We start from the raw sequence: 142,744 nt of genomic DNA, 5'->3' as shown, positions 1-142,744 counted from the left end.
AGGAGCTGACTTATAAATGTCTTGCCGCATTTTCAGTGCATTTGGGAGTGTCTCGGCGTCAAAAAAAAAAAAAAAAAAAAGTCGGGTTTCGCATGGTCTCGCTGGCGGGTTGTGGGGAAGGGAAGGGGGGAGGAGGCGGAAGGATGGGGTTGGAATGGTTTTCCTCTCTTATGAAATTGCCACTGGGCGTGAGGCGTTTCCCTTCTTTCTGTCAGAGAACGGCATTGTCGTAATTTCTTGTATATTTTTTTAAGTAAGTAAAGCTGCTAAACAAACTCTGAATGACCTTTAAAAAAGAATAACTGCTTTACCCTGAATTTGGCGCATGATGGCTTTAGTTGCCTATGCGCCAGAAAACCCAACACACAATAAAAACAACAAGAAAGGTTACGATGGGACTTCACTCCTGTATGTGCCCTAACCCCAACTTCTGCATTCCTGTCTCTTGGCGAGCAGTAATGTAGTCCTGCACTGCCTATGGCCACAGATATCAGTGGCGCGCTAAATGAGGTGGTCAAATACACATTCTCTCCAACAGTGCTTGTGACCAAGGCTGCGGCGACACTCAATGCAAGCGAGCGCTTGCGCGCAAAGCCGCCGAAAATATGTCGGCGGCGTCATCTAGGCCCCCCCCCCCCTTGATGGGAACAGCCTCATCTCGGGCGTGCGCGTAACTGCGGCGGCTGCCGAGGTCTCCTCCCGACACTTGATTCGCGCCCGCATCGCGCTGCCTGGCACCCCAGTCTCTCGCCTTTCCGGTCCGTCTTTGCCTTGTCTTCACCGCGCTCTCTCTCTCTCTCTTCCGGGACCAGCGCGACGCTCCTGGATTTCTGTCGTCGTGTGACTCGGGGAGGATGGGAAGAGGAGCAAGGGTTGAGAGAAAGGAAAGGAGACCTCTGCTCGACGCTGGAAGTTGCATAACGCGTGCGCAACAGCGAATGCTTTTCTCTGCTGCAGTGCTTTGCAGCGGTGCTTGCGTACGGGCAGGCGAGCGTGAGAGAGCCATCCGTCGTTTCGAGAAGGCCGAATCGTCAGTGCATGCCGTCGCATGGGCCACGGTGAAGTCGGCCGCGCTTCCCCCCCGTTCCTTTCTACTCTTTGAAGAGGCACTGCGCTGCGCGCAAATCGTGATCGAGGGCGAGGCTGAGGGGCTCTCGTCGCGGTTTTCGGAAGCGCAACGAAATAGATTTCTTGCTCGTCTTATCTTTTTGTAAATGCCACCCTCTCTGCGAAGCGGTGGTTCTCAAACTCGGGTCTCCTGCGATTACCATTGAGAGTCGGGAGTGCTGTGTACTTCACCGGTCACGACAGCCGGAAATGGATGCTTTTCTTTCGAGAATGTTTCAATACGATCCAAGTGCAAGTGGACAGAACTTTCTTGCAGAAGAGAGAGAAAAATACTTTACTGAAGGTCAGCTAGTTAGTTGGATTATTTTGAGCAACGTTGAGACTGCGCAAACAGCACGAGGACAAGCGATGACGAAACGAATACAACATCGCGGAGTGCGCGCGAAAGGAAGGAGATTCGTCTGATGTTGTTTACTATCACTGTATTTAACACGGTGGCAGTAAATGCCCCGAAATCCGGCCGGCGTCGTTGTCGGCGCCTGCTTTGTGAGGCAAGATATACCCTGTCCCATCCAGGCAAGTTTGTACGGCTTGGTTAAAACGAGACTGGTCCAATAAATTAATGTACTTACAGAATCAGTTTCCTGTGACATTATCACCTTCAAAGTAATCGCCTTCAGCATTCACACACTTCTGCATTCGGTGCTGCCACTGCTGGTAACAGTTCTGGAACGAGGATTTTAAAAGGCCCTTCAAGACACTCTCCGTCTTTGCCTGAACCTCTTCAACTGAGGTAATGGGTTCCCTTTAAGCAAGATTTAACTTTAGGAAATAATAATAAAAAAAAAAAAGTCGCATGGAGCCAAATCAGGTGAATAAAGAGGATGCTCCATCGCAGTAATGTTTTTGCTGGTCAGAAACTGCTCGACAGATAGGGCCGTGTGAGCGGATGCATTGTCCTGGTGCAACAGCCATCCATCACTCCACAACTGTGACCTTTTCTCCGTAATTTTTTCACGAACTCTTTTTAGTACTTCAATGTAGTAGTAGTCTGACGACTGGGAATTCGCTCAATCATTACAATTCCACTCTTTTTTTCAAGCTACAAACTGTCTCGTTTCTTTTGTGTCACACTTCGTATATATATATATATATATATATATATATACATACATACGAAGTGTGACACAAAAGAAACATATATATATATATATATATATATATATATATATACGAAGTGTGACACAAAAGAAACGAGACAGTTTGTAGCTTGAAAAAAAGAGTGGAATTGTAATGATTGAGCGAATTCCCAGTGGTCAGACTACTACTACATTGAAGTACTAAAAAGAGTTCGTGAAAAAAAAAAAATATATATATATATATATATATATATATATATATATATATATATATATATATATATATATATATATATATATATATGGTGGTCTTTCACATAACGCGGTAGCCTCCGACTCTATTCTTATGCGTGTGCTCATGATCATGGCAGCGCAGATTAAGGGATTAATGATCAAGTTAACTGCAAAGTGCGTGTACGCGAACGAGCGTCCGCAAGGGGAGGGAGTCATCAACTCTGTACCGTCATACCGTCCGTCGGCCGTCCGTCAACGTCGGCCAGGTGCGCGAGAACGGTGGAGGTCGTGTCCCTTAATCCTTCTCTTTTTGCTTTCCTGTTTACAGTTTCCTGGGCTACTGTTTTCCATATAAACGGGTGGGCTGTCGCTCTTGTTTGCCTGTCCCAGCATTGTTACTAACAGCGTATACTCCGTTATTCGGGTGACGTCGTGAGAGTATTTGTGGCACACATTTTCGCCTTTCCGCGCTTTGCGCTCTGGGTTCTCGAATTCGTACGTCGCGCTCTTTTCACTCAATCAAGTCGAGTCATACCGATGCACCAATTGCCCTCTTTAAATGGAGTGCATACGGGGAGAGATGAGAGAACAGAAACGCCTCTTTCTGTTCCTAAGCCGTGTCTATATTTGTTCCTGTCGAAATTAAACACACTTCGCTCACAATTCCCTGGTGAGGTGTGAAACATTAGAGGCACCGCTTGATATATGCGTTTTGTTTAGTCTGAGTACTTGGGTTACTAGTCCCCCCCCCCCCCCCCCTTACTTTTTTTCTCTTTCCTTTGCTGCCAAGCTACGCTCAGGCCGCCTTTCTATTTAAGAATAAGAATAATGTTTATTTAACATCTTGAGGATGTTGGGTGCGCCGGCAAAAAGCCAGTGGAAAGGCTTGACGAGGCCGACGCACCCTACAGAGGCATTGCAATGGTAGATAGCATAATATCACTTTTACAAAAAAAAAAAAAAAAAAAAAAAAAAAAAACAAGCATAAACAACCGATTTTTCATTTTTATACATTAATTCAGACTATTTATTTAGTTGATGCGGGAGAGTATAGCTCAGCATTTGGTAACCATAATTTGTTCGATCTTAGGTATACTAGTCGTTTGGGTGTCATTCGTGTAGTGTATATTGACTCTTTGCATTGTAATCCTGACAGCTTTATCATCAGGCAGTTGTTATTTTGAACACCGGTTTCATACCGCCGCAAGAGTAAAGTTTCGTATTTGTGGCAAGCGGATAATTCGAAGTTCATTGAAAATTGGTTCATTGTGTCCAAGTCGGGGAGCATTCATAACATTTCGAACTGATTTCTTTTGAAGGAGGTATAATCGGTTAATATTAGTAAAACACGAACAACAGAAGAAAGCAATGAATTATACCATATTTCCTTAATACGCTTCGGTATGAAATAATTCAATCGACACAAGATACCGACAACCTGTTATCTGTTCCGTTTCATCTTGGAGGCTGGACAGCGCTGTTGGCAGCGCAGGCTAGTTCAGACCTGCACCTGCGAACAGTGCCGGGATGCAGTCTCGTGGGGTGCCGATTGAGACATTGCGCGTGTCCTGCACGTGCGCGCCTTGAAAAGGTCGACGTCGCAGACAACACCGGCGCCGGCCGTTGTCCATAGAGCACTGCTTCGGCGGCCGGACCCCGTGTGTACACACGGCGCAGGGGGAGGGGTGCGCCAGTGCTGGGCGTTGTCCCGCAGGTGCCGCCGCCCCGCACGTGCGCATTCCACTGGGAGCGGTTCACCGCCGCCGCCGCAGTGCTGCGCTGCGGCGGCGACAGGTGGCGAGGCGGCGCGACCCGGACGACCTTGCGGCGACCCTGACCCCTTCCGCCCCCTCGCCCCGGAGCTGTCGCTGGTGGGGCCGTTGACGAGAGGCCCTGCGCCGTGTTTATTCGCCGCCACAGAGAGAGTGTGTGCAGCGCCCTGGCTTCTCGGATCTCGCATCTTATGCCATTGCAGCCGGCAACAGAGAAAAAGGAAGGTTCCTCTTCTTTTTCTGCTCTCTTTCATCTCCCTCCGCACGTTCGTCATTTGCGTGCGTCGGCAGATTTTCGCTGTGCTTTTTGATGCGGTGGGAGGGGAAGCCTTCTCTCCTCCCCTTCGAAGGGAGGAGGAGGGCGAGGCATACTGCCATGTGAAAGGAGGAGACAACGTTGCCTGTGGGGGAAACAACGAGGGCGTGCGATTGCTATATGGCGCAGCCCGGGCGCCTGCCAGGTGCCTGTGACATGGACACGGCGCCTCATCGTTGACGACGAGCTCTGGAGCGACGCAACGTCCGAACAATCCGGGTTCCTGTCCGCGAAGTCTAGTCGTTCGCGTTTTCCCCCCTTGCTGTGACCAATGCGAGAATCAATGCGCCAGTAGGATGTGGCAGCATCTGTCTTTCAGTCGGATGTGGAGAAGGGTAGAGGAATGAGGGGGTGAGCAAGGACAAAGAATAGATTTGGAGTAGAATTGAATTTGGTGCATAATCGGGGTGGGAAATAGAATTAGTTTGAAGTAGGGTTTCCCGACAGTTCTAATGAAATATTCTCCTCCAAGGTAGCAGCTCCTCCATGCGAAATTGACCATGCCTTGCGGCCTCGTGACGTAACAACCTGCCAACCAATCAGTGCCAGGCCGTGTCACCTGCCAGAAGCATATGCTCGTGATTTTTCGCTGGCTACGCCGATAAAAGGCGCCCACGACCTGGCCCATTGCGTCGGTTTCTGGTCGGCGTTTGCGCGCCCCCCGAAGTGTCGCATACGGTCGAGACCGTTGCTTTCTAATCTGCCTGAGAACTCCCAGCTTGCATCAGCCAGCGCTCGGGATTCGAACCGTCGACCAAAATGTGCATGGTTGTCTATGGTAGCGGGTTAATCTCGTATCATAAACTCGACATGACAGCTTCAGTACGTTGTGTGGAATGTGGTGGCGCATAGGGGCGCGCAACAAAAGCCCGTGCTATCGCATTGCCAAGCGTAAAACAAATCAAACAATGTAAGCAGTTACGGCCACCTGTGCACTGGCAACGAGCCGTGATCACGTGTTGATCGGCCCATCGAACGCGTGTAGACGGATGGATGGGTTAATTTATAGGAAAGGCAGAGAGGTTTGCCGGAATTATTAAAATCTGGCTTTCTATTGTACACTGGACCACTGTCTTTTTACTCGTTACTTAATTCTCGTCTGTTATATACTCGATGCTTCCACTTTTTGACTGCGCTGTGTTGGCGAGGGCGTGGAAGAAGCTGGTTGAGTGCTTTCGGAAACGTTCCATTGAGTAAGTGCAAGCGTGTCTGTGATGGCCCCCATGCTGTTGTACATATTCAGCTTTCGCGGCACCGCTCAGTCTTTCGGTAAGCATGGTTGGCTTTCTGTCTTTGTTTTATGTTCGGAATGCATATACATATGCATATATAACGTCCTATTTCCGCGTATCTTTTGTCGTTGTTGATATTCCCTTGTCTTTCTTTTCACATCGAACCGTGAGGAGTGCCGCCGGAACGAGCGCTTGCTTTGTATCCACGCGCACTTCCGCGCCTCGTGGCGAAGCAGCCCGGCTGCAAAGCGCCGACGCCCGCACTTCACGAAGCGCCGCTCGCTTTTCCGGCGTCTCCGATGCCTCGGACGCGCCGGGACACGGGGGAGCCTGCAGTGCCGGAAGAGGGCGTCACGTTTTCTATACGGGCCAGTCCCGCCGCCGCAGGTCTTTGTGGCGTACGTCGACGTGCGCGGCGGCGACGTTGGCACGGGAGGAGTTGGCTTGCCATAAAAAACAGGACCACTGCCCGCTTTCCTACAGTGCGCGCGTTTACGACACCCGGGCGAGGAACCCGAGCGGGCTGCTTTCACCAGTGCTCCGCCGACACTGGCGCGGCGGGGACAGCGGCGTCGAGTCCCGAAACTGCGTGCGCTAAAGGCGGCGACTACGACATCCCCGCCGCACGGAGGAGTTGTTGCGCGCACCTTTTCACGAATTATACACGCCCGCGTGAAGGCTGACTTTATTATACGCGTGGCGTGCATTCCTTCTTTGGAAGCTTGTGCGGGCTGTATCGTGGCCTCTTCTTGGCTCCCCCGCGCGGTGCAAGCCCGACTCGTATACTTTACGACGAGGGAACGGTGGGCGCCCTGTGGCTCGCGAACTATGGGAATTGTGTCCCACGGATGCTTTATAGCGACAGATGCGGCCTCGCTGCCGCGATGACTTCGGCCGCATTGAGAGAGACCTATGCGCGTATAGCTCTAGCGCGAGGTGGCTTCAAATAAGAGCGGTTTGAGGACCTGGACGACCTGGTGGAGGCATTTGCGTGAGTTCCGCTTTCGCGGGGATACTGAGGCGCTTTTGATTGCCACGCGCGGCCGTTGCCTCAAACGAGTTCGCGTGGTTTCTCGTAATGGCGCCCTATGCCACTGAGGTTGAGGTGCTTGTAAAGCTCAGGCGGAAAGAAGCTTGCGTAATTCTGCCGGCAACTGGACCGCCGTAGGGATGCTTAGGTAATTCAGGTCAATCACTTGCTAACAACCCTCTGTCACAACTCACACAATATCTAGTGGCCTACAAAATACCACGTGTAGACCAGTTCAGATGCACCCCCCCCCCCCCCCCTTCTCCTCAGTTATGTCCTGAGTCGGAGCGCTGTGTGCACGTGTGGTCATTCCTTGAGGCACTAGCTTCCCCAGCAAGCAGAGGGCATAATATGATGAGGAGTCTTCAATAGCACGCACACACGCACACAGCAATTCTTTTCCGGGGACTACGATACGCATAATTTTTAGGAGTGATCGAGATATATAGGCGATCGAGGTACACGGACGCAGTCACGGACCGCGGAAACTGATCAAGGAACGTATACGCGTGATTACTGTTATTGCATGCGCCTATCCCCTTAGCTACATTCGCGCGGGCGTAGCTGGGCAACGAGATTCTTATGCCCCCCTCTCTTTCTCTCTCCGTGGCTTCTCACAGGAGTGGGCTCGTTCGCTTGCTTCGTGCGTGATGTGTCACCACCACAACAGACGTCGATCACGCGAGGCTCGCGTCAAGGGCCGCTTTTGAAACGCATCGTGCGGAGAGGGGCGCGGCCGCAACGCGCACGAACGGGTGCGCGACCTTTTTTCGCGTGCGCGCTGTCTGGCCGGTGCAGCAGCCACGACGACAGCGAGCGGAGCGTCATCAGCGCGATGCTGCCACCGTAGCAGCGGAGCTCCCGCTCGTCCGGTTCCATTAGGAGAGGGAAGGAGGCCGTGATGACCGGCGAGCAAGAATGGGCAGTGCTTTCACGCGGGCACATTCCACGCCGCTGACCCGTGCCACGAGAGGCTTGCCTCCGGCGTGAGCCTCGCTTTCGGGAAACTTCTGGAATACGCGCTGGGCGGCGACCGGCGAAGATGCCCTGGCCGGGCTGACTACTCGATCTGTGCGCGGATGACGGGACCGCTCGAGAGGGTGAAAAGGGGGAGAGAACAGAAACTCGCAGATGATGCTGTACAGGCGCCACACAGCGGCGGCATAGTAATTGCACGGCGACACTTTTCACTACCCGTCGCGGTACTTTCGCGCGCAGTTCACTCTCGCGTGCATCCTTTCGCTCCTTTGCTGTCTCCTTTTTTTTTTTTCCTTGTTTTTTTTTTTTCTTTTCTTTTTCGTCGTCCTTGAATTACCCTGTGGGCTTCGCCCAACGTCCACTGCCATTCTTTTCGGCAGAGTTGTCGGAAAAGAAACAAATAGGGAATGGAGAGGTACATTACGTACGTGCATGAGCGATGGCTATGTATTTACTCCGGGAGTTCGTAAGACAGCCACCGCCGATGTCAGTCGCGTCGTCACCCGCACCGTCATAAAGACCCGAAATTCCTTCTTCTGCCCCTGCCTCATCTCCCATCCAATCTTTCTCACTTTCCGCTTTTTTGCTGCCCCCCCCCCCCCCCCTCTCCCCGTTCTCTTTAGGCCCCAGATTTAAGGCCCTGTGTGACCGTGGTGTATATCGCCCGAGGAGGGAATCCACGCGCATAGGAGACAAACCACCGGTTTATGACTCTGGGAAAACAAAAGGCGGTCAAAGGGGCCACATAGTTATTGCAACCGAAGAACTAGCAAAATAAGGCACACAATTAATTGTTGGGTCCGGCAGGCTGGGGAACAGCCATGCGATGCCTCCTAACCTTCAGCCGACGGCGCAAGAATTCGCAGGGCGCCGAAGCTTCGGACCAGGATGAGAGGGTGATGATGAAGTACCCCGCACCTCCAACCAAATGTTACGATGCGGCAAGCCGATGAAAACAGGACAGAGAACAGGGAGATGATGTTGGTTACCGTGAGATGACGTTTTAATGAATTGTTGGCGGGCCTAGCGCGAGCGCTCCTCCCGCGCCACTGCCCTCTTCTTCCTCCTTCGTCCGCAACAATACTGGCCGTTGCCTTTACTAACACGAGACTATAGGCTACTGCAAAAATGCATTTCATGTTGTGAGATGCTGACTGCGCCGATACAATCACAGTGGCAGTACTACAGGGCCATGTATTTAATTTACAATGTTGTTGCCATGTTTATGCAACCTACGCCGGTAAAAAACACACTGCACATGTTTTTCACATAATTTTGTCTTGGTTCCTGTTATTCATATTCTGCTTGGTGCACAGGAAGAAAAAAAAAAGTGTGGGCTTATGAAGGAACAGCTGTTCTCTATTTCATCAAATTTGATGTGGGATTGTTTTGCTGGGACAGAAAACACTGCGAATACACACGTTAAATTAATTCCTGCCCGCTCACAACTCGTACGTGTTCGCACTTCGAACTGCGCGCCACGGATCCCAAACGCCGCATGTGAGCACGGGGCTCTCTGCCGGATCTGTGTTCACGCACCGGACTCGTATATAGTAGCCGAGGCTGTTCGCTGAAGATTCCCGATCTGTTTCCTCATTGGCCGAGTCCGAGTGCGGGCCACCGATGCCGACGGGTCACTGCCGACGACGGCATAGGAAACTTCCTCATTACTGCCATTGCTGCCTATTGACGCGGAGCGCACAAGTCGCTTCCTTTGGCTTGTAGATATGTTCGTTTGCCGCGATCAGGGCGAAGGCGACTTGCCCGTCCCCGCGTCCTCGTTCCGCGCTGCCCGGCGTTATACGTTGGGGTGAAAGAGCAACTGCCTCTGGTGGTGACCGAGGCCGAGTCATATACAGAACAGATCTGTCACTCCATGCAAGTCCGGTGTTTCGGTTTTCCGTTAGCATTCTGCTGATGCAAGCCGGCTGTCGCCCAATGATTCTCACAGAGGCTATACTAGAACTTCTCCGCAAGCGGGCTTTCCCGCGTATCACGCTTGCCGAGTCATAGAGGTGAAGCTACCGATACAGGAGGTGTCAAGGCTGCACGACGCACTTGGAGAATGTTGTCAGGAAATACGAAACACAAACTGATGCAAAAGTCAGTCAGGATACAAAGAGCTCCTGTTCTTTCTTCTTTTATTTATTATTATTATTATTATTATTATTATTATTATTATTATTATTATTATTATTATTATTATTATTATTATTATTATTATTATTATTATTATTATTATTATTATTATTATTATTATTTATCGCTTGAAGCGTACGTGTCTTCGCCCATCTAGTTTGGGTCAGCTGAGTTCTGCGGAAAAGCGCGCTTGCGGGAGTTCGTGTAAGGTCATCATTGGGCCGCGCATGCGTCGATGTGTCGTGAGGTCGCTTTTAGTCACTCGCCACTTGTCGTGGCTTGTCCGTGACCGACTGGTACGTCTTACTGGTTCCACTCCTCACCACCAGAGGCCCCAGAGACAGTGCGAGTCTCAGAGGCAGGAATTGTTTCGAATGTACGAGAGAATTGAAACCCCACATTTGCTTTAAAGGGCCCCGCGCGCTGAATGTCGGCTTGCTCACGATGGGTCAGAACACTCGGCTCACGATGGGTCAGTTGCCTTGTCGGATCGTGGAAGAAATAGTATTATTTCCGCCAAGCAGGTATCTAAAATATTCGATAATTTATTTTAAGGGGCCTTTCAGTAGGCTTAGTCCCGGTGCAAAAAGGAAAGCTTATTTCCGCTTTCGAATCGACCTTTCAGCTGAACACGAGGTTGACCCTTCCCGCCATTCTCTGGCGTCAAAATAGCGCGAAACTCCGCAGGGTTCACGTCTGCGTTTATAGAGCGCTCCGCCTGTAATTATAGGCCAGTTTATCGCGATCTTAACGTTTGATTTTATATACATGCAACAATACCAGGTATACCAGGCCAATCAGTTGGAGTTGTCATGTCGTCGTCATCATCATCATCATCATCAGTCGGGCTACGCCTACTGCACGATAAATGCCTTTCCCAGACTCCCATATCTCTCCATTTGACCGCCTGTGCCAACTACGGCCGTGCATATAATCCCCGTAAATTTTCCAGTCTCATAGCGGTTGCCTTCCCCTTCTAATCTATAGGTTGTTGCACGTGCATAATTATCATCGGTTATCTTGCCTGCACCTTACATGTCCTACCCATGCCCATTTCTTATCCGTCATTTCGACTAGAACGTAATTAACCTGCGGTCATCATTAACTCCTCGAGCCACTATGATTTGTCCTGTTTCTTAACACGCTACGTGTGTAGCATATTTTCCATTTCATAGCTTGCTCGTTGTCTTCTTTATATATACATAGGGACAGAACACTCAGATTTAAGCTTCGTTTTTTTTTTTTTTTTTTTTTTTTTTTTTTTTTTTGGCTCGGCTGAATGGAAAACTTTCTGACGCGACTCGCAAGTGGTCAGTTCCGTAGCGTTTTTGTTAGAAACGCTGTAGAAAAATTGTGCCGAGAATTTTTCGATCAGTGCATATATGCGCCCGTTGTTATGTAGTCCGCGATCGTGAGCAGCAGAAACCGCGATGGGCGCCGACAGAAGTGTTGTCACGAAAAGTAATATAGATCTCACCCAGTGATTAGACTCTTTTTGTTTTTATTATTGCAGTGTAGCGTCCATTTTAATTTCCAAGCTTAAGGCCGTTACGCCACGGTAGCGTATCACCTCATCGACGAGCCTCGAAAAGTTACAAGCGTGCCTCTCTCTGACAGGCGATAGTTGGCAGGAGGCATGACCGAGCACTAAGATGATATGGGAGATCCCTACTAAAAAAATTGTATGAGGCAATAATCTCACATTTTCTCACACGGTCTCACACAATTCACGTAAGAAATCGCATACAGGTCGCGTATAATTGCGTAAGATCTCATAGTTTCTTGTATATTAACATAAATTACGGAATATATTTTATGATAATGATGTGCACCTTATGAGAGTCTATGTGATTTGATGAGATTGTGTGACGTTATTGCCCAGTAGAACTTTTTGTTTTTCAGTAGGGATGCACTGGCGTGATAACATAGTCACATGCATCATGCTGCAGAAAAGTAACGCTCACGTGCATAAGCCTCGTGACTCGTTTTTCCTGATTTTCCTATACTCGCTACCGATTTTCGAAACACGGGCTGCGAGTCAACATTGCGTAAACCTACGGCTGCGGTCTCGGAAGTGTGCCGCGCCAAGCACAATAGGGAGAAGCATCAGTGGGATAAGCAAACACGCCTTGGAAGATTGCGCCGAGCGACTGCCGGATATTATCGGGACCGGTAGCGCACCGCCGCTGCTGCTGTCGTCGTCTTGGATACACCGTCCTCTCCGCATCTCCTCTTGAACGTCGTCGTGGCCGACAACAACCCATCGGGAGAAATAAAATATACGCACGGGCTCATTCTCTCTTGAGGGGCTTTTAGAGGTGCGCGAGGAAATCCTCGGCCGACCACTTCCGGTGACCGCTCAAGGTGGGTTGCATTTGCGAGGAATGAACGGAGACGCTTCTCGCAAATGCACGCTTGTCCACTCAGCACGTCCTGTCCCGGGCGGCGATAAACAGCGCGTGACAATTGGTGCGAGCAGTCGCGTCTGTGCCGTATGGCCCGTGGCGCTGAGTGGTGTGAGGTGGAATGAGGATCTTGTGTTGCGGGCATTCGAGGAGCACTTACAATGTCGCCACGACTAAATATAGCACACGTATAGTGTATATTGCCGCTAAAACGTCACTTCCTTGCTCCGTCGCCACTTTCAAGCTTTCTTTTGTAGCCACGTGCATGGGGTCACACTAAAACTCGCACTCCGATTTATCTGGCTGCTCTGTTTCCGGCCGTGCACAATGCTATATGCTAAGACGCAAGAGCGATATTGACTTCTTTTGCCGATATAACCCCTCACGGACGCAACGGAAAGAAAATGAAATCCTGCAATGAAATGTGCAGAAAAAAATGTGTAACCCGCCTCTTCCCTATCCGCCCGACCACGGTGTTCTGTGCGTTGAATCAGTCTGAGTTTGGAGAGTTCTTTTTCGTTTGCTATCACGAAAATATTTTTGTAGATACATGCGCCACGGAGTACATTTGAGGGAAAAAGAAGTCTGGTAGGTTAAGGCAGTGGTGCAAAATGCTGCGCAATTTGCGCCTATGTGCCAAATTGTCAAGTCTAAAATGGGCTGTGCGACAGATAGCAAGGGGAGGTTAAGCGGATAGTCGAAATAAACTTCGTTGTTAGTACTCTCGTATAAGGCCGGTTTACCGGCGTGCGGCAAAAGCCCACGCGCGTTTCATTATACTTGTGGCGCCCTATTATACTTGTGGCGCCCTTGTAACGAAGAAATATGTAACGGCCATAGATCGAGAGCCTCCCCGCTCCGTTCTCACGGATCGGAGTATATATGATGTGCAGCGCCTACTGTCTCTCGCGCCACGGCGCACTCGACCACTTGCCGTGTGTACGCGTCGGCGATGAAAGTGAACGGTGACTAGCGGTTCAGCGCACCAAATAGAGACTGCGTTCCGCCACTCGCTGCTGTGGTCTGCCCTTGTACATAAGGTAAGACGGAGTCCAAAGTCAGACTCCGCCCGCACCACTAATGTATCGCGGGGAGAGAAAGTTCCGCAATTCGAAAAATAAATGAATAGGTCAATGAGACAAGTTTTTGATTTGAAGTTATTAAATAAAAGGGGGATGTGCTACTAAAGCGACCCACAGCCGAGGTAGCGGGCCCGGGGAGACCCCACGTATCTCCCCTAGGAAGTAGCGGAAGGGATGGGTTGTAGGTAATGGGAAATAGGAATTAGGATAGGGTTATGGGAAGTTTGGAGGGGAATGTGGGCAGCGTAGGATTTGACTGTCAGCCAATTCGAGTCGAACTCCCATATGGGCCTCCGTAGAGGGCGAGAACTCGCTCTTAGCCGAATATGCGGCCCTCGGCCCTTGGATCATTCCACCACCGCAATGCGTTTGCCGGGTCTCCGGCTTCTGAGACAGGTTCCTACTTGAAGCCGCTTTTGAGGTTCCTCGTCCCCCCAGCTCAGTTCCCCCACCCCGACTCTATAGTTGAAGTACTGAGAGATAGATTTTGCAACGTTCATGCCTACTTCAAGGTACTCCGCAAGTGGTCAGACTTTAATCTGGCGCACACTGATGGATACTATTTCACGGTTTTCGCTCGGCAGGGCATGTTGGAAGGTACATTTCATCGGCGTCCTTGGACAGAGGAAACGCTTTAATCCCATCCAATGCTTATGTCCGCTCTAGTGCTGGAGGTCCTTGTATCCTACAGAGGATACTTCCCACGTGAGCACTTGGCGATTTGTTCACCGGCTACTAACCGTTTCCGAGGTCGGCTTTCACACCGTTCCTGCACCCTTCAGGGTGTGTACTCAGCCTTTAGGCCTTTCCGTACTAGGTGCTTCCACCTGTGTTCCACCAGTCTTTTCCCAAGTTTCAACATTACTAGCTTGTGGAGGATGTGGGATTCGGGCTTGCTGCGGCTGCCCTTTGCGCGGCCGCCGCCCGCTTCCCAGTTGTTCTCCCCGTTCCCTTTCTCCCGCCTGAGGCGGCGGAGAGGGGCTCGAACGACTTGTCACTGTCGTTCGGGCCATAGCTCCGCCCTGGCGTTCCAGTGGGGGTTCTCATTGGCGCCTTTTGGCGGGAACACGGCACCGCTTCGACAGCCGCGCTCGCGCTACTGTCCGAGCGGAGCTCAGAGAGAGACTCCTCCGAGACATCGCAAGGTGCGTACACAACTGTTCTTGTCTGCCGGCCTTTGTCCGCGCAGACCAGTGTGTACTCGAGTTCGTCTGCTCCGGGTCGTACCTGAGAGCGCAACTCGAGCCTGTCGATCGTGATCCAACGATCCGCGACAGGCGTACCTTGCGGTGGTTGCCCACACTCTCTCAAAGGAACCCTTTGGTCACTGCGAGAGAGATCACAGCACGCCCTTGCGTGCTTGCGGCGCGCACTCCGTGTCACTTGTGCGCGCAGGGGAGCCTTGCTCCTCGCGCGCTCCCTTGACACGGTGACTGCGTATGTGTGTGTATGTGTTGCGTACGCACCTTGCGATGTCTCGGAGGAGTCTCTCTCTGAGCTCCGCTCGGACAGTAGCGCGAGCGCGGCTGTCGAAGCGGTGCCGTGTTCCCGCCAAAAGGCGCCAATGAGAACCCCCACTGGAACGCCAGGGCGGAGCTATGACCCGAACGACAGTGACAAGTCGTTCGAGCCCCTCTCCGCCGCCTCAGGCGGGAGAAAGGGAACGGGGAGAACAACTGGGAAGCGGGCGGCGGCCGCGCAAAGGGCAGCCGCAGCAAGCCCGAATCCCACAAGGTGAGTTCCCCAGAACCCGAGCTAGGTTCGCCCCAGCCGCCAGGCTTCCGTCGAGGCCCCGTTCCCTTCGGCAACGGAAACCAACGCGTTTGCGGCTGGGAATACCTTTAGGCACGAGGGGAATTTTTTGGTCCAACATACAGAGTCAGCTAGCTGTGTTTCCTAACCGTACTCCACAGCTACGCCACCGTTCTCTAGGCAGCGGGCAGGGCTTTCCCTCGGCCTGCCGACCGCTCCGCATGTTGGTCTTTGTTCGGCATCCAAAGTTAGCTAACTGCGTTTCTTGACCGTACTCCGTAGCTACGCCGCCGTTCCCTTGGCAGCGGGCAGGGCTTTCCCTCGGCCTGCCGACCGCTCCGCATGTTGGTCTTTGTTCAGCATCCAAAGTTAGCTAACTGCGTTTCTTGACCGTACTCCGCAGCTACGCCGCCGTTTCCTTGGCAGCGGGCAGGGCTTTCCCTCGGCCTGCCGACCGCTCCGCATGTTGGTCTTTGTTCGGCATCCAAAGTTAGCTAACTGCGTTTCTTGACCGTACTCCGTAGCTACGCCGCCGTTCCCTTGGCAGCGGGCAGGGCTTTCCCTTCGCCTGCCGACCAACTTGGATGCTGAAAAAGAGCCCAGCATGAACTCAGCTAGCCGCGTTTCCGCAGCTACGCCGCCGTTCCTTGGTAGCGGGCAGGGCGTTCCCTTGGCCTGCCAACCGACTCCAAAATGGACTCTTTTCCGAATTACACGCGCCCCGCCCAGACCCACTCTGGACCTGCCGCCGCTCCGGCAACGGGCTAACGTGTGCATGGCACGCTTGCAATGTCAAGGGAGTACGCTGGAAACTCCCCGGGGATTTGCCACCCCTCAGTATGGGCCCCGGCTGAACCCATACCGACCGCTGGCTGTCAGTCATTGAGCAAAGCCAGGCAGCCGAAACCACCTTGGCCCACTCGTGGCAACCCTGCGTCCCTTGGCCTTGGGAGTCGGGACCATCTGCGCAGATGACGCTTAGCCGAACCGATTCGTAGAAACTCATCGCCCTGCGAAATCTCCCTTAATTTCCGGTTACAGCGATGAGGAACGCAGAATGGGCTGTCCTGCGGTGTCAGTGTGAAAGCTGACTATAGGAAAGTCTGAGTCGTAGGGGCAGCAAAACGCGGCTATGTTCGGTTTCCGATATCCTGCTCTGCCTCGCTTCGATTGCAATTAATAAAATTCTCGTCAATTGCCTTAGGCGCAGCTTTACGCTCATAGCGTGCGAGCTGATACTTTTTCCTTCCTTTGGTACTATATTCCGCCAGTGCCGAAGTTGAAATGTTCCTGGTGAGCCATATGCTCACCACGAAGGGCTGGAGCTCCTTCATCCGCTGGTGTAAAAAAGTTCTACTCTCTCTCTCTCTTTCTCTCGTGATGTCGAGCCAGTTAAGCACAGCGAGGAGAAAGGAGGACTGGGGCGACGCGCACCTTGTCGGCGTCGACGACAAGGTGTGCTGCTTTTATCGGAAGGGGAAGGGGGGGGGGGGATCTTTTAACGATCACCGTCAAGATTCCCGCTCTCACAGGCGTTTTACATTCCGCCGGGAGTCGGACCCTATCCTCTGCTATCAATAGTGGGGATGCCCTCCCACCGCGCGAGCCATCAGAGAGAGGTAGAGAAGTGGCCAAAACCGGTGGTGGTGGTGGCGCGCGCTGGGAACTCCGCAGAACGCTGGCACGCGCGAGAGCGCGTTCTTCTTTTTTTTTTTTTTTTTTTTTTTTTTTTCTCTTTCGGAAAGTTGCGCATTCTGGGGCCACGCGCGATCCGGCGTCGCTGCTGCTGGCACCTCGGGCCGAGTGGTTCACTCACCGTCGTCCACGGGATGTGTTTTCGTCGTCTTGTGCCCCGCACTGGGCGCGGGCCCCCCTTTGGAAATCGTTCCGCGAATCGGCGGACGCATCCGGCGAACGCGCGCGGCCTCCTCCTGCTTGGCCCGCGGCGGCGAAAGAAGTTTTGCGGCGCGATTAGTACTCGCCACACGCGCCTCTATCGGTTCTGCCTTCTTGTTTTGGTTTTGCTGCTTCTTTTCTTTTACTCTGCAACAGGCACGCGCACGCGTTCTCTCTCTCCTAGGCGCGTGCCCGAAGCGTGGCGTCGTGCTCCAACAGTGTGTGTGCACGGGGGCCCTCGGAGGAACTGGCTTAGAACTGGCCGGGCCACGCCCACGGGTGACTTGGAAGAAGGAGGGGGGGGGGGGGGGGGGGGGGGGGTGCTGGGCGGCGGTGCAGCAGATATGTGCGCTCATACCCTACCCAGCCCCCCTTTCCTCCTCGGAGTTCCCCCTGAAGAGGGGAGTGCTCAGCTGAACATGGCTGGACGAGTGGACGACGCGCGCTGTGGGTGCAGCTTGCTGCGAGGTCTTGTGTGTTCCTGTTTGGATGGGTAGAATGCATATTTTTTTTCAGCGCAAAATACACAGGGCTATCCGAGTCTTGGAGCGTCACCCCCCTCTACGACGCTTCATCTTCTCCCTTCGGCGCGTTTCCATACGCCACGGCTTGTTTATATATTTTCGAGCATGGCAAGACTTTTGACGCAGCGAAGCCTTTATATCTTTATTGCCTGTCCGAACCGACTTGGCGAAGCCGTCGAAGAAACTTGATGTGTTGGCTGGTGCGCAGCGACAAAGGTTCGCCAGATTAATTATCGTCCGCTTGCGTCAATTTCTATAGCGTTAGCTGTTATGTGGAATTTGTCCGCGGATAGACGAATCATTTCCAGCGGCAGATCGTGGAATGCTTTTCCGGGACTATTTAAATCGCACTTTACGCTGCGTTTTGTAAAGACCAGCAGCATCGGGCTAAACGTTTTTCTGCCTTCTAAATCGATCGTTTAAAAATTTCTTTTGAAATGCGTTGTGCACATCCGCTACACTCTCGTTAGACGGGCTCGTAACACGCCTTGCCACGTAAATTTGCCAGATGCGCTGCTTTTATAGGAGGTCTATATTCGCGAAAATTGTGGCAAAAACGGGGCTGAAAAGGCCGCTTCGTCCTCGTGAACCCGTCATGGGTCGCCTTTGAGTGACAATCATTTCCTCTGGTCTCGTTGTGCTGCTGTACGCCGTGAATTATTTCACATGTTACTGAGTTTGCATAAAACTTGCCGCCATGCTCACTGGAAGTTATTACACGAGTTTTTTCTTTATAACCATGCCGCACTGTCACATGTCGTGGTGTCAGTTGCGAGTTCATGTTAAAACAGATATTACATGGAGCGAACTTAAGTGTACGTGTCTTTCGCGTTCCCCTCTGACACATTAATGACGTTGTTTTCTTCCTTCCCGCTAAGTCCCGTGAACCGTGTCGGACATACAGCTCTCGTGGGAAGTGCTGGATGCAACCTGCCGACAAGAGCGATTCTTGGAAACGTGGGGATCATCTTTTAGCGTCTAGTGGTGTGAAATCGAGCGACTAGCAATTGATGTTCCTTTTAAGTGTGACGCAGGCTGTCGCGCGTCAGACACGTCCAGCATTCTCCCCCCCCCCCCCCTCCCCTCCCCATTCATTTCGGCCGCGTCGGCGCCTTTTATTCGCGCCTTCTTGCGCAGTTGCGAAAACCGACGCACCTCCCTCCGAACGCGCGCGCCACTTGGCTAAGCAGCGCGTCGCGCGCGGTGGCTTCGGCTTGTGCATTCGCATTAAGCAGTCGTGTCGCGTCGCGGCTTCCCAGAATTCGTGGCTCAAACAGCGAGAGCGCAGATTGCACGTTGTGGTGGTAACGATCCATTGTATTATGGCCTACTAAGAGGCACTCGCACACTCCGGTCTGATTCCACTTGATGCGAAAGAACAAACTTGGACGTTCACGACTTCACGCAGCAGACGAAAATCTTAATATGGCCGTGGCGCGCGTATATACAATGCCTTGCGAACGAAAAGCCAGCGTCCGTCTGTCGGTATGGTCTCGAGCGGGATTTGAACCCGCGGCGGCGCTAAGTAGATAAGCTTCGTTTGCCACTGTCAAACGGCCGTCGACCCAACTTTGATCATCGCGTTTTAAACTGGTGATGATGTCCTCATCGTAATGGCGCATACCCACGGCGCGGTATTGCCTAGGGTGCAACTGCCAGCTTCTTGCACTGCTCTGCATATATCGTCTTCGTCGTCTTCAGCTTTCATCCGCGTGCGACACACTCCAAACGCAAAAGCACGCGGCTACTTTAGTATGCGCTAAAGTTCCAACGCGTGGCCTGCTCGAAGCCGGCATGATCGATTGGTTACTCGTTCGAACATATTGGACAGTATTCGAAGTGTATAATTGAGCAATTCAATAATTAAATTTTATTTGACTACGAGGCCCGTCCACCTGCTTGCTACTTAGCGTAAAAAAATTGGAAAACGTTCAGAGTAATAACATGCCAAATCTAAACTTTAATTGACACTGCCGGGGATGGATTCAGTTCAACACATCTTTAGCTTTAGCGCAGTTGTAGTGGTAAGAACAGTAGTAGCTAGTATTGGTACCCGGGCTAAAAAGGAGGCCCTCGCCGGTCACCATACGATTTCATGTCTGGGGATTAATTCCTATTTTCCTGGTTAATAACACCGGTTAATCCCATTTCACGGTGACCCTCGACATGCCACGTGCGATTTCAATCTACACGATTAACCACGACGTCATGAGAATTGGTCGATGCCACTGGCTGGAGTGCCTCCTTTGAGGGACATCGCTCATATACCTACTTGCGTTGTATCCAACTGTATGCATACAGTATTGTGCATTTCTTCGCCCACCTCAACTCTGGCTTATTTACGGCGAAACAATGCATGGAGCTATAAGTATGGTGATGACTTCTGTGCTGTAAGTTTGACAGCGGTAGTTCCCATGGTTAGGCCGCGTGTCATGCAGACACGTAATCGTCTATGCCGAGATCAAAGAATCAGAAACTGCGAATGCCGGGTCACCGCCAAAGGACGATGGGTGCGCCGTCTGTCGTCCTCAGGGGACTCACAGGCCATGCAATGTTCGCCTCGAAGCTTTTTTTTTTTTTTTTTTTTCGTCCTGGTGCTCTTCTTTGCAAATAACAGATGGCCCCACCGCTGCTCTTTCGCAGCAGCCTGGCGATGGTGGCTTTTGCTTGTTCAATCTCGGTGCAGACGATAATGCGTTTGCTTCACGCGTGGCCAAAACAGGTAAGATCATAGTCAAACTTGCTATTAGACAAAAGTTTCCACGCTGTGAAAGCCCCTTGCGCAGTTTCACCGCTAACGAACCAGTGATTGAGGCGGGAAAGAAAAAAAATTATTCTTCACAGCACAGGCGCATACTACTGTATTCATGTTGATCTCAAAAGCTCATCACTAAATAAAAAATCTATTCAGCTATTGCTGAATTTCACGGTACTATATATCTGTGCATTCGTAACTGTCCTGCTGTTTTTTGTTTGTTTGTTGTTGTTTTTTCATTGTTATTTTCACGCGTCATAGCCGGGTCAGTACTGCCGATTCAAGTTTCCTTTAATATCGTCGCCCAGTGACAACCGATTCGTCGATGTTTGTTTTCCGCCTATACATGTCGATAGCTCTATACTGAGCACGCGCGGAGGGCAAGGAAGCGTTCCAGCAGTTCGAATTGTAGGATCACTTTGTCAGCGTTTGTGCATCCGAGCTTCAAATGAGACCTATGCTTGAAGACGCTACCGTTCCCTAACAGTGGAGTCTCAGCGTCTATACAGTGTTGTAGGGGCCCATCTGCGATTGAAGGCACGATGCATTCACGTCCAGCCCTTCGACCGCGCTTTGGACTGCCGGACTGCTTATAACACGCCCAGATGCCACCGTTGAAATCGGATCCTCAGGACCGATAAGAACAGCAGAACCAATGCCGCGAGCGCCGCAGTTCGGCAGTGTCGATCAGAAATTCGGGACGCGGTCGAAGCGGAACTGGAGTCTCCCGAGGAAGCTGCGTCATCAGGCCAAACTTGATCCCGAGCAGCGTGTGCACGACTGCGACACGTGCCAATTCACCGACGGTGGCAAGGCACTGACGACGACCGCCTGGCTACTTGCATGCAGCACGGAAGTTGGCATTGCGAAACTTTGGGAAGCAGGCTACTGTGCCTTTCATTCTTCTATACACGATTTGCGCAGTGCACCTCTTTTCCGGCAACGGAGGATTCGTTGTTGCACGTATATATGGCAATCTTCGCGACTTGTATCCCTGAAATTTTGTACCGGAATTAGGCCACTCATGGTTGCGCTTATCAATTAAGTTAACATGAAGCTCCATAGACGCGGTTCCTTTACGGGACGACTATGTACCTATCTCGATTGCGCACCCGGAAACAAAAATAACATTGCGTTTGGAAATCACCATTGTTGCTGTTTGTTTGCGATTCTTATTCTACAGACTGCTGCGTACTTTCAGAAAGAAATGTGTTTTTTCTTTTTCTTTTGTGTGTCGTAACTGCAAGTGTCCATATGGTGAGGGTATTATATTAGTGAGAGTCACTACATCACTGTCATTCGATACTGATGCGAGTTAAGCCTTTTGGGCTCACGCAAGCTCTTGACCGGTTGGGGGAGCGTGGTAGCACTTGTCACTCCTCCCCCACCGATCGTAAATTCCTTTTCTCGCGGCGTGGCCCATGTGTCCACTAAAATGTTACCTTCGTCACAAGAGCCTTTTGAGAATCGGTTCTTTTTGTTCAACGGCAGGCTGGCCTCAACTACACGGCATAAAGGCCGTTTTTTTTTTTTTTTCGCAAGGTGTATCGATGTAAATTAAAGCTGCCGTCGCAGACTTCTGAAGCCCTAACAGCCAGCCTTCAAAAGTATGTTATCGCACTATCGTCTACGAAACCAGAAGCAAAAGAGAGAAACTCTAGCGCCCATTGTCGCACCGTGCAGCCACGTATATATATATAGTAGCTGTTTTCACATGTCGCTTATTTTCTGAAAAAGGCCTAACCAGAGGCACTCTCCGTTCCATTGCAGGCAAGATGTACGCGGTGCTGGGCCGTCGCCACGGTCGGGTGCTGGGTGGCGACCTGCGCGAGGGCTCGCAGATGTTCCAGGTGACGGCCGTGCTGCCCGTTGTGGAGAGCATGCAGTTCGCCAACGAGATCCGCAAGCAGACCTCGGGACTGGCCAACCCGCAGCTCGTCTTCAGCCACTGGGAGGCAAGTAGGCTCATCACCTCTGGCTGCCTCGTATTATTGCCTGTGCTACTTGCTGCTTACCAATTCGCCGATTGCTCTACGAAACGTCAGAGATGGTGGAAATACGGACTTGTGTGTATACAGGACGAGACCATATGTCTTATTTGTTGTCTTGTCCAGGTGTGCTATATTTTTCGATATCGTAAACGTGGGGCCTATATATATACATGCAGTGCCGTACAATCTTAGTACCGATGACGCGTGTGAGCGCCTGCACGTCTGTCGAGCATATACGCATTCGCTCGATTCTTGGATTCAAGAATGACGACGTTAACGTAATCTCATAGATTCGCGCTGAAGGTGCTTCATCGTAAGCTTCCAATAAGTAATGGAGTCAAGACTGTACTTGGACCCCTCACATTATACTTCTTTCAGCAACTTGAAGATCCATATCGGATCGAGGTGCACGCACACAACACACGCATAGAAATGTTCTGTTGGTGGCAAAACGATTCGCAGTGACCATGGGTGGAGGTGCTTGCCGAGGCTGGAAAACGAAACAAAACCAAATATAAAGTCTGTCTGAGCAGTCTCGGCCGTGCGCAATGATGCGGCATGTCGTTCATAAACGGAGTGATCATTCGGCCGTTGTGATGCGGGCATCCGAATTTTGCGAGCTCTGCTCTGGATTGTGTGACGACTGGCGCCGGAAGCGATTATACCCCCCAGTTATGCCGGAATTCCCGACAGGAGCTCGAAAACGACCGGCCGTGCAGCGGCGCCCGGTGCGTGACGCGACGGGGGAGACGTCGCAGCGTGGCACGGAGAAGCCCCCAGTGTTCGGCGGCGAGTGTGTTTCGGCACGCCCACCTGATGACGTCTTCCTCCGGGCTACATCGAACGGGTGATTCGGCGGAGTTCATCTTTCTGGGCTGCGATTGCGGGCCCTGCGGCGGGCATCTGTCTGTCATTCCGAGAGCATTCGCGCCGATGCGGTCGTTGGCCATTCGGACAATGGGCAGTTGTGCGCAAGAATCCGGTTACCGAGCGAACCGGACTCCAGGAATGCCCTTGAGCGTACGCAGAAGGTAGTTGTGCAGAACAACGCTCAGTCGCACCAGTTGCGAGAAGACGCGCGGCCCTGCCCTCCTCTCAGTTTTAAAATGTGCCTTATTAGGGAGATTTAGAATATGGCGACCCCATCGGTAAGGGGTAGGGGAAGAGCGAACGTCAAGTGCGCATGCGCAGAACGATAGCTCCCCTTCGGACATTCAGTAAGCGGGCAACTCTCTACTAGCATGGCCCCCAAATGTCAGTTAGGGTCAAGCAAGATGGCGGCGTCCGACGAAGCGGGGGCCTCGACAATTGGCTGCAAACTATAGTGAACAAAGCTTTTTACTTAGCTCACATCGAACGGGGAACTTAATCGCTGAATTAAAGATGGTGCAGTTTTACGGTTTTTACGATTACGATAGTCTCCAACGAAGTAGCAGGGCTCAGATGATGTGTCGATGAGTAGTCCGGATCGGAGCATATATTATTGAAAATATCAACGTGGCACATCTTTTAAAAGAGGGGCTGGGTGATGCAAGTGGTTGAAAAGCGTGAAATGAAGTGGATGTTAGGTGTCGCGCTCTTTTGAAAAAAAAAAAAAAATGATCTCGGGATATACTGATGTGAGACACTCTGATGGGCTAGTTGGCTCATATTAAGTGAACGAGTAAAAGTGCGCGAAAAACGGGGCTGAAAGAACACACAAGCACAAACAAAACTAGAGATATATACAATTAGTTACCTGCACCCAAGCTTTACGAAAGTAAAGGCTCTAATCAAGGAAGGAGAGCACCGAAAGACTAGTTTGGATCACCCACCCGTCTTTATTCAGATATTTCTCTCCATGTGATCCCTCAGTTGCGAACCAAAGTTTCGCACTTTCGTAGCTATATAGTATTTGCAATCGGTGGTGCCATGGTTTTAATTTGTCGAAGAAGCTGGAACCCACTTTCGCGGCTGATAGGTTATGCGAATGAAACGTACGCGGCCTTGTGATGGCCAACCTGTATACCACATGGTGTGGGCAAGCCAATTCAGTCCCATAGCTGATCTTATTCTAAAACCCTGGGAAGAACAATGGGAGGCTACTGCGCTCAACTGTGATCCTGACCGTCAGCAATGGCCGGTGAGGATCGGGCAGTAGCTGATAGGCGGCCCACACACATTCTCGAAGAAGATTCTGTAAATAAAGGTGTTTTCTATAAATCTTACTTCGACGGTTGTGTGTGGAGCGCCATCGACTCATCGCGCAAGTGGCCTTCAGGCAAGTCGCTGCCGTATAGCTGCAATTTCTCAACCGTGCATATCTGAACGTTCGCCTCACGACTATGTGGTCATATTTGCATGTCACTATAGCGAAACATTCGCGTCACCGGCAATTACGCCACGGCTAAATTCATCGGGAACGTCAGCGAATTGAAGCACCTGCTTTTTAACTTTAAGCCCCATTGGTTGGGACCGGGCTACAGAAGCCCATTAGTAGCGTCCCTTGCGTTTATAGCATGGTTTCGCCCGCGGCGCTGTTATTGCCTTCGAAGCGCCGTGTGGTCTGCGCGGTCGTTTGCACAAGCCCTCGGAAAAAGAGGTCTTCGGCTCGCACGCAACACCAGCTGTCGCTTATTTACCAAGGAGAACGGGAGCACGTGGGCGACTCAGCGAACGCGGTTCGAGAACTTCTGCGGTTGCTGCAATTTCTGCGCGTGACTCGCGATATTACTCAAGGTGTCTCTGACTATGGCGGAGACGTGTCCGTTCTAATTGAAGGCAGAACGTCGGTGTGCCTTTCCGCAGCACACGCTCAGATCGCTTCACGTTGAACAGCAGCGCAGTTTAATGGCTTCTCTCTCTCTAGAAGCCTCCTCACACTTTCTTGTTTGACATTTTTCATCTTTTGTTTGACTTGGGGGTTTTGATAGTAAGCAGGGCAGTGTGGATAATCACCATTAGAAATTACCAGCGCAACGCTGCAAAAAAAAATTGAAGAGCACTGCAGAATCTGCATTGGAGTAATGCGAAAGCTCTGATGCTGCTGTTGGTTGTTTCTTGTCTTCTAGTTGCTTAATTCACTTCTTGTTTACCCATTTTAGTCCTTGGTACTTTCAAATTGCGCGCCAGTCCCTTCTTATGCCCTTTTTCGGCTCTACTTCCTGTTGCGTGACATCACATCCTTGACGTCGTCCTAATTGACTGCATTAACTACTTTAGTCTTTGGTACTTTCAGATTGCGTGCCAATTCATTCCTATGCCCTTTTTTGGCTCGACTTTATGTTGCGTGACGTCACATCTTTCACGTCACTCTAATTGACTGATTTAATTAACTATTTTAGTATTTGATACATTCAAATGTGGCACCAAGCCATTGGCTAATGATACCGTTTCCACCTTTACTTTTACATTTTTGCCTCTAATCGATTAACTAATTAACTTATTGGCCTAATTATTTTTTTCGGACACAACATTACGTCACCCTCTATCGATTGACACCACTCATTAACCTCTACCACTTCTCAATTACTCAACTGCTGTGAACACGAGTTTGCTGACGCGGTCTGCGGACAGAATTCTGTGTGAACATAGCGAAGTAGTGCTTTCGCATTAAAAAATTGGCCGATGATTACAGCACATGCTGACGCGAAATTTGAGCACAGCTCTCCAGGTATTTTAGTTCTGCAATATGCTGATGTAAATAATTTGATAAGCATATTTCTGTAAGCGCGCAATTCGAGCCTACTCAATATTGCCTCCCACAACCAACCTTAAAATGGCACTTATAATCCTCCCCCATTCTTGGTTGTTATAAACGAGGCGCTTTCATGGCACATACTGGCGTTGCCGCCGTGTTTCGATGACCTCGCCTCAAGCGCCGTGGGCGCGTTATATCTTCTGCGCAAGCATATTTCACTGCGGTTAATTTGCGCATTCATTAAGCTCCGCCTTCAAGGACATGATGTGCTCATGACCGCGTTAATGGCTCCCGTCTGCGGCCCCTCTCTTTCCTAGTTACGTTCCCGTTCATGAACTTTGCTACTCTTTGGATCAGTACTCTATTAATTTGTGGCCCTATCTCACGTTATTTCAAACTACGTACAGTACGGTACACTGTTAAAGGGAACATGTGGTCGCGTTGCTGCCGCGCTTTACGAAGCGCTCCCGAGAGAAGCCGCGACAAACGATCGTACAAGGTGCATGTGCACTAAGCAGTCCGTTAACAATGGACTGTTACAGCTGCCACATTATGGGAAGTACCACCTGACACGGATTATGAAGCCCCGCCTTAACCAAGCCGTACGAGCGTTCCTTATTGCATGTTTGAATCGTGATCCCAGGACCTCAGGCCCGACTCCCATGTCGCCTTCCCATCTGGTGCGGCCATGCCTCCAATACACGACCTGCCAACTGCACATGCCAGAGGCATATGGTCGTGATTTTTCAATCACAACGCCCACCGCCGGCCCTTTCCCTCCGATTTCCACCTTCCCCCTTCAGGGTCAACCATTCTCAATCATAGGCTTCATCACCTCTTTGTTGGCTGGTGAACTTGAAAGACTCGTCGGGAAGACTGGCGCGTTGGAGGTTGGAGCTGCTGTGTGTACCGGGCTTAGTTTGAATTACCCGGGATGGTGACATGACGAAACAACTTAGCCAATCAGAGCGATGACACAAACAAGATTGGATAAGATTCTTATTCGGTGGTGGTTGAATGCTTTCGCACTAAAACTGGGCTGCTTAAGCTCAAATCATCCTCCGAGTTTGCTGATATACATCATTTGATGTATCGTATGCAGTACTTTAAAGAGGTATTGACAACTGGAATGAAATTTTCAGCAAACAAGTCGAAGAGAGGCCGTAATAAACGCAAGGTTTCTCATCGGTCAACTGCAAAATATATTTCAGGTTGCAAGCGTGTTTATTTTGAAAACGCCCATTTATCTCCCATTTTATAGCGCGACTGTCATGCGTCTGTTCGACGCTTGAGCCGGGTCGCCGTTTGTGCCGTTGCCGGTGTAACCGATTAAGAGGCCAAGTCACGATAATCTCTCTAAGAAAAAAAGCTACGAGCAGCTCTGCGCCGTTCGCTCGTGGCGTTCTTTCTCTTCTTCTGGAAAATTATGTTTGGCTCGGTGAGAACTCTTTTGTAACTGCACATACATACATACATACATGCAAGCATATCTAAAATTCGCGCTCAAGTTTCGCATTGGGTAGTATCGTAATCATCCTTAGAATTTTTTTTTTGTTGCGAGGATATATGGCCCCATTTTTGCTCTGCCTAGAGCAGCTCCCGGTGGTAAAAACATGTGCGTTAAAACTTACTTTGTAACAAGAGAGAAAATTATGTCGCAGTGCACCAAAAGTGTGTTTAGGTTTGGTTCCATGAGGACGAGAAATATATGAGTTCGGTACGGTTAGAAAATCGGGGTTCAATTCCGCTTCTAAAGCCTAAGCCGGCACTATGGCTCCAATCCCGAAAGAAAAATTCTCTGAGCCTCCGAACTTGAAATTGTCGTTGTAACTGGACTTCGATCCCGTGACAGAGCAAACAGATCAACCTCACTGGCCAAAGCACGAGAGCGCAGTGCTATCGCCGCTTTTTCTTTTTTCTTAATTTCACTAATCAGCACAGACTGAATCGTAACAGTGAGCCGGTTTATTCTTCTCCGCCATGCTCTTCTAATTATATAAGGTTGAAGTTGGTCACTTTCTCCAATACAGTGTGGAACAACGCTGAAAATCGCATTGCATTCTTAAAATGAGTTAAGCGATCGCAAAATTTTATAGCGTGCCAGCTGTACACTGTTCCTAACAGTGGGTGCATATGTTTTTCGTGTTTTCAGAGAAACCACTTGTCAAGTATGTGTGGTGTGTAAGCTGCGTTTGTTATTACTTTGTTCGCAAATATCTCTTGTGGTCGAGTGAGCCCTTTCGTGTTGTCAAACACCGGCGTTGGTGTTGCTTCATATAACCTAAGCTTGCTGTCGTGTTCTATTTTGGTGCGTACATAATGCATCATCGATCTGCCAGGTGAACCTTTAGTGAGCATTGGTAAGGATTTAAATCTATCTGATTAGGCATGGAGTTGGAGTGTGGGGCATTGTATCTTTATTATATGGCAATGTCCATTATTTTCACGAGGAAGAAACAAAATTACGCAATTCCACACGACGACATGGCCACCCTAACAGATCAGATTATATCAAGCATCGCAATACAACATTTCATTGCTACATACGGCAGTGAGAACCGCCTGCTTCGAGTAGGGTGAGAGGTCGACTTACAGCGCAAAGATCGGCAGCATGGCGAGCAACAAGCAACAGCTTGAAGAACTGTGAAGACGAAGCTACACTCCCATCCCTCATAACTCCCTAATTACCCCAACAGCGGCCGAGAGCCATCCCTTCCTTCAAGCTTCATTCATTCATTCATAGCGAGCGTGCCACCACACCATTCACAGATCTCCCTTGCTACGAAACCCTAGCCTCGAACCGAAAGCGAAGTGAAACGCGCTCTCCTTCGAGCACTCGGGGACCGACTGTGGCCATACATGTTGCGCCACGGCACGTGTAGTGGCGCCCTCTGTGCAAAGCAGCTGGAACCAGTGCATGCGGCGTTTGTAGTAACCGACAGTGGCTTTGGTTGGTTGGTTTGTGGGGTTTAACGTCCCAAAGCAACTCAGGCTATGAGAGACGCCGTAGTGGAGGACTCCGGAAATTTCGACCACCTGGGGTTCTTTAACGTGCACTGACATCGCACAGCACACGGGCGCCTTGCTTTTCGCCTCCATCGAAAAGCTGCCGCCGAGGCCGGGATTCGATCCCGCGTCCTTGGGAACAGTAGTCGAGCGCCGTAACCACTGCGCCACCCCGGCGGGGTCCGACAGTGGCTTTCGTCATACATCAGCAGTAGTCGTGGCATCGACAAGACCGGCGTGACCGCGCGCACTTTGTTCGGCAGCTGCTACTGGCTTTTCAGCGGATGCCTTACCGACGCCACTGCTGAGGGGACAGTGTATTGCGGCACTGTTCATATTACGCATACCCCCCCCCCCCCCCCTTTTTTTTTTTTTTTAATCTTGACTGAGAGATTCCAGTCGCTTCTCGTATGTGGCCCTTTGTGCTAAGCAAGCCATGGACGGTACCTGTACATCGTCAGTAATCCACTTCTATGTGCATTGACAAGGATGGCATGCAATAATCCATAGTGTTAACCCGTACCTTACCGAGTGATTTGTCTGGGTAGGATAGATAGATGGTAGATTTATTGAAAGGAAAGGCAGATAGGTTGGCCCGAATTATTAAAATCTGGCCTGCTACTCTGCACTGGGGAAGGGGAAAAAAAGAGGATCATGGTGGGTGACGATGTGGGAGAAGGCATATATATATATATATATTACAAGCGCGAATCATGTCCAGTGGCGCACAAAAAACGGCAAAGAGCCCGCACTGCCTGGACAACTTTCCCCTTGTCCTGCCAAGCGCCCAGCAGCAGTTCCTCCGACCGAGGCCTCTTGTCCAAACACTTCAAGGAAATATATTAGAGCTCAATGCGTTCGGTGTGGTCTACTTTAATGTGGTCACGAACTCTCATCGCTTCATTTAACTACAAAAAAAAAAGTTCTTATATCATGTATTTTTTAATGCCAAATACTTGCCTCATATTAATATGCTTTTCTTCCACAATCTATGGGGGAAAAGAATACCATATCAGCATTTCTTGCAAATCGGCACAGGATTTTACCAAGACATGCCAATCCAGAGGCCAAAACAGCTTTGTTGTTAAAACTTCTAGACTGAATGAAGGGGCCTCTCCAGCCCCATCCTTTAAATTCAGGCCTGCATCTGGTGCAAGGTACTTAAATCTGATCTAGCTTGACGGTGTGGTCAATCTCTGTCATTGGATGGAACACAGAACAGATTGCTTTCACACAGTGGTAACACTTCTTCAACTGCAGGTGGTGGATGTGGATCCGTTCTGGGTGCCGTCTACCGAGGAAGAGTATATGCACTTTGGAGAGAAGGCGGACACGGAAAACAGGGCCCGCAAGTACATGAATGCTGTACGCCGCCGCAAAGGGCTGCCCGTCAGCGAAAAAGTGGTCGAACATGCTGAGAAGCAGCGCACGCTGTCCAAAAAGAAGTAACTGCTAACCACCACCGCTGCTGGCCCACTGTGGCAGCCAACTTCGCAGGCCCGCAGCTGTACTTCCATTCGTGCCAAGAGCTGCACAAGCACCAGCAATGTCTGCATGCGATCTTCTGAAGCATAAAATGGGATTGTTAATAACACTTTTGAACCGACTGGCAACTACTCATAGGTGTGGCCAAAAATTCATTTTTTTAGTGCTCCAAACCTCGTATTGTCTGGACATTTTTTCTACAGCATTGTCAATAGCATGTATGTCATGTCATAAATGACGCATAATCCAGGACATATGAGACTGACTTGCTAAATGAACACACCCACTATTTTGGCTATCAGAAAGTACCATTCTTTTGAATGTTCCTAGTGCTGCATAAAGAATGCACCCCTCCAACCTTTAGGATATGTACTGGGGAAAAAAAAAACTTGCTTATTATAAGAGTAAATACAGTATCTGGGCATGCAAATAAGGAGACTTGCATTGGAATACTAGGCAGTTAGTGGCACTTAAGGGTGCAAAATTCTTATGGGAAGTTTTTGAGAGCTATCTTGAATGTAGGGGTATAATCATGATCTATTCTGTACTTTTAAATCTGTCATAATTATTGGAAAACTTAAAATAAAGTCAGCCTCTTGAGTGTTGCAACTATTCCCTAGCATTCACAGTGAATCTTCAAACTACATCACTAAAGAAAAGCTAAGCAAATTCACATATCCTTGTCTTGTTTACTGCATACGAACTGAACACAGCATACAAAAGGCCAGGAAATGAACTTCTACCTGTCTGCCAAGGACGAGTTGTCTAACATACACCAAAATCTGTTTGCAAGCATTCTTGCGTCTTGCCTCTGCGATAATGAGGCCATGAATGCTAGCACTGTACCTACAATCTCATCTGCAGTTACCACCTATGCCATAGTTACACCAGCAGATAAGCTGCTTGTAAGCAGTGTTGTCAGTCTGCCTTTTGGAATATTCCCATGGCTAGATCTGCACATGCCTCTGTGTCCCTACGGAGTGAGTTCTTCTGCCAAAACCTTTTTCCTTTTGAAGCTACCTAAGCAATTAAGACAGTATGTGCTGCTGAAGCCATCTGTATAGAAATAGCTTGTAAACCTGAGGTTCCCAATGGCTTGGAATGCAGATGGTAGCGAACACCTGTTTTCAACTTGTGTAATCACGACAGGCTTCAGATGCTAAAATTTAACTTTTGCACCACGGCATTTTGCAATTTAAACGGTCACTGCAGACTAGTACCACCAAAAATAACTACATCTTTTGGTGCAAAAAGGTTATATCCCTATGTAAACTGAAGAAACCAGCTATGTGATGTCTCCATGTTTCAGTAAAATGATTCATGGCTGCAAGAACAGAAATAGGCTTTTTGGGGTTATAGCTCATGTAGAGCTACAGCGTATTCGCATTTAACAGCTCCTATATATAGCAGAACAGCAGTTAAGCATAGAGTACACAGTGGAGACAAGAGCTATAAAAAAATGTATGCATCCGGCAGAGCAAAGTGCCCTAAACCCAGTGGGTTCTCTTCGAGAGTCTTTTTTTCTCTTGCTGAAGAAACTAGAGATCTGTCGCTGAAGGGCAGGCGGTATTGAATACTGACCACAATGTGCACTTTGACATCAGAGCGGGATGCACACCAGAGCAGTCAGCATCAGTCAACCTTCAAATAAGTGTTGTCAAAGGCCTGCTGCAGCACTGCACAAACATAGACATGCGATGCTAGACTTCGTATTTAGAACGAGTACTTTGGTGCTACCTTCGCTCCCCCACTTTCTAAAAAGAAAACCGAAATTCGATTAGAATTTTGCTTTCATTTCCCTTGCACCCACAGCCCAACTATAGGTCCATTCAATCCAGCTGCACTCGCTGCACCAGTTCCGTAAAGTTCTGCGGCAGTGCTGCAAGTGAGCAGTGCCAGTTCTGCCAGTTCCGGCAGTTTAAGCTGCTTTCTTAGCGACTGGTAGAGTTCAGGCTTCACTGTCTGCTGTAGCTTTGGCATCGTCAACAAGCTGTGGTCGCCTGTGTGCTGCTCACATCAAGTGTCGTAGCCTAAGATACAAATTTATGTGCAATATTTAACTGCAACAGAGCAAAATCACTGTAGAAATATATTCTTGTTTTCTTTGAAATGTGCCATAATTAATCCAGTGTTGTAGCAAGTAAAAAAAAAAGCAATGTTAAGATTGTGTATGCACAGATTATAAGCATTATGAAGCAATCAGGCTGTATTCCAACCTGCACAAAAAGGTGGCAAATGTTCCCTTTATGTAGGGCGAATCAAAAGGAAAGAACATTGCTGAAGATATTCTAAGAACTCCAGTACTTCTGCATCCACTACAGAACACACTTGCATATGGTAAACAAGATGTTGCTTGTTCTTTTACAAGTAAAAGTTTATTAATATTTTCTCTCACTCTACCTAGCTTCAGAAGTGGCTTCTGGTCACCGCCATCTACAGACCTTTACAAGATCTCGAGGGTTGTAGCCACTAACAAATTTTAACTCTGCTTTGCCTTCTTCTGTCCAACCTGCATAAAAAAAAAGTAAAAACATGCAGAGGATGACACACCAGTACTGACAACACTTGGTCAACACCCCTAACTTTCTGTGATGGAAAATCTGAAATTCTGCAGATGGAGAACAAAGAATACTCTAAAATATGTGGGAGATGTCAAATTAGGATTCTTAATCCAGCTCACATTATACTGAGAACTATTAGGACAAATCCTTTTTCTTCCTCCCCAGATCTTCGGCATAGCTAAAGTGACCTTTGCTCAAAAGCTGCTAGAAGCCAACATTTCAATGAACTCGAGGCAAACAAAGTGCGTGGCATGTAACTGCATAGAAGGTGGCCATGAACATAGAAAAAAGGCAGCAGGGCTGTTGAGGCCTGTTGAGAAAGGGAAGGCAGTAAGAAACGGAAACACAGTAGTTACACAGCAGTCATGGTAGCTGCTGCTGCATGGCAGGTTGTTTGTATTTTAAAGTAGCAAAAGTTTGGCTTCACATGATAGTCGTGCATGCATGTGAACTGTTTGTTGCCTCTTAAATACCTTTGACCACTCTGTTTCTCCCATATTTTAGAGTGCCATTTGCATTTTCTTGGTAGACCCTCTGAACCAAGCTAGTATGTTTTCAAAAAGGTGCCATATTTATAAGTAGAGTCCAAGCTATAATAATACAGACCATGTCCAGGCGATACTATATACATTTGTCACGAGTTACCTAGTGAATATTAGGAAGTCATTTACACACACATTAGGCATATGCATGCTACTGGTGCACGCTCACATAGAGAGCCAGGTTACCATCATATCTTCTCTATGGGAAGCGCGAGAAAATCTCAAACACCACAAGCATGCTCCAACTATGAACATAACGCTTAAAGACCCCAAAATGTAAACATATATAATACACGCACACACACCATGATGGACACAACATGCCACAAAACTCCATTATCCAGGTACTAGGTAATTGACTAAATCGCAGTAATTAACTTTTTAATTATTGCACTTGGGTGGTTAGTCCCAATGGGGAGTTCAAAACCATGAAAATGATGCTTTCAGACACTGGTGTCCAAATTGTCCCTATCCAGACTGCATACGTATGCCCGTCATCACAGCTATCACTGATCACTGTCACGTGACTCTGCTTCTCTGTAATATTAACTGACTGGTTGCAACAAACCCAACTGGTTGTGTAGCAAACTTTCATTTTCCATCGCCTGCTGAAGCCTCCACAGCTGTGTTTTTGTCTGGCTGGTGTCACTGTGTGGCTTTGAGAAGGACCTGCCTCGTCACGAATTGCATGTTTCCTGTCGGGGCAAAGTTGACTTTTGGCTACCAACAAAGCGTGTAAGGGGCTCCTCACAGAATTCTTACGGCAGGAAGGTGCTGTGGAAACTGTCCGCTTTTGCCTATTTCAACGCATACACAGTGCAGTTTAGACTTCTCCAGCATGGTCTGGCGAAACATCATCTACTGCAAGCAATGCCAATGAGGAAGCTGCTGTGTGTGACCTGCTTTGCCTGTTCACCCAAAACTTGGGCCTAATGAAATTGGAACCCAGCTTGAGTGCTTTTGAAACTGCACTACAGCAGGATACAATGTAAGCTTGCTTGCAGTAGGGATACAATGTAAGCTTGCAGTATCCTTGTTTATATCCATGACTGCTGCACACAATTCCTCCGGAGCAAGCCTTACTAACATTTCACTGCAAAAATTGATAAAGAGAACTTGCCGAGGTAATACACACTACCTTTGGTGCAGTCAGATGGGTGAACATGTCCATGAAAAGATACTGACAGAAAACTGAGGTTGGACTGATCAGTGAATTACCACATCCTAATCGCAAAGCTAATTTCACTCAAAACAGCCCTCATAAGTATGGAAAAAGGGCAAAAAAATATTAAATACAGGCAATGCAGCCATAGGCCGCTGTTGCAAGCAAGCAAGCAAAGGTGACACAAATGCTTTCCTTCTAAAATGCCCATGAACCCCTGAACCTAGGGTACATCATCAGTCACTCCTGAGCCAGCACCATGGAGTAGGTTTAACCACTGGCATCGTAAGTGTAAACCGAGTAATAGATAAAGTATGTTCAATTTAAAAAAAAAAATTGTGCAGCAAAAGGTGCATCTTTTGTTTTGAACACACACCAACATGGCCACAAAGGCAACTTTTTACCAAAAAGAAAATAAATATGCAATTATTCCAAGTGTTCCTTTAAGGCAAGTTAGCTGCAGATGCAACAATTTCGCTATAATAGACAATTAACTTGAGAGAATGTCTCTCCGTAAAATAAAGTGACTTTGGGGCTACACATTCACATGTTCCCCTTTATGTGAGACTATCTCCAAATCAAATTTTCGCTTCAAACTGGCAGTCATATTACATCCTTCAATGCTGTTCCGTGTTTTAGACCTGCTTGATTTGCCACAGGCACGTACCAGTTATCCTGCCTTTTTTTTTTTCTTCATACAGACAACACAGGGAGACTAGCTCTTACACAAGCTGCATTAAACAGTGGTGCTGCATGTGCTTGAGCAAAAAGTAAAAGACAACCCCAAAAACGGGAAAAGAAAGCAAAAATATCCAAGTTGGAGGTTTATAGCTGGCTTACATTCCGCAGAGTCAATTACAGCCTCACCTTTAGGGTTCTGAATGAAGCCACGGTCAATGTAGTAGTCCAGAACGCTGTCTATTTCCTTCTCACTGTATTTTGAAACATGAACTGGCAGGAATGGCTCAAAAAACTCAAATCCCTGCAAGAGAGGTAAAAAAAAAAAAGGTCTATTACTGAGAAGCAGTCACACCTGCCGATTTACAAATGGAAGGCGGGCATCTGTACACAGGCAATCTTCACAGTCATCTTTTTCAGTCGGCTATGCAGTGAACAACTGTTCGGATTTACTCTTCTCAACAGTGGGTGGCAAAGTTTGGCGACAGAAAGTATGCTCGAATTTGGGAATTTTTTTCCCTTCAATCAAGTGCCTTCTTGGATGTAGCTGGAAAGTTACAAAACTGCTGCATTCTCGAGACAAGAAATACATTTTCAAGTAGCATATCTGCAGTGAAAAGCCAGCGAGGTGTTCTCTTGATTTTTGCATGAAACTAAGAAAAATGCCCTCCCAGTTGCATGCACCCATGGATAAAGTTATCCTAGTTATCAAAACAGAGGCACAAAGCCAAAAAAAAAAAAAAAAGAGGCCTTACAACATATGCGTTGGCCATTTGCACCTAATTTAAAACATTCTTTAAATGATAGGAAAGAGTTCTAATTATACTGAAGGATAGTAGATGCATTACTACAGCAATATCGCTTGATCTTTCCACTACAAGCAACGCATGCTCTATCTCAATAGCTCCTTGCAGTGCTACCAAAGCTACGATGAGTACAAAGCAGATGTTCTGATGCTGCAGATTGTAGTGCCAGTATAAAACTGGTATATGGGCATATGAGATAGCGTGCTTTTAAATTAAGCCGTAACATTCGCTCGCATTATGTACACTGTTTCCAGAGTTTAACATATGCAATTCTCGCTTGCGTTAAATGCTGTTGCAAAAATAGTGGCACTCTTCAAAGCAGAACATCTTGCTTCAGAGTGAACTTGTTGTTCCGAGATTATTCAGTATGCTCACTGGTATCTTACCTCGATCAATACCCATGAGTGATTAATTTCCTTTGTTTGACAAAAATGGTTTCACTGCTAAAAATTAGATGGCGCCATTAGGCTGCAGCTTCCACCAGTTCGTTTATGTACGCTGCTAAACATGCAGTTGTGACAAACGATGGAACGTCAAGCAAACTTCCTAATGTCCTTTCACTGTTCAGTACACACTCTTATTCCAACCATATCTACATAAGCCACAAGCAGATGATGTACAGACAACGGGGCGAGGAAGGACATGCTTAATGCACTCACGTGATTGGCTAAGGCATCTAGCTTCTATAGCACTGCAATCTAGTTAAAGGATGAAGTATAGTTCTACCGCCGCACACAAAAGGTGCACTGCTCGGGGCAACTCGTCTCGTCTCTTCTTCACACATGCCAGCTGCACAAGGAAGAAAAGGCCTGCCAGCAGCAAGTGTGATGAGACAACTTTAAGGCCATCATGGGTGAATTCCCATAATAGCTTTGGATTGCAAAACTACACCTGCACATATAGCCACTACTAGGTAAGTGCCTGTCCACATATTAAATTTCTGCCTGTTCACAAGGAACAACCATGCAACTATGAGGTAACTTGCCAAATTCCTGGTGACCTTTAGTTGCCATAACATCAAACGACCGGCCGAAGATAAGAACTACTGGCCCGCAACTAAGGTGACTGTCCAACCTTGCGGGTCTAACCCCCAAAGAGCGGGATAGTCACTGTGTTGGACAAATAAAAGTTCTCTTTCTCTCTCTCTAAAAAGCGATAACTATATTTTTTAAGCATATTAGCAAGTCTTTAAAAGGAAAAAGCTGAAGGCTACTTGCTTTAATAAGGCTATGTTTGCAATGGCTTAATTTCAATCCCCGCTTAAAACTAACAAATTAGAAATAAAACTAGCTTAGAGCACACTGCTGAAAAGCTACATTCAGAGAATGCCACATACAATCCTTAGGATGGGATGAAGGTGGCATACGGTGCAGAGTGCCGACCGAGCAAGATACTACTACATAAAAATGACCGCACATAAATATGGAATGAGTTCAACAAGAAGAAAAACCTGAGTCTTCCTCAATTAGACAAGCAACAATGCCCACGGGCCAAGAGGCAATAAGAAAAATTGGAGGGCAAGAAGCTTTCATCTGCTCAGCAATGCTGGTCACAAGAGAAGAACTTGACATAATGTACACAAAATGCCTTAAGGGGAGACACTGGTCTTAAAATGAAAATTTTTATTTTTAGAGATATAATAACGAAATTGGGTGTGTATATGTATTTCTTCCTCCTGTTTTCAAAAATGTAATTAGTTTTACTCTATCTCAATTAGTTCTAATGTTATTGGGAAATAACCAAAGCCTAATTTGGTAATTTCTTACGGGTCGTTAGGACAGTTTCCCTCAATATTTTTTCGTTCCGATTAAAATGTAGTTGTAGCCAAAGACCTGCCATGTGGAGCTATGCTATTTATATTATCATTGATGTACATCACAGTATAAAAATATTCAATTATGTAGATGCCCCACAATTCGAAAATATAATTAGCTGACATTATTGTTCAATAAATTTGATATGTTCAACTTAGCAATATAAAAATAGCATAGCTCCACAGTTCGAACCTTTCTGAATTCAACGGTATAAGATTTATCAAAATTGCACCACAAAAACCCAATGAAAAGTTCCGTAAGGCTAGTCATGTCACCAAAAAACATGAAGCTGAGAAAAACTCATTTGAAGTTTTGACACTGAGTGCAGAAAATATTGGGAAGAATCTTCGACAACGGATGTTACTCAGATGTTCCCTATCAGTTTCCCTACAAAACAAAACAAAAAGTGTCTTATTCCATCCAAGGAAACATTTAAAAAAAAATGTCGAATGTGTAAGTGTAATGAAATTATAGAGGTTACTTTCGAGAAATTAGGGGTTGACTTTTTTTTTTTTTTTTTTTTTTTTTTTTTTTTTTTTTTTGAGGTGAAAGTGAGGACCGGAGCCGAGACGAGAGCTCCACCAGGCAAACAGTTGGGGAAGAGAACTGCTTCTGTTCGAAATCGCAGTTTTCGCAGACAAGCAGAAGCTTTACAGCAAGGCCGTACTCCTTATCTGTTGCCTTGCTCAAACGCAGACTTCCTGCGCCGCAGGTTCCGCACTTCGCTTGCGCGAAAAAATTGTTCAAAACCTTCAAGTCCACAATCACGAACTGGGTACCGGCATCAGCTGTCTGGTAATCCGCACTGACGCCAAGAAGGTCAAACTTGCGCTGGGTTGCCGACTTTTCCGACAGAACGGACTTTGCTTGCGCCGATCGCTCAACACGCTGCGCCTGCTCGGTCGACGAATAGTACACAGCATCAACACGAAGTGTACCACGATCCGAGATACGATTCGTGCTGCAACTTGGTCCCGCGGTGTCGTCATCGGGCAGCGTGCTTGATGTACCCGGCGGATCCAACGAGTCCGGCACTGCAGGCCCCGGCGACGCACTGGTGGCCGCTGCCTGCCGTTTTTTGTTCCACGGACGTTTCTTCCGGCTTCCAAAAGCTCATTGCGTGCTCGGTTTCAATCGACTGTCTCCCGGCATCTCGATCGCAAAGAGAAACTCCCGGCACAAGGCGGAAACACGGCGTGTAGAGAAACACGAGCGCAAAAACAGACGCGCACGAAGCGACAGCCACAGCCAGGGTTGCCAGGTCCAAAAAATGAAAAGTCGCCACAAAAATGGGAAAAGTAGCCAGAAAGTAGCCAACCAGAGGAAGAGCAATAAAAAGTAGCCAAAAAGGAGCCATGGGGTATACATGGGGCCATGCATGGGGCAGTAAATAGAGCGCTCACTGCAAATAGACAACCAAAGACATTCGTTTAATAGTCGTTTTATTCTAACGCTCGTGAAGAAACAAATGCCAGTTGCGTCTTATAACAACTAAATCACATATAAAAGTTTTCCGAAAAAAAAAAAAAAAACTGGCTGCGTAACACTGCGATATTATATAAACAGACATAAAACTAAACTGACCAGATAAACACACATGTTATCAGAAACTTCTCTGTGATGATTAGAAACAGTATAAAATGCATAAAATTATGTCCACGAAAATGTAAGTATAAAATGTTAGTGGAGTTGGACGTCTCAAACAATGGCTACGAAAGGAGTACACGACGAAACTGCAACCACTCAGGTGCGATTTTCAGGCCTGCTGTAAATGGTTGAGTTGACCTTCTCAATCATGGTTTGGGTTTATCAAGGATACGACCAATGTGCAGGGGGTGTTCACATGATCACACACACTTCTTTTTGATCATGACTACTGGGCGTTGGACGGGAACCTTCGGTTTCTCAAGTATAATATTACATTATCGAGAGGCGTTTACCTTGCCTAGAGATATAGAAATCATTCTTTCATAGGTATATCAAGTATATTCGTAAGCTTTCTTGACACCAGTGCCTAATAATGTTCGGCGAATTGCGGTCAATGAATGGTTGTCCGCGCTCCTTGATCACATTGAAAGTGCGCAACTGTTTTATTCAGTGAACAAACTAGAGTGCAAAAGCCACTTTCACACTGATGAGACAAACCTATGGACGGAAGATGCACTCATGACTAATTTATTGTCAGCGGGTGCACGCTAAATAAGACCTACTGCACGCAAACATGCATGGGCAAAGAAAAACATTTCGAAGCAGTTCGTGGTAAGCCTAGTTAGTGTGTTAGCTCTGTTGTGATGGTTATCTAAGTTTGGCTAGCTAGCATAATGCGTTTATACTTGTTCTTTGTTGGCCATCTATAATGCAAAATTTGGCTTCAAGTGCAGTTAAATAATTAGCCCTAATTAATTCGGTTCGATAACTAGCACAACTCATTTGCATTCAACCTAAGCTTTCGAAAGGTATATGACTCGATATATGAAAGGTATATGATTTTGATTGCATATAGCTCACTAACGCTAATATATGGATCGCTAATTCAGAGCGTTTGGATTTATCCTAAGCTTTTCAACGGTATGACGATCGCCTAGCTCAAAGTTAGGTATTATACAAAATAAATATTTAACGCAGATTAATGAGGATCGCTAACTACCACAGTGCCATTACACTTGGCCTAAGCTTAACGGTATATGACTCGATGCTGCAGTGCAAATTTGGGTTTCAAGTGCGGTTTACTAAATATCATTTAATTTGGCCCGTAGTTGGTCAAAATAAGTGTATAATTAACCAATGATCCAAACTGAAGGTTTATCACGTGACATATACTATGCTTAGCCAAGATAGCTTGAAAGTAGCGAAATAGACTAAGCGGCCGCTTTGACTTTTTCTGATCTTAAAGTTCAAAGCACCAGCCTGGGCCGTTTTCTCGTTTTGTGAAGTTTTACCGCGGTGACACAGTTCACGCTAAAAAAAAAAGAAAAACAAACGCAGACAAAGTCAGAGGCAGTGCTAGATCCTGGAGCGCAGACCTGGACCAAAAACGCGCGCTTCACTGACTGCTGCGGCCGGCCGGCGGGCGCCAGGGAGAAAAAGCGTGTTGTGCGCAGAGCTCGCAGCCGCCCCGCGCGAGGAGAATTGAGGAGGAACGCGCGGCGCGGAGGAGAGTGTCGCTACTTTCAAATTATCAAGGGGTTTTAGTGAATAGATGTTAAGAGCGTCCCCTTTGAAACAGGGTGGGAACAGTCGTCACCATGCACAGTTGGTTCTATTGCAGCGCTACCGTTGATAGATTTGCTATCTGTCTATCTATAAAAATGAGCATCCTGAACAGCGCGCAAACGGGCTCGTTGGAATAGGCTAAAATTTTTCAAAGTAGCCAGAAAGTAGCCAAGTAGCCAACCTAAAATTTTTGTCGCCAGGCGGCTCAGAAAGTAGCCAATTTGGCGTAAAGTAGCCAAATCTGGCAACCCTGGCCACAGCGGCGAACGCAAGAGAAAGAAAAAAAAAATGACGTAGACGGTCACACCAGCCAATGGGAGGCGCAGAACGGCGCGCGCGCGAAGCGCGCCGCGTGCAAGCCAATCAGCGACCCGAAAACGGCCTTCGGGAAACCGGCCCGAACCGCCGCTCGGCTTGAGCGACGCCATTTTGAGATAGCTCAAATTGCGCACAAAGAAACCAGCTTCAAAACAAGCCCAAGATGGCGGCGATCGGCCGGCTGCAACGCCGGCGGCGCGCGCGGGAAGTTCGAACAAAGTCTCTCTTTTCGGGGCCATTTCGTCGCTGCCGTGGTGTTTTGAAAGCCGATTTTATCGCATTTCCCGACCGAATTCAGCGTTAATAATTTTACTGTAGATGCTCGAAAGGATAAACCTTCCGAAAATGAGTTTTTCCCAAAATCGACTTTTTGACCATTTTCGACCGTTTTAAGACCCGCGTCTCCCCTTAAGCTAACTGGTATACTGGAACTATTTCACCGTAGTACATTTTTCAAAAGTATATTTCTACTCCGCATACAACCAGAAAAAGATACATTCAACTTGCACATGCACAGCCACAAGCAATATCTGGCCACTTTCTGCGGACAAACTACCCTTGTGTCTATTTATGACACTGCACAATAGCAAAGATGCAGAGGTCATGCCTCTATGTGAAATTTGCACGCAAAAAGGCACCAAGGTTGGAGCAAAATATAAGTGTATGACACGCAATGTGCTCAATACTAGCTGGAAATCTCCGTTAGCAATTGTGCTTAAACACCGTGAGCCGGTGAAGTACGGTCAGCTTAGTATTCCCACCAGCAATAAGATAAGGAAAATAAAAGGTGTTCATTACCTCGAGGCCCAGTAGGTATTTTGGGTAATAGCAGGGCACATTCTCATTAGTGAAGCCAAGGTGCTTCAGAGACAGGGCAGCTTCATCAACGCTCACAACTATTGCTGCGTTCCTCTGAAATGGACATGGTGGTAAACAATGTGCAAAGCTGTTCTTTTCATCGCTTTCAGAATTAATGATGGCCTCGACGAGTAACATGTGGGCGCAGCTTGCCACTGCACTTACCCAGTCACCTTTGAGAATCTCCTTGAAGTGCCTTACTATTGTCAAGTCTTTTGCTGGAATCTGGAAAACAATATTTAGGAATAAGAACATTCACCTTAGTAGCAGATTCGTCCCTCTGCTTTACTAGAAAATTTCAATGCAGCTTTCAGTGAGACATTGTGCACACCCAAGCATTATTGCTGTTCCAGCATATAATATTATACACAGAAAAAACAATAAGCACTGCATGCAACCAAACAAAATACTTATGAAAAACAACATCGGTGAACAAGCAGGATTTTTTAGCCACCTTCAAGCAAATCCAAGAATCGACCTGTGCTTGATCCAAGCTTGAGTGTGCAAATTGCACTATGCATTCACAAATTTATGTAACCTACAAAGAGTTTTTTTCCGTTGCTGCCCTCCATATGCATCTGACCACATATTTACCTCATAATATATAGTAGGCTCAGTTTTCAGGCCACACTGCACAGCCTGCTCAAAGATAACGGCGGTAAAGAAGACATGGGGAAGACATGCAGCACTCACATAGGACCTATCGAGGCGACGAAGGTAGGTGTTTTGCCAGAATGTGTTCACGCCTTTGACAATGACCATGGTTTTCATCCTAAGGTAAAGTGCACATGTATCAGAAAATAAACAAAACTGCAAATATCTGCAAACAAATCATCAATTTGCAAACACGATGAGGCATTCCAGCCACATGTTGGTAGCAACATAGGACAAGTTGTAAAAGGGCATTTTCCCACAAGTCCTTTCCTTTACAGTGATGTGGCATGACATCAGCATCAAGAATGTCATAAATAGCGCATTTTCCCAACAGTGTTTTTATTGCCTGACAGTTCTCGGTTGAGTTCTGCATAATCCTGCAGCAGCACAAAAATTCTATTTAACACTCACAATAACATTACATGTTAGAGTACGATGACATCAAATAATGTAGTTGACCTTCAGTGCCTCATAGCTCTGAAATGTACTTGTTTAACAACATTAACTCTGCAATTTCGTCATGACTGCAATAAAAGCAAAGTGGTGTTAACAAAGCTTTAGGAATACTGAAAATATGTTTGACTGGCTCCCAAGAACTCAAAACAGGTAATGGATGGGACTGATCCGCTGTAACAGAAAATGAGGGGTGTAAAAGAAAAGCATCTGGGTAAGCACAGTCTTACAAGCATTCCAGCCATTGGTAGCAACATAGGACAAGTTGTAAAAAGTATTTTCCCACAAGTCCTATCCTTTGCAGTGATGTGGCATAACATCAGCATTACTGCTTTCTTTAACTCTGAAGGAAATAGCACAGTGACGTAGCATGACATTTTGTGATCTGAATCCAACCACGTAAATTTGTGCTTGGCAGCACGTCTGTAAAGCCAGCGTTATGCCGACACTGCCTGCAGTGATATACAGTACTTTTTTTCAGTCAAGCGGGCATAACAGGATCCATGCAAAAGTATGTGATCAACAGGACATTGAGCACTCAGACCATTTGTAGACGATGCCAATATAGCCTTAAATCTGCAGCCTATGCTATCTAGACAAATATGTGATGCCAGACACTAACACCACCACCATGAGGGGCATACAGCACACTCACCTCCCAGCATCTGTCTGCATTTTGATCTCTTGTAGGAGGGCTGCCATGCAGTCACATGCGTGCTTCATACGTTCAACTCCCTGCGCACAATGCCACACAGTATGCAATGACCACTTTGCAGCAATGAGTCCTGAAATCGCCCTCAAAAGCCAAACTCACATGATCAGCTATGTTTGTCAACGGTTCCCCTTTCTCTGTAACTTCCCGTTCAGACCACTTGTAGGTTTGAGTCGTCGTCAACTGCAGAAAAAAAAACGAACGATCAAGTACACTGGGGACATTAGCCCTGCTCAAATCCCCTACAGTAGTTCTGCCTCACCTGCAGCAAAAGAGAACTACTAAACTGCTAACAATTCAAAACTAGACACGAGCTAGCCTCTGTGGCCGTGGGTGGACTAACAGTTCTGAAGACATTTAGTGTGACATTTCAGAGTGGCAGAGGAAGTCGGCACGCAAGAGTTTAACTGTAACTCTGCATGTGATCATTATAAGCAATGCTGTTTCACATGATTGTATCATTTGTGAACTTGTGAAACAAACCTAAAAACCAAGAAAGGCGACATTAATGGAAGATTTGTTGGCACACATTTGCATCTTAAATGACTTGGAAACGAAGATTCCCAGCATATTCACCCTGCTGAGCAAACCAAAAATTTGATGTTCATTCAGTATGTACCACCCAGACAGCCGATAACTGGAATTTCCTTCCTGACAACGCAGTTCAACACTAGTCCAGCACACTTCAAGACAATTACTAAAAAAATTGTCAACATACCACAACAACGCACCACACAATACTTCTCAACAGCGAGTGCTTAAGGTGTATATAAATAATAATAATAATAATAATAACAGTGTTTGATAAAGTACTAAAGGTCACTGCTGCATCATGCAGAATTAGGAAACACTTATGTCCAAACAAAGTGCACACAGTGTAAATGTACTGTATGAAATGACATTTCTTTCGAAAGCTCAATTGTGTTATTTCGTTTCATAATTCGTGCACGACAAAATTTCACGATATGGTCACAGCTTCCACATAAGCCAACAAAACAGACATGTTTGTCCCAGCCAGCTACAGCCTAAAAAGCTTCATGTTAAATGAACACAGGGGTCAATTTTGTCAAACTTTTGCTGTCAGTAATTCGACTGTTTGGGAATTTACAGCTCTGTGGACATTTGTTTGACAGCCAAATACATACTTATTGATCAGAGAAGCAATGGTTAAATATTGTTAGTCACAACATTCAAACATTTAACTACTACAATGACAAGATAATTCATCATCATCATCATCAGCCTGATTATACCCACTGCAGGGCGAAGGCCTCTCCCATATCTCTCCACTTAACCCTGTTCTGTGCTAGCTGCATCCACTTGACCCCTGCGAACTTCTTAATCTCATCCGCCCACCTAACTTTCTGCCGCCCCCTGCTACGCTTTCCTTCCCTTGGAATCCAGTTTGTTACCCTCAGCGACCATCGGTTATCTTCTCTTCGCACTACATGTCCTGCCCATGTCCATTTCTTCTTCTTAATTTCCACTAGAATGTCGTTAACTTGAGTTATTTCTCTGACCCACTCTGCACGCTTTCTATCTCTTAATGTTACCCCTACCATTTTTCGTTCCATAGCCCTCTGGGTTGTCCTCAACTTAAGTAGAACTCTCTTGGTTAGCCTCCACGTTTCAGCCCCATAGGTGAGTACAGGCAAGATGCAACTGTTGTATACTTTCCTCTTGAGCGATACCGGTAAGCTGCTAGTCATAATCTGCGAGTGCTTGCCAAATGCGCTCCATCCCAATCTTATTCTTCTTGTTATTTCCTTTTCATGATCCGGATCTGCGGTTACTACCTGTCCTAAGTAGATATATTCGCCTACTACTTCCAGTATTTCGCTACCTAATGTAAACTCCTGTTCCTTCCCGAGGCTGTTGAACATTACCTTAGTCTTCTGCATATTGATTTTCAAGCCTACCTTTCTACTTTTCCTGTCTAGGTCATCAATCATTATTTGCAGTTCATCTCCCGAGTTGCTTAGCAAGGCAATGTCATCAGCAAATCGCAGATTACTGAGGTATTCTCCATCTACCCTTATCCCTAACTGCTCCCATTCCAAGTCTCTGAATACTTCCTCTAAACAAGCTGTGAATAGTACTGGGGAGATTGTGTCTCCTTGCCTAACACCTTTCTTTATGGGAATTTTGTTGCTTTCTTTATGTAGAACTATGGTTGCTGTGCAGCCACTATATATATCTTCCAGCACTTTCACGTACGGCTCGTCTACCCCCTGATTTCGCAATGCCTGCATCACCGCCGAGGTTTCAACTGAGTCAAATGCTTTTTCGTAATCAATGAATGCTATGTATAAGGGCTGGTTATATTCCGAGCATTTTTCTATCACCTGATTGATGGTATGGATATGATCGATAGTAGAGTACCGTTTCCGAAACCCTGCTTGATCCTTTGCTTGATTGCAGTCTAAGGTTGTCCTGATTCTATTAGCGATTACCTTAGTAAATACCTTATACGTAACAGACAGTAAGCTGATTGGTCTGTAATTTTTAAGGTCCTTAGAGTCCCCTTTCTTGTGAATGAGGATAATGTTTGCATTCTTCCATGCTTCCGGTACCGTCGATGACACCAGGCACTGCGTATACAGGGTGGCCAGTTTTTCTAGCACAATATCCCCCCCGTCCTTCAGCAAATCTGTAGTTATCTGATCCTCTCCAGCTGATTTCCCCCTTTTCATAGTTTCTAGTGCTTTCTTGACCTCGTCCTTCGTCACTGGTGGAACGTCTGACTGTTTTTCCCTACCGCCCATCTCATTACGGTCCTGACTACTTTGGCTACTGTAGAGATCTGTATAGAACTCCTCGGCTACTTTGACTATCTTGTCCATATTAGTGATGACGTTGCCCGCCTTGTCCCTTATCGCATACATCTGGTTTTTGCCTATGCCCAATTTCTTCTTTACCGCTTTAAGGCTTCCCCCGTTCTTTACAGCATGCTCAATTTTCTCCATGTTATACTTCCTTATATCGGTCACCTTGCGCTTATTGATTAGCTTTGATATCTCGGCCAATTCGATCTGGTCTGTTGGATTGGAAGCTTTCATACTCTGCCGTTTCTTAATCAAATCTTTCGTCTCCTTAGACAGCTTACCGGTATCCTCTCTAACTATCCTACCGCCTACTTCTACCGCGCACTCAGTAATGATATCTCTGAAATTATTGTTCCTTGCCTCTAGGGTAATGTCGCCATCCTCAGTTAGAGCTGAATACCTATTCTGTAGCGAGATCCTGAACTCTTCTGCCCTCCCCCTCACCGCTAATTCGTTGATGGGTTTCTTTCTTACTAATCTATTGCGTTCCTTCTTCAGATTTAGGTTAATTCGGGACCTCACCATCTTGTGGTCACTACATCGAACTTTCCCGATTACCTCTACATCCTGCACAATGGCGGGGGTTGAACACATTATGAAGTCGATTCCATTTTTAGTCTCTCCGTTAGGACTTTTCCATGTCCATTTTCGGTTCTTCCGTTTGCTGAAGAAGGTATTCATGATTCGTAAGTTATTGCGCTCTGCAAACTCAACTAGTAACTCCCCTCTGCTATTCCTAGAACTAATGCCATAGTCACCTACTGCCTTGTCTCCTGCCTGTTTTTTCCCTACCTTGGCATTGAAGTCGCCCATTAGTACAGTATACTGCGTCTTTACTTTTCGCATTGCCGATTCTACATCTTCATAGAAGCTTTCAACTGCCTGGTCATCATAACTACATGTAGGTGCATAGGCCTGTACAACCTTCAGTTTATACCGCTTATTAAGCCTAATTACGATGCCTGCAACCCTCTCATTAATACTATAGAATTCATCTATATTACCCGCTATATACTTATTGACAAGGAAACCTACTCCTAGTTGTCGCCTTTCTGGTAAACCTCGATAACACAGTACATGCCCATCCTTCAGTACAGTATATGCCTCATTCGGCCTCCTAACCTCACTAAGCCCTATGACATCCCATTTCATGCCCTCTAGTTCCTCTAACAGCACTGCTAAACTAGCTTCACTAGCTAGAGTTCTAGCATTAAACGTTGCCAGGGTCAGTTTCCAATGGCGGCCTGTCCAGCGGAGCCAGGCTTTCTTAGCACCCCCTGCTGCGTCACAGGTCTGACCGCCGCCGTGGTCAGTTGTTCCGCAGCCGCTGGTGACTGAGGGCCGGGGTTTTATGGAGCTTATCATAGGAGGTTGTGGCCAATTACTGCACCAGGGTGGCCAACTCCTGTTCTGGTGAGGGAGTGCGTTGCCGGAGGTGTTCACCGGCATTAGGTCGCACCCCAAACCTGTATATGTATACAAATTCTAATTTTTGGTTTGTGGTCTAGTCTCACAGATCTGCTACAAAAAAAGTAAATCAATGCCATATTTCATTTATTGACCATTGGTGGCTAACTTCAAGTGTGTGTGTGTGTGTGTGTGTGTGTGTGTGTGTGTGTGTGTGTGTGTGTGTGTGTGTGTGTGTGTGTGTGTGTGTGTGTGTGTGTGTGTGTGTGTGTGTGTGTGTGTGTGTGTGTGTGTGTGTGTGTGTGTGTGTGTGTGTGTGTGTGTGTGTGTGTGTGTGTGTGTGTGTGTGTGTGTGTGTGTGTGTGTGTGTGTGTGTGTGTGTGTGTGTGTGTGTGTGTGTGTGTGTGTGTGTGTGTGTGTGTGTGTGTGTGTGTGTGTGTGTGTGTGTGTGTGTGTGTGTGTGTGTGTGTGTGTGTGTGTGTGTGTGTGTGTGTGTGTGTGTGTGTGTGTGTGTGTGTGTGTGTGTGTGTGTGTGTGTGTGTGTGTGTGTGTGTGTGTGTGTGTGTGTGTGTGTGTGTGTGTGTGTGTGTGTGTGTGTGTGTGTGTGTGTGTGTGTGTGTGTGTGTGTGTGTGTGTGTGTGTGTGTGTGTGTGTGTGTGTGTGTGTGTGTGTGTGTGTGTGTGTGTGTGTGTGTGTGTGTGTGTGTGTGTGTGTGTGTGTGTGTGTGTGTGTGTGCGCGCGCGCGCGCGTGTGTGTGAGAGAGAGAGAGAGAGAATCAGTCTCCTTGTCATCAGAATGCAGTAATCAACCTACATAGGTAAACTTCAATTTGTCGTCTGTGTCCCTGACTCAATGGCGTGCAGTGTGATGAATCTGCGAGCACAGCAATCAACAAGCTACGTACAGGTGTGCATGGCTCTTAAAAAGGTGACTAAAGCAGGCCATATTTTGTTATGTGCTCAGTGCATGCATTGCTGCAGCCCACAAAATCACACACCAATTCTTGTTACCCCACAGTTTGGGCATAACGATTACTGACAGACTACAAGGTAAGAAGATTAAAGTACATTTTATAATAAAGCTAGACCCATTCAGACCTAGTCTGATATCTAAATTCATTTGTATGACATATACTATGGTGAGGCTGCCAAAAAATAATAGAAAATAATATGGCGCTGCCCATCATTTGTATGACAGTGAAAACTGATAGCGGAACCAATCTTTTGCAAACCGTCGGCCATTCTAAAAAGTCGCAAAGATTTGGTCGCTCACAGTACACTGCAGGGCAGCCGCTGGCTCGCATTTATTTCAGCAGCGAATACACAATGACAGGTAATGCCCACAAAATAATTGCTGTAGCATCCTTCTATAATGAAGTAAAAACATCTATACATATAAAAACACTTACGTTTAGCTCCTTCAGTAGTGCTGCGTTAAGGACACGAAAGTGCTGCAGCCAGACTGCTGCATCAATGGGACTGTCTATCAGTGTTTCATCATTTGCATTCTGTGTGTGATCCTTCGGCCGCTTCACCCAGTGAGGAGCTGGAGAAAAAGGCAACACAGAGGTCACGCAGCAGCCAAATCAAGAATAAATAAAAACCGTTCAGTTACAGGGCCTAGCAGACTGAGTACAGTTTGAGATGATTGACTGTGGCAAGCTGAGATCAAGCACAAACACTCTTTCCACACAACTCAAAATCAGGGAGAGCAATCTGCTAACTCACCGTACTCTTTGGACACAATAACCCAGTCATTCACAGCTGCATAATGCAGTAGGTGAGCCTGCGTAACTGCTTTCCCGCAGCCCATTTTACCATCTTGGCAACGCTGTTAAGGATAAGCAAGTGATGGCACATGACATAACACTTGACTGACACACCTGAATAATTCAGCTGTAGGAAGGGAATGTGAATGCAAAGTGTAAGCCGCACCTGTTATTTTACCAAGAACTCGGGAATCAAAAATGCACTTTTCTTTCTATCTTGCATGCACTGTTGAGCACAGCATTCACACTGTTCCCTTATAAGCACTTGTGATACCACATTTTTTTAACCTCATGATAAAGCTTTTTCACACAGTTATTCCTACAGGTGGCTACCAAGCATGCTTACCATGCCTCTGCAATTCACTTCCAGCTGCTTGATCTTTTCATGTCTGCAACTCATCAGCAACATTACCCCATCTTCATTACCTTTGTAATTAATCAAGGCAAGTTTCATCTACACACACAATAGTCATGCAACACATATGCCATTATGAGAGAGGTGACCATTGCTAGTACACTGCATGTAATAACTGTGTGATTGTCTTTGACCAACGTGCGCCTCCTGGCTGTGTGAAATCAATTGTGTGAAAACAGCATTATCTGCAGTAGCAGCGCATCAGAAAACAATATTTGGCTTACAGTGCTTTTTAAAAAACGTCCTTGATTTCTCTGGAATTTCCAAACCCAGATGGCTCTTCAAGCAGCTGCTAACAAAGTGCATGGAGTATTTATTTACATTATTAGTAGAGGTATCTGATTTAAAATGTCCTTTTTTTATAAATGCTGCTCAGCTTCTAAACTCCATGTTTCAGAAGAATATCGGCATAGTCGATCTGTTTAAGGTTGAAAGATAAGATGCAACAGATTTTGTCGCACTCTTCTCACCTCTCAGTTGAGAATCGCACCACACCAACACCTACAGACATGTTGAGCCCTAAAGGAACACTGAATAACTATTTAAATTTTGTTCTTTGTTCTTAGTAAAGTATCTGACAGTAAAAGGTGTGTTTCCTGCTAAAACAATACTGAATTACCCGCAGCCGAAAGCAGTTTTTCATTGACACCAAAAAATGCAGGCAAACAGCAATGTCAAATTGCTTCTCAAAGAATGCAGTCTACAATGCACTACTACTTTATGAGCAATGTTTGTGCTTGAAGGGGCCAATGGTTTGCACAGAGTCAGGTTTTGAAGTTTGGGAGCTAAATGATGGAATCTTTGTTCTGAGCATATATATTCGAAGTACATAATTCAATGCTATATGTAGCACTCTTCCTCTTAAAAAAAAAAGCAATTTCAACATATGTGGATACAAAGCATAATCCTGAGGGCTGGAAGGGAATAGTCGTAAGACTCGATGTATGACTTCACTTCTAAAAATGGCTGCCGCACCATGATGCTCATCTCTGCAAACGCATCGATCTGCAAAAAAAAAAAAAAAAAAAGCACACAATTAGATTAAATGAAGCTTGTTTATTATCCTTACATGCTTAAAATCAAGTGGACAGGGTGTCCACAAAACCATGACCCACACTTAAAATTTTGACGGCATAGAAGTACTAACCTTCATACAATTTAAGCCGTATGCATGTTTCACATGTATACAAATGGTAAAATTGTTGTAATATGAGGCAGATGACTGATAAAAAATGCTTTTTTTTATAAACGTAGACAACTTTTCAACATCATTTTTCCCCAACAAAAAGGTCCTCGTCAAACTGCAAACCCACACAAGTTTGACTTCTGGCTTGTTTTTACGGAGTTTAAGTCCCAAAGAACTTAGACTAAGAGGGATGCCATAGTGGAGTGCTGTGGATAATTTCAATCATGTGGTGTTTTTCAATGTGCGCTGACATTGCACAATGCATGGGCGCATTGTGGATAGCGTTTGTAGAAACACACAGGACACCAAGCAGGCCCATTAGTGAAAGGTAAAAATATGCTGAATAGTTTGTTTGAATAGTATTCAGCATGTAAAAATATGGCACAGTCTTTGACAGAAATATACAGCCTAGCTTCTAAGACTCATAATAGGGCTTCTGGAAACAATCCTGAAATGCCTATGCTTGAGAGGAGTGAGAGCAGGATTTTTTCTTGTCGCCTCCAAGACTGCAAATGCTGAAGATGCACAACGAAGTCCATTACAGGGGTTGGAACAAACCCCTTGGACTGGACATGGGTGCGCCATTGTTTGTTTGCCAGCACCTGAAGCAAATGGGACAAATATGTCTCGCTGCCATGTAAATAGTTAGACTCGATGATTCCTGCAGGTTTTATTCCATATATCTCGTGTGCACAACTCTTAGCTGAGTAGAAACATTTTAGCAGTGTTCATGTTCGGATTACTACAGCAAATCTTGTATCTCATTTTTTTTTTTCTTTTTTAGGTGGGTACCAGACAGAATTAGTTCATGCCAATTTCATGTACCTACAGTCGATATTGTCGACCATAAACCCTGACTGCTCATTGGAGGGTCAAATTCTAAAGTTAAAGCTCAGCTACTTTGGTCATCTGATGAGAAGAGAGGAGTCGCTAGAGAAAGATTTGATGTTGGGAAAGGTTGAGGGTCGCCGGAGAAGGGGTAGGCAGCGAACGCGATGGTTAGATGGCATCCTCGAGGCACTGCAGATGAAGTTATGTGATGTTAGGAACATAGTGAGAGACCGGAAAGCGTGGCGTGACATGGTCCATAGGGTCACGAAGAGTCGGACATGACTGAACGACTGAACTGACAGCCAGCAGTGCTGATTCGCAAATCACACCCGACGTGTATTTCTACCATCTCAAAAGTTAACGTCAATCGTTTTTCTGACAGTAAGCGCCCAGCCATACTTGTAGCATTCATTTTGAATAGCCTTTCCTAAAAGCCAACCAATGCACTAAAGCACGCCATCTCTGCTTAATCATTACTGCACTTGCACCATGAACAACCACACTTTGGTGCTCACACACAATCTACAATTATGACAACATTAGTAGTCATTCGATTAAAATTTAACTGTTTCGCGAAAACGAAAACCATATTTGTAACAATGCCCCACATCTACTGGACAAGCATGTAAATTTGGTAAGGAGCCTGAAATGCAACTCTGTGCAGCAGAAGGGACCATGAAGACTGTAAAATAGGTGCAATAATGTTGCGCGCACATCACACGCATTCGGGACGAATAAAATTTTCTTGCGCTTGTTAGCAAGCACATTGACATGTGCACGTCCCTACTCGCCACCGCATTGTGTCCATAACATTCCTCTCAGACAAATTTATCTGCTGTCCTTCCACTAACGGCGAAGTTTACTTTTTAGCTTTACCTGCACGTCTCCCAATACATTCTTTTCAAGTACTCGTGCAACAGCAAAGTTGCCTGAAGAACTTACCAGAACCTCCAGTTTTTTTGGTACCTTATAAACTCCAAAAATTGATTTTTGCACATCTTGAGGCACAGTGTAGAACCGAGCTTCATGCTCCTTGGTGTGGTTTGTCTAGAAGGATGAGCAGCAATGTCAATGCAAGACATAGCAGAGCTGGCACCAAAAAAGAATACAGTGAGAAGTATGGCGTAGAAGATGAGCTTACAGGATTAGACTCCGTGGTTCTGAAATGACAAAATGTCTTTTCGGGAGCGACAGCAACTTGGGTCGCGAAGCATTTTGCGCACATGTGCGGATGTCTCACGTCTTTCGACCGAAGCAGCAGCCCTTAAAAAAAAGAAGATAACACATGTTCACTTTGTACTAGCGTCCCCGAGATATACTAGTTTTCAGCCAGTGCGTGAAATTAATGAAAATGCAACTTCACATGCACTTACGGCTAATTTTCAGAGCCATGCCGCTCCTGCAACGCGCTGCCAGCGCCGCCTCCACACAGTACACAACTAACGATTCTCGCGTCCTCTGTCCTCTGTGGCTGACTGTAAAAATGAATCGTATTGTCTTGTACAGAATATATTATTCTGATTTTTTTCACAGCTTGCACAGCTTGCAAATGATTTTTGTGCAACGTTAAAATTTCCTGTTCTTTACTGTTTCCGGTTCCGGTCTTTGCACGCATGGTTAGCATGTGGTAGCAGAGCGTAAGTAACGCTAAAAGCTTATTTGTGCGCTGCATTTGGACAAAAGATGTTTGCTAAAGCTATTTGTCGATTACCCTTGAATTCTTTTAGAATTGCTGAGTCGCCGGCTGTTCAGTTCATAGTGTTAAACACTTTCAGGACTACGCATTTTAATGCCCTTGTGGGTGCATATGTGCCGGCGCTCTCTCGACGGCTGCAGGATCCGCGGGACGTCACCGGTCATGTCCGCGAAAGCCGACGTTATGCAGGGCACAGTCACTGGCAGAACATCCGTCACATCAAGGCGGCCAAGGATGCGCACAAGATGTCCGAAACAAACAAGCATGTCCGTCTCATCGAAGTGGCAGTGAAAGTCGGCGGCGGAAGTACAGACCCGAAGTTAAACCGTGCTCTAGCGAATGCTATCGAGAGCGCAAAGAGGACGCAAGTCGTAACCAACGCGAACATCGAACAGGCAATTAGACGGGGTGCGGGGCTTGATAAGCCAAAAAATTTGAAGAAACTCACTTACGAAATTGTAATGGAGCACGGTGTGCTGTTGGTGTTGGACGTTGAGACTGCGCACGTAAGCAAGTTCGGTGCCGACCTGAAGGCGATCTGTAAGAAGCACACATGCAGGATAGCGCGAGGCGGTGTGAAGGAGCAGTTCCAGCAGAAAGGGTTTGTCCGGGTCTCCAGTCGGGAAGACGGCGGCACTTTGGACCCCGACGCAGCTCTCGAAGTGGGAATTGAGCATGGTGCCGAGGATGTGATTGAGATCGATGGCGAGACGAAGATGTGCGAGTTTCTGTGCGATCCGAATAACTACTACTCCCTGTCGAAGGCGCTGTCTGCAAGCGGCTACGTGGTCGTCGAGTGCGGCGTGAAGTTCATACCTTTTGTGACCGTAACAGTTCCCGAGGAACACTTCGACGTGGTTGGCAGGCTTTGCGACGAACTCGAGGAGCATTCGGACATCGTCGCGGTGCACACAAATTTAGCTTAAATTTTTAGAGATGGATAGTTACGAAGCTGCCCTTGAATACTTTACATAGGCTGAATTGTGAAGACACCCTTGGCGAATGACATGTTGTTCAAATGGAAGTCATTGTGCAGTGACTCACTCCACATAGAGCTGCGTGCATATGGCTCAGTGTATAACAACAGTAATTCTTTGCAATCAGTGTTATCTGGTGTGCATTGACTTGAGTATTTCATGTAGTGGCTGCAAAGCCAGTGCAAAACGTCACGTAAACTTGCTGCGTCTGCAATAAATAGTTGAAGTCAGAATTGTCAACAAATACATCTCGCTTATTTTTCAGTAAATACTGCTGCGCCTGAAGGTTCGGGCACTGTTGGCTCATAACGTCTTATACCCCCGTCACATGGACAGTTTCGATCCTCATTGAACTCGATCTGTATTCAACTCAATGCAGATTGAGGTTGTCATACGGCAACTTTCAAATGCAATCGAGCTCGATCCTGCTTGACTTCAAGCTGCTTCCTCAAGCGCTCTTGAGATTTCAAACACGCTCGAAAGCGGTCGTCGACACCCTCGTCATCAGTGAGCTCTAAAGGGCACACGAGAAAAATTTCTCAATGCTCATTGAAAATGCCCGCCTAGCACGAGACGCTTCAATTCTTCTTGAAAACCTCAATGCAGATCGAATTCAATGAGGATCGAAAGTGACCGTATGACAGAGGTACTATACGCACCCGTAGTACCCTGCTGAAGCGAATTTTCTGCTTTTCAAGACGTTGAAAATTGCAGTCTTGCATGAAAATTTGTGTTATGTGTTATATAGGCAGCTATTTGTGCCCTAACACAATGGCTCAGTGATTAGGGCACTCATGAGTACTCTTGAGACAGGCTAGTCCGAACCCAGTAGTGATGGCTCCATTTCCATAGATATGAAATGCAAGGCACCCAAGTACTGTGCGATGTCAGTGCACTTTAAAGAGCACAGGTGGCCGAATTTACCCGGAGCCCTTATCTGCAGTATCTCTCAAAGCCTGAATCTCATTGAGACGTTAAACCCTACAAACCATGGGGGTGAGCCACCATAATGGGGGATTGCCAACTCCATGGTTTGTAACCGCATTCAGGATTAAATAAAAGAAAATATAAGTTAAACACATGGTGCTGTATTATAAATGCAAACATTTTTAAATGGCCCAAATTAAATGGCGATCGACACGCAACTGCCACACCAAAATATTTTTTGCTTAGGAAAGGGAAACAAATACTAGTAACAAGAAGACGGCTGTTAGCACAAAGGCGGCTTAACTCGGGCTGGCACAAATGCTGCAGCAGCTTGAGAGACCTTGTGGCAGAATAGAATAGCCTCATCTTGAGCTAATGCTCACTTTCTGCATACAGACCTCGAAACAAAGTTATAGGACCGACATAAAGCAGGCAAGTACATAAACAATCGAAATTACGATATCACACCTAAAGTGCTGCTGGAATACTCAACTTATGCGACAAGAAAGTAATATGGACAGTACATTGTATGGGAAGTCATCTGTTCCTGTTCTATTTTTTTAAAGGGACACTGAAGAGAAAAATGAAGTGGGCTTGTATCGATAGAATGCCAGTTCCTGGTTACAAAAAAGCCGCTCTCACTGAAAACAGATGTTATAAGGTAGTAAAGAGGAAGAACAGGAATACAGGTATCGTCGCCACAGCCGAAACGGCCGAGGCTCGCAACTACAAATCACGTGACACGCAAGGGATCCTGGAGGCTGACAAATGCGAAATACTCGGATCGTTTGAATGCAGTAGTCGCTATTGTCTCGAATATGATAACATACTTTTATCACACATAATCACGGAGTCTCCTTTTGCGTCATAGTGTGCGTCATCCTGCCCTACATAGTAGGAGAAAACAGTTTGAATTCGACCTGCGGGAACAAAAAAAACTTCAACTTCTTATCGCAATATCTCAGCAATAATTCGATTTTTTGCTACCGGATATGCCATTTATTAGATTTTGATAGCATATTTGGGTGTCTTTAGTGTCCCTTTAACCTAATAGCGCAACTGCACAGCTCTGAGATCAATTAAAACCACATTACTACCGTCACATTTTGCTGCTGTAGAACATAACGACCTCAAGTACCAGCTAGCTCAAAAATAAGAGGTGCCAGCTGTGCAAGAAAGACACTGTTAACTGTTCGCCAGTCAATGCATATTTATATCTGGCTTTTGTTCTTGACCAACATGCGAAGTACAGGTGAGCCAGTCACACAATATGAACGAGAGTTAAGCTAGTATGAAAATATGTTTATGGCACTGCGTCTCGGATAAAATGAGCAACCGTAGTCACACTACTTGGTTATTACAAATGAGGAGACCAAAGAGCATTTCTTAGCAACCGTGATTCCCTCGAAGGAAATGACTCCTTAAGAAGCAATAAAAAAGGAGGTATCGCAAGTGAAGGCACCACCGGCCAAGCGCACCGCAACAGGCTGCAAGGACAATGGTGTGCGCAGTTGTGCTGGCCAGGCAAAGCGTATAAAGTGGAAGCAGAATTCTGGTATGCGCATGGCAGGGGTAGATTTTCAGGCGAACCTACTTCACATGGCCAGTGATCAATCAGATAATAGCAGTTTGAGAAGTTTGAATACTAGTCATGATGTGTGCCTTGCTGGTCCAACAAATTGCATGGTGTGCACTGCATACTCGCTCGGATCTCCATCTTTCGCGCTGCTGCAATGGGAAGGCAGCGCATAAGTAGCAGCCAGTCTGCATCACCCCTGCATACAGCGGACAAGTGGTGCAGAAAAGTCAATGAAAACTGAAATCAGACAATTGCCAAAATCTTTGCGTAAAGGGCCAGTTTTTACTCGGTTTGTAAAGTCCATGCGGTTCGGTACTTCCAGACAAGGGTTCGCTTAAGGAGCCTAGCAACCGAGATGTGTCGATTTTGAGCACAAGTTCTGCTACTCCAGGGGTAGAAACTCGAAAATCGACTTTGACTGGCTTTGACCTTCAAGCCTGGTAGAGGTCAAATTGGACTTGGTCTCTGTAGCAGTCACCTAAGCGAAATGTGTTATATGTATATATCAATGTACAGTTAGTGCCGAGTGCAAGTATATATATAAGATAGCTACTAGTTAGCGATAAGATAGGCAATTAAGTTAAATATAATTAAATGTGTAAAATAGTGAACTACATATTGTTGGATAGCTACTGATGAGCAAGTATAATTTGAGTCATTATAATTAACTTATGTAATTAATATTACGATCTAAAATATATAGTGCAGTATATCATTGGATAGCTACTGCAAGAGTAAATAATACTATCTGAGAGTTTGGTTAATTACTGTTATTAATGTTTGCAACTAATTCACTTTCAATTGTGGTACATAGTGCCGTATACCGCTGGATAGCTACTAACAAAAACATTATTATTTCTACCATTGCTTACGCTCGATAAACCAAGCTTAACCATGTTGAACAACACCAATTTTTATTTCAAGCCTGATGCATTACTGCAGCACTATGCATATAGTTCATGGAAACTGTATTTTCTGCTTCGTCACTGCATCCTTTTTGAGGATTTAAGACGAGGATGGTGCCATGAAAGCTTCAATCGGCATTGGTATTATCAAGCATGCCTAAAGCGGCTCATCAGCAATGAGCTGCTGGGTCAGGAGCATACGAGCGCTCTGGAAAGCTTAGAAAGAGGCTTGATACGCTCTGGTTTGAAGAAACAGAAGTCCACAACAAAGCTTCTAAAAAAGTTAATGCCATATTTGTCTCGCTGTATATTTCTTGCCTTTATAATAAATTTAATCTACTTACTACTACAACGAAATTAAATACAGAAATTGCAGTCCTCCTTGACCATCAGGTTCGTTATATGTGGGTTCTACTGTATACAGTCGAACCTGGATATATTATATTTCAAAGGGGATCATGAAATAGTCTGATATGTCTTTAATATGTTAAAATAAATGTCGATAAGCTTCTCTGTAGACTACAAATACATTGCACACATGCTATTCACAAGCGCTGTACAGATAAGTACCACACACTGCTCACATCGCTGTGTCTAACCTGTTTCGTATCGAGCCGTTGCTGAAGGCGCTCTGGAACTGCCCACTACCACCACATAAGTACTGCCTTCGAATAAGGTTGGCTGCGCCGCATCGCAGAGATATGGCGTGTAAGATGTGCACAAGGGGCCGAAGGCAACATTCAATATACCTCGCGATCATCTCATGAGAAGATTTAGCAGTGCTAGCGCTATTGGCAGGCACTCAAGGCCACGCAGCCGACCCATCTGCACATGCAGAAAGGGATTAAAGGGTGCCGTTGGGGGAAACGTCATTTCCAGAAACATGGCATGCAGCTCAGTACATCAAACAGCTTGCAATGTTATAGTTCGATATACAGGGCGACACAGGATTTTAAGACCATCTGCATGTTCAATACTGCCAATAATTTTAAATGTCCACAACCAATTTATCTGAGCTCCACTGCACTCCCATAACACACAAATGGGTCTTGATTGTAGTGAATTTCTCCAAATGAGACACATTGAAATTAATGTGCTTTTTTTCCACTCAGCCAGCAACTAGGAGGATAATAACCCCAGTGTTGTGCCAAGATAACTTTGAACCAAAACACTGCCAAACAAGCATACTCTGCAGCAAAATACAAAGAGCAACAGCAAACTGTATAGCTCCAACAAAAGTTTACTAACAGGATGCTCACATCAGCTATATAGCTACTCTTCCCACTGCCTATCAACATTTATGTGCGACAACAAATCTGCAGCAAAGAGGCTCTTCAAGGGCCGCCTTGGTTTTTTTGGAGCCTCTGCGTACTTGAGAAGTCTCCGTCTGACAAATTCTTTAGGCATGTGCTTTTCTTCCTCCTGCACAAAAAAATAAATAGAAAAGTTGTTAGTACACGCATATGTATACCACTTTAATTGTCACGAAACAGAACGAGAATTTTCGCACCTTGCCTACGTCAATAAGCAGCTGCTACAGCTGGAATTAAACCTTGCAACTTTGGCCTCATTGGCTGAATGTTAAAAGCCAATGAGCTAGTACAGAATGTGATCAACCTCCATTTGTCATACACTGCTGTAGTTATAGATTTAAAAACCCTGCAAACCCTGTCACTCCACTCCAAAGAATTCCTGCACGATGTTTTTCCTATGCTAGCACAGGTAGTTTCAGGGGCAGATTTATGGATCACTACTTCTGCCAATGTATTTACCAAAAGAATGGCATTCAGGATTGTTTTTCATGTCATATTTCTTGCTTTGCAGGGTGGCATCCACATAAATGTGTACATGATAGTACAGTAGACAGACTTGCTGTGTAACACAGACATGATGCAACCACATCCAGATATTATTTCATAAGAGGACGCTGTAGCTCAAGCTCTTCTAAAATTGGCAGTGTAAAAATGTAACTGCTCAGCAACTACTGCAACAACCAGTAGAAGCCGTGGTGCATTTAATGAAGGAAAAGAATTCTAGAGGGCACTTTGGGTCACTAAATTGCGATGAAGCGAAAGCCATTCTAGCGCGGTGGACCATAGCCCTCCACTATGGCACCTCTATCTTCCTTTCTTCTTTCACTCCCACCTTCCTCCCTTCCTTTATGGTGTGGTGCATGTGTCCGTGGAGAATTGTGACAGATACTGCTCCTTTTCTATCCTGTAAATCAATTTTAAATGCCGCTGATGTCTGCTGTACTAACACCTCCTAGACACCTGGGTCTGTTTCTGTTTGCTGTGTGCTGCGGCGTTCGAGGAAGCGCCAAATGAAAGGCACCGCACGAAAGCCTGGATCGGACGCCCGTGCGGGGTCAGCTGCGTATATGCACGAATCGCCTAGTGACATCATGACCTGTCTTGACGGTACATCGCGCACGCCTTGTTGAACATAACCAGCATTTTACAGTTTACAGGAAAGAAAAGGCGCAGTATCTGTCACTAGCGGAATCCCGCTATCATCCTCATGGTAGACAAAGGGAATTATGAAGAGCGTTTCACGATCCAGGGCGTAATTTATTTTTAACTCTCGCTCTCGAAAGTGTGACACCTCTGCTGACAACATTCTGTTGACAACCATGAGGCATTAAAGGCTTTCGCCTTAATAACAGTCATGGAAATAAGGTAACAACGCCACTCATAAAGTAAATTAGGAGGAAATAAGCATAAACTGCAATATAGCACAGCATTTTTCCATCTCCATAACAAACCCAGATACAACACAGTTTCCACAAACATCTGTTAGTGTGTACAAATGTCACGTAAAATCAGCACTTACACTAAACCTCTATGTGAACCTTCTATTTATTTGTGCTATATACACAGGTTGCAAAAAAACCTAGTAGAAAGATTATGCCTGCAGCAGGGATAAGTTGCGAGGTGATTACAGCTGCTTTCGAGTCACTCTTCCCAACTTTTGATGCCTTGCAGACCACCTAATATAAAACAATGAGGAAGCTCTTTAAAAAAATGAACTTTTTAAGCTATGTGAAGCTTTTCTTGCATCACTGTATAAAAAATACAAGGCATCTATTTTGCCAGTGTTTGTTTGGCCTTGCTGAAACCAAGGAAAACTAATTTAAACAGAAGTCCGAAATTGCTAAGGACTTCTATTTGTTGCAAACACTTGTCAAGGACACCAAAATATTGAAAGCAGTGAACCACTTGAAGGCATATGACCCTGATGACATTCCTGCCACAATTATAAGAAATTACACAGATATGTTAGGCTCCTACTTGATCCAGTTTTTCCAGGAGCTTTAGCTTGAACAATATAAGCAGCAAAATTATGAAGCATGTGATATATAGCTACATTATGACTCATTTAATCAAACATAATCTTATAAGCCCCTGCCGATACGGTTTAAGGCATAGTTATCTTTCAATACACAATTAGTAGAGTTAACTCACAGTTCAGCCTTAGCAATAAATAAGCAATAGCTCACTGATCGTTACTTTAATATTTTTGCAAAGCATTTGATGTAGTCACGCATAGTCTCCACTTGGTCAAATTAAGAGCCCATATCTTGAATTACAAAATAATTTATTTCGCTTCATAAAGAGTTTAGCGCATCAAAAACAGAATGTGCAACCAATTAGATCCAGTCCTTGCGATCAAATACTGCTGTCTACACAAGCACTTCACTCGTGAAATCTGCAGGCAATGACAACATCTGAATTTTGTCTTTACTTTTTTAGCTCGTAGATTTGTTTTGTGGGGACCTGGTCTTTTTGCAATTGTAACACGATGCTCTATTGATATAGGCTAACCTCAATTTCTCCTCAGGGTCTCTTTAGTGACAGTGTCACAAATGATAAATGCAGGGAAGTAAAAAACTTAGATTCAGATGGCACTCACAGCAGTTAGGTAAGGCTGGCTCAAGTACATCATTGTCTTCTCTTCAATGGCAAGCTTCTTCCAGAGGTCCATCTTGAATTTTGGTGTGACTGGAGGAACAATTCTGTGCTTTCTGAAAAAGAAAACCAAAACAATAATGCAAGAAGGACCATTCCATGTTATGTAGGCACTGCTCCAGAATGTCACACAAATGATTAAGAAAAAGTTCTAAAAACATTTTTTTTTGTTTCTTTTTCAATTCACATAAGGCACAGAATGAACTGTCCAGGGTAAGTTTTAAATAGCAATAACCCTAGTTAAGGGTGTGAGCCAATGGGTATTTGTCCTTTCTAGGTGCCAAACATCTAAAACCGAGAACAAATATAATTGCACACTCAACATACACCCAAAAAGAAGCAGACAGAGTGACAGTTGTGAACACAGGCCTGTGTCAAGCATATGAATTGGCCCCTCCCTCATCAATCTTAATTGCCTAATTAAAATTTGTATTTCTTACCGATTTGTTTCAACAATTCAATTACAACTGCAAAATTCATTTATACATATTAAAAAATTAAAAAATTTCTTTTTTCTCATGCCCTAAGCAGATGACATTAACTTTAGCCAAGTAAACAGTTATGTAACAATTGCAGTAGCAATATATATATTATGGGTTCCAGTAAAAAGGCCACCAGTAACAATGGCCCTGGAAGAAACGTTCCCTGAAAAAAATGTCCCTATTTGCGAAGTATGAAAAATGTCCCCACTCAAGGACCACATTTCCCGTGGCAAGCTGAAAGGACGTGTATTACTGCGCTTCCACCAATCGGCTTAGAAGTGACCGAACATCGAACTGATGCGGGGCGTTCATAACACCAAAAAAAAAAAAAAATTGATGGCAGTGGTAACACAGTGACAGCACCTCATCTTCGCCTTATTTGTGGAGCAAATGCGAGCTGACCAGCGGCTTTATTTGACCGAAAGCTTGCGGCAATGTGTTAGGGTGACAGTGGTCAACAACCGGTTAAGCCTCGACTGGTCTTCCCCAATACAGCATCTCCACCACCATCAGAAGTGCAGCAAGGCATTTATACCATCATCAAAGGAAGCAAAGCAGCGATGGGAGCTAGATGAACCTCGTACCGGAAGGTCTTCGAGGTAAGCTCTAGAGAAGCCTCCTGTTTTGGGCGGTTCCAACCAAGACTACCACGCTCCGAGCCGCTTGTAACTTCTTCAGCAAGTAATAAAAACAAGCTGATTAGACATGTCTTAATGACTGCTGACTGAACCATGCAACGTACAAAAAGTCAGGTGGCTCTTCACCATGCTTTTTGGCAGTGCATGTAAACACATCAGGCGCCCAGAGGACCCAGATCCCAAATGATTATATTTATCTCAAACGCAAGAAAGAATGGAACAAAATCTGCATTTGTTGTGATGGGAATTCCGGAAGAATTCATTCTAGGTCGCATTTTTGCCTTTGGGACGCATTTTCCCAGTGGCCGCTTTTTTGGGGGCCTTTTCATCCGGGGAACTTTTTTCCGGAGAGGTTTTTACCCCCCCCCCCCCCCCCACACACACACACACACATATATATTGGTTTGGTTTGTGGGGTTTAACGTCCAAAAGCGACTCAGGCTATGAGAGGTGCCGTAGTGGAGGACTCCGGCAATTTCGACCACCTGGGGTTATTTAACGTACACTGACATCGCACAGCACACGGGCGCCTTGCTTTTCGCCGCCATCGAAAAGCGGCCGCCAAGGTGTGTACACACACACACACACACACACACACACACACACATATATATATACATATATATATATATATATATTGACCCAATGTGACTTCTCTATAAATGTAACAAACACAAATCACCGTTAGACAACACTCAGCGCCCTTGAACGCGAGATAACAGCCCAATGCACCAGCTACTAGCAGTATGACTGGCTGAAGAGGCCGCCGAGATCCAGGGGAATTTGGCCAGCATCTGAAGCGGATTCTCACCTGCCCCAAGGCACCTCTCCTCTAGAGAGGAGGACCTGGGGTAGAAAAGAGCCTTTTCTGTCGGACAATAAAGTTGATTCACTCACTGACTCACTCACTCACTCACTCAACAGCTCAATGAATCATTATGATCCACGTTACAATAAAAAAGTCTACCCTATGGCAATTAAGGTATTTGCAGATGAATACCGACCTGCAGAATAGACGCAATAGTCGAGTTTCTACCTACTTTCTTTTTTTCTCGCTCTTTTTTATATTGTCACTAACCGTGCGAGAAAAAAAAAAAGAGAGAGAGAGAGAGAGAGAGCTTCGCGGCATGGCGTAGCACATGTGTAGGTCTCAAGAATGTCCAGCGAATGTCCCCCTTCCCCGGTGTGTAGTAGCAGGCCAGGGTCTCTTTACCGCCGGCCTACCTCTCCACCTTTCTTCTCATTAAAATACTCTCTCTCTCAATAATGTCCAACGCAATCATGGACTGCACTGACTGCAAACATTCGAATACTGTGTGCGAAGCTGCTTTAACCCCAATGTTATGCGACCGACGAAGTGCTCACAAGCGTCATCTTAGCGAACCAGTCTGCTGTCTTATTCGCTCTTTTCGTGAAGTTCATGGCCCTTCCTTTGTGACGAGGTTAACAGCCAGGGTTCGGCGTCCTTTGAATGCCCAGGAGCAAGTTCTCCGACGATTCCAGATAGTGATCGCCGTCAGTAGTACACTACCGAAACAAAAAGCACAAAAGTCGGCGTCTCGCAGCTTTAATAATACTCAGTGAGCCAACTGACTAACCTCAAGCTAGTATTATTTTCCTTTTCGGCATGTCTTACAGCTCATTCAAAGAAAAAGAAGAAATGCAGCGCCCATCAACACGCTCCACTTACCCAATCGTAATCTTCCCTGGAATATGTTTCACGAAATGAAATCGTGGCCCGCCGAAGCCTCGCCTTTTAAACACTCCTAATAAAACGTCTGTCAGCCTCATGTTTACACTTTGGGTAATAAGAAAATGAAAGGCTTTCTACGTTTGCTAGAAGTAAAAGCACGACAATGCTAAAGTTCTGAGAGGCTCACATGGCCACCGCCATTTTGGAAACTTTCAGTGATGCGATCGCGATTGCGTTGCTACCAGCAGGCACGTTCGGCCGCAGGCGAAACGCCAGTCGCAGCTATCTCAGCTTGCAATTTTTGTTTTCACTCTTTACTTTAAAAGGTAACATGCCTTCTGGATATTAAAATGTTAAAAATAAAATGTCTTCGCAGCGTTGCTTTCTTTATTTTCTTCAGCAGTCGCTGTATCTGTATAGTCGCTCGTTCACTGTGTCACGAGGAGGCCTCAAGTGCCTCAAGTCCCATCTAGGATGCCGCGACGAAACAAAAAGCATCCCCACGCAGAGCACGTTCTTTTTCAAAGCCTCCCGACAGCAGCGCTTATCGTCTCGATCATACTAAACAAAAGGGGCGAGAGGCAAAAAAGGCCGAGACCAGCTTTGGGCCCGGACGGATGTCGTCTTTCAGCTGCACACGTTCTTCACCGAATCTTGCACAGTTCGATAAGCGCTAATGGGCATCGGCTGCCAGCCACGTTCATTTTCCGCTGTCTAAGTAGGCCCAAAAGGATGACCCCTCACTAACGAGAAGGAAATGCGTGCGTTCTTTTGCATTCGGATAAGATTAGAAGCGAACAACGATTGGTTGTCACACCAACACGTGGCTGTCTACGCAGCCGTAAGAGTGTGCAAAGTCATCCTAGACACGGGGCGTCGCAAAGCAGTTGGCAGAGGAGCAAACGGCGCTATGGTCGCGGAATCGTTTTTTGCAGGAGCGCTCGTCGTGCTTGCGGCTGCACTAGTATTCCTGCAGCAATTTCACCGCAGCCGCAGATTTAAAAAGCTGCCCCCTGGACCCTTCAGCTTGCCTGTTATCGGTTCCTCTTATATCGTTGGAAGGTAAGCTGCAAATGGGTGGTCCTTCAAACGGTTTTGTTGCTGTGCATTCGATGGAACCATCTCCATTTTCACTCAACTCCGCAGGTACTCAAACGCATGGGATGCATTCAGCGACCTGCGGCGTTGGTACGGGGACATTTACACCATCAACCTTGGTTCCAGGCGCTGCCTGGTAGTCAGCTCTGTCGAAGCTCTCCGTGAAGTACTCGTAGCGAAAGCTGCGGAATTCGCCGACAGGCCGGATTCTTTGCGTTACCACGCCATATTCAAGGACAACCGCAATCTTTGTAAGGCGACTTGCTGTTGGTCTTGTGCGTTCGGTGTCTAACGTGCATGCTTCACATGTTTTGTTTCTCGTGCTTCTTCCCAGCAATAGCACTATGCGACTGGTCTTCGAAACAACGTACCAGACGGGAGCTTTGCTACCCAGCTATGCATCCAAAACAAGGGTCCGCCGAGCAGTCACGACTGAGTGCTTCCATTGAGACTGAGCTGCTTCATCTGACTGGAGAGTTCTCTCGCTACAGTGGCATGGCGGTCAAGCCGCGACAAGCCCTCCTTGTCGCCACTGCGAACATCTTCTATACGTTCTTCTGCTCCGAGCGTTTCAGTCCTGGCGACGCGAAATTCATGCGCATTGTGGACCTCTACAATGAAGTGTTTCATCAACTTTTCCAAGGATTCGCCATCGATTTCATGCCTTGGTTGAAGGTGAGGGTGCTAATCTAAATTTCAGAATATCGCGAGAACACCTAACGGATCTCTCGAAACTTGTAATTTGTCCGCATTCAGAATGTGCGGTTGCCATTTTGCACGCTCCTGAATACTGAACAAAATCGAACTGCTCAAGCATTCGAATTCCTGTCCAATAATACCCGTTTTGCTTTCTGTTTTTGCCCTTCATTTTGGATTGACTCATAGCGTAACCACTACGCGCTTCTGAAGCCAGCTAAGGAGCTGAAGCATCTTTAAGTGGTCACGGAGATCTCTGAAAGCGGTAGCAAGCCTTCATGCAGTTTGTTTAAACTTGAGTGTGTTATTCTTATTCAAATATCTGAGAAATGCTTCGTGTAAGTTACAGCATTTTACGGCACGCAGGCACCAATCTTCATTGCAAGCGCGGCTGTTGAGTACAATTACACTTGTCTTGCAGCTGGTATAAAGCAAAGACAGCTAATCAAACATTGATTTTAGGTCTTTTCATTAGCATTTATAGATCTGCGTTCGCAACTTGTGGACATATTTTTGTATGATGTATAGCGCTGAAACTTGTACGCGGAACCCGCAGTTTTTCTTGACACCAGTTGCTTCTGAACATCTCATTTCGGCTCTTACTATGTTCCCATGTAGTACATGGCGACAACGTTTATAATGCCAGTTATTGAAAGTATTGCCGTTGGTATAATTATTAAACTGTAAAATGACTTTCCGCCTGTCCCGTTTTAGGTGAACAGCAGTCATTTTTAAACGAATGACGCGAACGCGACCGAAAGTCGGAAGGCGCAGCACAGGTGCCTCACTCGTGCATGCTGGAGACCTAAACCGCGCCATGAGCAAGGGGATGGGGTAGAAATAAGCGAGGGGATTGCCGTACAGCGGGAGTTCGGATTAATACTAACCATTGGAGCTATTCATCATGCGTGCATTATTTTGCCCGCGGGCGTGTTATGTCATTGTGGACTCTAAAGGAGCGCACCATTTGGTGTTTATACCCCTATACCAATTTGGTATCCATTTTCCAAATAGAATTGTTTTTCTACGCGTCCTAATACACGGGACTTAAGGATCGACGGAACTGGATAAGCTCAGACGCGCTCTAAATTATCACAGTGCTGGTAGGACTGGCTTAATTACGTGGTATTTAACGTAGAAGCTGAAGTAGCAGAAACATTAGTTGTGTGGGCGCAGAAGTCTCTTAACGGGTCGTTTGCCCTACTGAGCTGAAATCGAAACTATAGAAAAACCGCTGTAATGAAAAGCACATGTGAATGCATTCCATTCTGTCATGTCCCATGGTTTCTCGCACCATTATTAGCAGGGATATCTTGGTGTCTGTTGTAGAACTGCAGGTATTCGAAGTACACTAAGCCCTCCCTTTCGGCAGTCCTACCAGTCTCCTGCTTTTAGACCCTCTTCTCCTCTTGCACCACACGCTCTGCTGGCTCGAAGCGCTTTAATTTTAAGATCGGTGTCTTATTTTTCGAGCTTAATTGAGCATATTTGCTGATGGGAACCCATCCATTTTTTAACAAGTGGCTCCTCCTATCAGGTAGTGCAGGGCAGACAGCTTCGCCTGCTGAGGGAAAAGTCTATGGAGATCTACCACTTCACCACGGCCATAATGGACAGAAGAGAGAAGGCCATGAGCAGCAGTCTAGGACAGGAACAGCCGCGCGACATCATGGATGTTCTGCTGCTCTCGCTGAAAGATCCGGCCACTGAGGGCCAGCTGGACAGGGTCGACGTTGCCGTCATAATCGAGGACCTCATCGGTGGCCACTCCGTCATCGCCAACCTCTGGGTCTGGTGTCTCTACATACTGAGCAGTCACCCGTAAGCAGAAACTGAAGCAGACCTCCCATTTAGTAAGCCGCCATGATAGTCTCGGGCAGTCTTTGCTTTCGCGTAATGTAAGCAGTGAGCACATACTATGGACGTGGTCCTTGGCATGGCAAGCTACTATGTGGTCCCGCAGGAGCGCATAATAGCTTTCCTTGCAGGGCTTAGTCAGGGGAATCTGAAACCCCCTATACCCCCCCCCCCCCCCTCTCCCCCGCGATGCATTAATACGATGTAGGCTGAAATGTATTTACGTACCAAAGCTAACAAGGCGCACGCAAGTCACTGACTTGCTAAAAAAAAATGGAACAGCTGAGAAACAACACAAAGCGAGGAACGCACAACACATCTAGGCGCTGTGTTTTTGCAATGTTCCTTTTTGTTTAGCAATGCTCAACGGCCGGTTTCCGATGGAGGCGAAAAGCTAGGCGCCCGTGTGCTGTGCGATGTCAGTGCACGTTAAAGATCCCTAGGTGGTCTAAATTTCCGGAGTCTTCCACTATGGCGTCTCTCATATAGCCTGAGTCGCTTTGGGACGTTAAACTCCACAAATCAAACCTTTTTAGCAATGTTAAACCAATTAGCTAGCAACAACACCCTCGTGAACTTCAGTGACCTAACCTCCTGGCGATAATGCCCACCACCATGGGCACTCACCGCCATGCCCGTTTTTCTCCTCAATTCTCATCGCCCGCTCCCGCCCCAGTGGAGTACGGTTGCCGATTCTCAGGTCTTTAGTTCTAACTATACTTCGTTAGAGGCGAAATACAAAAACGCCCGTGTGATGCCAGCGCTCGTTGAAGCAGAGGTGGCATAAAATTTCGGAGCTCACCGCCACCAACGACCATAACATCCTCCGTAGCCCATGCATAACCGGTTGCATCGGCTTCTGCCCGATTTTTTTTTTTTTTTTTTTTTGGTCCGCAGTGCTAGAGCTGCGGGTGCGGCGCCCGCTTTGAAGGCCGATCGAGGAACTCTAATCTGCATACAGAAAACGGACGCTCCTACGTTCACGCCAATTTATCGATACTGTGCGACGCTCTCGCCTACATCATGAATCACTTGTATAGCGTTTCATTCGGGCAGTGAAGGTACTAAAAGCTCTGACGACATGAACAAGCACTGCCATTTCGCGGACGCACCTCGGCACCAGACGTCAGCCGTATAGTTATTATTTACCCATCTCGAAATTTTGGCTTTGCTTTTCAGGAACGTTGGTAAAAAATGCAATATTTTCTGCGGTATGCTCCTCGGTCATGAGACCCCGCATAATACAGTAAGGATTAGTATTTCGGCCACCTGATGTTCTTTAGCGTGAGTCGACACTGCATAGTATGCGGCGTTGCATTTCTCCTTCGTCCCGCGCCCCCGCAACCTTATAATTGACCTCGACCGACTATAATGATCATATCCATCACGGCGGGTGCCTGCAATAGTGGGGCCAGATCTACGAATTAGGGAACATGAGAAACCTGCAGGCTACTAACCCCCATTCCCCCCCCCCCCCAAAAAAAAAAAAAGAAAAAATTGTTTACCGCGAAGCGAAAGAAAGGAGCAGCCTGAAGCCGTGCTGCTCCTTCGCGGTGAAACCTGCGCCCCCTATTCAGAGTTGACGTCGTTTGCTCCGATATCTTATTGGTGCAAACGCCGGAACCGGAAGTGGTGGCAACCACATCCAGTATCTTCACTAGTCGGATGGCTCGAGGTGAGGGCGAAAATACACAATCCACTCTACTACGCCGCAGCACAGGAACGTTTCCGCAGGAACACCCAATCTCGGCACTGGCCGAGTAAAATGGCTGCAGTCGCGCTGTCAGTGAACCTCGAAACAGAACTCACGACGAGAACGCTGTTGGGTTCACAACACGTATAAGTATATTCACAAGAGCTCTGACTTTTCGATGGAGGCGAAAAGCAAGGCGCCCGTGTGCTGTGCGATGTCAGTGCACGTTAAAGAACCCCAGGTGGTCGAAATTTCCGGAGTCCTCCACTACGGCGTCTCTCATAGCCTGAGTTGCTTTGGGACGTTAAACCCCACAAACCAACCAACCATCACAAGTGCTCTGCGATTTTTTTTTTTGCATATATTTTTCTTGATTTTCTAAGACTAAAAAGATGGGCGTGCAGGCTAATGGAAAAGGCGAGAAACTGATAAGCGCACGCAAAAGCGAAACTGATAAAGGCAGACTGGAGCAAGTGCCCCGCCGCGGTGGCGCAGTGGTTAAGATGCCAGACTACTGTGCCGGAGTACTCTGGTTCAATCCCGACCGCCGGTTGGTTGGTTGGTTCATAGGAAGGGAAAGGCGCAGTATCTGTCACACTTGCTCTGTGGACACCTGAACCGCGCCGTAGGGGAAGGGATGAAGGTGGGAGTAAAAGTGGATAGAGAGAAAGGGGGGCCGTAGTAGAGGGCTACGGAGTAATTTCGACCACCTGGGGATCTTTAACGTGCGCTGACATCGCACAGCACACGGACGCCACTTCGTTTCGCCTCCATCGAAACGCAGCCGCCGAGGCCGGGATTCGATCCCGGGAACTCCGGCACAGTAGTCAGGCGTCTTACCACTGCACCACCCCGGCGGGGCCCCAACCGCCGGCGAGTGCGTTTCGGTGGAGGCGAGACGAAGAGGCGTCCGTGTGCTGTGCGATGTCGGCGCACGAGATACCCAGGTGGTCAAAATTACTACGTAGCCGTCCACTACGGCACCTCCTTTCTCTTTCCACTTTCACTCCCACCTTCCTCTCCATCCTTACGGCACGGTTAATGTGCCCACAGAAACAAGTGGCAGGTATACTGCGCCTTTCCCTTCCCTTGAACCATTATTATTATTATTATTATTATTATTATTATTATTATTATTATTATTGTTATTGTTATTATTATTATTGTTATTGTTATTATTATTGTTATTGTTATTGTTATTATTATTATTATTATTATTAATATTATTATTATTATTATTATTATTGGCGCAATGTGCATTTCCCAGTATGGATTTCCTATATGCTAGTTGCAAGGATTATGCGCAGTGGTATGGGAGGGGAGGGAGAGCAGTCATCTGTAGTGAATGAAGAAAATCGTTACGAATTAAGTGCTTATACGTTACGAGTCTTAATGGAAGTGTGTAGGGAAATCACCGCTTGTACCAGTGTTTTCATTGCCGGAAGTAACGTATACCGACGCCGTCATATCGATCTATCGAGTTTTCTGCGTGCAGGGAGGTGCAGGAGAAGATCAGGGAGGAAACGAAGTCGGTGCTCTGCTCCAATGAGCGAAGGCCCTCTCTTTCGGATCGAAGTCACCTGTGCTACACGGAAGCCACGCTGTACGAGGTGATCAGAGTAGTGAACTCGCCAATCATCCCGCACGTCTGCACCAACGACACCACGGTCCAAGGTAAGCAACGAGGCATCGCTGAGCGAGCCGCACTGTTAGACGACTTACAAAGGCTTCCACAGCCTGATTTGTGATAGCATCAGGATGATGCCACGTGATGTGCATCACAAGACGCACCAACCTAACACGCATCGAAGATCAGCCCACTTATTTCAGTCAATACAAACTGTCTTGTCATACGAACATGCGCCCACTACACATGTATATGCACACTCTCGCCCATATATTGTAGGCAATTTTTTTGCTCGCGAGAGACGCCAAGCCGAGGCAGGACGTAACGTAAATTCATTAGTCACGCCATGTCATCTCCATGGAATGCCACATATCGCGTATCGTTATCATGCACTATCACAAACCATAAGTTATAATTTCAACCATATACACACGCCCAGGGGCGTAGCCAGGGGGTGTTTCAGTGTCAGGACACCCACGAAATTTTGAGCACTGCATCCTCCTTCCCCCGCCTCCTTCCGGCCTTCCTTCCCCACTCTTCTTTTCTCTTCGACAGATGGCGTTTAACACCGCCAAAAAATAGTCACTAGTGACTCTACCCAAAACTTTCTGGCTATGCCACCGCACACGCCAGTAGATATTGCTTCTATGCTCCGATGTAACGCCGGACGACAATGCCGAAAAATTAAGGGAGGGGACGCTTAAACTCCGCCCTAAGGGCATTACGCAAGAGCTGCCTGTGGTCTTGCCAATTACTATCACGCTCATTGGCATGCGTATCTGGAGCAGGGAGGGTGACCTAGAATTCCGGATATCTTTTTTTTTTTCTGTATGCACCAGTCAAAAGCTTCATAGCTTTTCTTTCGTGAACCATGGTCCCGCACATCCGCACAAAACGCCCTTCAGGATTGCGGGCCGGCATATACACACCATATACAGTTATACTAAGGTTTTGCCGACCAGCCACGGCAATCAACGGCTACGTCGCGCTATGTGCAGAGCTCTTTGCTTGGAGGCGTGGGGGAGAGTTTGACCTTCAACAAGCCCGAGGTCAACCGCGGGACAGCACCTTTACGTAAAAAAAAAAAAAAGACAAATATCAATCCATTTGTTCCCAAGCCCTACAAGCGTAGATGCTTTGCGTGACTTAGTGGCTGGTTGTAATTCTTAAAAATGTCCTTTCTTCTAAATAAATTTCTTTGTATACAGTGCAATGTGTAGCACTTGAGTCATGAGACCACCTTTATTTTGCATTACATGTCATGTTTTAATCTCTTTCAGTTCACGCATGGCGTCACATTTGACATGAGCGTTGTCGGTGTTTGAAATTCCCGCGCTAGGTATGTGGCAAAAGTCGTGACCCTGTCGACCGGTCAAGATTTTTGCTCGTCGACGACAACGCCGGATTTTTAGTCCGGCGAGCTCGTGTTGCTTTAGCATAAGATCGGCATGCTGCATTGTCTCTTCATGCCCTCTTTCCATATTCCCTGCCCGCATGCTATACCGCTAACCCGTGCTGCAACATATGCGCAATCCGTCATGCGGTGGTAACGCCGCAGTGTTAAAGCAAAGCGAAATGCGTGAGAAGCGTGACTGTTCCTTTTATTTTGGCATATATGGTCCGTGCATACCACTCCTGTCATGTTCGCCATTTTTCGACGCGCAGGCTTCCACGTGTCTCGGGGAACCGTGGTGATGTTCAACACGAACGATATCAACTATTCTTCAGACCTATGGCGGAATCCTTGGGACTTCCAACCTGAAAGGTGATGAACCTATCAAACTCTGAATGGAAAAAGGCTCTTGAAGGACCCCGTTACCTTGGAAATATACTCCTTATGTAGGAGCCAACAAAACTGCATACTGGGGTCATTGGCCTGCATATCTTGGGGTGGGTCGTGCAGCGCTCTTATCGGCTTCGTCTCCCATTGTGCAGGTTCCTCAGTGAAGACAGGTCAGTGTTAAAGCCCGGCCACTTCTTCCCTTTCGGCACCGGCAAGCGCTCCTGCATGGGCGACGGTCTCGTGCGCGCCACGCTGGTACTTGGCATGGCGACGCTGCTCGCACGCTTCAAGCTCTCCCTGGCGCCCAACCAGGAACCGGCAGACTTCGCCCAGTTCCGAAGCAAGGTCATCTTCGACCGCGATCCCGAGATCATCTTCACGGAGGTCTCTACAGAGCGGCGCCCTTAGCTCGGCGCTTGTACGCCCGGCTGTGCAGCCCTCGCATATCGCCATACGCGCGTCGTCACATAACTCGTTCGCTAAACCTACACGCGCGTCAAGGGACTCATCCCCGTACCTGTGTCATGGGAAAACTTGTCGGACTTTCACGCGCTTTACGCAAGTCTGAGGATGTTTTCCGTTTGATACAGTCAATGGCCGTTCTCTCGGCTTGCTTGAGGGAGCTACATAGTTTCGCTTACACTGCCATGGTCGTCCGTTTTACGTGGCCGATTCCCTACGGGGTAGGCAGTCCGAGCGCAATATGCAAACATCGGCACGTCACGCCCTCTGCGCACAACACTGGAATGGCTGGACTCGGCGCGAACCTAACCCTCGCGCAGCATCACAGACTAGCGGAACTAATACGGTTCCGTGTTTTATCGTGGCTAAACTGCTTCGCCGGGGCAGCGGCTCGGGCAAGAGGGGAGCCCAGGGCTTCGGCCCAGCGCAAAAGCACGTCGTCGTCTCGATGCAGCCGCGATCGGCGTGAGCAGTCCGCGCGTCCGAAACCCGGCCTCGGCTCAGCTTCGTGCTCCCGTGCCACTCGTGGGCGTCGCTGCCTCGGCGCGGTCTCGTGCCAACAACCTCACGTTCATTCTGCTAACATTCGAAGCTGGCGGATTGACGCCTCTTCGTACGTAAAAGGCGGCACAGTCGGTGCAAGACTAAGAAACAAAGCTTGCAATCCGGACAGTTTTTTGGTATACATGGTCAATCGCCAAAGACCTGCTCCTGACGGGTTGGACCATTACGGATTCAAGCGAGAGACGTACCCACACCACAACGCCTGTCAGCACTAACTAGTTTGCTCTGTAACGGCCGCTGGAGCATCATCAATGGGCATCTTGAAGGTCAGACATGCCACAACGAGTCTGGACTTCGATATAGGCGTCAGTTCGAAACGGCTTAGCCATGCGAACAGTGCGATCCTTGGCCGGCTTAGTCTTGGTACGGTTCGTAGTTGCGGTGAAGCTGGCGGGCCGTCGGGCGTGTACCGTTGCCCACGACAAGCAGTGTTTGGCCTGGCCCGTTCAGTATCGGCGATCACCCAGCTCACGCCCATGAGTCACACGCGCCCCATATGCTCAACCCGACGACTGGAGCGGGCGTTCCGCCGCCGCAGCCAGAGGTGCCCACGTGTGATGCGGCGAGCGCGTTGCTGCTGCTGGGGTCGGGAACGTGCGCGCGTCAAGCGCTGGCGCGCCGAAAGCGCGGCTGAAATCTTCGAGCGAGCGTGTGCTTTTTGCGACTCGACGGTCCCTAGCTCTGGGCATTCCTCTTGTCCCGAACCTTTGGATGCGCGTGGACGGACGCCGCAGCAGGGCCCCTTCACCCTCGTCCTCCAGGAGCTGTAGCCACTCTTCTGCGACTGCTTTTAAACTAATTTTAGTTTGTATACCTGTAGTTGTGTTTCTTTAAAAGTTGCACAGACATCTTGCTGTATTGTATTTGAATACACAGCTTTGCATGGCTAATAAATTCACTCTCGAACACATTACAATTCTGCACGCCGTGATGAAGCGATCGCAGAATATGTAGTATATGCCGAAATTGCATTAGTTTGTGTAATTTTGCTCGGGACTGAAGGCTTCCAGATGTTTGGCAATAAACACTTTCGCTTTCACAAGACAGTGCTGCGAAATTGCCTTTTTGTCAATTGTTGACTCTATTAGTCTTCTTAGAACATGTGGGACTACCGCCTAGTCTGGTAGTCCAATAATTATCGCTGCCGCGTTGACTCTCCAGCAGCCAGTGATGGCGGTCAGGATCATCGCTGAGCAAAACAGCCTCTTATACTGCCTTTCTAATGGGTTTGGAATGGGGTTAAAGACGTGGTTGAACTGGCGTGAGCACATGTGCTATAGGTTAGCCACAGTGCGGGCGCTGCGGAGAGTATAGCGTAGGTTACCGCTGGTGTAACATAGCTGGCGTTCGGTATGTGTTGGTTTGTGCTCTCAGCCATCTTATTAATGTATATAGGTGGTGTTCGGTACACTTCCCTCTCTTTCCTGTGCGGCGCGAGGAACGCTGCACAACATAGAAGAGCTCGGGAATTGCCGGCCTGCATGTGAGCGGCTTCGTTTCCTCCTTGTGGCTCCAGGTGACGGAAAAACCAGATACAGATATAAGGGAGGGGTAAAGGATGCATCTCGCTCGGCAAGTACAGGTTTTTACGAGTGTGCCATATTGAAAGGAATTCTACATAACTTGCGAATATTCGAGAAATACGAATATCCTGCTGTACCCGGTTCGACGTAACATGTAAAATTGTAACATCAATTGCAACATTAACAAACGAGAAAGAAACGAGACTCATTTCGACTCCGAACAGCATGCCTGCAATCTGTCTGCGCGGGAAGTAAAGATGAAGCCCTTCAAACTTGGCAAGGAGTGGTAGAGTTATAACATAGTAATTCTAGCGGGAAGGAGTGTTAGCACCGCGGCGTGGTTGCTCTGGTCGTATGACGGCTTTGATGTCTGCCAAAGCTCTTAATCGGGCTAGTTGGCGTACAGATTCTGACAGTGGCTATAGCGCGCAAGGAAGACTCGGAAGGTAGGTAGGGGGGCATGACACCGCGTGTGTCCTGTTCCCCTATGTGCGTCTTCCTTGCGCGCTAGCCACTATATCAGAGGCTTTTATGGCTTTCATGGTTACGGTACACATATCTCCAAGATGGATGACGCGGCAGGGTTCAGCAGTTTCAGGCAGTATTGCGTTCTGCATTGTGTAGTTGCCTGGCTGCCGCTAAAACCTCTCAATGACGTTTTATGCCTACCTGTTTGAAGAGGCTTTAGCTGAAGCGAGTACATGGTTAGTCGTGGGCGGCTACATCTAGTTTTTTTTTTTTATACTTCGTTGGGGCTGTTCCGTAAAATAGCTATCGTCAGAGTTGAGTGAACCACCTTCGAGACATAAACGAAAGCCTCCGTTCCATAATTGATTCCTTCCCCGACCGTCGACACCTGTAACACTTTGTGTGCACACGCGTGAATACGTCTCCACGAGAAGACTGCAACCTTCATTCAGAGACATCGGGGCTTTCGCATTGTTCTTTACTCCGTGCATCTTGTCAACACAAGAGATTTTGCCTCAAATACTTCAAATAGTCCGTCGAATTGCTTGAGGTACGTGGCTTGACTAATGGAGTAAGTCCACCCCAAGAACAGACTTCTTGGTCCACTTCTAGAATCAGATTAAGTACAAAACAAAATAATAATACTCTAAGAAATACAATACAATCATGCTAAAACAGCATAAAAAAAAACAATTTAAAGTGAAAGGTTGATGATGTGCCTTGCACACTCCGCTTCCCTGTAAAAGGACTCGGAGCACAGGGTGCAGCGAGGGACGGCGCGACTGAAGAGGTACATTGTCTTGCTGCAGCAGACAGGACGTCAACAGCAGTTGGCTTACTTCTGCAGGTTACCCTTGTTTAGGAAATGTCGCCCGACGTCACATAATATTTTTTTCCAGAGATGCATGGCGGAGCGCTCTTTCTAGCTGGCGCAGGCTCACTGGATGAACAGTCTCGTCGCGTTCTGTGCTCATTCAACGCGATGTATGAGCTCCTTGGCGACTCGAACTCTGAACTGAAATTGGTTTGTGACGGCCCCAATCTGGCGTCACAAGTTTCAGCCGATAGGTTGGCGAAATCGGGTTCGTGCTGAGGTGAGGGAGGAGCGAATCAACATCCACAACTGGCTCTTAATTAAAAGCATTTATTTTACAAAGGCCTAGAGGAGGTAGACGGTTCGCTCACCATCTTGGCAGTGTCGGCGCCGTCTCGGGATGACCGGCGTATAGGCGGCTCAGGTCCTGGGCATCAGGGAGGCTGTAGGCCGGAGCTAGGGAGACGTAGTCTTCATCATAGAAGCAGAATCGGCCCGAAGCAGGTCCAAGGCTCCTATCTCGCAGCAGGCAGGGTGCCGTCGGTGATCGGGAAAACACCCTAAACGGCAACCACTTCACTATCCTTCCGAACTTCCTCCTCCAGCCAGCTTCGCTCTGTCTTCTGTCCCACAGTTTTTCTTCAGACGTCCGATGCTGTACGATAATGCGGCCAATCCCTTCGCCGCCGACGTCCTCGTCCAGCTGTACCATTGAGTCAGTCCTGGAGTTCACGTGGGGAGCTCCTAGCCTTAAGGTCGCTGGCTCAATAGCGTGCAGCCTTTGCCGGCTTTGCTGTTGACCCGTCTTTGATTACGCCTTTCGGCCCCTTCACGTCGTCGGCGATACTGAGAAATTAGACTTTTATCTGGAACTTCCGATCGTGGCCACTTTCGTTGTCTAAATTCTCAGAACTAGCGTTACGAACCGTGCACTACAGGAGGAGTGGCGGCTGTTGACGGCGGGGGAAGTATATCCTGCTACCCCCTGCGCTACATCCCCTCAGTCAGAATAGCGCGACTGCCGCGAAATTCGTTCACAGCCCCGAGGGAAGGGCGGTCGACCCACTTTCCCTTGGCAAAAGCATTAACCACTTGGACTGCATCTGTTTAGTGTGGATTCTAGGAAACTGAAAAACCTCTGAGAGGGAAAAGAATGAAAGAGACACGGCAAAGTGTGTTGATTGTCGTGGCTGTAACTGCGCTGTTAATTACACTTTTTTCAAAAAAAGTTTGCGGCCTTGCGTTTCGGGGGTGAAGCCTCCCAGCCACCGGAGAGATAAGCAACCTTGAGATACCATTCAATGAACGCCAGGAGAAAAGTCCACTTCTCCCGTCACCCCTAGCTGCCGCCCGGAATCCCTTGGGATACAGTAGCAGCAGCAGCAAGTGCTTGACCGATGATGTCCTGCGGGGTGTTAGGGTTTGTGCTGCAGAGCAAAGCCTCCCAGGATTTTAGAGTGCGCGACCTAGTCGGACAAACCAACCAATCTACATCGAAGCCTCATCTTTACAGCTCTTAACACTTTCAGGTGTAAAATAAACAAATATATAAACATGCATAAATGCAAGAGTCATGTTCTTTACACTAAAGTCTCCAGGTAGTATTTTTTGTCAACTCTAGGGGCACGAATCGCGCCTCTGGCGAAACGCAACGAGAAGCGCCTGCTCGGGAATAAATGAGACAAGCACAATTCGGCCCTTACACATCCCTTTGCAACGCTAGGAGACCAGCGCTGCATGGCAGAGGAATCCTGCCCAAATGTTGCTTACTCAGCGGCAAAATGCAGCCTGTTTAGTGCTCGGATATCGGTTACGCCGTACTCGGCTTTGCGATGCATTCATAAATGTAGCATATGGCAGATAGACAGCGGAGTGATTTTGGCGGCAATACTTGCTTCTCAGGTCATCAACCGCACCGTTACAAATAATTCCCCCCTACCTTATGTTTGTGATACTTCAATTCATTCTCAAATGTGGCGGTCATGCCCATTTTACTGCAAATGAAATTCCATCCTATCAGCTAAGTAAGCACACCGATCGGAACGTGCGAAAACGAAACTACATCGCGAATGAGCACACGCGCGTGATGCTATGATCGGGCTTCTAGGCGCGGTTTCGCGCGGCTCCAGCAGTGGTCGACAACTGGAACTGAGCGGGTGCCGGCGAGCGCCTGAGCCCCTTGGCAAACCCCGGTGGTGCGCTGCATGCCTCGGCGTGACATCTGGACGCGACATACATTGAATGGCGCTTTGTCGCGGTGGCGGCGGCGTCACCTCCTCTACCCCTCGCGCCGCGATTGGTTCGGAGCGGGAAACCAGCGCGCAAACTATTGGACCTCTTGGGTCGCCGCTAACTACTGCCTCCTGGTTGGACAGATCAAGTGCGGTTTCCCGACCTAACTTGGTGAGAGATATTGCCGAGACAGTATAGTCTGCTCGCCTAGAGGGAATATGGTGGAATCTCCTTGGCCGTCGCTGCGAAGACAGTCGTGTGTAGCCAGTATCAGCCTACGTGCCAATGCTGTTCTGTCTTGTATCATGACTGTAAACGTATAAGGTCAACTTTTGTTCACCTCGTCTCGTGAACCCGATATGCCTTCATATCCGGGCACACCCGAACTGCGACAATGCAGTCTTCTACTAAAGAAGTTTAAGCTTTCCAGGATATGCCTGCATTGTGGCTCTGACGCCTTTGAGGCCTGATATTTCTTATCTGAAATGGCCTAGAGGAATATTTTAATAGATATAAATTGTGCAGGGCGATAGTCGTTGCCGTGAATACCCCGCTGGAAAGCTCGCATGCCGCAAGTACGCCCGCTAAGGTAGTCTCAAAAGTGTAGAGCCCATGGGGCCTGCTTCTGAGTTACTTCGTGCGGCTTGTAAGGTATTTATATACACTGCTCCGAATCTTTCGATGTTAAGAATATTTTTTGTCCTACCCTCTCCAGTAGGAAAGGCCTCCACTTATGCTAAATCAGTGCTACTACATGGCTCAGAAGCAGGCCCCCTGGGCTATACACTTTTGACAAAGGCGGTACATACACACCATTTCAGTGCATGCGATGAGTCCCTGGAACCGAAAAGGGTAGGAGTAACACAAAGTCCAGTTGTCTGTTCACATTCTTCGTTAGTGTGTTCACGTCCAACGGTCGGCTGCGTTATGGTACGACGCAGTGTGACGGACACGTGGATAACCTTGGCTGCTGAACCAGAGTATTCAGGTTCGAACCCGACCGTGGAGGCAAAAGGCAAAGGAGTCTGTGCGTTAAAAGCATTAAATGCCCAAACCATGACAGCAATTCAAGATGACAGCCAGTTTATATGCAGCTTCGTGTTTACAAGGGCTTCTACCCAGCACAAAAAGAAAAAAAATCCCAATAAAGCAGGAAAAAAGGGGGCGTGGGTGTCCTCCTGTTAAAAAAAACGAACATACAACAGAGGGAAAACCTTCACATATGTATTGGTTCAATATACAGAGCCTGTCTTTTCCTGATGACGACAGAGCAGCGGTCAAGACAGTGGTCCCAAAGGGGCAGAGAAGTTGCGTGTGTGTGTGTGCGTTGTGGCCAGCTTTGTTCACGATCTTGTGTACTTCCCCCAGATGTGGAGCATGAACACAGAGGCAATGAACAACAAGCTCATCACCAGCACTGGAACAGGACCCCTGCATGAAGCAATAAAGCAGTGTGAACATACTGTGATATGTACATAAGAAAAATTGGCTCTATGTTGTATGCAGTTCAGTTCAGGCGTTCAGTCGTGTCCGACTCTTCGTGACCCTATGGACCATGTCACGCCACGCTTTCCGGTCTCTCACTATCTTCTTAACATCACATAGCTTCATCTGCAATGCCTCGAGAATGCCATCTATGCAATGATGGCATAGATGGCATTCCATCTATGCCATCTATGAATGTTGTATGCAAGGCTGTACATAAGGTATGTAGTGCACAGGAATTGGAACAGTGGCAGACCCAGAAACCTGCACAGTACTGCTTACAAGCAGGAATGTTCAGTAGTTTGCATTGCTATGAATGCCGTTACGGTATGCAGTCTGAGAGACGACGAAGATGTGATGGAATAGTGAAGAATGATGACGCTGAAGTTAAGCTCTGTTGGTCCTACACGTGCATCTCTGACATCGAACTGCTGCGGTTACGTCCGAGTGTGCCTCGTAACAATATTGCCATACACACATAGAAAAAAGATGCAACTACTTCAAGAAATGATCAGACAGCTCACTCTTATGCCGCCTATATTTGTATGGCTATGGTATGGATAAAACAGCAGCGAAATTGTTCACTATAATGCATACAGCTCGTGAGGTTGAAAAGACATTGCTGTAACTAAAAAAAAAAAAAAAAAAAAAAAAGAGACCAAATGAAAAAGTGGTGTTAAAGGCGTCATTGCGTCTACACTTACGGTGAATCTTATGCACCCTCGTAATACCATATATGAAAAGGCATTTTCACCTGCCAGATATTAATGTTTCAGGCTGCAAAGAATGTGCTAGTCTCACCAAATTGTTGACATATCAATCTAAAGCATTTCAGCCACTGTTCACAGATCAAGGAAAAGCACTCACACTTTAATTCCAGGAGAGTCATCCGTGTAAAACTTCCACATTCCACCACCAGCTGCCCCTGGGGTACGTGTCCTGCCACTGCTCGCCGAGGTGGTTTTCCTGGTGCAGAAACATATCAATTAGCCAAATAAATATAAGCCAAAGTACTAGTTTTCCATATGGTTCCTACCTTATAGCATATAGTGTGAATACAACAAATAAGAATGTGCAAGGCCAGAAAAGCCTGAGGAATGATTACACCTACCACCTATAAATTAAAAAGAGTGGACACAGGAAAAGCAGTCATGCAATGGTGACAGACTGCGAAGTCAATAATGCTGCCTGTTGGCAAGCTGAACCTTTTTTCAAAAGCTTGCTCTTTTCAATACATGCATTTTGCACAATGCAATCTATAACTTGCAAAGTCAAAAACATGTCTAAAATGGGGCAACGTTGTACTCCTTTATTGGACCAAAGCACAACATATGCTGGTAACAGAGAAACGTGGTTAGTACAACATCTAACACACACCAAATGGCTAAGGTTGCCGAGAACCTAGTAATCAGCTTAGTGAACACCACATAAGCTTGTGTGATGTTCACAGTGTGCCAAGTAACGAAGTTAGCGCAGGCAAAAACCGAAGTGAAACGATAGAAATAAGTCGTGGTACCTCTGCTTGACAGTAGAGCCTCCAGAGGAGCGCGGCGCTGCCACCGTCTTCGGCGACCTGCCCCCAGCCCCGACGTTTGTAGAGCTTGGCGATGCCGGCTGAAAGTGGCGACAGTTGGCAACGCGTGGCATTTACTGACGCTGTAATGACAAGCACTGAGCACCAAGTATAACGCTCACATTACGCGTGTTTCCTGTACCACTACGTCCCACTCTGTTCTCCTGCATATGTTTTTAATCGGTACAGACATATCCGTGCTTCCACAATTAATTACCTCCAGTGCATGCACATGACCCGGAAATCGTAATAGCTATGCTGCCCGAACATTGAATCGGGAAACAACATCGAGCTTCAGATTACCCAAAGAATGAATGAGGAGCAAAACGCAATCACCGACAAGGCTGAATATCTACTTATTCAACACCGCAAATCAGCACTAGCATCGACACGCTACCGTCTCCCCGAATGTAACGCTATGAGGATACAAGTCCGAGCTTTGACATAGCTAAATAAACCATTGTCGGTCCTTAAGACCACTATAAAGTACTCTGACACCACTTATAAATGTTAATCTCGGGAAGTATTCCTGTCATTTATGAGAGGCAAAGCAAGGACCGAGAGAAAATGCATGTAGCACCTCACCATTGCTGCAGGTAGTAAGCGAACTCTGCAACAGAAGAGGGCAACCGGCCAACGTCACGGCTCAAGCGAACACGTCGTTGCCCACGACCCAATAAGGTTTGGCCGTTCCAGTAAAAACTCGCATCCTGAACCGTAGCAGCAAGTGCTAGATACCTTACTATTTTACAAAAATGTTATTTGATAATTTGAAGATACTATTTTAGAAAACTTGTTTAAAAATAAAATAATGAATTAAGTAAATTATTTGAATTGTATGAAGCAAAAATTAAGCTAAATGTCAGCGATTGCGAAATAAAAGTATTTTGAGTACTTGAGTAAAAATTATCATTTTATAACATTGATATGGCATACACTGATATTACACACGCTTGATAGTTAACAATGAAAAATAACTTTCCTGCTACAGGAGTTACACTGTTTCGTACGCAGAGGATTGCCAACTGCACCAATCAGCAGTGGCCTTCGGAGAGAGGCGCTCTTTCAGCGTGCGCACTACTCCTGTGCGCACATCCATGTGCTTTACGGTCGCCGGTTATGAAAGTTTGCAGTAGAGAAAAGATTGTTTTTTAAGACGTGTAGGTTTCCGTTATCTACCGTCGCTTGACGGCCTGGACCACCACGATGGATCTAACCACCATTCTAGAGAAAACAGTCTCACCAGGTAACGTTTCAAAGGCATGGCGACAGCTCCCGGCCAGCCATTCATGGTTTTACGAATCCTCCTCACGCTAAGCCTTGCCGCCGAGCTGTCTGATAGCATTTTGAATTAATCTGCCCTTTTAACGACTTGACTGATTGTTAAATGATCTACGCAGGGTTCGCTTCAATGTGACCCAGTTACCTACTCTCAGAGAGCGGTTAAGGAGGCATGGTGGTGTCGGCGAAAACAAGCAAACGGCGACGCATGTTCGAGTGTTGGGCCAATTCGCCGATAATCAGCACATAAAGGACCCACCGCGTGTATCGCGCGCATTGTTCCTAGGGTTCGTTTGAACATGCCCAGTGTGAGCATTTGACACGACGCGAGTTCGCCTGGTGTCTGGGCGTCGTTCTTGAAGACGCCGTTGGCGAGAGCAATGTTATCGTAATCGAGAACTGCGCGCGCGCGCTCCGCCGGTGCCACCCGAACATACCTCAGTCAACCCATTGTGTCACCACTGTTGTGCGCGATGTTTCAGCGCAGTCAGCATCGTGCTGCATGCTTTAGGGCCATCGCTGAGCCTTCGGCGGCTCGTTGGGGTTGCCGAGAAAAACGGCGCAAATTAAGTCTTGCCTGACATCCGTTCTGTGGCTACCCTTGATCGGTCCTCGCTTTGGCGCGCATGGGCATGACAGTTCGTCACTTGACCGGTGGCTCATTCGGTTCCTCTGGCCTGCTCTTGCAGACAAAAATGAATTGGAGGCAGCGCAGAGGTACCTGGAGCAGGCTGCCCAGACCAATCTGGTGAGTGAGGACGTGACTCATTCGACCCTTGGCGGCTATCGCGCTTTGTCTGTCATGTATGGCGCGGTTGCCGGGACGTCACGTTGCGGTCACTACCGAACGCCTGGCAGTGCTTCCAGTGGACGCATCCCAATCGGTCACTGTTCCGGGAATTCAAACACGTTGCCGAATTGATTCATTATGTGGTGTCAGACCAAGAAGCACTCTAACTCTACAGCGTGCCAGCTGATCAAATAGTTTCAGCTAGAATGCTCAGGAAAAATATCCAAGGCCGAGTCTTGCATATAGACTCTGTCGAAAGCATAATTACTGTTTCTCGTGCTTTCAGCGTTGCTAAGTTTTATTGATAATGTATTCATGCAGAGTTCACACAATACTTACATAACAGCAGTCATTGATGCTTGTGTACTTAGTAATGAGGTAGTGAGAGGTGACTTGTAGTCAGTTTTTCAGTTTGCTCCCAATGAATTCTGTTTAAATGTTCATAATTACATGAGTATACATATTTGGAGGAGGTGAGCAGTGTGAAGTTGTCTGTGCTGAAATTATGAGGTTCTACTGTGGCTGGGAAGGGGCAGGAAGGGTTAGGTCAGAATTTTGGCATCTTGCAAAGGTTCTTCACTCTTTGCAGGCTGCATTAATCGATTTATAAAATGGCAGGTGCACAAAATTGGTTCATGGATTTTAAATGCATAAAAAAATTAAAGCATTATCTTTTTCTAGTTTCATGCAGTTTGTAAGAACAAAGGACATTAGTGTTTGAGCAGATATCATAGTTCATGCTGATATAGGACGGTTTGTAGGGATTAGCATGAGAGTCCCTTGTAACTTTTTTTTTCGGCATTGTAGTCCTCTTACTTGCCATGCAGGCACCATTACAAAAATCTGCTTGCTGTTATAATGCTAGCAAACATTGAATTTCAACTCTGCTCCAGATATTTGCAACTGATGTGCTGCTGTTACACAAGTTCCGACATTGAATATGGCATAAGCTCTGCCAGTGTATCAGGAAATGTCTCATAGATGCGAATGAAGCCATGCTGGATCTTACTGTACAGGTGTAAGCAAGTACTGCTTAGAGTCAGTGCAAAGAGTTTTTTTTGGAAGCAAATAAAATAGATTCATCCAGTAAATCATGGGAAGGTTCTCTTGTTAATGGCAGATATTTTTAAATGGTCAATAAAGTATATTTCGTGTTTCATTGATCCACACATTGAAAGCCATCGTTTTCTAATAATAACTGCCTCTAAAACTCTACCTGCAGTATAGCTAAAGGTTGTCCTTTTTGGTTTAAGCTTAAGACATCAGTTAAATTATGCTGAATTCATTTTTTTAAGCTTCAGCTTTTACCAAAAAGGGTCAGTGTTTCTTGCATGAATGTCACTACTAGTTGGTCACGCGGTACCAGTTGCAGAAGATTGCAGCAAAAATTGAAAAGTACTGGAAGCAGTAGTGAGGAATTGCAAACCACATCATGCGACTTGAACACTGTAGGACTCTGGGCATGAAAGCATATGGAGTAACCCAAGATGCTTTTTGTAGAGGTGATCAACTGCTATGAGCGATATACAGAATTGCTACATTGATGGGACAAGAGCGAGGAGTCTGCTAACACCTACTGTAGTATGCAGATGCACGATCACAGTTGTGTAGCTCAACCCTGAAGGTGTTACGGAATCTGCTACGGATAATGTGCAGCCTTCACTGTCTTGTGAGGATCATGAGGTTGCTTTTGTTTTATGAAAAATGTCATAACGTCTCAGCTAGCCATTAAAAGAAAATGAGCACGCTGAAAATTTTCTAAAACCAATCCTTGAACTGTAGAAACTTGGTGGTGCAGAGCAACTAGAAATTGATCATATGCACACTAGAACAAGGCTTCTTTTCATGAAGCATGGTGTCCACTTCCGTGTGACCAGTGTGAAGGGGCACTTTCATTTACATAATGTAGCTTCATGCCCAATTTTTGGGTCAGAAGGAGTTCCACCACTTTTAGTCATTTGTGAGCCACGCCAATTTTCACATTTCAGTTTTTATGCTTATCTAAATTCTTCAATTCCTACGTTAACATTTATAGGAATGGTTGATCTTCGATCATTTTAAAGCACTTTGGATTCTGGATTTTTAACTTATTCCACCTTCTGTGTGATGCTTAAAGGTCTCATCCTGACTAGTGACTGCAACTGCTCCTAACTGGTTGCTGACCATAAGTCTGTGCCTGGCACTCTAAAGTAATGTCTCTTAATCTTCCTTATGAAGATTTCGTTTTATTGTGCTCTGGCAGATTGCACTTGATTTCTTCTATCTCCTAGACTTTGCATATACATGAAATGCAAGTTGGTGTGTACTCTTTCACATGTCATTTCTCAAGGTTTTGTATATAGTGGCCATTAGGGACAGTAAATTTGCTTTCCATCACCCATTATCATAGTGTTAATTCTGTATGATCCAGTTTCTGTGGCTGATTGCAGTCTATATTGGATAGCACTTCATAGTTTGTGTATAACAAATAATGTTTTTTCACATTTCAGTATTAAGAGGGGCCTGGTGCAGTTCACTGAATAGCAATGCACTTATAATGGTATATCTGGCTACATTCATATTGCTGGTGGATTTAACAGAACGTGGACCAAGACTAATTCGAGAAGTCACGCATGTCCAGTTATAAGAGTTCTTAATTTCTAGGATGAAGAAAAAAACCCTCTGTGCCCAACATATATTTGGTCAAGTAGGCTGAGGCAGTTCATTGCAAAGTAGCATAAAAACCTTGGAAAGTGTTCTCGGGTGGCAGCAACCTTGCTTTAATGTTCTGTGCAAAACCAGATTCTGGAATGTTTTTTTTTTTTTTCTGCTAAGCATAAGATTTAGTCTGGCAATTAAATGTTGAGGGGGCGGCTGCATGGCTTATGTACAGGTGCATAAAATGCTAAATTTGGGAAGAGTGCATCTAAATTGGAAGGTTCTTTTCCTTGCAACCGGTGTGAATAGAATTTGTGGAAAACATCATTCTAATGAAGAATAGGTTACATGGAAACTGATGCATCTCAGTCAGTTAGGGGCACTCTTGTTGGGTGTAATTTTGTTGTTGTTGGGACTAGCTAATGGCATCATTTATGGTCTGCTGAAGTTTTCAAACGTGCATGCAAGACGAGTGCCAAAGCAGTTAAAACCACTTGAATATCCATGGTGATGAGGTTTAGTTGCTGGCACATGAAAACAAGGCATCTTCCTTGTGGCATTTTAACCCTCTGAAGCACTTGGGAAATTGTCTCAGTTGCATTAAATACTTAGTTTTCAGACTAGATTAACCTCGTAAGTACAGTGTAAAATGATCAAGGACCTCGGCTTCTTGGGTAGTGAAGAATAACTACAGCCCTGATTTTTGTGCTCGATCATTTCTGGTCGTTGCTCTGCAAGCATGACCATCTGCAATAACTACTAGTACGTCAAAAGCTTAGCATTGCAAAAAGCCAAGATAAATTTTAAAGGACATTCCACTGCACTGGAACACCAGATTTTATCACGAAAGGAAATAAAGCAGTAAAATTACAGCAAATTACATTTGCCAATAAATGAAAAAAAACTGGTTTTGAAATAAGTACTGAAAAAAGTCCGGAAAATTTTTAGAAATAACTGGAAGGTATCACCCCTATTTTCATTCCACTTTTGCCCTTGCCATGGTGGTACAGTGAGTTGACTACTGTGCCTAAGAATGCGGGATCAAATCCCGGCCGCGGCGGCTGTTTTTCAATGGAGACGAAAAGCAAGGCACCCACATACTGTGTGATGTCAGTGCACGTTAAAGAACCCCAGGTGGTCGAAATTGCCGGAGCCCTCCACTACGGCATGTCTCGTAGCCTGAATTGCTTTGGGACATAAAACTCCCCAAACCAAACCAAACCTTCTCACTTTTGCAGTTTTAAGGGTGAAAGTGTGTGTGTGAAGCAGCACCTTTCTCAAAAGCAATAGTATTTCAGTGTTTAATCGTGACAGCAGTTGTTCCCTCAACTCCTGTCCATCAAGAAATACTGTGTCGCTCTGCTTGCCTGATAACATGGTGCATATGTGATATCACCTGATCATTTAGTTTACGATCTCCTTTAGCAAGGCCTGGCTGGGCCGTCATTGTATGTATATATTGAGTGCAGTGTGTGTGTGTGACAGTGTCCACCCTTCTATCGCAGGCGGAGTTCCTTCGATCACTCTCCGAGGTTCTCCAAAATGCTGGCAACAGCCCCGTTGCTCGCATGGCTGCTGGCCTCCAAATCAAGAACAGTCTCACATCCAAGGACAATGAGCTGAGGACACAGTACCAGCAGCGATGGCTCTCCTTTCCTCAGGATGCGCGCATGTACATCAAAAACAATGTGAGTAGCATGCAGAGGGCCATGTGATCTGCATAATGATTCCCTTTTGCAGCCCTTGTTGTGGAAAAGGGGGAGGGAATCATTTGTCACTGGTCAGTTACCTTTTGTGGGAGCATGCAGTGGCAACTTTATGGTCACCAATCATTTGTCACTGGTCAGTTACCTTTTGTGGGAGCATGCAGTGGCAACTTTATGGTCACCAAGCATTGCAGTTTGTGCACAGGCTGGTCTAGTCATATATTGTGAGAATCTCTGCTTGCTTGCTATTAATTCGAAAGCATATCTCCTATAAGCACAAAAGCAGGCATTGTTGTCGACCACCCATGGCATGAAATTTTGATGACATCACTGTGCCGGGGTGGTGTAAGATGTTATAAAGCGTGTAAAAGGATACATATCCCCTTCAGGCGCCAATTAAATTTTCTGAAAGGAAAAATAATATAATTTTTTGCACCATGCATGCTCAGTAGTCCAGGCAGAATTTAAATATAAAAGATTATGCAAAAATATTTATATTTTATTCGTGTCCATATATGTGGACATGACACCTCAAAGCTGCTACAGGAATGAAAGCATTGCAACATTTTCTGCATTTTCTAACTAATTATTAAGTATGAATAAATGTCTTCCTCTGAAAATATCTTGCGCCTTCAAGACTGTGACACTTGAATGCAAATCAGCGTATTACATACTGCTCTTGCACGAAATAACAAAGCGCCGCTGACACTTTAACAATTTCGGCATTAAGACGCCGTGTCCACATTTGTAGATACGAAACTATGAAAGTCCACTGAAGCACTTTTTCTATGTCTAAGATAGTGAAATCTGGCATGCAACATCTACAGTCCCTTATTGACACATTCATTACAATAAATTATATGGTTTAGAAAGAGGCATTCAAAAATAAGCTGTTGATTCATCCCATCATAAAACGCTGCTACGTCCATCTTTACTTGCTGTTTACAAACACATTTCGCTGTAGTAATAAGAGATGGCGCCACATACTCGACAGGACTGGTCCAAATGTTACGGGTGCCAAATTCAAAGGCGGAAATTCGCACTCCGCGCAAAGATATAGTGAAAATTGGGTTGCGTCCACATATGTGGACGCAGCGCCTGAAGGGAATATTGTCGTGGATGATGAAAGGCAACATCCTGTGACCCTATAAGACATGACTCACTACATTACCCATGGTCATAATGCAACATAGCATGACTGGGCACTTCACAAAGTGTGGTACTTTAAGGTGCGGCATCTGTACATGCATTACATATAGTCATGACCTCTAGTAGCGTACTGTAAGCTGTAGAGTTCGTACAGATGTTCTGCAATTATGACTCGCGTCATGCAATATAGCATGGCTCGACACTTTACAAAGTAACTCAGTGCTTTCGCATTCTCACTTGTAAGCAGTCTTAAGTGTGTGCCATTTTTTTTTTTTTTCATATCTATGTATTTGATGCAAGGATTCTTATTCTGCTATTTCAAGGCCTCAGTGGCTGATAAGTATGTGGCACTTTCAATTGCAGATCCTGAGCGCACTGGGCACAGAGACCATTCGCCCCAGTTCAGCAGCGCAGTGTGTGGCTTACGTGGCAGTGGCCGAGCTGCCCCAGATGCAGTGGCCGGACCTCATACAAGTGCTCACAAGCAATGCCACCAATCCAGCCTCAACAGAAATGCTCAGGGAGGCCACGCTGGAGGCCATTGGGTACATCTGCCAAGACATTGAGCCAGAGGTGGGCAGTGTGTACTTTTGAAGCTGTTCACGCTTTTAAGAAATTGTGGGGGGGGGGGGGGGGGGGGGGGGGGGGGGGATCGGGAATACTTGAGTGGTTCTGTGTTGAAATCTCATTAACACACAGAGGAAGAGTAGCAGAGCCCTGCTGTTAAATTTATAGGGGGTCATGGAAAAGAAATGTAATACCTGAGCGCGCCGCATGTAAGAAAATAGGGTATGTTGTCTGCTACTTTTTAATTTCAATTTTTTTTATTTTAATTTAATTAATGTCAGAGCTCAACACACTTCTTTGAAATTTGCCATGCTTTGTGGCTTTCACTTTCGTTTTGCTCGCGCAGAATGTTGAAATGCCTTGCTATGGATGGATGGCTCCTCATCTGCGCGAGCAGTTGCCTGTGGAACGCAGCCAGGAAAATAGGGTGTGCACCGAGAAAGCAAAGTTGCAGCACACATGCGCTTCGGCAGTGTTATTGTGGTGGGCCGCGTTAACACAAATCGGTGTTCGTCTTTTGAAATGGGCAACCCGTGTCTCAGAGAAAAAAAAAAAGGGGGAAAAAAAGCGCACGGCACAGAGAAGCCCGAGAACTTTGCGGCACTTTCGTTTTTGGGTCCTCGGTTGTCTACGACACTCACATTACAGAGCAGCGGTGGAACTGTCGGGGCAACAAAATGTGTGCCACGATGAAAGCAAGCATGGCACTGACATCGGCACGGGCTGCCAATAGACAGTATGTCAAGTGCTGATGGAAGGGCACAGTCCCATTTCGGCCAGCGTGCTGTTGCCATTTTACGCATGCTAAACACAAGCTGTAAATACTTTGGTGTGGGGGCAAACTAGCACTATAGTTGAATCTCGATGCAAAGAAATAGATATGGCAAAATTGGGCCCAAAACGCTATCAATTGGACTACACAGGCGGAAAACATTTATTTACGAATTAGCTGGTCTGCTCAGCTGCTTCTGTTTTTTTTCTTTAGCATTAGCGTCGTGGGCACTTGTACAACTACGGATCACATCAAATGTTTACATCATGTTTAGTGCAGATGGAGATGCTGCGAGATAGGGATTGATTGTGGCTCTTGAGTGGAGCGGAAAGAAAAGCTTTTAGTGAAACAAAGCAGCGTGGACCTACGAAAGGGCAAAGATTGGTGGCGATATGCTGGTTTGTTGTTTTATTTTAAAACCCTGCTCCTCATAGCGAAAATTTCGTTGAAGTGGAAACGCCCCCCAAAAATGGTTCGTTGTGGCGAGAAATTTTGTACCACTTCTTTGTATGGCGAGCTGACGGGGAATCGGAAATATTTTGTTGTAGCAGGGCTCGACTGTTGCAAGGTGATATTCGTGACATACCATGTGGGAAGGCTGCAAAAATTTTTGATGTAATGGTAAATCTGTACTGCATGGCTTTCTTACGAAACTAAAGTGGGACTGCTTCATGAAAGCGTACATCTGGGAATTTAACAGTGGGATTCTACTGTACAAGTCGAACAGCCTTCTTTGGTTATTAGAGGTAAGGTACACACTACAGGTTAAGTGAATGAGTTGAAAGCCTGTTATTACCAAAACAGAGTTTTACTGAACCTTGTTACTCGGATGCCTTGTTCATGTTTGGAATCTGCTTCTTTTACTGAAGGTGTTGTTGGGCCAGAGCAATGACATTCTGACTGCAATAGTACATGGAATGCGCAAGGATGAACCATCAGAACATGTCAAGCTTGCTGCAACAACTGCCTTGCTCAATTCTCTCGAGTTCACCAGAGCCAACTTCGAAAAGGACTCTGAAAGGCATTTCATTATGCAGGTATTTATGCTGAATTTTTTTTATTTTTCACTGCATAAAAATGAGGGGAAATACAGTGTGAAATGTTTCTTTATTATACTAAAATGTCATATTATATTTATCTTCTGCACGTAAACAATGAAAGTGCCCAGACACTGACTGTTGTCATGTGCTGTAGTAAGCATTGTTCCAGTGTTGCAAGATTAATTATTACCTGTAATGGGACCATCGAAAGCATATTTTGAAAAGAGGGGCTATGAACAAGTAAAGTGGCATTAAGATTAAGAATGCCTCTCATTTCTTTTGAAGTGACTTCAATATTTGGGTGGCTGGTGGGCCCGGATTTGATATTTTCCATAAATTGGCACTGAAAGGCCTAGATCATAGTCTGAGTCTGTCACAACTGGCCATGAGAATGTCTGTATTAGCACACGGGGCGCACATTGTTGTAGCGTGTCGTTTATGACCTTGAAATGCCTTGCTTTGGTCAAGCTTCTTGGTTTCCACATTTATTTGCCGGCAGCATGTTAGTCCTTAAAATATACAGTTTACCTGTTCATGCTTTTCTTTATATCTGTCTTGCTTAGACTGAACAGCACAGACTTGACTAATTTAACCTAATGGTAAAACAAAACAGCTGCACATTAGAGGGCCGAGAAGACTTCCAGAGCAGAGAAGTCGGTTGGGGCAGACTACAGGCGGAAGTTGACAGTGGTAATGGCGTTTTTGCTTTATCAAGCGTCTTTTTACAGTTTTCTCTTTTCCTTACAGTGAAGCAAAGGTGCGCAATATTTTAGAGAAATCCGGGATATTTGGGGCTGACTTTGGCATATGTTGAGTGTCTGCACAGTGTAGTGGCCTTGTGCCTGAAGATGTACAGTGTTGTTTGCTGTGTGCTTGGTGCATGTAGGTGGTGTGCGAGGCAACCCAGTCGAGCAACACACAGGTGCGAGTGGCAGCATTGCAGTGCCTCGTGAAGATCATGTCACTCTACTACCAGTATATGGAACACTACATGGGACCTGCCCTTTTTGCCGTGAGTGTCCCTGGCCAGCATCTTTGCAGTGTCATTGAGCTTGCAGCTAGGACCTGTGCATTGCACTTGCTCTGGTCTGGCAAGGTATTTGCTCTACTTCACACGAGAAGAGGGGAGTGTGTCTACATCTTGTCATCTCTCGTTGCTTTTTTAGCCCTTATTCCGCTTTCTAAAAACAAAACGTTTTGAATGTAACAGCCTGGTCTTGCTGAAAAATATTTAGGGCTTGTTGGGGATTGCTTGAAGAGTGTTTAAAAAAAACAAAAAAACTGATAGGTCTGAAAAAAATTTCATCAAGCCAAGAAGAGTTTTTTTTTTTCCCCTCATCCCAGTTGCTTAGCAACTATATGAACTGCCACAGCTCACCCTTCTGGACTTAAAGGACTGCATGGTTTTTTGTGAAAGCCTGTTCCCAAAACATCATGGAGAGGTCACCACTGAAGCACAAGCTAACGAGAGGTGCAACCTGCTTGAATCCGACCTGTGCGCTGACTTGCGAGGCTGGTCCTAAATGATTTACTTTTGCCCTTGAAGCGCTTTCGGAACATCACTGGATGACAAGCCTAGAAGCAGAGCGGGCCCATCGTACATATGTCCAGTTATGCTCTCGGGGCTCTGCACAAGCTCAACTGAAACATTTGAACAGAAATGAATACAGGCTAGATGCTCTGTGGTGCGAGCTATGCTTACAAAACCATGAGCTACTTCGATTTGTGAAAATCATCCTGTGCTTGACCCATGGCAATTCTCGCTGTAAAAAGGGGTTTCTCAGTAAACAAAGAGTGTCTGGTTGAAAACCTGAGAGAAGAATCTCTGGTGGCTCAAAGAGTCGTGTATGACATTGTGTCAGCAGCAGGTGGGGTTGCCAAGGTAGAAATCACGGACAGGATGATTCAGCATGTCCACGGTGCCTACGTTACCTTCAGAGAGGAGATGCAGAGAAGGAAGAAAGAGCTAGAAGTGTCAGATGCTCTAAAGAAAAAAAAGAGGGCAGCTGCCCTTATTAAAGAGCTGGAGAAGAAGCGACGTTTGCTTCACGAGTCGCAGCTTGAGGCCGGAATTCTTAGGAGAAAATTATATTCCCTTAAACAGTAAGAGGAAATGAGTTTTCAATGTGTCGTTTCAATAAATAGCTTTTTGTTGTGAGCTATTTGTCTATGCTCATTATTTTCACCAGCTAGACTTTTGAGCCTCTTCACGCGTCAGGGAATTTTTAACTGAAATACTCGGGGGAAACCTGGACAGTCGCGGCACAGCAGAAAAAATAAAACCAAAAGCAAAACTGAAAGAAAGGTACCTTTATTTCTCACTGGATGACGCAACTGTCAAGCAGCGCTTTGAAAGCAGGAAAATACGAATTGTGAAACCATTGATAGCGGGCTATCAATGGGAATAGGCGCGGACAGGAAAGTGTTTAAAGGGCCGTGTTTAATCACAACTGCTTTATTGAGATTTCTTATCTATGAGTTTGAATTCATGACGTTTTTACTGACAGCTACTTGGCATTCACAGTACTACTCTAAGTGAGCTTGATTTTGGACAGAAAAAATGTGCAATGATTTTTGTCGTTATACATCGACCCTGTGAGACGCATGATTGAGCCATGCAGTAGTCCGAAAATGTGAGCATGTCTGAAATCTGTCGGCGACCGTACCTGTTTTAATTACTAAAGGTTGACGCTTCAGTACCCTGCTGCTTATTTATCCGTTCAGTGGGTGGGACAGGAATGCTTGTATTGCTTCTGTTCCCTTGGTGTTTGCTTTAGCAGCCAGTTTTTATTTTGCAGATAACCATGGAGGCAATGAAGAGTGACATTGATGAGGTAGCCTTGCAAGGCATTGAATTCTGGTCTAATGTCTGTGAAGAGGAAGTGGACCTTTCCATTGAAGCATCTGAGGTGAGTGCCTTGTTTTGCCAGCATGCTTTATGGTTTGGTCTTAGTAGAGGGCCTTAGAGGCTTCGACTTTGTAACTTGCATATAACGCAACGCAGATTTTAAGCTTCCTTGCTTGAGAGTACTTGAAGGGACACTGAATGTCAAAACTGTATTTGATGCCTCGTTCTGTTTAGCTGAGGGATGGCAAATGTCTTTTTTCTGGCTGTGGTTGTTTTCAGCTTTGCAAAAAAGGTGTTTCATTTTGAAATTGCGAGCTGTTCTCTTTTTGCAGGCAAGTGAGCAGGGTCGACCACCAGCTAGGACGTCCCGTTTCTATGCCAAAGGAGCACTGCAGTACCTTGTGCCCATCCTGGTGCAGACTCTTACCAAACAGGTTGGTCCCTCAGGTTTTCGTTTCTACGCAGAATGCGCAAATTCGTTCTGTGGTATTCACACCAGATTTCCACCTAGTTGTGTGTGCTCAGCAAAGCTTACCCGGGTGATGGTAAAGGCCACCAATGTCTTTAAGGGGAGATGAGGGAATTGAAGCAAATTTTTTTATCTTTTGACTTAGATGAAATTTGGCAGGCTGGGTTGAAATAGCATCAAACAGAAAGCTATAAAGTTTCAAAATGTTTTTCAGTAGTTTTTATTTTTTTCACTGTTTATATGGTGGTCACATGTTGCTTGCTCGTGGAAAGGCTGGCATGAAAGCAAAATGGGCTATGGGTCTGCAGATGTTCTCAACACTTACTAAGTAGTATGGTCTAAATAAAGATTCTCCTTCATTTTATTAAACTTTTCTGCTCATTTCCTAACTTAGTATGCATCTTCTCATTATGTTCAGAAGTTATGATGCTCTAATGACTGTGTAATAAAAAATGGTGAGCCTAGACGGCAAATCTGAGACTCTTGATGTAAAGCTTATTTCAGCAATGACAAACAGGGAAATTTATGCACCCATTGCGATGCTGAGCTTTCCACAAGCAAGGTGATAAGCTCAAAATGAAGTTTTAGAAAACAAGCTTGAAAGTTCTAAACTGGCATGCACTGTCTAAAATGTTCGTGCAGTGTAATATTTGGTGTCTGTGGCAGCAGGCGATTTCTTAGCCTTTTGTCCTTTCAAGAGATAGGCTTTGTGCACCTTCTTAATTCACTGGGAGTCTACTCTTCTGGAAGAGTGGAAAAGGTATCTTCCTGCCAGTCAGTCAGCGCGAACTTGCACTCTGTTGCTGAAACTGCGCGAAGCGGTTCGCAAACGCTCAGTGCTTGCACTTTGCCGTTTCTGCAGACACAAATCGTGTTCTGAGGTGAGCTTTAACAGTACAACGTTCACTGGGTGAATATTCGGCCACTGCGATGATCGGCTGCCGGCAAGTCCGAAGAAGCGATCGTGCACCCGCGAGCGCTGTAACTCGTCGTGTCCGAGGAAGTGAGCGCCGTAACTCGTCGACGGCTCAGCCGCTGTGTGCCCACGAAAGTGAGTGCGCGCTCGCGAGCGCCGTAACTCGTCGATGGCATAGAATTGCCTTCACTCACGGTTGTCGGCTATGGCACATCTCGGACTTGAAATGCTCGGCAGTTGGATGGCGATGACTGTTGCAAGACCATTTCTTCGTTGAAAGAACTTGCGACGGGACGTTTGTGTACGGCGCCATTCACTGGCGTGTCGATTCTCACTGGCTAAAGTAACGTTGCACCCGCATCTCAACGGCGAGAGATTGTGGCCAGTCTCACATTTGCTGGCTGGTGCGCGACTTGAAGAACTTTCAGTGGCACGTCCGTGTGCGGCGAGACGCTCAAAGCGAGGAAACGCTCACTCTCATGTCGATCTTCACTGGTGAAGTAGCGCTGCACCCGTGCCTCGACAGCAACAGATCTTGGTTCTCACAGTCGCTGGCTGGTGTCCGACTCAGCACGAGATCGCACAGCGCAGTGGGCGTGTATTCTGTCTGTTCTGAACGGACGCTTGGCTTTGCAGAACCACCTTCCGATAATCGCCGCTTCTTCCTTGCTCGAAACACAAGAAAAAAAATTACATTCCAGTGGTGGACAAAGACGCTCCCTGTGCTGGCCGCCATTATGCTGCGGCGTCAACCAATGAGAAGGCGCCTTGCAACGCGGCGCAGAGCCAATTGAGGCGCAGCATTCATTGGCTGCTTCATGCTGCGTCCTGCAGATTTTCTTTTTTTATGCGCTTGCCAACTGGCGCAGAAGGAAGGGAGGGGCTGTGACAAAGAGTCGAAGAGTTGGGCTTTCCAACGATACTGAAATGGCGGCGCTCCGTGGCGGGAAAGCAGAGTAGTCACGTCCTGAACTTGGCAGCTTTTTCACGGTTAGGGGCGGACATCTCGACGCCACCATCGACAAATATATTTATTTAGAGTACTTAGTTTGTTTTTGGTGAAATATTTCAGGGCAACATAAATATAATGTTGTAGATTCCCAAAAGCTTACTTTTTTCCGCGATTTTTACGATCTGATCCCCGCTTCCCCCCTTAATACATGGTCAGATTTGTGGTGTATACTGGATTCATGACTGCGCAGGCAGAAGGATCAGTTATGCAGTATTGACCCATTTTATCGGGCCCTAATAATCCGGACTTGTTCATTTTTTCAGATGGCTTTTGCTTGTGCACACTGTTGATAATAACGTTGTCACTGATCAAGTTGGCATCCGCCCACAAAAAACCATCCAGTTGAACAGCGTCTGGAACAATTGCATCCACACTACGAAGCGCGTCTCATGGTTCAATGAGTGGCTGCAGATCGTCACCACGAACACTCTCTTCTGGTTCTGCCAAGGCGTGCTGACCAGCCGCGAAGCCAGCGTGTCTGAAGCAATTCTGGACAAGGGTGCCCGAAGTAACAGTCCACGCTGTGGCAAGCACCTCCAGCGCCATAAAAGATCAATTTCCTTTTGTTCCTTCATTTTGATGTTTAACAACATCCGTCAGATGAGTCTCCCATGGTACGCAGATTTCACACTCTAAATAACCCCGTGTTCAAGAGGTTGGATAATGGACGTGCAGTTCGGAGGAAAAAAATCAAGCGGACGCTCGTCAGGACATCGTCTTCGATGTGGTGCGCACTGCAGTTAACCTAAAAAAGGCAGACGAATCTGTCCTGCTTTTGCATATCCACATCAAAGGCTTCCAGGCAGCTCGAGAATATTGTGTGCGTCATCCAAGCTTTCTGGTTAGCAGTGTACTCGACCAGAAGCCTTCGGTTATCTTTAAAGCACCGTGGCGTCTTGCTCAGGCTGATAACGAGGAGGGGACGCTTGTCAAATCCGTACATATTTGAGTAAAAAAGTATTGTCGCCCGCTTTTTGCTCAGCTTGCCTCCATGGCATTTTAGTCCCTTCAGGTCTAGCGTTTTCGATCGCAACATTTCGTAAAAAAAAGCCAGTTTCATCCGCAATATTAATTTCGGAGGGCTCGTTTTTGTCCATTATGCTTTCATAACTTTCTTGCATTCAGGACGATGCTGCTTCAGCGTCGATGCTTGCAGACTCCCGACAACACTTTGGCGATGGTGTAGTGATGCGATTTAAATCTGCTTAGCCATCCGGTGCTCGCCAGGATGCAGGCGAAGTCAATAGTCTTCTGCTGCAGAAGGCTTCCAGACAAAGGCATCTGTTCGCTCTCTTGTCAAGGAACCACTGATATACAGCTTTGTTGACGTCTTCATAGACCGGTGTTGCCACAGTCTTGGTCTGCGTGCGTGCTTCGTTCTGAAGTGCCACCATGATGCTGTTCTTGGCTTTCAGAATCGTAGAAAGTGATTTGCACGGGATACTGAATTCCTCTGCAATGTCAGACTTCTTTTTGCCTTCTGCAGTTTCGGCGATGATTGCAAACTTTTCTTGCAGCGTCAAAAACTTTCACATTTTGACAAGAGGTAGCATGTTTGACAGAAAAAAAAAAAATAAAAAAACTGGACACATGCAAGTCACCATGCATGAGGCAGATGGAGAGATAGCATGGTTGGCGTGGAAGCGAAAAGAAAAAAATGATTCGTTGTTCTGGCGGTGGTGTCGTCAAAAAACATGACGTGCGTGCGTAATTACCAACATACCGGCTAACAAAACTCTACTTTCACTGCAAACACACACACACACACACACACAAAGATCATTGCTGTCATCATCATCATTATCGAACCGACAGAAAGTAAACGGCAATGGCCGCGCCAGTGCTTGACAGAAATGAACGGGCCTGACTTGTCGGATGAGGGTGCTGCTGCAGTTTTACCACTTCTGTTCTCAACTGGCTGATGCGCCGAAAGAAGGCTGCAGATCACTGCCTCAAACTTTTGTTAATGCGGGGCTGCTTTTTAAAAACTCTTTGCTGTTGAGAGGGCGAAAATGCATTGAACTCTATGAAAGTTCGCCGGGGCTACAAGGATTTTTCGTTTCTGCAAGAATTTCGTTCTTGGGAGCTTTCTTTATTGAGGGGTTCGACTGTAGCTCCATACATCGTGTAGCAACGTCCGGAAGGGTTAAAATCTGTAGATTTGTATCTCAGGTCCTTGTTAGTCTTGTCTTTGCTTTCTTTCGTTTGTGGAATTACTCACTTTTTCATCATCGCTGAATTGTGTTGATTTTTGGCAAATCTTCACTTTTGTTGCCTCTGTACTCTAACTTCCCCACGTGGTCAAAAGGAATGAATTGAAATCTCAGAAGTATGCTGGGCACTGAACAGGAGTCTGCAGTTCTTTACTTCATGCCGGAACACTCCAGTGTACACAACACATACTCCAAAAGTCATGCATGTCTCTTGTGAATGTTCGTTTTTAAATGGAAACAAAAATGGACATACATGCCTAGAAGAGCTGTGCCGTGGTGAAGCCCTGAGTGGATTCTGTTCACAGAGGAGGTTTTAGTTGTACCAGCCTGTAATTCACAAAACCATTGAGAATTGTTACCGTTCGGGTCTCTGCAAACTGTGAAAGTGGAAAAAAACATTTCCCGAAGAGCATCATGGTTTGGGGTGCAATTTGAAGCCTTGGGAAGACCATGCTTGTTTTTGTCCCAAGAGGGGCCAAATTAACGCCCAAACCTAACTCGAGCTGACCCTGGAGGGGGCCATTATTCCCTGGGCTCAGAACAATGCAAGAAACATTTAATGGTGGCTGCAGCACGACTGGGCACGTGTCCACGAAGCGTAGAAGGCTCGAGTGTTGAGAAGTGAATGCTCTGGGCTTCTGAGGGGAGGATGTTTACCCGTCCGATTGCCCTAGTCTTAATCCGCAGGGCTTTACTGTTTGGGGGATCATGGAGCAGAAAGTGTGCTCTTCGACGCACAAATCCATTTGATCCCTGAAATATGTTTTGGAGAAGGCTTGTGAACTGTTTTGCAAAATTCATTGTGCTTTTGAAATAAAAAAAGTGTGCCTCAATTCCTTTCTTTGTTGAGAACTTATTTGTGTTTTGTGTTCTTTTTTTTTTTTTTTGTGTGTGTGTGTGTGTTACAGTGCTATGAGGTGACCCGTAATATGCGAGTTTCCACTGTACATGCCTTGAGATGGATCTGGAAGTCCACAAAACTTTAGTCAAATTTTCTTTACCTAATGCTCGACATATATTCAGTGCTCTGTTACTGCGTACCCTATTTTGATATCTAAAGTAAGCAGAATGAAAAAAATCGAGGAATTACCTTGAACTTAAACATTTGGCACACACATGCGTATGCTTGAGAAAACATTATGGGTACATTTGGCATGTGAATTCCAGCATTTTTTTTCTTCGTTATACAGTCGAACCCCGCAATAACGAAACCGCCAGGGAAGGAAAACCTTTTCGTTGTCGCGAGAATTTCGCTGTCGCGAAAATGGACAAATAAGCACACCCATTACCTTCCAGAACCAAGATTTAATTAAAAAAGTCGCTTATTTTGCTCTGCTTGACATTGCTCTGCAGGAGCTTGCCGACTCTGGCTTCGCAGCTTGATAAGCTATGCATAGCTTCGTCGTCGTCGTGGTCGCCGAGAAAAGTCCGGATCACATCGAATGCATCAAGCACATCACGCGAGCTTACTTGCTTACCTTGTGCTTGGTTTTCGCTATCTTCGTCGTCACTCGCCTCATTTCCTTTGTGCACACTGTCGATAATAGCGTCGTCGCTGAATTCCTCGTGCACGATCAAGTCGGCGTCCGCACACAAAAAGTCCTCCAGTTCAACAGCCTCTGGCACCATTGTATCTACACTGCGAAGCGCGTTCCATGCTTCGGTTAGTGGCTGCAGATCGTCACCGCTTGCAGCTTCCGGTTCTGCCAAGGCGTGCTGACCAGCTGCGAAACCGGCGTGCCTGAAGCAGTTCTGGACAAGCGTGGCCGAAGTAGCAATCCACGCGCCGGCAAGCATCTCCAGCGCCATGGAGAGGTCAATTTCCGTCGGTCGCTTCATTTCAATGTTTAGCAACATCCGCTGTATGAGCCTTCTTCGGTACGCAGACTTCACACTTTTGATAACCCCCTGATCAAGAGGCTGGATAACGGATGTGCAGTTCGCGGGGAAAAAAATCAAGCGGATGCTCGTCAGGGCAACGTCTTCAATGTAGTGCGCACTGCAGTTGTCCAAAAAAAGGCAGACAGATCTTCCCTGCTTTCGCATGTCCGTATCAAAGGCTTCCAGCCAGCTTGTGAATATTGCGCGCGTCATCCACGCTTTTTGGTTTGCAGTGTACTGGACCGGAAGCTTTCGGTTACGTTTAAAACACCGTGGAGTCTTGCTCCGGCCGATCACGAGGAGGGGACGCTTGTCAGATCCATCCATGTTTGAGCATAAAAGAATGGTGACCCGCTTTTTGCTCAGCTTGCCGCCATGGCATTTTTTTCCTTTCAGGTCTAGCATTTTTGAAGGCAACATTTCATAGAAGAAGCCCGTTTCGTCCGCATTATAAATTTCGGAGGGCTCGTACTCGTCCATTATGCCTTCGTAACTTTTCTCCATCCAGGAAGATGCTGCTTCAGCGTCTACGCTCGCACACTCCCCCGACAACACTTTGGCGACGATGCAGTGCCGCGCTTTAAATCGACTTAGCCATCCGGCACTCGCCTTAAAGTTGTCGTGCCCCAGAATGCACGCGTAGTCAATCGCCTTTTGCTGCAGGAGGCTTCCGGACAAAGGCACCTTGTTTGCTCTCTTGTCCAGGAACCACTGAAATACGGCTTTGTCCACGTCTTCGTAGACCGGCGCTGCCAAAGTCTTGTTCTGAGCGCGCGCGCCGTTCTGGAGTGCTGCCATGATGCCATTCCTTGATTTCAGAATCGTAGAAAGCGAGCTGCATGGGATACCGAACTCCTCCGCAATATCAGTCTTCTTCCTGCCTTTTTCAGCTTCGGCGATAATTGCAGCCTTTTCCTGCAGCGTCAAAAACTTGCGCTTCTTTACAGGAGGCGGCATGCTTCCGACAGTAAAAAACAAAAAAAACAAAAAACACTGTACACAGGCAAGTCGCGAGCGGCACAAGGCGGATGGCGAGATCGGCGAGATAGCGTGGTCGCGTGGTCGGTGCACTAGCGAAAAGAAAAAAAAAGGAGGTTCCTTGCTCTTCCCCGGTTGGCCGGCGGTGTCGTCACGTGGCGTGAAACGTCACATACATGCGTAGTGGCCAACAGACAGGCTAGCAAAAAGCCGCTTTCAGCGGGCAAAAAAAAAAAAATATGCTTTGCTATCATCATCATTACCGAACCAACCGAAAGTAAACAAAAAAGGTTGCGCCGGTGCTTGTTGGCAGGTGAAATGAACGGGCTCGACTTGTCGGATGAGTGTGCTGCTGCAGTTTCGCCCATTCTATGTTCCCGACTGGCTGATGTGCCGAAAAAATGTTGCAGATCACTACCTCAAACTTTCGTTAATGCGGGACTGCTTTTTAAAAACCCTTCGCTGTTGAGAGGGGACAAATGCATTGAACCCTATGGGAGTTCGCCGGGGGCGCCAGAATTTTTCGTTGTCGCGAGAATTTCGTTCTTGAGGGCTTTCGTTATAGAGGGGTTCAACTGTATTAGCTTTTTGAAGGCCAGCAAAGCAGCTTGCGCATGACTGCTTGTTGTGCCTGGTTTGTTCGAAGTGAACTTTCACTGCAAAAGTGTGTATTTACGCCCTGCACAACAAGGAGTAAGGTTTTGATCCTTCAGAGTATCTTGTTCTCCCACTGGGCTAACTCTACATTGGAGAATGCATTGGCAGCATAGCTGTCTTAAAGAATCAGCCATATCACAAGCACTCCTTAATGAATTGGGGATCAAATCTTTCTCTGCATGGTTTTCTGATCAGAATATGCTGAATGTGGAACGGTAAAGCAGGTGTCGGGAATAGCATTTTAACAAGTCCACTTCTTGGCTCTTTTTGCCCCGGTTGAAGGAGGAGCATGACGATGAGGACGATTGGAACCCGTGCAAAGCGGCTGGTGTTTGCCTCATGCTGATGGCCAGCTGCTGTGAGGATGACATGATTGCTCACAGCCTGCCATTTGTGCGGGAGCATATCAAACATCCGGACTGGAGGTACAGAGATGCTGCAGTCATGACATTTGGTGAGTGTTGGGCGAGTTTAAATGAAATTTGAAATTTCTTGTGCTACTTTCTGCCCGCCTTGTCACACTGTGTGCAGCACTGCTGCGCACTAACTTGAAAGTAAGCGTGCACTTTTGGAGATCGTAGCAAAGTTTCAGTGATACGTGTAGTTTTCTCGCATGTGACTCCAACGCTCTGGCGCTGCCGCTTGTTCAGAGCGCATTCAAAAATGGCCACCTCGCAGAAAGAAATGTAAATAGCAATAAAATCAGCTTCAGTTATTCGACTACACGCTAGATGGTGTAGCGTGCCCGTGAGCGACGCGGAAATGTTCAAAATTTGTGCGCAAAGTCATCGTTAGTGGTGGGCCGGAGTGCGGCCGCCGGTGTTCCGGGCTGGTTTTCGTCGGCAGCGGGGTCGGAACCGAATTGTGACGATAATTGACAGCATCTTCAGAGTCGCTTCTGCTTGGGTCATCGATAAATTCGATCATAGATAGTGCGTAGTCGTCAGATGCACGACGTTTCGAAGCGCGCGTCGTCGACGCAGATGCCGACATTCTAGCATGCGACTGAGACGCTACCGTGTGTTCAGAGTGTGCTCAAAAATAGCCGCTTTGCTGGAAAAATTTAAACAGCAATAAAATCGAAACTTCAGTTATTCGACTACACATTGGATAGTATTACGTGTCTGTGAGCAACGCGGAAGGGTTCAAAATCGGCGGGCGAAATCACAGTAAGCGGGCTAACGATGCTCAATGAGCGCGGTAGGGAAATAGTTAAATTGGATCACTCCCATTTTTGCTTGCCTAATGTTAAAGTGTGGATTTTAGTGCTCGTCCTTTGCGCCTACAACACATTTCTGGCTTGCAGTTGTGATGTTTGAAAATGTGAGACTGTGTTGCATGTGTGCCCTTTTCAGGCTGCTTGCTGGAAGGACCTGACCCGGCCATCCTCAAGCCCCTTGTGGAGCAGGCTATGCCCACCCTCATTGAGCTCATGTGTGACCAGAGTGTGGTTGTGCGGGACACAGTGGCCTGGACAATAGGGCGTGTCTGCGAGATCATTCCTGAAGCTGTGGTTTCTGAGAACTATCTAGGGCCCTTGCTGCAGGCCCTGGTGAAGGGGCTTGGTGCTGAGCCTCGCGTTGCAGCCAACGTCTGCTGGGTAGGCATGGTTGCACTCCTCATTTTGAGTGGCAGGCGAGGCCAGCCAACTTGTCTTTCCTGGCTAATACTGAATATGTGAACACAAAGCCTGAATTCGTACATCAACAGCCATGTTCTGGCTTGTGCCCTTGCGGTTGTTCTCGCCGGCTTCTGTAGGTGGTTGGTTTCTCGGGGTTAACATCCCTAGGTGGCTTGGTCAGGCCATGAGGGATGTCATAATGGAGGACTCTGGATGATTTTAACCACCTGGATTCAAGTGCTTTGATGTCTGCCTCGCTTTGATGGAGGCAAAACATATACAGTCACCGCCGTGTTTCTGTGTGGGCGAAACATACGTTCTACAGTCAAGCTTCATTATAATGAAGTTGTATTTTGAGTCACAATTTGTTATATCCAATATTTATCTTAAAGGTATGCACACAAAGTATCGCAAAAGTATGCTAGGCTTCTCTCATAGCCTGAGTTGCTTTGGGACGTTAAACCCCACAAACCAAACCAGCAAAAGTATGCTAATAAACATTAGAAAACTTTTAAGATGAGCAATGCAAAGATGTGAAAAACTTTTTTCATATCGTAAGGCAGTGTTACGGACGCTACTCTTTAATAACTCTAGAGCTGTGTCTGCGATGTGATGCTTCGGGCCATAGTGGACAAACGAGAGTTGCATACTCGAAGCAGCATGGCCAGTCAACATTCAGGAACAACTGCCCTAGTGAAGGAACATCCCGCTCATGTATGGTGGTGAAATAAAGCCCTAAAAGGTGGAAAGTGCACATGGAAAGGGGAGAGGAACTTTCTGTGAATTCGCTTCGTGGTCTTCAAGCACGTGGCCCATAACAGACAGTCGTGCACGGTGGCTGGGTCTCTTAACGAAACGTGTGAACTGCACACGTGTGTGTCTGTCTGCCACAGACAAGATGCACTTGGGAGAAGTTTGCTTCTCCCAGGCTTTGTAAAGGAAGTCAAGTTGTGCGAGGGGAAAGGCAGTGGAGGCAGGAGTACCCTCGTGCCATCATCCTCCCAAACAGCGCGTGCATAATGTGGCGGGATAATTATGCGCGGCCGTTGCATTCGAACAGAAAATTCATATTTATCCCTACAAGTGGAATCTTGTTGATGTGATTCTCGCGAAATGTCTGCTTTGAATATCAGAAGTCAGAAACAGGCCACAAGGAGTGAATGAAACATAGTAGGCACTGAACTTTTTTTTATCACAGCACATTAATATATCCTGTTCCTTTGGGCTCATGTTTTTGTTTCGCATTGTTCAGAAGCCAAGCTTTCCTGAAACTTGTAAAAACGAGTTGCAGTTTCGTCGCTGAGCATAAAATGTGCGACAAAGCCACAAAGAGGCTCTAATATTTTGCCCTCCTTCGCTTAGCCTAAAGACCCCCCCCTCCCCCTACACAGGAGCGCTAGTCAAAACATCCCATGATGTTATCTTTCTAGCAGCATCTTTTCATTGCTACTAAGGTGGGCACTGTGGACTGCAACACTGCAAAACTGTGGGATCTATAAGGAAAGGTAGAGCTTTCACTCTTTATGTGAATTATGGGCTACCAATTGGGTCTTTACATTACAATGCAATTGGCTTCTTTGACGAAGGTCACGTCAAACATTGATGATCATCCGAACTTTGCTTCCTCTCAAAGTGAAATTTGAAGCCTTGCAAGTTTTTCACGTTTTTTCAGTCATATATTCTAAACCATATGGAAATATGATTGTATTATATACTCTGCCATGGTAGCTTAGTGGTTAGGGTGCTCGACCGTGCTAAACCCAAGGACCTGGGATCAAATCGCGACCGTGGCAGCTGCTTATCAGTGGAGGCAGAAAGCAAAGTGCCCGTGTGACTGTGCGATGTCAGTGCCCGATAGCAAATCCCAGATGGTTGAATTTTCTCGAGTCTTTCCTATGCACAGTCTTCCACAGCTTTGGCATGTTAAACCCTATAAACCAACAGTCTTATATGTACGAAAACTCATCACCGCTAAGGGTAACTATCAATGGCTGCTCTAGCATCATTGGCATCATTGTCTAAGCAGCCGATCAAAGTCAAATTAAGCCAGTCAAAATATCTGTGGCGGGCATTCTGTTGTATAGCGGCCTGCGTGTATGTTTATGGTTAGCATGGCTGTCTGCTGTGTGTGGTGCACAGGTTAGAATGCATGTGTGCTTGAAGTCACGGCGCTACCAAAGCCCAAGGAGAGAGATTTTCAGAAACTTTTGCTATCTTGTACTTCTGATTTTCTGTGCTTTGTGTCATCGAGAAAAGGCAAACATTTTGCACAACGTGCAGATGCAATGCCAGCATGTCTGACCGCACCAAAGGCGATTTGAAACTGAAACTGGAATTCCACTCATCGATGTGCAACACAGCTCTGCGAACATCTGTCGCTGGTGACGTGTCATATTTGGACCATGCTTTGAGTAAAGCTATTCCGACAGATTTTTCGAGGTAGCTGAGTCTGCTACTGCAAGGTCTGCTTAGTAACGCGAGGGGCGAATTTGTATATTGTCCAGTGGGAAATAATGAAATCACGAACGTGACGCGAGATAAGTGCTTGAAAAAGTACCTTTAATAGACATAGCCTTTGCAGTCATGTCAAAAATGCTCATTCGTTGTCATAGTCTTAGTTTCCACTCTCGTCCTCCTAGACGATGTCGTCCTCGGAAGCCTTTGCGGTCAGGCTCACATTTAACCCTTTGAGGGTCTAATTTTTTTTTAATCTTTCCCAGATGGTCAAATTATTTTTTTGCGGATTTTGAAAGTGCAGCATGATTACAGTCTGGGTAAAGCTGTAAAAAAAATTATTGAGAACCGGATTTTGGAGTCAACATAGCTCGACACTGCAGGGAAACTCAGTAAACGAGGAGAGCGGAAATAGCTGGTGAGCGTCGATGATGAACAAGCTAACAGCAGCCCCAATAAGATGGAAATCAGCTTCTGTGGCCCCTGCAGGGGAGTGGCCATAAAGATCAAAATCAAGTTTTAACTTTGTTGCGGGGAAGCCAAAACCATGCAAGAACGCTGCCGCAATCCAGGTGACAGTCTGCCACATACTGCAGCAAGGAATCAGTTCTGGTTATCTTTGCAATAAAGCAGCACAATAAATTTCTCTCTGAAGTCCTAGGAGGTGGCAGCACCTCCCGGTGAACATGCATCATAATTAGGGTGCAAAATTTCAAACGAGGTATTGAAACCGTTCTCATACGCAAAGACCCTGCTGGACAAAAAACCGCCGCCATGTATTTACCGCAAAAACCCTTGAAGGGTTAAAAAGCACTTCCCGCTGCATCCGCCACCCACATATAGTAGATTAGTTAACGTCTAGCTGGTGAGCTGCTGCAAAATTTCCCATTTCTTCTGCTTATCATAATAACTTTCTTTTGAAGCGAGCGTCGTACTGTGCACGGAGCATTGCTATCGTGCAAAATGCGATAACAGAAGTAACCGCACTAAACCACCGCAATAAATGCGACAAGCACCTTATAAAGGGGACAACGTGATACGAAAGTGCAACGTTTTGACTTTGGATGAATTGGGATTTAGCTTCCTTTGTACCCATGTTGCCAACATAACATTGTAAAACTGCAGAAGCTGAAACCGAGTGGCAATGAATTCAATATGGCTGCACCCCGGCACATCTCTAGGCCAACCGCTATCGCAATGTTAGATTATAACACAACAATAGACTTTGAGAGCCAAAAGTCATGACAAAAAGTTGCGGTACATTGAGTGGCATCTGTGCTGGCTTAGGCTGGCTATTCTACCGTTCACATTTTTGTAGTATTGCAGGCACTAACAAAATGGCTTTCTTGTACACAGGCTTTCAACAGCTTAGCTGAGGCAGCTTTTGAAGCTGCAGAGACACCTGGTGATGGAAATGAGCCAGAGACCTACTGCCTGTCTGAATACTTTGAAGTCATAGTGTCGAAGCTTCTGGAGACGACAGAAAGGTATGTTTTGCTGCTTATTGCTTGCTATCACTGTTTTGAGTGTACTGAAACCTTCTTAAGGCTTCTGTGTGCATGTTCTTTTTTTTTTTTTTAATTCCCTAGGTATTATAGTGGGAGAATAGTTACAAAAAGGGTATAATGCAGAAAAAGAAAAACAAAGCTGTGCCATGGATTGATTAGTATTTAAACATTCCCAGTAATCTAAGGCAGCTTAGTTGTTCAAAAGGAAAATTGAGAAGTACAGTAAACATTCACAAAAATGTTTTCCTTTTTTTTTTTTTTCTTTCTCCCTCTCTCTCTCGATGCTCAAGATAGCTTCAGTAAGCTTTACCGCTAAGCTCATAAGCTACTTGGGGAAGCCACTTTTTTTTACTTGTTTCGAGCCTCATGGCACGCACAAAGAAAAGGTGGCATGACCATAGAAATAAGGCGGTGCGGAAGGTTGAGTAGGGTAGGGAAAGGAAAGAAAAGGGCAAATAACGATAGCACTGGGCCCACGCAACCCAGTACTAGTTGTAGTAGCGGGGCAGTAATGATGGCTGCTGCTATGTCAGTGAGTTGCGCGTGTTAATGCATTGGGCTTTGCTGAGCTCGATGATATTGTGCAGTTTTGAATTGTTGCCTCTAAAATTATTAAGCTTTAGCTGCTGTTTTCGTATTTTTGTATGCTGTTTCTGCTTTTCTCAAGCCCTTTGCTGTATATGGCCTAATTGGCATAGGTTGCATTATAATATTGATGATTTATTTTTCATTTTCCATAGTTCTCAAACTCGCCCCTCGCGATATGTTTGTGGTTACATTATATACGTGTGTGAATACGGTAGTACTTACTTCAGAAGAGTCGTAGCTAGTTGCTCACTGTAGCGCTCGTGTGCGAGGTGCAACAGCAGGAATAATTCATTGCTCCTGCATGGGAGTGGAAGTCATGCAGGCTTAAATCACCAATAATTTCTTTTCTGGAGTTGTGTTCTGGTGAAGATGGAAGGAGTGGCCACCTTGTACAGTGTCCGAAAAGCCATTGTGCTGAAGGTAATGAGTTGAACTCTTAATTCCTTGCGTTTATTTTTTTATTTGTTCAGATTGGCAGTGTTTTTCACAGGTGCAGAGATTTCTGCATTCCCCATAAGGCATAATTATGGTTGCCTTCTCATATTTGCCGCACAGTTTAGAACATGACACGGCAGCACACATTATTAGGCAGTGCCACTAGCTTACTCGGTTTGACTGAAAATCTGTGAAGAGGAAGAGTTGAAGAGAAGAGAATCTAGGGAAACTTGCGTTGGTCACACAATCATTATTGTGGTGGTTTTGTGCTGGCCTCCGGTGCTGGCATTTTGTTGTGCCAACTTTAGGGACTTTGGAAAGTCCTTCAACAAGAGACCTGAAGAGAACTTTGCAAGCGTGCAGGGCTGTGTGTTGTGTATTTGAGCTGTAATTTGATGCGGAGCTTTTTTGACTTGCAGCTCACGGGTTGTTTTGGCGGCATAAGCTTGTGCCAGTATTGTTTCTCACACCTCAGGCCATGAACTAGGAAGTTCGGCAGGGGCAGTTTGCTTCCTCTATAAAATGGTTTCCCAGTTTCCGAGGTAGACTGTGCATGGTGCCTTGTGCAGACCTGACGGAGGCCAGGCAAACCTAAGGAGCGCAGCATATGAAGCCCTCATGGAGTTGGTGAAGAACTCTCCTCGAGACTGCTACGTATGGGTGCAACGCACAACCATGATCATCCTGGAGCGGCTCCAACATGTGCTCGCCCTTGAAGGACATATCCAGAGCAGCTCCGACCGAGCCCAGTACAACGACCTGCAGTCACTGCTGTGTGCCACACTGCAGAGTGTGCTGCGCAAGATGACCCTGGAGGATGCACCCAAGATCTCCGACGCTGTGGTGTCTGCCCTGCTTCAGATGTTCAGCTCAAGCAGTGGCCGTGCTGGTGGTGGGGTACAGGAGGATGCACTCATGGCTGCCTCCACTCTTGTTGAAGGTGTGGTCTTGCCTGTGCAGTTTCTGCACCTTATTTCCTGCTACACACCCAGCGTATATTCACAAAATAGGAGCTTTCTGGCAGTTTTCTGAGAGGTATAAGAATTTGAATATTTATGCCCTTGTAGCAATGCACATGCACCAAACTTTTGAAAACGGCGCATTACTGCCACTGATAAGCGGATTAGGTTTTGTACCTCATATTTTATTCGTTTTTGCTTGACTTGCTTTTTATTTGATTTAAATATTTCCTTGGGAGCGGCGCACTATGCAACCAAGTATTTTTGCTTGAAAATCTTCTATTTGATATCTTCGGCAATTTCACTATTGTGCTAGATCTAGTATTTTAGAAACATGTAACTTCTCTTATTTCCCATAAAGAGTGGGTCGTGAAGGCAAGAATATGTTAGTGTGCTCAACGCTTTGTGCATGGGATGGGCTCGTGTGGAATGGGATGGGTTCATCCTTGCATCTATGAATCGACAAAAGCACGCTGTCAGCTGTGATCATGACACCGGCTTTTGGCATTGTGCGCTTCAAATGGCATTTGCAGCTATCACGCTTTCCAGTGTTTTTGTGGCAGTGGACTCCGCCCGCCCCAAGCGCGGCATGGTAAATCGAACCAGGCTTGTGCAATCAAGCCATCACGGGCACTCTGCCAAGTTCGCTCCCCGCCACTGCAGGAACTATCAAAAGTATGGTCAAAAGATGAACACACCGCAACATTAAATTTTGTTAATAATTAACTTAGAGAGATGAAACTTTTGTGGTTAGTGTATTTTGGCATCCTAAAAAACAAATATGCAATCGATTTTTGCCTCTCTCTGATAGATGTTAAGATTTCAAGTTTTAATAATTCGTACATTAATGACGCAAAAATTTTATGTATCCCTCATGTAATACCCCACTCCTAGGGCCTTTGGGGTGTATTCTAAATAAATAAATAAATACTTGTTCTGCTGTAACCTCAGAGTGCAACTATATCATCAGCATAATTTTAGCAGCAGCAGTTCAAAGCCTGTCATAAGCTGTGCAGAAATTTGTCAATTTTTTTGTCTATGGAAGTGCTAAAGTAATTCAGTTTTGCCGAAACAAACGAGTAGTTTTCTGTTATAGTTGCTCAGAAGGATGTATAAGCTTTCATATACATCAAGAGTGATTGAAATCCAACCACTACATAGAGATACCTTGGGCAACAGCGCATGCCATGCTAAGAACACTTTTGAGAAAACGAAAGAAGTTTCAAAACATAGCTTGAACTTATTTACTGCAAACTTGGGCATGAGATCGGACACACTTTGTAATAAAACCCTCTGGGAACATAATCACTGTCATTTTCCTTGATGCGCTTTTGTTTGCAGGAGCCTTGGTGATTAAACATAAGATCTTGTGGGGAAGGTTTTTTTTAAATGATTTAGAGTCACCAAGTGGTGCAATAAGCATATATATGAATATGCTTAAAGCTAACAGCAACTCATTAAAGTGGGTTCTGGCTGGCTTCCGATGTCAGTGCATCATTTACCACCGATATAATTGCCCTTGAACGAATGAAATTGCCGGCGAACGTAATTCATCGTCCGGAGGCCGCCATCAAGGCGAGTTCGTTTGCATCGTGACCTCCGCAAAAGTTGGTGCTAAGTTCTGGCGCACAATCGCTATTCTCTTGTTCATGCTGTAAATGCAGTCGGCCTGCAACTAGTGATAAGCACCCATTGCTCGTCTTGCATTGCGTTGCATTCAGAAGCAAGTTCATTTTGACAGAGTTTGGGATTCCGCTTGTCGCGGGACGCTGTTTCGCGACTGCCGCTGCGGACAGAGGGTGATCTATCCCGGCGTTGAATGCTGCTTAGGCATCACTTGCTTATCTGCACCATCATGATTAAGGTGCCCGTATGCGGCAAGGGTTGCCTCGACAAAGTCGTGCTGCTCCTCGCTATTGCGCTGAGCATGACCGGCTATGCTACGCCATTATGAAGCCATTGTGGACGCAAAGCGTCGGTGCTTCACCATTGATTGCAGATAACCAGATGCGATGATGCAGCGTCTCCGGCGCGTTTATCTCCTTTCGCTACTTTGTTAGGCTAATAACGAAGCGTGAATATAAATATTGCGCATTTCGCACTGTGGCCACAACAAGGGAACGGCTATCTTGCCCTCTGGCACAGCTTAGCGGTGGTGCAGCTAGGTAGGTATCCTGACGCTGGAGGCTGAGTGAGGTGCACGCGTTGTGTCAAGGTCAAGCGTGCTACAGAGCTACAGTAGAATCTCGATAAACGGAACAAACTTTCCGGAATTGATTGGATTTGTATTAAGGGGGGACATGATGGCTGTTAAAGCTATTTTTCTTAATTTTCGACCAAACTTAATAAAACTAGGTAGTCTGATTCAGTTTCTTGTGCTGATTTCAAATATGTTACTATTTTTCCAATTGGCCAATTAGTTCAATAGATAGATGAAATTGTTCACAATTTGCAGAAACAATGAAAAAGTAACCACACAAAAAAATTCATATTGACACTTTGCTAGGTACTAGAAAGCATAATGTATACAATGTTTGGAGCACTTTTTTGATAAAACAAATATTAGCGATGTTATAGCATTTCAAAGTCCACCATTCAAATGTGGGTGCCCTACTGCCTGACCTAGAGCAGAATTTAAAAATTTTTAAAACGTAAATTGCAAACACTGCTCCTAACATTGTGTGCTTCGCACTTTTAGCTACATGGCACAACAAAAATTATGGTTCTACCTCCATTGAAGGCAGAGATATCGCTTCTGCAAATAAGCCAGAAGTTAAGAATCGGGTGTTTTGAGAAAACGAGAAAAAAAAGAGATTGGCTCTCTTTTAATCAAAAATGCCGAGAAAATATTGCAATATTTTGCAATGTAAGTGACTAGAAGGCACAAGGGATGTAGTCAGACAGACTATGGCCACCCAAATGGCGTTTTTTAAAAGCGTGCTGCATGTCCGCAGTGGTCTTGCACTTGTTTGCAGATGCCACTGCTCGGCGGTGGCCTTTCTCTGCCATGCGCTTTATGCTTGGAGTCCCAGGGCTGAGGTGCAGCTCTTTCGATATTGCTGCAGAGGAGTTTTGGCAGCCAGCATTAAATCTCATAATAGCCTCAGCCACAGCAGCTTGCACCGTGAACAGTGAGGCATGCTGTTCTTTTCGTGCCAGTGACCATATTAGGGAGTGGAGATATTTATTGGTGTTTTGAGTGCTGCCCCGTTGGCACCGCCAAGAACCCTTTCATCAGACAGGCGCTCATAAATGGGCAACAAGGCCTCACATACGTGCTGAGGCAGACTAGCGGTGCTTAGGAGCTGTCTCACCCTTAGCTCTTGCTGCATTTTGCCGACACCAAGGGCTCGGTCCTGGTGGGCAATAGCTGTGGTCAGACACCAAGTCATTTGATGTTATGTGGCGATAAGTGGCCATCACTGCTCTCTTCATTCCTTGCACATCACCCTTGTGAGTCTTCAGGGCCCAGCCATAGTAGCTTGTCAACTTTGCCACTAGGTCCATGGTCAGTTTGCCTTTACCACCAAGGCTCTCCAAACCAGGGCCCTTATGTTTCGTGATGAAGTTTTGCAAGCTCGTGCCCATCCGTTTCTGTACATGGTTGATACAGTCTTCTTTCTCAACTGAAATGTACCCATACACCCTGGCATCCTGCAGCGCAAGGGGAAGGGCGGCTGTCACCATCTGAGAGTAGGGTGGTGAATCTCAGGTTGTGTCATTGCAGTGATCTCTGGAAGAGGGTGAGAGCAGCCTCAACTTTCATTTCACCAGCTTTCTTGGTGGCGTTTTTCTGGCAAGCATGGGTCTCCTTCCAAGCCTTGTATGCCGGGTCATCTTCGCTTGGGGCACGCTCGCAACCAGTACAAAAATTACTCAGGACCACGTAATCGAGAACCAGTCCTGTAAACAGCTCGATGACCGTGCCGATGCCGTTATGGGACAAGTGGCCGCGCGTCATCCAGGAACCGTCGTATGACACAGCAATGTTTCCGGGATTCGCAACCTGCAACTTACCATATAGATCATATAAAGCAAACGTGCACAGAGACGTTTGCTTCTCTGCAGCAAGAGCTGCCGCGGGCGCCAGCTTCTTCTTCACGTACCTTTGCCAAGTTTTGCTGTGGAGGCCACGGTGCGAAATGTTCATGGTCGCAAAAACGTCATTGAGTGCCGTTTGTCGATTCCCGGTGGCTTGCATCGCACTCGCAGCAAGGACGTTCACAACGAACGGGTTGCACTTTTTTCCGTTCACACGGGGCGAGCTCCACGCCGACGCATCACCACCGCAGCACGCGCACTCGATAATAATCTTTATGGCGAGGCCATATTCAAGTTCACCTTTCCCTACCGTGACACTACCAGCGCACACCTTGCACTTCACAAACGACATCAACGCGCTCATCGAGTCCAAACTGGCGACAACGAAGCCCGTCTCGATGTCCGATGGCGCTGCCGCAACATCGTCAGCGCGAGTGAAAAAAATCCATCTTTCTCTTGTTGGCCGGTGTTGAAGAAAGAACTTGTAGCTTTTCTTGGGCTTCCATTTCTCTCTGCAACAACTCTGTGCGCTGCAATATTTCGGTGTCGCGCCGAGTGTGGCTGCTGTACGGAATGCATTCACTCGTCGGTGATCCGGTTAGGCCTAAGTCCACTTCGGCATCACTTGCTGTTGGCGGCGGACTATTCTCGACGCCGGCCGAAGGAACTGAGTGCTTCTTGAAGTTGTAGGCCGATCGTTTCTTTTTGCTAAACTTGTGACTTATGGCAAATTTCGGCGTTGCTTCCGACATCGTGCCGCACTCATCACAACCCTACGACTGTGTCACCTGCGGAGGAGCAGACGACGGGAACTTTTCGCGGCCAATCACAGCGCGCTTTTCAATTGCGTGTGCTAGCTCGACGAATAGAACCGCACGTTTGGACTTTTTTTATGCTCGGATTGCAACGTCACCAGTAAGCTGGCGGAGGCACTTGTGGCGGGAAATGGGAAAAGAAAAGCTGCTCTTTCCAACGAGACCAAGATGGCTGCGATTGCGCGTGTAGAAAACGACCTACGCGCCTCGGAAAAAAATGTTTTTTCGCGGATTTTCAGCTGACAGTGATGCTATAAATTGATTCTGTGGCCCAAATACTGCACCGCGAGATATAAAACCTGGCGAATTAAAGGAATAATAGCTACAGATTCTGAAAATGTCACTTTCAAAAAACCGATTTTTTTTCGTCTCAAAGAGCCGTGTCTCCCCTTAAACCTGTGTAAAACAAATTTCATTAATCAGAACTCTTATTTTCGACCAACGTGTAAACGGAACTGAAAACTAACTCGAGACCGTAACTAATTGACGATGCGCAGTGCTATCGCGGTACGCATTGCTACACCCCACTTTCACCCCTCCTTTTTACTCCCGGTCATCCCAGTTTCCGTCTCCGGTGTTTTCCGGTCATCTCACACACTGCGCTGCGGCCATGGAGGAAGGAAAAAACTGCTGCGGCCCATTGCTTCATCTGCTTCCTTACTGTCATCGCTGGTGGTCACAGTCTGATTCGGCTTACGCTTAAGCTTAAAGCTTTTGTTGTCTATCGTCGCACAGTCAACATCCGAAGGCAGCGCAAAAACTCCCGCGCAACGCGCTTCCTCTGGAAAGGAAGGTCGAGATAACTTCGAGAGTGGTCGCTTCATTAAAACGGCTTTTGTGACGAAGTTTGCCATCCCTAAGAGCAACCTGACGAGGATATTGCAGGATAAGGACAAGCTGCAAGAGGCTTTCCGAACGTCGCGTTTTTGGCTCCGAGAGAAAAAGTGCGAGATCAAGGAGATTTGGAGAAGTGCCTCGTGCTTTGGGCTACGTAGAGCCTAGAGTGAAAACATTCTAATCAGCGGGTCACTCATTATTGCGAAAGTGGAAGAATTCGCTCTTCAGCTCGGCTTTGAGGCATTCACCTGCAGCGAAGGATGGCTTTCTAGGTTTAAGGTACGGAATGGCCTGGTGTTTTGTGCCGTTTCACGGGAAGCTGCCGCTATCGACGCGACAGCATGTGGAGAGTGGCGAGCAAAACGGCTTCCCGAAATTATGCAGCAATACGATCCAGAGGAGATGAGACAGCACTATTTTTCAAGTTGTTTCCTTCTAAATCCCTCGCTTTCAAAGGAGAGAAGTGCACCGGGGGGAAGCTTGTAAGGACAGGCTGACCGTCCTCATCGGCGCTAACATGACGGGAAGCGACAAATTAAAGCCGCTAGTGATCTGCAAATCTGAGCATCCGCATTGCTTCAAGAATGTCGCGACCTTGCCTGTTTCTTATCAAGCCAACAGCAAGGCGTGGATGACGCAGGCTATTTTTAGTGAATGGATTCATCTCGAGGATGCCTGTCTCATGCGGCAGAAGAAGAAAAGTTTCGTTTCTCACTGAAAACTGCCCTGGACATGGAACTGTGCCGGGCCACAAGTACATACAGCTGGAGAAGTTTGAAAGAAAAAGTATTTGCTTGCTTTTGATGATAAACTTTGTGTTCATTGTGTACCGTTCTCTTTATTGCCTAAATATTGCTTCTGCAGAGATTGGTGACTGCGCGAACTCTTGCCGCGTTGGGACAAGCTGCGCGTATGCACTGACAGCGAGCGGGAGCGGTCCATCTATTCAAAATCTATTCTCTTTCTAAACGAAACTCCTGATAAACTGAGCATATTTTCCTGGTCCCTTGAGGTCCCGTTTAACGATAGTCCACTGTATCAGATGGCCTCACATTGGGGGAATGCTGCAGCAGTGGCCCAAAGCACGCTGCATAGACAAGAGGTCGTAACAAGAGTATGCCAGCACCAAGACGATGAGGACATGACGAAAGCATGTTGAAAGTGCAAGCTGAATTCGACTGTGGAGCTGTTTCTGGGGAAAACCAGGCAAGATATTGGCATATCGTAGGTGAAAAAAAAAGAAAGGGGGCGGGGGGGCTGCTTTTATGAAAGACCTCGTTGAAGTGGAACCTCGCAAAAATGCATTGCCTTGTGTGGTTGCATTGCTTACTTTGTCAGGAATCTGAAATACTTCGTTGCAGCTGAAGTTTCATTCTGAGACTTGATTGTACAGAGCACAAGTATAGGACCGTCGTCGAAGGGGCTGTACTCTAGTATTTTAACTCATCTACCCTCTCGGCCAGAAAATTTTGTTATAATCATTGCACGTAATGTGTAAGGATACATTTCTTTGTAAATGCCTATAAAGGTTGCTTGTTGACAAAAAAATAAATAAAAATAAAAAAGCATGTGTGTGTGCGTGCATGCACGCACGCATGTGAAGCTTGAGCACTGCCGAGTAACATATAAGATTATTAAAGATCTGTTGATTACAGCTGTGAATGAATGAGAACTTGACACTAAATCATCAGTTTTCACTCTGAAATTTATTTTTTGCCTTGTCATTATTACCTGATGAGGGTATATTAGTCATGCACTTTGTTCTGTTTTTCTTTTTGGCTGCGCAGTTCTAGGGGACAGATTTGTCAAGTACATGGATGCTTTTCGACCTTTCCTGGCCATCGGCCTCAAGAACCATGCAGAGTACCAGGTGCAGTGCTAGAAATTGATTTTCATTGAAGTGATGCAGTCCAAACTGCTGTAAACTTTCATTGCTGAGCAAAGTGTGTTCTCCCATTTGTCTCTCAAATTAGGTTTGCTCAGCAGCTGTCGGTCTGACAGGTGACATTTGCAGAGCCTTAGGGTCTCAGGTGCTGCCATTCTGCGATGACGTCATGACAATGCTGCTCGAAAACTTAGGGGTGAGCATCCACCATTTTTTCTCATCAGTTTTTGTTTGTGGTGTGGCGTCTGAACAGCAGTGGACCACATATTCATGCTTATAAATCAGACATTTTTAGCTGAATTCTTTTAATTCTTTGAGATGACACAAAGGCAAGCAGAATCTGTTGTACAGCTCACACTAGCACTTTATCGCCCAGTGTTGAATTCATAAATACCGATTGCATGACCTGTAGTTGTTTCTGGATGGAGCTAGCAATTTTGACGATAGTGTGCCAGTATGTTTCCAGTAAACACCTGTGTCTGACCAAACTGTTGCTTTTGTTGCGAAGAAGCTTAGGGGAGATAAGAGGATGGAAACTTGCAACTTTCAGCGAAGAATAGGCCAAAATTTTCTGGACAAGAAATGGCTTACCCTTGAAGAGTGCTGGTATCGAAACAATATGCTTGAAACTTGGCAAACAATTTCTTGATTTCAGGTTTGCCAATTTGGAATTTGCAGCGCATATTTTATTTACCATTTCGAATTCATTCAGAATGCAGTTAAACCTCGTAACGAACTGCACTGTAAAAGTCCCGACGTAACGAAATATTTTGGTTTCCATAACACTGTTTCCACAGAACACCATATATTTTTAGCTTGAGTACAACAAATTGAATTATACTACATTTTTAGTGTAGTGAAATTTGGTTGCTGTGTCGAAATTGACCCGAGTGAAAGTTATACCGGCAAGCTTGGAGGCATGAGCAGGGTGCATGCCAAAGTGTGGCCGTGAGTCGCTGCCTTAAAGCAGATGAGTACGCCACGTTCAGTGTCATTTGGGCTTGTACAGGTGAGGTTTGCGAACATAGTGTCGGACAAATCCACTAGAGAGCATGAGCGTCTGTGCATAGTGCAGCCAGGATCATATGAAGCTGACACAGCTCTCGTAATCTTGCCCATGATAAATGCTGAATGCGGCATGCCGCCTGTGCTCAAAGGGAACCATGCTATGATTTTTGCTTTTTTAATGCAAAAGCATTACTTCGCTATGTTCACAGATTTCTGTCCGCAGACAGCGTCAGCAAAATCGTGTCCGCAGCAGTTGTAATTGAGAAGTGGTAGAGGTTAACGAGTGGTGTCAATCGATAGAGGGGGACGTAATGTTTTGTCCGAAAAAATAATTAGGCCAATAAGTTAACTAGGTAATTAATCAGAGGCAAAAATGTCAAAGGCGAAAATGGTCTCATTAGCCAGTGGCTTAGCGCCACATTTGAATGTATCAAATACTAAAATAGTTGATTAAATCAGTCAATTAAGGGGACGTCAAGGGTGTGACGTCATGCTAAATCAGTCAATTAAGGTGACGTCAAGGGTGTGACGTCACGCTAAATCAGTCAAGGTGATGTCAAGGGTGTGACGTCACGCAGCCTGAAGTTGAGCCAAAAATGGGCATAGGAAGGGATTGGCGCGCAATTTGAAAGTGCCAAAGACTAAAGTAGTTAATTAGGATAACGTCAAGGATGCGACGTTACGCAACTGGAAGTAGAGCCAAAAAAGGGCATAGAAAGGGATTGGCGCGCAATTTGATAGTACCGAAGACTAAAATGGGTAAACAAAAAGTGAAATAATGTGACGTCACACAACTGGAAGTAGTGCTGAAAAAGGGCATAGGAATGGATTGGCGTGCAATTTGAAAGTACCAAAGACTAAAATGGGTAAACAAGGAGTGCATTAAGCAACTAGAAGCAACCAACAGCAGCATCCGTGCTTTCGCATTACTCCAATGCAGATTCTGCAGTGCTCTTTAATTTTTTTTATTCTCATAAAGATTGATAAAAGGACTTGAAAGCTCGGCACACCTGTTTGCCTGGCAACCTCACTTACCACTCGGACACTGCGCATGCTGAAGCTTGCGGCAGAAAGCAGTGATCTGCAGTGTGGAATTGGTTTCACTTCATCTGGTGTAGTGAAGAGCACTGCTCTCACTGTCACTGAAGTAGAGAAAGGCAGGAGAGCTGGCATAGCTGTCAGCCTTCATTTCCTTCCTCGCTCTCAGCGGCCGAAATGGGCCGTCGAGTCAGAACTGTACGGGAGCGTTGTCCCCATCACTCACATTAAGTCCTTTCACCACAGTTTTAGGCTTTCCCTGTGAAGGTCTGCGAAATCCTGTGTAGTAGTCTCTGGATGTCTGGAAAGAAATTTCAATATTATAAAGTAAACTGAATTTTACCGACTTCATTGTTTATCCAGATTTATCCAAAAGGACAATAATTTCACAGTGCCAACGGCAGCCAAGAGGAAAGCGTTGCCAGGTCGCGAGACTTGCTTCGAGCTGCGGTGTTTCCCCCTGAACTGCACTTTGTTGATTCAGCCGCTCGGCCAGGGGATCATCAATAGTGTGAAGTGTGCATATCATCGGTGGCTGATCGACAAGGTGCTGCTCAATCTCTGCATGAAATGCCCCACCGTGGTGGACATCTTTTAAGCTTTGGAGGTGCGATGTTAGAGGAAGTGATTCAGAACTGCTTCCAGAAAGCAGGTTTTGAGAACTGTACCCCTGAAGAATATGACAGCACGAAGGTTAATAAAGGAGCTTCGCTTGGTGTCTATGCACCTGAAGTCTCCCGAGGGTGATAATTAGGCTGGCCTTGAAGAAGCATGGGGACTCGAAGTGTAATTCCTGACGGTGTCGCTTTGGAGGACTTCCTCTAAGCAGACTCTTGTGTTGTCACTACCGAGGAAGTGAGGGACGGCTTCATTGTGCAAGACGTGGGGAAACATGCAAGAGGATCAAGGCAGTGACTCTGAGGCTGAAGACGGTGGCCTCAAGCAGCTGTGAAGTGCTTGACGCGATTGACGTGCTGTGGCGCTACGCGAGTTCAACCGGGCATCACGACGGGATGCAATCACTGTGGGTCTATGAATGCAGTGTGAGGCCCTCTCTGATAGTTAAGCAAATGCGCAAGAAAGTCAAAGGAAATAAAAACATAATCCTTACAACTGTGCTTACGTGTGCTTCGGTAATGTTTCCGCATACTGGGCACGAAACTTAGATACAACGAAATTTTATTCTGACGAAGTAAACTGCCGATGTTTATGGCTTCATTATATCGAGGCTTAACCGTATGACTCCACTGATATGGCCAGCGCAGTTTGCACTTGTGAGCAAGAACAAAGGTTTTTATGACATTCAATATTAAAGAAGCTCTGAGTTGATTTTTCGCAGAACTTTGGCTAGTTCTTCAAAATGGACCCGATGTTCATTTTTGCATAGTTGCAGCATATCGATTTCTCAAATTTCAGTGGCACCAAAATAGTTTTCACGCTGCCTTTTGAATGCGGGCATGTCACCTGCCACAATGTTTGATGCTTGCTTTTTTCCCTAATCCCTTCCTAATTTGGATATTGCAGGCTTAAAGGGAGGGGAGGCATGCTTGCTGCTGAAAGCTGTTTAGTGCCTGCAACATTCATTTTGGATGTGTTATGCTTCACTGTGCTTTCAGAACAATAATGTGCACCGTTCGGTGAAGCCCCAAATCCTGTCGGTGTTTGGTGATATTGCACTGGCTATTGGACCAGAGTTCAAGAAGTTCCTGGACATTGTTCTTCAAACATTGGCTCAAGCCTCTGTAGCATATGTGGACAAGGTGAGCTGTTATACATTCACAGTTATACTTCCTTAATTCAAGCTTTATAAATTGTAATTTTTGTATAATTTAAACTCTGCGACTTGTTCTCTCTCTCTCTTTCTCCGTGCTCTGTTGGTTTCTATGTGTTGCCACTGACCATGCGTCGCATTGCCTGGTCAACCTGAGCAGACATGGAGAGGCTAAAAAAACTGCATGCAGGGCAAGCTGAATGTGGGGTTCGGTTTACTATGTTACCCTTTGTTATTGAGCCATGGATGGTGTTTCCAACGCCAAGGTACAGCGAATCAGGAGTGTCGCAGCATCTCCAGCGCTCAAAAACCATGGACGTAAAACTGACCTGTGCTAATAAAATGTAGCCAGGGGCCACAACAACCAAGTGCTATGCACTTAGCTGTTGTGGCCAATCCAGGTTAAGCGCAGGCAGTGTGTCGAGGGTGTGTAGTAACTTAGAGGTGTTGTCTGCCAGCGCTAATTGCCGTGCCAAAACGCTTCAAGAGCAGATAGAAACCTTGCATTGAGTCAATATCAGCCCGTTGTCGAAACGGGACATCTCGATAAACATGCTCTTTAGCACTTTGCAACTAAAGGTAACAGGGCTGGAAAATTGAGCAAAACATGACTATCTTTGTTGGCGACTTTCACTTTTTGACCTAAATAGCTGTGGAACCTCTTCGGCTTGCTAGCATGAATTTGCGAGTTTCATTGTTGCAGTTCGGCCAAAAGGCAGCAGTTGCAGAATGGTTGCACACTGCTCCTACCTAGCATGGTGCACTTGCTTTGGTGCCTATAGCATTGCTGAAACCTACTGCACCTTGGCTTCAGTGAAGTCGTTCTGTTTGTATTGTTGTGGTAACAGTTATGATTGGCGGTGGCTGGCTCCAAAGCATTGGCTGCCACAGCTCTGTTAGAGAGGAAGCCCAGGCCTAGCGAACGCTACATGGCCAATATGCTACGTTGGTGAGTTGCACGTCACAACAGGAGGAAGGGTGCTGCTAGGCTACAGATGTGCTTAGCTTATACATTGACTTATTGAACTGTTTCATCACCTTCTTTGAATTAGATATACAGTAAAATCTTGTTAATTTGAAGTCATTGGGGCTGCGAAAAATGTTTTAAAATACTGGGTTTTCGAATTTGCCGGGCAGAGCAAGAAAAGCAGAAAACCTGGCAGTTTGTTTAATGCGGAAGACACCTAATGGTGGCTCAGTGTTGGTCAGTGACCAAGTCCTGACATTTTTTTTTGAACTTCTCTGCTCCTTATAGCATGACTATGAGATGGTAGAATACCTGAATGAACTGCGGGAAGGCTGCCTGGAAGCCTACACGGGCATTGTGCAGGGACTCAAGGGAGACCAGAACTCTCCGAATGGTAAGGATTCATGCATGTCTGTATTTGATTACGACCCCTTTGTTTTGTGTGCGGTTATGAAGTCCTGCTGCTATGCCATAATATTCCTCATAAAAAAAAAATGTTTGGGGGTTCCTTTAGGCAGTCTCACTTTGACAAGTTGAAGTGTTACTGGATTGCAACATTGCTCTTATAACATGCACATGAAACTAGCAATTACTTAATTGGGCATTTCATTTTTTCTGCCATTCGCTGGTAGATAAAGTTCTTGTCATCACCTTTGTTCTTTGTGGCCTCTCACTGAGTTTTCAAAGGTGATAATAAGAAAAGAACTGCCTTTTTGTTTTGTGCACCGCAAAGTGAGTTGTATTATTGCCTTTTTCAGCCGACGTCCAACTCCTTTTGCCACATGTGCCACATATTATCAGCTTCATCTCTTCGATTGCTGTTGACAGCGATCATTCGGATACCAACATAGCCTCCTGTGCCGGACTCATTGGGTATGTTCACTGTCTATTTCATGCCGGACTCATTGGGTATGTTCACTGTCTATTTCATGGCTTTTGTAGTCTTCCAGCATGTTGGAAGTGAGATGTAGGTATTCATCTGTCTATTAAAATACGATGTCAAAGGTTTGCTAAGCAATTATTTGTATACCGGTCTTTTGAATAGCACTTTGCATTTTCAAAAACAAAAACTCAGTATTTGGCCTTGCTGTGGTTTCAGTATTGTACTCCCATGATTTATATACTTACACCGTGCAGCTGAGCTCATTGCATGTTGCAACTGGTAGACTTGACGACAGGGGTGGAAGTGCTACGGTGTTTGCTCCATTCTGCTGCTAACTGCTTTCCCTGCTCCATTCTGCTCTGAAGCACAATATCGCTTCAAAACTGTTCCAAACAGGATGCTGTGGTGTTTTACTACCAAATTCAGTGGAGCACGGTTTTGACACTCAGTGGGTCATAATGGTATTGCCTACGAAAATGTGATTCGATGAAATTTTATTAAGCGACTGCAAGAAGCACAGCAAAGCGATGGCATGTTGTAGGTTGCGCGTACGCAGTATAGGGGCCGCACTCATGAGAATGATGGCAGCACACCAGTGACAACGGTGTCTCTTGCTGAACCTCATACATTTTTCATAATATCGGAGAGCATGGAATCCAATCACTGTTCGTTCATAAGTAAGTTTCAAATGAAGTGATTGGAGGGAATTGATTGCCATAGAAATGTGTGCATGGGACACATCACTTCCTCTTAGCCACCACGAAGCCGTTACGAAGCTTGTCCAGCTGTTAAAAACTACACGAGTTGTTCTAATAGTTCTGCTGTGAAAACAAGCAGGTAGCACACCACTGAGGTTGTCATGCCTATGCCAGACAAAAGCATACTTGAACTGCTATGGGGTGATGGCACATAGGTTCCAGTCACTAAATGTGTTTTCAGGAGTGTTGCAAAGCCATGGCTATTGCCAGCACATTGAAATTAAGGAAGCTCCAGCATAGTTTTAACACTTTCCTGTCCGTGGGAAAGGGGGGGGGGGGGGGGGGGGGGGGTCATTATTATTATTATTATTTTTTTTTTTTTTTTTTTTCACAGAACTTGCTTGGTACAAGCGTGTCTAGTGTCAAATTGTAGAGGAGGAATTCGTCTTTACAATGGTATTAGTGACAACATATTTATTGAGTAAGTGATAGAAAAAAAAAAACTCTCAGCAAGAAATTGTAGGTAAAAGAACACAACAGCATCAAAGTTCCTTGACACAAATAAAACAAACTTTTCAAAATACATGTTTTTAACAACAGGGAACAATGCAACATTACAGCAAACTAGCTTTCTGTGTGTAGTATTTGCCGAGTTAGAAAAGAAAGCAGTAGTCGAGGTAGAACCCCAGCTCTCCTTTAGCGGGAAACAAGACTCCCTGTGCTTCCGGCGGCAAGTAATGCTTGTCACCCTGCAGATAACAGTTGTGACTTTTGGAACAGTGATCTCTGCCGACCAGCGCGCAGCAAAAGCAGAACTTTCCGGGTCGACGTTCCGGGTCGGTCTGACGTAGTTTCGCTGTCAATGCTAAAGTCTGAAGAGCTGAATTTGACTTCCATGACATCACTGCTGCTGTTCACATCCAAAAATAAGCTGTCCGATGCATCAACTTCCACGGAAACGTATCCGCGCAGTAGGAGCGCGCGACGTCGACGCCATGATGTAAACAAGGAGCGCCGACCATCTGGACGGGCGCGGCATGGTGGAAAAAATAAAACCAAAAGCAAAACTAAAAGAAGGGTTTCTCTATTTTCCACTAAATAAAGCCATTTGTCAAGGAGCGCTTCGAAAACAGGACAATTCGAATTGTGAAACCATCGATGGGAATAGGCGTGACAGAAAAGTGTTAAAACATTTAATGAAACAAAATCGGCACACATAAGCACAACCACGAGACGTGGACATCGTAGACTACTTGCCGTCAGAGTCTGAAGACAGTTCTTTCTTGCTTTTCACTGACCACAAAAGGTCATCTTATGCATGACCATTGCTAGCGGGAGGGTCTTCCACACACTGTTAATCCATCTTGCAATGTCCCTGAGTGTCGCTCTCGTGAGATCGCGTGAGGGCTTGTTCACAGAGTTAGTCGTCGTATGCTGCACGCACGACATGCGCGATCGTTTACGAGCTTATTTCAGCCATGATATCATGCTTTAAGCACGCATCGAGCGGCTGGACAAACACAGCATGGCTGGCCATCGTTTATTGAGCTGCTTTATTGCAGGTTTAGAGATATGATTTCAGTTTTGAGAATTTTTAGTTTGGAGTGTGTTTTCTTAAACGTTTATTTTTGGGAGAAACTGTGCGCGATAGAGCTGTGCAAAAACGGTAATCTGAGCTTTTTACCCTTGTTAATAATGCGAGCTTCAGATGTGTCCACAGCTTGTAACAAGGCATGCTCAGATTTTTGACCAATAGCCCTTTTTCTTCTGTTTCATTAGGGATCTGTGCACAGCATTTGGCATCCACATGCTTCCTCTGGTAGACACTGAGGCAATTTCTGAGCTGCTAAGCCAAGGGAGGCGTTCAAAGACCACAAAAACCAAGACACTGGCCTCTTGGGCCACCAAGGAGATCAAGAAGCTCAAAGGCGGCGCTTCATGGTAAGCTGAGTTTACATTTGCTCTCAGACTTCTTTTGTGTCTGTGTAAATAATGCGTTAAGAATAGCAAATAAAATTTCTTTGAATGTAGAAATAAATTTTTCTTGTTTAAAGAAGGAGTAGGCAAACATTCCTTTTCTATCTTTTTCTTTCAAAACTACATGTGTTCTTAAGGGGAGACTCTGCACTTGAAACCTGCAAATCGCGTTTTCAATCTCTTCATTTTCGCGTTCCCGAGACCCTTTTGCACCAATCTGCAATTTTTGGCGTCAAAATTATGTGTATTTCACGCGTTATAACTGTTAATAGTAGCAGTTATGTGCACGCGGATATTTAAGGGGGGACATGGGTCCTAGAGCTTTTTCTGTTATTTTTTGGCCAATTGTAATAAACATTAACAGCCTTACTGAATTCTTCATGCTGATCTCAAATATGCAATCCTTTTTCTTGTAGCCCAGTTAGTTTGCAAGATGATTACTAATTAACTTCCATTGTTTAAGGCCTAAATTCTGAAATAATGGGCAGTTAAAAACTTAAAATTAAGGCATGGCTAGGTAGCCAGAAGAGTAAAGAATGAAATGTTGGGAACAGTTTCCTAATATGTTAATTATCACTCCTATTGCAGCCTTATTAATTTCAGTATACAAAGTGTGTGTACCAAGTGGGAATAAACTCATAAAAATAATTCATTTTAGCTTTCAAAGACAAAAAATCTGCTTCCAAAATTTCACACAGCATACATTCAGCTTCCCATTGCAAAAAGAATTTCAGCTCTATGTGCTTTGGGTGCAGAGATATTGAGGCTGCAAAACTTCAAATGGTCGACAATGCATGTTTTGAGAAAAAAGCAAAAAAAGAAACGGGGAGATTATTTAACAGAAGTCTACTGGTGCAATGCACACATTTACAATTTAAAATGGCTAGAAACCTTCAGGGTTGTAGTCTCTTTGCTTTAAAACGCTCAAATGTCACCTCTGTCATTTTTATTTGCAGTTGCAGCACATTCAGTTGTCGCTTTTTTCGGCTGTACGAGTCGCGTGCAGGCAATTATTTTATTTTTTTTTCACGTACGTCGTATTGCCATGTTCTTGCATCAAGACCGCAGTGAAGAACGTTCATTGCGAAAAAAAAAAAAGTCATTTGGAGCTGTTTGCTCTTTCCCAGTGCTCTGCGTGGCACGGGGAGCAAGCACATTCACTAAAGACTATGAACACGATCCGATCGGCGCAAACGCGCAGCGAGCTCTATTATGGTGACGTGTTCCCGCAGTTACGTGTCTCCGCAGTTTACGTGCTGGAGAATAAGTTCGGCGGTGATTTCTTATTCATGATCTCCGCCGCCGTATGTTTTACACTTCGCCAGTCTCCGCAAACTGTTTACATCTGACTATTGTGAACTCCGCCTCGCCAAATGGACTGTCCGCCGCGCTGCCGTCATCATCACGAAAACAATCCGACTACCGCTTCGTTGCTGGAGCTGCTGCGAGTTCAAGCTTTATCTGTTGTGAGCTTATCTTTCTACCCATCTGTGGCCTGCGATATCACTGTGTCGCAGCGGGTGCGACCGCTGGCAGTAGCAGCACTCTTCCGTGCTGGGAAACACGCTAGGCCTACTTCAGGCTCGTACACTCGATTGTTCGGTGCGCAACTTTCGTCGGCCTGAGTGCACACAGCCAGGGCAGGGCATCACTTGAGATGATTATTCAACATTTTCTTTTCTCTTTTTCCCAAAATGTCGCCGTGAATGCAGCTCGCGGTTCGGAACAAAGTGTGACCGGCATCACGTCTCCGCAGCCTCCCCGCGGCTCGGGCACGCTGAGCAGACGCTGCCAGCCAGCTCCACCAGTGCGGTGACGTTCTGCCATCACGTGCACCCCGAAAGCCAATGGGATTATAAATGCCCCGTTTTTCTTTTTTGCTATTTTTTATGCGACCAATGGGCGAGTGGAAACAGCAGAGGCAACAATTCGAGGACGAAAGGCGGCTCTTTCAAATGAGACCAAGATGGCTCCGGTGCCGCGCACGAAACTGGAGCTACACCTCGCGGAAAATGGTTGTTTCGGTGGTCGTTTTTGGCCCAAATTCGGGCAACGTTGATTATATAAATTGACACTATGACTGAAATACTGATCCTAGAGATGAAAAACTTAGGAGATAGGTAGGTAATGAGCTACTGATATTGAAAATCACATTTTCTAAAAAGTGATTTTTTTCGTGATTTTTTGGTTCGAAAGACCAGTGTCTCCCCTTAAATTGAGATCTAAATTAGTCCATTTTCAGTAAGCAACCCTGAGCTCTACGGGGAAACAAAACAAGCAACAACAAAAATAATGTGCGGCTTATGCTTCTATTGCTTACTTGAAACACCTGACAACTGAGAAGTGCGCAAGATCGCTTCCACAATCGACTGCAGCCATGTGAGGGTGGACAACCATGTTATGGACGACAGAGAAGTGTGCGAGGCGCGCGCTCGTGAAAAGGCAGCACTTCGGCGAGTTTCGTTGATGCCGGCAACGACACAGAAGATTGAGCCTTTCGCAGAGGAAAGCATTGCGGCGACGATGCCAGGGTCTGATCAGCGCCCCTCTCCTAACGGATCATAAACCTCGACTCACTGAACTCGCTCCTTCAAGTTTTGCAATGCGAAACATGCCACGAGCCAGTGCAGGTAGTGAAGAGCGATCGTGACTACGGCTTTGCGGTGAAATTCACGGTCATGTGCAACAACTGCAAAGATATCTGGGCCAAATGGAGCTCGCCCCTAGTGGGTGGTCCGAAGACATGCAATCGATTTGATATTAACCTCCTGGCTTCAAGGGCAATGATATCTAATGGAAATTTCCAAACAGCCATGAATGATATATTCGTGGCAATGCGATAGTCTCGCCGCGGGATGCATCACAAAACATTTCAGCGCTATTTGAAGTAGTTCGGCACCTGCTGCCACGCAAGCAGCTTAGGTTTCTATGAGCCAGTGCTTACAGACAGTGGCCACTCTATATGAGCAGCTATGTTTTGATCATAGAGGCAACATAACAGTGTGCTTTGACGGCACTTGGCTGACTCGTCACTCCTCACACATAGGCGTCGGTGCAGTAATTGAGTTATTTACAGGTTATGTATTGGATTATATTGTGCTGTCAAACCTTTGTTTAGGTTGCGAGGTTGGACCCAAGCCAGATTCCTAGGGCTATGCAGGGTGGCAGGCAACACATCAGTGCCAGAAAAATAGTGACAGTAAAGCTGGTCACATGAGGTGGAAGCTGGCCACATACTTTTTCAAAGGTCTCTTCAGCGACATGGATTGCGGTACACAACCATCTTGTGTGATGGTGACAGTAGTATGTATGCTGCAATCAAAGAAGCCAAGGTGTATGGCTTCATCAATATCCAAAAGGAGGGCTGTGTGAACCTTGTTCAGAAGAGCATGGGGACAGCACTGCGGAATTTAGTGCAAAAGCACAAAAGCGAGGGAAAGCGAAGCCTTAGTCGGAGAGTCCGGCTAACGAACGAGCCCATCACAAGACTGAGCACATACTATGGGCGGGCTCTAAAGTCTCATGATGGTGATGTGGATGCAATACAGAAGGCAATAATGGCAACATATAGGCATGTCACATCCACCGACGAATGTTCAGACCATAGCCTATGCTCCACTGGAGCTAATTCGTAGTGTCGTCATAACGTTTGCAAGAGGGCGAGCCAGAACTTGGGCATCACTACAACTTGCCAAAAGATGTGGCAGAAGCCATGCTCCCTGTGTACACCCGTCTGTCTGAAAGGACCCTTCTACAGAGGTGCCAGCGTGGGAAAACTCAGAACTCAAATGAAAGCTTTCACTTTGTGATATGGAGCCTGGTGTCAAAGGAGCAGCATGCTTCACTCTTTGCCGTGCAAACTGCTGTTGCGGAAGCTTCCTTACGCTTCAACACTGAAAATTTACATCATCCACTGCAATTCTGCAACAGCTCAGTATGAACATCAAAAGCACTGCATCCCACAGGGCAAGGGAGAAAGACCTCCGCCGAAGTGCCAGCTCTGAGAACGAGCGAGAAGCCTCTCTGAGTATGATGAAGCTGGTCAAGAAAAAGCATAAAGACTGCATGCATCCAGATTATGCCCCCGGTGCATTTCCTCAAGATTTTATTGGTTTTCGTCCAGTAAAAGTGTTCTCACATGTTTTTCCTTGATTTCTCAAAACACCAATTTTGACACATTTGCAGTTTTGGAGGGAAAATAGCATCTGTTCTATATAAGCTGTGAACATGCCGCATAAACGTGTGTAAGAGCTGCACCCGTGTATGGGCCGCATCGCCTATTTCCCGAAGCAAATATAAAAAAACGTCTGTGCTCGGGCCGCGCCCAAACTTTTCACGACACTCGCAGGAATAGCCTGCAAAATGCACGCGCACAGAAACTTCCAGATGCTGCCCACGGATGGCGCCCGCAATTGCGTGTCGTCGTCATCATCTTTTACCTCTGCTGCGAGCTTCCGCAATCCATGTCGGTATCGCCAGCCCCAGCCACCCAGTCTGCATTTTGCGACGTTTGCGACTTCGGCGGTCTCTTGACTGATAGAGTTAAACAACACCTGCGCAGTATCCGCACTGACATGGCCGTCGAACCGCGCGTCCTCATTGGCATGCTGCAAACCTGGATGTCAGCGTCAATTAGCTTTTTAAGATAGAATTCCGAAGGCAGTGCTCCAAATAGATTGCAATCGGTATTCACGGCTAGACGCCAACAGACGGCTCAAGAGGGCACCGTTCGCGACTGTGCTTGGCAAGTTGGGTCACACGCTTTCGGAGCCCAATAGCAGTGCGCGTTTCGCGCAATTTTGTCCCTTCCCTCTTTGGGTGTTCGCTCACGGACGCCAGTCGTGACATGGGAGTGTAGCCTGAATTACGATCTTTCGAACGAGATTAAAATGGTGCCGATGGAGCGCATATTTCTTAATCTGCGGCCGATCAAAACTCTGCACGATATGACCTCAATTTAAAGGGCCAAGTGTTCAGATTCGCAACTTGGAGTGCTGTAACGTGCGAAATAGGCGGTATTTTTCATCCAAAATTTGCAGGTAGTTGCAGAAATGTCTCAGGACCACGAAAATAAAGAAATCGAAAACCCGATTTTTAGACCGATTTTCGGCCGCAAAGAGCAGTGTCTACCCCTGCCTTGGAATGGCTTGGCCTGTATGTCTAGCGCTTCTGCATTAGGCAGAGGGCCTTCAGGCAGGCTGTGCCGTTATCATCAGCATCAGTGGTGCCACTGTTTTCTTTACCTATCCTTGTTTTTTTTTGTGCTGTTAGTGCTAATTCAGCTGACTTCATCTTGGCACTTATTGTCACATCTTTTCACAGCTTTGTTTGGGAATCATTTCGCATGTCTTTTCCTGCTGTGCGCACACCGTGCGAGATGCAAGGGGTGAATTGGTCATATGCTGTGGTCGTGCGCATGCGCGTCAGCATGTTCGCTTGCTCACCTGACACCATACGAGCCGTTCCACGTCGCTGCTTGAACTGCTGTGGCACCCCGCCGGGGTGGCGCAGTGGTTACGGCGCTCGACTACTGTTCCCAAGGACGCGGGATCGAATCCCGGCCTCGGCGGCCACTTTTCGATGGAGGCGAAAAGCAAGGCGCCCGTGTGCTGTGCGATGTCAGTGCACGTTAAAGAACCCCAGGTGGTCGAAATTTCCGGAGTCCTCCACTACGGCGTCTCTCATAGCCTGAGTCGCTTTGGGACGTTAAACCCCACAAACCAAACCAAACCAAACTGCTGTGGTTTAGCGGCTGCCTTGTTTTGTCGCCTTTCCTCTTCACTGTATGCACTGCACGTGCGCAGGAAGCAGTTTGTTGTAACATAATGGCATCAAGAACGCATATTTTGCTGGAGAAGAACCTGAACATTCTCTGCACTGTGGATGCAAACCCGACACGGAAACGGGTTTGTATCGCAAAAGAACTTGGACTCACGGTGTCCTCCGTGAATGCTATTGTTTTGAAAAAAAGCAACATTGAAGCAAATGCAAGCAAGCCCGCAGTGCGGGGCACGTGCAGCTCGGATGAGGCTGTCTGCAAATGAGGCTGTCTGCAAGCCAGAGCTGCAGGTTTTAATTTTTGCGGAGCCATTTTGCCCGAGAAAGGTAGCTGCTTTCAGTACAATCAAAGATGCTCAGCCTTAAAGGCATGGCTTGCCATGGCAGGAAATGCAGCATGAAAAGTCTCACGATGCTGTTGTGCTGCAACACGGATTGCTCCGAGTTGAAGGAGCTGTGGGTAGTCAGAAAGTTTCGCAGATAGATGCTCAGCCTTAGAGGCATGGCTTGCCATGGCGGGAAATGCAGCATGAAAAGTCTCACGATGCTGTTGTGCTGCAACACGGATTGCTCCGAGTTGAAGGAGCTGTGGGTAGTCAGAAAGTTTCGCAGATAGATGCTCAGCCTTAGAGGCATGGCTTGCCATGGCGGGAAATGCAGCATGAAACATCTCACGATGCTGTTGTGCTGCAACACGGATTACTCTGAGTTGATGAAGCTGTGGGTAGTCGGAACGTTTCACAACACCCTTGCTTGAAAAATATTTGGTGCCTGCTCTGCCACTACAAAAATAGCAGTATGGCGACGTTAAAGCGATGTACCTTCCAACCAATACGACAAGCCACCTTTAACCATTGGATGCTGGCATTATCAAGAGCGTGAAGCACTTCTGCAGAATGCATAGCGAAGCGGCCCCTGGCTGCTGTGGGTTCCGGGCAGTAGCTGACTGGTGTGATCACCCTAGATGCCATACACTATTTGGCCACAGCACAGCGCTGTCACTGCCACAACAATTAAAGACAGTTTTGCAAAGTGTTTCGGTGACGCATACTGTGCAACAGAATCTGAAACCATAGAAGATGGTTCCACGGAGGACTGTGAAGAACTCGACACGGTCATGGAAGCGGTTGGCATGAATGGAATCACGTACAGTCGCCGTTGCCACCTTCGGGGTTTTAGCCATTGATCAGACCGTGGCCAAGGTTTTGATGCGGACAACAGTGATGACGAAGAGCAAGTCGGTGAGCCACTGCCGGAACCAACCTTTACGTTGGCTCTAGCAGCCTTAGACCTTCTGAGGGGCACATTCGCGACGGTCATGGCAGTCACTTGGCACTGCAAGTCCTGGAGAAGAGACTTGTGCTTACCGGGCATGAGAAAATTGGGCAGAAAATACTGCACAATTTTTTTAAGTGCTACATGTGTTCAGTTACCTACTATTGTCCTTCCTACTTCCCAGTTCTTCGTGGTGGTGTTTTTTTGCGGCGCTGTGAAAAATGTTTAAGCGGGGTTCTACTGTATTCAGATGTCTGTGTGATGAGCCTACCCCAAAAATTGCATTAAGACATCTCGGCAAACAAAGTTGGTGTTCTCTCAACCTTTGAAAGCGGTTTTCTGTCTTTTTCTGCCTGGTGCGACTGCTTAATCTAGCCATATCTTGGGAATTGCCTATAAGAATTTCACGAGATTTTTTTTTATTCCATACCTAAAATATCTGGGGGCAATGCAGTCCTGTTCTTTTTTTTTTTTTTTTTTTTTCAAAGATATTTTTGTCTCCAGTTAGTGACAATTAGTTTGGTTAATGCAGGTCTAATTAGTAACTAAATTTTGGGCTCTGCTAAACTTTTTCAGCAAGGAAAAATCGGAAAAAGGGCTTTGTCTTGCCCTGAGGTAGTAATCCAGCAATGATCAAAATGATTTTCACAGTGCCAGCACATTTTGCAAACTCTCCAGGCCTGTCCTGAGGGACTTCTGTAAACAATTTTGATATACTCCTCTTTAAAAAACAGTGAGCTCAACTCGAAAAAACTTTATGGTTCTCAAATGTTTGCACATGAGCCTATACTAAAGTTTCATTCAAATATCTCGAGAAATAAAAAGTTGCTCAAGCTTATCTACTCCCCCAAAAGGAGAGATGGGTCCTAAAACTAATTTTGTTTTTTATTGCTCAAAGTTGGTGGAACTTCGCAGAACATTTTTTCTGCTAATTTCATGTGTGCTAAAATTTTCCTTCTACAGCAATTTGTTCTAGAGGTAGAGGAAATTATTGCTGTTCTTTTTTTTTTTTTGGTTAAAGAGTATGGAAGAATTGCTCATAGGTCAGTGCATGAGCTGGTGTTTGCCTTCATGCATATAGGTGGCCCAAGTGTTCTGAATTTTTTTTATTATTATTGAAGATGAATGCCCAGTTACAGCTAAACATTATGTATTGGTCAATGTAAAACAAGGAACCAATGACAACACCAGTCTGCAGCCACTGGCATGGCGCTTTGGCGAAATCACCTGCGCGCAATCACTTATGTGGATGACATTACAGTATGGTCTGTGCACCGTGCTATCAAAACTCAAGCCACAAGTTTGCAGCTTGCTCTTACAATTGCAAATCAGTGATGCATTTTTGAGGAACTCGCGCGGTTGCCTCAAAAGACTGCTCTGTATCAAATGCGCGTAGCCACCGTGCATTTAACGTCACCCCTGTTAACCTTTATTTCTACGGGAACATAAACCCAGTCAGTTCACTTCTCCTCAGCCTTAATCTATATAATGCCGGCTCCTCCAGCCGCTGGATTCGCACTATTGGACAGAAGGCACCTGAAATGCTGCACTTCATCTGCGCATTTTTCCTAAGTTGGGTGGTGCAACGTCCACCATTTCCCACGTCCTCGTACGCTCAGTCCTACATCCACGATTGGTCTACCAAGCCCAGTTCTGTCACATGACACGTGCAGAGTGGGATTGCCTATAATCTTTTAACAGGGCAGTGATGCGGGTAATCACGGGCCTTCTACGAATTACACCCATTCATGCTGTCCAGGCTGAGGCACAATTAAATACGCTTGACGGAACTGGTTCACCAGCGCTGCCTAGCTCGATGCATCAAATGCCACAACGTTCCTGAAGTTGCAGCTCTTGCCAAGTATATGCAAGACTGTTCTGTGATGGTTCCCAATTCTTGCCTGCTGTGACCACTGTGGCTCTATCAGCAAGTTACGGACAACCTGCCACTGACTCGCATGCATGCAACATTGGTCACTACATTGAGCACGCTGCTGTGGCGGATGGCACATCATTGACTGGTTAACTCTGTACAGAGACATGTGGCATATGTTGACGCCTTTTGCCTGAGAACTTTTGCCTGAATTGGCAACCTGCTCGTATGCCTGTTCCGCTGCTTTGACCGTCGACACAGGTGGAGCTGTTCGCCATTCGCGATGCAATATGCCTGCTCTGTCCACTTCTAGTGCCCTCTTGCAGTATTGAAATCGCCACATATTTCTCAACTGCCATCCGCAGTCTACGGCATGAAGTTTTAGAACAGGATATTCAGGATGTACTAGAGAAATTCCCCATAACATTCCGTTTACACAGGATTCGTAGGGATAACCACCCCACTCAAGCATTGGTGGATGAGCAAGCCACAGTGTAACACCTACTCGTCCCCTTTTATTGGCCTCTACAGGTCTACATCACCGGCCGTTACTAGGTTGCCTTAAAGAATTTGGCCTGTACCTTTATTTGTGAACAAACATTATGTTACAAGGAACGCTATTGTTCCTTGTTATTGCTATTCCTTGTTTGCTATTGTTATAACAAAAGAAAAACTAAGGTGTCGTAACCTGTGTCTACAAACGTCCTTGGTGTGAGCGAAACCGCACATGATCGTTGCCCACCTCCAGAACATTTCTAGCAACTTCGGGATCGCCGGCACTGAGCGTTTCTGCACGTCAGGGGAAGTCGGAAAAATGCAAGCGCTTCAAAGCTTTGCAATATCATTGTAGGATGCTGATAGCCAAAACAGTTCGCCTTGCTCTCATATGTTGTGACCTGAACTTGAGGCATGCCCCGGCCGACGCAGTGGCACGAGTAGCAGATGCAGGTTTCTGTTCCTGCTTTCATTTATGATTGACCTACTGGGTCGAAAACTGGGTGTTTACAACAACTTAGCCTTCACCTGTGAGTTGTGTCTGCCTGTCTCACTGTTTTTTTTTTTCTTGCTCACAGAGTCCTACTTAATCAGATGGTCGACTGTTGCCAATGTTTTATTTTGTCGGATGTGAAACACAAATGTTTAGAATAAACAAATGAAAGTATAAACCGGGGCTCCGGCTCGGGTACGCCCTTACACACCGAGAGTTAAGCCCAACGTTGATCTACGGCCGGGCAGAGCTGCAGTTGTGCCACATGCTCCTAAAGCTTAAGAAGGGGGGTGCAACGTTGAATACTATAGGAGGTGGCCTAGCGGCAGGTAGAACCAACGCAGTCTCCAGGGTGCTTTCATTTCTGCTGGCGTAAAGAATGCCGTTGCAGCCGGGGCAGGAGCGGCAGTTGTACATTCTGCCTTAACCTCACCCTCAACCAAGTATATTGTTGCAGCCACAGCACTCCTTGCCTCGCTACTAGTTATACATAGAATAACCAGGTAGCACCCTGCAATAAACAATAGTTGAACCTTATGCCGTGGCCAGAGTGAATCACTGCATAACCATAAGCATAACCACAAGCACAGCCAGCTACACCCCCAGCTGAACCTAGGCGTAGTTATAGCTATTGCTTTCGCAATTACCAGGCTTAACCAAGCTAAGCCACTGCCAATTTTTTCCATTTCATTGAAGCACCAAAAGTGCACTCGGCAGAGTTCCTGAGCTCTTTTGTTGCCATAGTGCTCATGGGAGAATATAGAGCTATGCAGCACCAGCAGTACGTTGTGTGAATTTGCCATGCGAGTTCTCAGTCTATGAGATCGCAATGCAGCCACATATCGAATTATCACAGCAACATATGACAATGAAGTCGAAACGTGCCAATGAAGCAGTTGCAAAGCAGACACCAAATGGTATCACACACTGCAGATTCTTCTTGGACTGCTAATTTGTGATGCCACTGGTTTGTGACATTCAATTTCGTGAAAATTGCCAACACAGCTCTCTGTGTTGTCAAAATGGGCACCGAATGTGTCATGCCTCTTGTGCTCAAAGGGAACCATGCTGTGATTATCAATCTCTGCATTTAAAAAGACTCGTGTCACCTTTTCTTTTATTATTTTGCGGCTGCAACAGGGTTGCCAACTGTGAGCAGTGTAGCTTCTATATGTATCATGGAGCATACATTTCACCAATTCCAGTTTTGCTACTAACTCAGTTTTCTGCTATATTTACTCGAATCTAGGCTGTTATCAGTTCTAAGTGCACATGTGAAAGTTTTCTTGAATGTAAGCCAACTGAAAAATGAAAAACAAATGACGAAAAATATATATTTTTTTTACGAGTTGTCGTGTACAGTGAACTATGTTTATAAATCCTCGAATATAATCCAACCTAAGAGCTTCATATCTCACATTATTAAAGATCTGTCAGTTTAAATCCAAATAAATATGGTAATCATGCTTTTACAGACATGGGAATCTGTAGCAGTGTGGGGAAAATGCTGGTTTCTTTAGAAAGTCTTTTACTTTTTTTTCCTCTCATTTTCTCTTGACGCATCAGCTGATCAGTAGTAGTGTGCTAGATGTTGGTGCCCTATAAGGCTTCTTTCTTAATCTGCTTGTCACAACCCCTGTGTTATTCCAGATGAGTGCCACGTCTGGGCATGCCACTGTGAACCCCCAGGGGGGGTACGCCTGGCACTCGTCTCTCCCCTTGGAGTGGCGGCCCTTCCTCTTCTCTCTCTGTCTCAATCCGTGGCTGAAAGTGCGACACAAGTGCAGTGCGTGGTTGTTGTTGTGCGTGGAGGCTGCTCTGGGACAATGTTACTGCCTCCCCTCCCACCAACTGATGGCGCCAGGGAAAAGGGAGGCACTGGGACTGCGACCCAGCACACACGGAGGAGTGCCCCCTTCCCCCATATCCTGTCTGCTACTACCCAGCCTTCCCCTTTCCACTCACTCTGTTGCTTTCCTTCCATTCCTGTCCTACTCCAGGCGAGATTCTTCGAAATTCAGGTTTGCTTTGTACTGTACGTTCAAATACTGTTTGATGAAATCCTCTGACACAGCTCAAACCAGCATTGTTCTCCTGTATTACCACTGTTGATGTCTCTTGTGTTCCTATCCTCACCTCCTGCAAATGTGCTTGTATTATTGCCGTGTTAACAAGGGAAGTAATTCCCCAGTTAACGCAGAGGTTTAAAAAGTTCCTTATTGTGTCAAGCAGCTGTGATTAGGCGAGGTTCTTGCAGTAGTTCTCACCCCTGATGTGTTAACATGAACCAGTCACCAGCTGATGGGGAGCTCCTTCCTGTTACTGGTGGAGACTTTAGTCTGTATTTCTTCACCAAAGAAAGGTAAGGGGGAAAATTGAGTCATGCTCACTGCCGCAGACAGGCAACACAGGTACTTTCCTTTGCAGCTGTAATCACCCGAGCAGCTTGAAAATGTACACGCACACAAGAAATGTGCACACTAGGCCAAGTCATTTCAATGTATGTTGCTTGTGACATTCCTTCTTTTGCCTTCCTAATTTTTGTGTGCTGCATTTGGGTCTATTCTGTGTTCTGTGCAGTCTCCCTTGCCGCTCTTTCTTTGTATGTAGGGTGTGAAAAATCCAGTTGACAAATAATATAAGGATGCATCGATTTGGCAAGTGCCTTAAAGAAGACTTGCAAGGCAGGAGGTGTAATTGGGACATCGTGGTCATCAATTTGCTTCTTTTCAAAGAAATGATGTGGTGCACTCAATGCAAAGTGATAACTGGAACGTAAAAGGAAAATGTCGGGTGCTGAGTATTATTTTAGTTGCATGTGTTTGTTTGAATTGATTGTGCTCGCACAAAGTACAGCTCGTGTTCAGGCCTGCTTAGAATAGCTTCCTGTGTCCTGCCGTGTTCTTAGTTGTCTTAACAGTTTGTGAATTCCATGTCTTTTATTTGCCTGTTTTCCAGCACTCTTTAAGTGCCCCTTCTGCTCTTCCCTTTTCCCTGTGCGCTTGGGCAATTAGTTCTATTTTTATTTGTACAGAGTTTGTATTGAAGAGTGGAGAAAAAAAATACAGAAGGCTGCATTGGTTGTTTGCGAGGAGTTTTTGTCCCCCCTCAAAGGAAACTTGTGCATATGGGGTGGTTGAACGACTGTTGGCATACTGGCCCTTGCCATTCCAACCTCCCTTCTTGGAAGAAATAAAAAGAAAGGATGGAGTCAGTATCGTTTATTATGACCTGTCGTGTACTTTTTTCGGTTGGGCACTGCCGCAGCAGTAATAGTTTCAATTTTGAATTCACAAAACTCTTAAATAAGACTACATTATCCTAAACCTCACTGACCTTGTTTTTAAATAAGTACCTTGTCTGATTGTCGTGTCACTGGTTGCTTTTTGGTACTGTCATGGGCAAAATTTTAGATGATGCAGAAATTTCTGGATTGCATCGCTACTCAGTCACCTGGTATCTCTAGGCAAGGGAGCATGCATGTTGCATAGTGCTTGGATGCTCAACTACACATTGGGATTTTCCTAGAGATCTTTTAAATTTGTCCATGGCTTTGTTCTTGCTTAGACATTTTTTTATAAGATGTGAAACTTTTTGTTTTGTAATACTTTTATCAGCCAAGTTTTTTTCCACTGCAGAGAAAGTCTCCTGTCCTTGGGTGCTACAGCAGCTCAACTGCCGCCAATGATATGTTCGTGTTGGCAACCCTTTGGAACGGGTGGTCACGTGGCCTTCCAAAAAATTACGCACACAGAAAAAAATAATTGCATACACTCGCAAAGTCACTATAGTCCCTCAGCTTTGATGGGCCTGTGCTTGGCCAGAGTACACCAGTGTTCCAGACATTACCGTTTGCGCCATTTGGCGTTGTGGCTGTAGGAAGAAGGAAAAGAAAATGTACAGGCCTGCTACTGGCTCTAGCAGAGCTACCTCCGCGGCCTCATGCGGACAGAAATGAAAATTAAAAGACGCGCACCGCAACAGCCGTCCACCACCGAACGGCAGCGGGTGCAATGACTGCCTTCAACAGATCAAAATTTGGTGGCAGCTGCAAGCAGTGGTGACCTACCTGTCCTAGCCCCATCAGTGCCAGGAGCAGCCACCCTCCGTCCGCCCATTCGGCGTCCGTCAGAGGAATGAATACCTTGATATAAATGTAAATTGGTTTATAGGAATGGAAAGGCACAGTATCCGATTTCTCGGCGGGCACCTGAACCGCGCTGTTAGGAAAATGAAGTGGGAGGGAGGAAATGAAAGGTGACTTAGGGGAGGGCTCGGAATAATTTCGACCACCTGGGGATTTTTAACGTGCACTAACATCGCACAGCACCTGGTATGGCCTCCGTGATCACCGCGCGCGCAGGGGTGATCTGTATGTATGGGTATGGCACATGGGAAACGAAACCTCCGCGGCAGAACCTAGACAGCGCGCGGAAGGCACCTAACTACCGGCAGCAGCGGCACTGCTTCGTCATTAATTCTTTGACCCCCTCTAGTGCTCTAGCCACCGCTGGGGGGGGGGGGGGGGCAAAGCGCGGCGAGGAGGTTGTGCTACACTCCTCGCCGCGCTTTACCCTTCTGGCATTAAAGATAAAAACATGTTTCCACATTTTATTTTTTTACAGTTGTAATATTTAAGTGAATATAAAGGCGGATGAAAGCGTACTTGCGATAGTTTCGTATCGTTTCGTCTGCTGTATGCAGCTAAAGTGCACTCTAGAACAATGCAGCTGTACGCATATGCGCTAAGTACTATCATGGCAGCGAACACGATTAGTAAAGGAATGGAGAGGGCTTACATGGGAGTGGGGAGTGCCGCCTTCGCTTTCACACTAGTCTTGGTTGTACAGTCGTGCCTCGTTTATACGACTCCCGTTAATACGGACGCCTCGAATTATAGACAGTTTTTCTGGGGACCAAACTTTTCCATGTATTTACGTCTCTTTAATATAGAAACTCGCTGTCCGGGCAATGGACAAGGAGAAAATGCTGGGATCCCATTG

At 46.3% G+C, this 142,744-nt stretch overlaps 7 protein-coding genes and 1 pseudogene across 10 annotated transcripts in view; 5 read left to right on the top strand and 3 right to left on the bottom strand.

The window, feature by feature from the left end:
* The window catches only part of LOC146198458 (elongation factor-like GTPase 1), a 131,790-nt gene extending 101,200 nt beyond the window's left edge, over positions 1–30,590 (top strand). For both annotated transcript variants that reach the window (XM_084593969.1, XM_084593968.1), the window contains exons 19-20: positions 22,093–22,277; positions 30,259–30,590. In XM_084593969.1, coding sequence (XP_084450095.1) covers positions 22,093–22,277; positions 30,259–30,447 — 374 coding nt within the window. In that variant the 3' untranslated portion in view covers positions 30,448–30,590. The remainder of the gene's footprint in view (positions 1–22,092; positions 22,278–30,258) is intronic.
* Positions 30,591–32,836: 2,246 nt separating this feature from the next.
* mRpS29 (mitochondrial ribosomal protein S29) lies at positions 32,837–54,200 on the bottom strand. 2 transcript variants are annotated; one of them, XM_084593971.1, is made up of 14 exons: positions 54,060–54,200; positions 53,828–53,949; positions 53,629–53,733; positions 51,566–51,674; positions 50,601–50,680; positions 50,214–50,316; positions 49,895–50,031; positions 44,357–44,437; positions 44,198–44,277; positions 43,129–43,207; positions 42,601–42,660; positions 42,376–42,489; positions 35,616–35,730; positions 32,837–32,992 (listed from the first exon to the last, which is right to left on the bottom strand). In XM_084593971.1, the coding sequence occupies exons 1-14, from the start codon at positions 54,076–54,078 to the stop codon at positions 32,907–32,909; spliced, it is 1,290 nt and encodes a 429-aa protein (XP_084450097.1). In that variant the 5' UTR covers positions 54,079–54,200; the 3' UTR covers positions 32,837–32,906. The 2 variants fall into 2 exon arrangements, with proteins under 2 accessions (XP_084450097.1, XP_084450098.1); XM_084593972.1 differs by lacking the exon at positions 50,601–50,680 and having other exon boundaries at positions 50,214–50,306.
* A 72-nt stretch (positions 54,201–54,272) lies between these two features.
* Positions 54,273–55,644, top strand: LOC146198456 (uncharacterized). The gene has a single exon (XM_084593973.1). The coding sequence runs from the start codon at positions 54,370–54,372 to the stop codon at positions 55,306–55,308; it is 939 nt and encodes a 312-aa protein (XP_084450099.1). The 5' UTR covers positions 54,273–54,369; the 3' UTR covers positions 55,309–55,644.
* Positions 55,645–59,994: 4,350 nt separating this feature from the next.
* On the bottom strand, positions 59,995–65,777 carry LOC146198455 (large ribosomal subunit protein mL63). The gene is made up of 3 exons (XM_084593974.1): positions 65,549–65,777; positions 62,683–62,794; positions 59,995–60,192 (listed from the first exon to the last, which is right to left on the bottom strand). The coding sequence occupies exons 1-3, from the start codon at positions 65,647–65,649 to the stop codon at positions 60,043–60,045; spliced, it is 363 nt and encodes a 120-aa protein (XP_084450100.1). The 5' UTR covers positions 65,650–65,777; the 3' UTR covers positions 59,995–60,042.
* Positions 65,778–66,172: 395 nt separating this feature from the next.
* Positions 66,173–76,378, top strand: LOC146198454 (cytochrome P450 307a1-like). The gene is made up of 7 exons (XM_084593970.1): positions 66,173–66,613; positions 66,698–66,900; positions 66,984–67,324; positions 68,883–69,166; positions 72,391–72,569; positions 74,188–74,287; positions 74,458–76,378. Exons 1-7 carry the CDS (start codon positions 66,309–66,311, stop codon positions 74,711–74,713), a joined length of 1,668 nt encoding a protein of 555 aa, XP_084450096.1. The 5' UTR covers positions 66,173–66,308; the 3' UTR covers positions 74,714–76,378.
* A 5,191-nt stretch (positions 76,379–81,569) lies between these two features.
* Sec61beta (Sec61 translocon subunit beta) lies at positions 81,570–84,163 on the bottom strand. The gene is made up of 4 exons (XM_084593964.1): positions 84,012–84,163; positions 83,370–83,467; positions 82,721–82,819; positions 81,570–81,799 (listed from the first exon to the last, which is right to left on the bottom strand). The coding sequence occupies exons 1-4, from the start codon at positions 84,012–84,014 to the stop codon at positions 81,712–81,714; spliced, it is 288 nt and encodes a 95-aa protein (XP_084450090.1). The 5' UTR covers positions 84,015–84,163; the 3' UTR covers positions 81,570–81,711.
* Positions 84,164–84,451: 288 nt separating this feature from the next.
* Fs(2)Ket (Importin subunit beta Fs(2)Ket) lies at positions 84,452–140,965 on the top strand. Of its 2 annotated transcripts, XM_084593962.1 has the most exons (19): positions 84,452–84,672; positions 85,397–85,455; positions 89,640–89,822; positions 91,353–91,562; positions 93,198–93,365; positions 94,255–94,380; positions 96,167–96,277; positions 96,549–96,650; positions 104,625–104,796; positions 105,698–105,942; positions 109,774–109,904; positions 111,518–111,888; positions 119,388–119,470; positions 119,574–119,681; positions 123,148–123,291; positions 124,558–124,663; positions 125,028–125,178; positions 127,630–127,791; positions 139,392–140,965. In XM_084593962.1, coding segments are annotated over exons 1-19 (2,673 nt in total). In that variant the 5' UTR covers positions 84,452–84,632; the 3' UTR covers positions 139,393–140,965. The 2 variants fall into 2 exon arrangements, with proteins under 2 accessions (XP_084450088.1, XP_084450089.1); XM_084593963.1 differs by lacking the exon at positions 139,392–140,965 and having other exon boundaries at positions 84,453–84,672; positions 125,028–125,142; positions 127,630–127,795.
* On the top strand, positions 128,859–133,918 carry LOC146198452 (uncharacterized; annotated as a pseudogene).
* Positions 140,966–142,744: the final 1,779 nt, after the last annotated feature.

The sequence above is a fragment of the Amblyomma maculatum genome, chromosome 2, assembly GCF_055883805.1.
Source record: "Amblyomma maculatum isolate TAMU_Amacu chromosome 2, ASM5588380v1, whole genome shotgun sequence".
In the NCBI taxonomy this organism is placed as follows: Eukaryota; Metazoa; Arthropoda; class Arachnida; order Ixodida; family Ixodidae; genus Amblyomma; species Amblyomma maculatum.
This window is presented reverse-complemented; position numbering and strand designations above follow the sequence as displayed.

Bases quoted from the DNA above. Each gene is read 5' to 3' on its own strand.
- mRpS29 (XM_084593971.1), bottom strand. The intron at 42,490-42,600 runs GTAAGTGCAGTG...TGTCCATTTCAG, and splicing joins AGATTCTCAAAGGTGACTGG to AGGAACGCAGCAATAGTTGT. The intron at 35,731-42,375 runs GTAATGAACACC...CCTCTCTTGCAG, and splicing joins AATACCTACTGGGCCTCGAG to GGATTTGAGTTTTTTGAGCC.
- LOC146198456 (XM_084593973.1), top strand. From the start codon at position 54,370: ATGTTTGCTAAAGCTATTTGTCGATTACCCTTGAATTCTTTTAGAATT.
- LOC146198455 (XM_084593974.1), bottom strand. From the start codon at position 65,649: ATGAGGCTGACAGACGTTTTATTAGGAGTGTTTAAAAGGCGAGGCTTC. The intron at 62,795-65,548 runs GTAAGTGGAGCG...TTTCTTTTTCAG, and splicing joins CCAGGGAAGATTACGATTGG to AAAGCACAGAATTGTTCCTC. The intron at 60,193-62,682 runs GTGAGTGCCATC...TTTTTTGTGCAG, and splicing joins GCCAGCCTTACCTAACTGCT to GAGGAAGAAAAGCACATGCC.
- LOC146198454 (XM_084593970.1), top strand. From the start codon at position 66,309: ATGCGTGCGTTCTTTTGCATTCGGATAAGATTAGAAGCGAACAACGAT. The intron at 66,901-66,983 runs GTAAGGCGACTT...GCTTCTTCCCAG, and splicing joins CAAGGACAACCGCAATCTTT to CAATAGCACTATGCGACTGG. The intron at 72,570-74,187 runs GTAAGCAACGAG...TTCGACGCGCAG, and splicing joins CAACGACACCACGGTCCAAG to GCTTCCACGTGTCTCGGGGA.
- Sec61beta (XM_084593964.1), bottom strand. The intron at 82,820-83,369 runs GTACCACGACTT...TTTCTGCACCAG, and splicing joins GGCTCTACTGTCAAGCAGAG to GAAAACCACCTCGGCGAGCA. The intron at 81,800-82,720 runs GTGAGTGCTTTT...TGCTTCATGCAG, and splicing joins GACTCTCCTGGAATTAAAGT to GGGTCCTGTTCCAGTGCTGG.